Below are 113,489 nucleotides of genomic sequence, written 5' to 3'. Positions count from 1 at the left end.
ACTAGATGGAGACATGGAGCAACATTTACATTCACTGATTCAACATGAACAACAGGAAGTATTTTAGTTCACATTTATTGAACTACCAGCTCCATCAAAGATTAACTATTTAATAATCTGACTGAATTAAACACATTTTAAGAATATTATTTTACTTTGAAACTGTTGTGTTTAACTTTAATGGTGAAAACCAGAATTTGACTCCAGGAAATAAAAACATAAAAAGGTTTGTTCATGAAGAACATCAACTCTTCATCAAGAGCTGCTGGATTCCAGTTTATCAGTAATCTAATAATCCCTTAGATTAACCTTCAAACAGCAGAGAGATGAAACTTTAGTTCAAGTCAGTAGATTTTTGTTCTCTAAACATCAGATAAAAAAATAAGAAACAAACAGGAAAGTTCCTGAAGACAAAGTTCAAGTAGAAAACAAAGAAAACTTACAGTTTGTTCAAATGATCCAAACAGTTGAAGAAGAATATCTGAACAACAAATGGAGACCCAACAGAACCGCAGTAGGACCAGACTGGTACCACAAATGAACAGGTGAGTTTAAACTGAAAGTTTAATGAGGAGAAATGAAGCCAAACTGGTTTAACTGGTACTGACTGGGAGTTAGAGGAATGTTTACCTGCTGACATCTGAAAACATGAACCCTTCTCATAACTCCCAGTTTGAACACAAAGACTTTGCTCCTTTTATTTTGCTGATCCAGGTTCTGTTCAGCTCTAAGGGAACCAGAACCTGTTTTATGTGGAACCAATTGGACTTTTCAATGGTGGGGAATTTATCTTCCCAGCTGGTGAAAGTATAACCTGCATGATGTCTGATTATTATATTTTTAAATGATCCAAATATGTCAGTGATGATATAAAGTGATCAGAACCAGAACCAGTTCTAATATTTCAATCATCAGGATGTGAATAAAAGATCATCTGTTCCTCAGCAGCTCTTGAAATGAGCTCAATGCACCAGCAGTAAACATTACATTGAATCATAATTTATTGAAATGAATCAGAACCAAAGTGCTGAAGCATTGAGAGAAAAACTAAGTCCATCCTTTCTGCTTCCACAGCAGGTCAAAGGTCATCAGCTTCAAGGAGCTGCTGGTCAGATGGAAATCTTTACTTTAACTATTTTTACCCCTTTGACAATAAATAACAAAAAGTTTATGGTTTAATGCAAATATGGCATAAAAAAAAACATCAAAACAAAAATAAAAACAAGAATCTATTAAAAATATTACAAAGGAACAAACTCAACTGTAGTCCTTAATATCACCACACTGCTGCTGCTGAAACCACACAGAAAAGTACTGTTGCCTAGCAACCTCTCAGCCAATAGAATCCAAGTATTATATTGGATTCTATAACACTTGGATTATATAAATGTTATAGATGGTTAGAAGGAAACCATTGTTTCCTTCTAGTGGGTGTGTCTGTGTGGTTCTGTATCTGTCTAGACAGAGAGATGTCTGTCTATTCTAAAAATATAGAAACAATCTAGACAGAGAGATGTTAGAAAAACCATAAAGCTGATAAAAATCAACATCCATTCTTTTGATAGAATACTGTGACTCTTTAAAGTTTAACTAACCTCTGAAATCTAAACCCATTGCAAATATTCTGTTTCAAACTCGAGCAGAAAATGATTCACAGGCAGGCAGAGAGTTTTGCTAGAGGAGATTTGATCCAAGGAGAGAAAAGTTGTGAGCATAAGAAAAAAGGTTTGAGAAAAAACAGTGAATATTTGAAAGAGAGCAGAAGTTTTGAGTACAAACATTACAAGTTTTTAGAGGAAAGACAAACTGAAAATTATGGCTGAAAAATTCCCACATAGACTGGAACAAAATGTCCCCGTGTCATAACTTCAACATTCAGACTGGATGAACCGGTTGGTATTTTAGCATTAATTTCCTCGGTTTTGTCTTTTCTCCTCAGCTGTCATGTCCAGTGAACAGCCAGTAGGTGGCGCTAGAGTGAGGAAAGGCAGCCTGGAGAAAAGGCTGTTCCTCTCTGATCTGTTTTCCATCAAACCCAACAGTTTCTTGCTGCTTCGTTTCAAAATGAAATATTATTCTTAAAATGTCTTTGATTCAGTCAGATTATTAAATAGTTAACATTTGATGGAGCAGATAATCCACCTTTAGAGATTAATAATTAACTAACTAAAATACTTCCTGTTCAGGTTGAATCAGTGAATGTAAATGTTGCTCCATGTCTCCATCTAGTGGACTGATAGTAGAAGTGCAGCAGCAAGTAATATTATTATTAAACCAGTTACGGAAAAACAGAGATTGGTTTTTGTAAAGAATATTTCAGTTATTCCAGATGAGAAATGTGTGATTGGAGAAAGAAAGTTTATAAATTAGAGACCAAGCAAGGAGCATCTGTTTGTGATAAGTGGCTAGTTTTAGTTAGACTAAATAGTAATATAGTTTAGTTAATTATATTATAGTTAGACTTAAGTAAAAATGAAAGGCTACCAAGTTTAGAGAAAATATAATTAGTGATAAAATTCCACAAAGAGTCAGGGTTCAATAAAACATTTCTGATCCAAATGATTTTAAATGTGATTTAAAGTTGAGAAATGTAAACAGTTTAGACCACCTGAGTCTACAGGGTTTAGGAACACAGAGTCTTTGATGTAATGTGTTTTATTTTTCCAGACAAAATTGTAGAGCATTTTATCAATAGTTTTACAGGTAGCAGTATCAACATTTAATGTTAATGCAGCATAAGTTAGTCTGGATATTCCTTCAGCTTTAGATAACAATATTCTTCCTCTTAAAGATAAATCTCTTTGAAGCCAGTGGTTTAATTTCTTTTTGTTTTATCAATTGTAGGGTCATGGTTAAGCTTGCATCTTTCTTTGGCATCTTTTGTGATAATTATCCAAGATATGAAACTTGTGTTATAACAGGAATGTTGTAAAGATGGGATTCGCTACAAGATGATATGAGAAGCAATTCACATTTGTTTAAATGAAGTTTGAGGCCTGAAGCATCAGAGAAAGTTTGGATGAACTTAATAGGAATTTGGTCAGCATCTCTCAGAAACAGTGTCGTGCCATCAGCAAATTGACTAATACAAATTTCTCTATCAGCAGCTGAGATACCACAGATATTGTTTTCCAGAATAAATGTTGCAAGAAGTTGAGCTACGATCAGGAATAAATAAGAGGAAATGGGGCAAACCTGTCTCACTCCTCTGGATACTGGAAATCTGGGACAGGAGCCATGCTTCAGTTTAATACAGCAGTTACCTTTCTGGTAAAGAGTCTGAATAGATTTAATCAAATATTGCCCCAAACCAAAATGTCCTAAGGCTCGATACATAAATCCATTCTCTAGAGTCAAAAGCCTTATAAAAGCCTAAAAACAAAATAAAGCCGTTATCATTTATTAGTTGTGAATAGTCTAGTAGATCCAGCACAAGCCTTAAGTTGTTTGTGTCTGTGGGACATGAAGCCTGATTGAGATTCATCAATAATAAAACTGAAGGTTTGTTTAATTCTTCTGGCCAAAATAACAGCAAAATCTTTATAGTCATTGTTCAGTAAGCAAATAGGTTATACATGTTGATTTTATTATACTGCTCTTGAATTATATACAATTAATTACTGATTTGTATGTCACATATCCCTGCTTAAGCTTGCTTAATAAATCTATAATATAAAATTGTAATGAGGTTGGTGGACATTGGAATTAATTGAGTCATTTAATTATTTTTCAGTTCTTTTAATTGGGGTAAAACTAATGTACATGATTCTAGTAATTGGGAGGCTTCATAATTTCCTTTAGTGAGTGTAAATAATGACCCTGGGACTTATATCCAAGTCACTAAAATTTAATCTAGCCGGTACCAAGAGCGAGTTATATTTTAGGAAGCGAGCTACCGTTAACAGGAGTGGTTATTGGAATTATGCAGCTGCGAGGGCTACTCAGCTGATTGTTTCTTAACTGAAAAGGGTCGTAGCTTCTGGATTGGAGGTAGTTAGAGCTAGACGAATCGCTTTCGCCACCAGTTTGAATAGATTATCTCTTATAGATCTCTTTTAGGGTAATACCCAGGTCTTAGAGATTTTCCCGACCTGTTAGACAGAGAACTGGTCAGTAGTCAGCCCAGGAGAGTTGTGAGGAGTGGGCGGGGCTGGCTATTGCGCAATAACAGACAGCCTTATTACTCTGATCCCAACAGCTGGCAAAGACAAATTACTCATTGACAACTGGAGACCTAACCATACTATCCTATCTTGTTTCCCTAACCTATGTCGCAAGTTCTGAGATGGACTTTTATGGAGCAGATTCAACTCACACCCAGTTGATGTTGGATCTTTGGCAACAGAAACATCCAGAATCCTTGGTCAGAGTCTTTGTCCTTGTGTGGAAAAATACTCCTTAGAATAGAAGCAAAGCAGAACGGGTCCAAATCCTTCGAAAACCCCGCTCTTCCTCCCTCAGGGATCTTTGTCTTTTCTCCAAGTCTGTTGCAGAGTTTGAGATTGTTGGGGTGAAGCAGGGCCGACGGTCGAATCAGGAACCAGGGCTGGGGCGATAGGATCTTGTCCCTTCGTAGCGGCGTGAAGTCTCAACTTTCCCGTGGTTCCGAGGTGCGGTCCTATGCTGTTCCTCAATCTGCTTCTCCGTGTTGACTTGTCTCCAGCGCCGCGGACTAAGAACAACTGCTTCCTTATTTCAGCCCTCTTTTATACATTTCTCCACCATATGTGTGTGCGGACAGTTTGGTCTACGTGACTTCCTGACCATCTGCTGATTCTGGTGGAAAGCCCCGTCGGCCCCCAACCTGTTTGCTGAGTCTTGTGGAAAGTCCCATCTTTCCCCAACTTGTGATATATCCTGGCAGCAGGACCTCACCCATCATGCTGACTTCATTGTTATAATTTCCCCTTTCTATAACTCACTATATTATCTGTTATAAATCATTAACCACATTCAACCTGTATTAAAATCATTTGAATCGATTTCAAATCACACCTTTGATATTCATTAAGAATTAATCACATCTTTCACTTACTATGAATCATCAAACATAATCATTACATTGTTGTTACCATTACAGCTCATTATTCAGAAATACATTTCAGAAAGTTATTTAGTGATTACTTATACCCATTTATCACTTGTATTCATACATATTTAACTTAATTATTATTTTAATCAAATCACAAGATTGCTTTATTTCTCTCAGGCCTTTATACACCTTTTATACACCTTTTCTGCGTGTACCTGGAAAGATCTCACAACCCCATGCCAGTTTTCTTGACAAGGCCTTGTGTTAAAGTAGGAGGCAATTCTCCACGACCAATACTTTCTGAAAGAGAGCGGAGAATAAAGGGACTAAGATCTTTGACACATTTCTTATGAAGCTCACTTGACAGCCCATCACTACCTGGTGATTTGTTGTTTTGAAGACTTAAAATAGCCTCTTCTACTTCCTGTACAGTGAGGTTAGCATCACACATTTTGTTATCAGCCTCAGATAAAACTTTACAATGTTTCATGGAGTCAATCAGTAAAGAAGCTTTTTCATCTGAGTATTTAGAAGAATAGAGGTTGTTGTAAAAATGAAAAAAATGAACCAAGAGTTTTATGGTCTGATACAATCTTGTCAGTAACTTTAAATGTGTCTAAATAATTATGAAGTTTAGATTTTTCTAAACCAGAAAAGTAGGAAGAACACTGCTCCCCTTCCTCCAACCATCTCGCTCTAGACCTGACAAACGCGCCTTGAGCTTCTGTTTATATATTTCATCAAGTTTAGTTTGACATTCACTAAGGAGAGAAAGGTCATCGTCATTAAGGTTATCATGGCTAATCCTGGATAAAGAAGCTATCTGAGAGCAAAGACTTTCTTCTTCTTGCCTTCTCTTTTTTGCAAGATTACTACTGAAGGATCTCATGAATTTTTCTATTTCATATTTTAACAGTTCCCAAAAAGGACTAAAGGAGTTTTGTCTACAGGCTTCCTCCCAGCAGGATTTAATCAGGGATCTGATGGTTTCAGTAACATCCTCATATGAGAGACTGTTGTTCATCGTCCAGCAGGCAGCTCTAGGAATGCCAGGCGTCGAGAGTGAAAGGCTTAACGTGATTATTTTATGGTCAGAGAAAGGAGCAGGGTGAGTATCAATATTAACAGCAGCAGAATCGACTTGCTTTGATACCAGCCAAAAGTCAATACTGGACTTTTTAGAAAGGTCTTTGGTAGGGAGGCTCCCATCAGGGTTTATTGCTGCCGATTCCGATACCGATCACCCATGAGGCCAATCTTTGCTGATCGCCTGGATTGACTGTTTATTTTTTGCGTTAGTTATAAATGATACTATGTGATGTGGCAAAATTGAAAAATTATCTGGTTATAAATTCACCTAATTAACATAAACATACAACATACTTGCAGGAACAATACAGCAGCTACTCAGTCAGAAGAACAAGAGAAAAACCTGCAACCAGTTAAACAACATTTAACAGTAAATTTCTCTGGACCATAAATTATACATGAGTCAAATAAATCTCACAACACTGAATATATCAAATAATGTCTAGTAAAACAGGGAAACATTCATTCAAAGTCAAATGCAGGTTGCATGAAAATAAACAATCCTAAGTTACTGAATCAAAAAACTTCCTAAGATCGGCTAGTTGATTAATTCTGGTTCTGATTGTTTCTGACTGAGTTGAGTTATTATGCAGAACACAGGAGGAGGGAGATGAGATCGATTATTATTTATTCATAAATTATCTCTCATGTTTTGACATAGCAAAAGTTTTAATATGTGAAATCTTTGTTGTTGTTTACGTTAGTTTTTAATCCTCTTGTCTCTGTTAGGTGGACAATGGGGAAAAAGAAGCAGAAAAAAGCAGAACTAAGAACTGGGACATGATGGAAACCAGAACTTTCTGACCTCAGATCTGGAAAACAAACTTTAACTGAGACGTTACTGAAGCTTGATGTTCAGTTGATCCAAATCTAAAGCTGGTCTGCAGGGACGACTTTAGGGTTTGTTTGTTTCTGCTCACCTGGAGCACCAGCTGGGTGGAGTCAATCTGAGTTCCTTCATCATCTAAAGAGAGCTGGAGAACATTGAAGATCCTCCTGGAAAAAATGGGAGCTTTGGAAAGAAATGAGCAGGAAGAGAAAGAAAATGGATCTTCATCACTTCTGAAGTGGACGACATCAGAGTTGGATTCAGTGGAGTCACATGAAGAACAGAACACTGAGGCTAGAATAATAAACATCATGCTAAATATTAGCTGCAGCTCCGTCAGAAGAAGCTTCAGGTTGAATCTAAAGGAGGCTGAAGATCTCAAAGTGGATGAGAGGAAACCTGATGAGCTCTACAGTCCACTAGATCCAGATCAGAACCCTGGAGAACATCTACGCTGGAAGCAGAGCCACAAGCTAGAAAAATATCCAGGTTTCTATCCAACCTGAACACAGGAAGTCCTTTCTTCTTCTGCTGCAGCTGAGAAGGTCCTGCTGCAGAACTGAAGCCACACAGTTCCTCCACAGCAGAACAGAGGAGGTTCTGGAGGAGACCAGGGTCCACATCTGGACTCAGAGTTCTCCTGAGCTTCAGCAGAGCTGCTGGGTTTGGACCTGATCCGCCTCTGTTCTGGTGTCTGATCTTCAGAGACCATCTGAACCGAACCATCAGAACTCAGTTGAGGAGGTGGAGGATGAGGATGGGGCGTGGCGAGGAGGAGGAGGAGGAGGAAGAGGAGGAGGAAGAGTGCCGTAATCCATCTCTCTGCTGTGGAGACCTGTTTGTCACTGATTTCACCTTCTTGTCTGCCTGTTTGGCTCTTTTTTTCAGCCAGCATTAAAATGCCGCTAATTCATTTTGGTATTCAGTCAGCACTATTATTATTTCAACATTATGATGGTCCCAAACCTATCAGTTCTTCTACTATTCTGGCTGCATACAACTTCCTTGTTCTGAGGACATTGAGTCTGTGAAAAGCATTAAGACAGACGGACAAATATGAGAAACTTTTGTGAGGAGATTCAGAGTGCAGTGGAAGAAGGAGAACAAAACAGAGACAATGTGATTGATGAATGGTGGATTCTTGCTCCTGAATCTGAAGCTGTAAGATTACAGTGTGATGAGAATCTGAGAGATATTCTGATGAGGACAAAGAACAGGATATTGCCCCCGACTACAGTCATCAGTCTGATGCTGGAACAGAAGTCAGAGCCATCAGGGAACAGCCTTCAATTGATCCAGCTGTGTTACGCACAATTGAACAGAACCAGAACCAGAACCAGAACCAGGCCTGTGTGTTCTATGCAGTAAGAGACTGGTGTATTCAGTGTTTCTGTGCTTTGAACCCTCATCCATTTTACTTCTATGTCAACGGTGGAGCAGGAAGTGGAAAATCCCACCTGATTAAATGTATTGACTCTGAAGCAAGCACTGCTCTGGATCATCAGATCCATCAGTAGCCTCTTCTACTGATGGAGAGGAGGCTGACATATCAAATCAAACTGTCATGTTGACTTCATTTACAGGAACAGCAGCTTTTTCTATCAATGGCTGTTTGTTACATTCACTGCTCAAACTACCCAGGAGTCTAAAACCTCCCATTCAAGGACTTGATACTCAACTAGATGAAGTCAGATTTGAGCTTTTAAATGCTGAAATTATTGCTACTGATGATATTTCAGTGCTTTCAAAACCTCTTTCTGCTGATGTGGATGCAAGACTGAAAGAAAAGGAAATCACTGAGATTTTGGAGGAACGTCTGTTTCAGGGTCGTTGACGTATCAGGATTTCCATCAGGGGAAATTAAACATTTAAAAATATGTTTATCCATTGCAATTATTAGAACATTTGAAATGTTGTGAACACAGAAATTATCATTAACAATTAAAATGAGACGTTTTCAGAGGTTTTTTATCAATATGATTCGGCTGTGGTCTTAAAAATGTCATGTGGTGCGACCGTGATTTATCTTAAAATAAAGTATTTTCCATGATTTATTAAACATTTTTTATATGTTTCATTTTAACAAAGGTGATTAAAAACAAAGTTTTTAATTTTCTTTGTATTTTTCTGACAATTATGACAGATTTTACCCAAAAATGAACCAGTTCCATTTATAATTGTCATATTTTTCTTCACCACTTCATCAAACTGTGTTAAAAATAAATAAACTCCAGTCACTTGAGGAAACTGTATTAGTGATTAATATTTCTGCTCCAGAAATTAGATATTCCATTTTTAGTTCAATACATTTACTTTTTAATTGGTCACCAAATGATTTATAGAATAAATGTCGGCCAGTAAACGGGTCAAAATCCTTTAAAAAATAAAAGTAGTATTACATCCAGTAACAGTACATTACAAAAAACACAAATTAAACACCAATTTAATTCACATAAAAATTAATGCAGTAATCAACTTTGTAACAAACATTTCAAACAGATCCTCATAAAATCAGAAAGTTCAGTAGATTGATTTTATTTTCTGAACTTTTTAAAGTTTTATTTTAAAAACTTAATCAAAACAGAAATGTTCAATCTCCCAAATGTAAGAACAACAATGACAATAGAATAATTCAGTTGAATTAAATTATTTTAAGCAGAACCAAGTATGATAAATAATGTAATCATTCACAAGTTCCCCAAATGTGAGCTTCTTTCAAAACAGAAAAGATTTCAATGAACTTCTAAACCATCATATTACTCCTGGGTAGAGACGCTCCCATCAGGGTTCTTCCTGCCGGTTCTGATCACCATGAGGTCCGATCACTGCCGATCACAGATACCGATCACATGGATTGGCTGTTAATGTTTGGCTTTAGGTAGAAATGCTACTATGTGATCTGGCAAAATGGAGCCATAAAATCACCTCATTTAGACAAAAACATGTCCAATACTTGCAGGCTCATGGCTAATTGTTCTGGTTCTGATGGCTTGTTTCTGACCCAGTAGAGTAATTCAGCAGAACACAGGGAGGAGGCAGAGGAACTCCATTTGTTCTCTCAGATTATCTCATGTTAGGACATAGAGAAAGTTACATTAAAACTGTTTTAAAGTTTCCTCCTCAGTACCGCGTAGCGATGGTCCAACAAAGAATTATTGTGATGATTAATCAAGTTAAAAATTGGCTCATTATGAAGATTTTTAACCATTTACACCTTTTTATACAGTTTTATACATTAAAAGATACAAAAATAAACAGATAATTAAATCACTTATTAGAATATATTTACGAAGTTTTTTTCATCTATTTTTAAACTTTCTAACTTCTTTTCTGCAGTTCCAGGGTGAGTCTTTCTTCATGACTCTTTAAGGAATGAGAAGCTCAGCTCAATGTTTTTATCCAACCTTGTTATTAATCAGTGAAATAAGTTGGAGGAGAGACGTTTGGTTCCTGTTGCAGCTCAGTGTTAATCTGGTTAATCTGAGAGATGAGCTCCAGTCTAACACTGCAGTGAGGATTAAAACCGGCCAGACAAGGTGAGGGACGGAGGAGAGGTCACCATCAGGAAGTTTGAACCTCTGCAACAAACTGCATTTTAATCACAACCAGCTGCTGATTTTACTGGGTTTTGCTTTTTCCAGTTAAATCCTTTATTTTCCGGTTTGGGTTGAATCAGGTGTGGCCCACGTTGGCGCTGTGGCGGGTCATATCCATGTTGGTTTATTCACTAAAAACAGGTTTACTTTTTGTTATCATATTTAAATGTAAAATATAGCAGAGATGCAGCGATCAGACCTTTTCTGTCCAACACTGATCTCCAGTTTTCATTCTGCTCTGATCTTCCAGTTCCTGGGATTTTTCCTCCAAAGAGAAAAATGTTCTGCAGGTTCTGAGTTTCAGGTAGAAGTTCTGAATGAAACAGAAAATATTAAGATTTTCCCACTTTAGGCTTCAAAGCATTGACCTCTGACCTTCATGGGATGGGAATGTTTTACTTTAAATCAGGACTTTCTGAAAGGCAGAGTTGATGAAAAAATCTTTTTAATGCAAATATTTAAATATGAGCAGGAAAAGAACAGAATGAGCAGCAAATGAACCAAATGCAAAAGAAAAATGTTTTTATTTAAAACACATGAAGAAAAACTGCAGCAAATTTACAAAAGGAAGATTTAATATTCAAATCTGACATGTTGAGAAAAATAGGAGCCGATAGAAACAGAAAATGTTCAGTGATTGAGAAAAACTGATCAACATTTCAATGAAATCTGATGAATGAAAGGAAAAAATAAGAGAAACAACATCTTGATATTCAGTGTGAAGCTTTGACTGGAAACAAACAGAAAAACATGAGGATCCTGGAATAATCCTGGAATAATCCTGGAATAATTCCAGATTACTTATTTAAAAGACTGAGAGAAGAAAAAGTTTCCCAGGTTTCAATCAGAATTGTTTCACCAAGAAATAGATTGTAGAGACTGAACTATCTGTTCAACAGTGAGAGAGTTTCTCTGACAGGAGGAAAATCTTTAGACTCTTTAGACTCAATTTAGCACAGAAACACTGAGGAACCAGACCTGATCCACCATAGCCTAAATCCAGGAATCAGAGGTTCAGTGAATGTGGTGTTGAAGGTGTGGAGGAGGATCAGTGAGTCAGAGGAAACTGTGTAGAAGGACAGAATGCCAGCAGGACAGTCCACATACACTGCTACTCTGCTAGAGATAGAGGAGGAGGAGAGACGAGTTTCTATGTTATTGTGCCAGACAGAGTAACCAACATCATTAGAGCAGTTTAGACTCCAGGAATGATCATTATTTCCAAATAAACAGTCTCTACTGATTCCTTTCCTCCTGATTCTTCTGTAACTCATTGATATATTAACTTTTCCTCTCCACTCAACCTCCCAGTAACAGCGACCAGTCAGACCAGTTCTACACAGCAGCTGATTCCAGAAATCAAATCTGTGTGGATGATCAGGATATGACTGAAACATTTTCACACTTGTCACCTTCCTGTTGTCTTCAGAGAGTTTGAGGAATCTGCTCACTGTGTTTGTGTCGATGGTGAGTTGACAGGAATCTGATGGAGAGAACAAACACAATCCAGCTGCAGTTATTGATCATTTATTGACACTTTGATGATGACTCCTGAATGAGTGATGTGACAGTTTGAAGATGGTTGAATGTGAGCTGCTTTGTTGTCATAAATCAGATGAAAAACACACTTACACTTCCTCAGACCTGGTGTCAAGAATGGGACTCCAGCAGGCTCCACCCTGAAAGGAGGAGGGGGTGTTAGAGATTTTTTGGTATTATCATTTTATTCTTACTTTAGTTCACATTAAGTCTATAGATCTTTGTGATTTTCTGTTTAAAGTGTTCTCTTCTTTAAATGACCTGGAGGTCACTACTGTCTGTTCAACTTTACGAGAAATAGATAACACTGAGTTTCTCAGACCTTAAACCCTTTTGCAAGAACACCTCCTAATTTAGTAACCACCTGTGAGCAGTCGTATTTTGTTTTCTTGACAGTACTGACCGAGATTTGAACCGGGCTCAGACCTTTGATCAGATATCACATCTGGACCTGGGTTGTTAGATGTTTGGGTTAGAAGCTTTACGACCTCTGTTGTTTTTCCTGACTGCCCCCTTGCCTGTCCTTCTTTGACAATAAAAACAGGAGCTGTTGTGAGGGCAGACCAGAACGCTCTGTAGAACTGATCGGAGGAGAGGTTTTGATAGAGCGTTCTCCTTTTGCAAAAGCTCTACATAAAATTCATATACGTTGTCTGTGGTTCTTTCTTTTATTTAGGTTCGAAAGGAAAATACCTATCAGGGGGGTCAGACCATCAGTCTCTTTCAGCAGCAAACATGGACATTACATGTCTCTCAGACACACATTCTCCTCCACTAAGACAGGAATAATAAAAAAACCCTTAATGCAGAAATCTGGGTCTAATGAAAAGTATGTTTAATATCTGCTGAAGTTGTTTTAAACCTGACAAACGAGCCTCATGGGAACCAATATTCTAATTTATTGAATATGACTGTAAATGTAAATATGAGATGGAGATTATTCACATTAATTCAGTAACCAGGATGTGGAGGAGTTTAACGTTACTGGGACATTCATGGCAGCAGACGCTGCGCTCCATGCGCCCCGACCGCAGTAATCAATGTTACTGCCAGTTCAGCTGCTTACAACTATTTAATTGTTTTATTTATTGCAGTCGATTTAAACTAGAAGCTTGGTAAGATTACATAAAACTTCTCTAACCTAAATCAATTTCAATTCCAAAACTCAGACAGCGTTTATGTTAGAGGCTGGAGTTTTTGTAGAGAGCTTTTTTGTCCACCAGGGGGAGCCACAAGGAGGCTTCTGGAGGAGGATGGTCGCCGCGCACCTGTGCGTTATCAGCCTCATCAACACCAGCATAAGAGGAGCGGGTGGCCAGTTCGCCGGCGCTGGAGTGTTATACCTGTTTTGGTACCCTGAGCCCCTCTGAGCTTAGATCTCTGAGAGTTAATTCGTGTACTCAGCTAATCTGAGCCTTTTTTCCTCTGACCTTCTCACAGGATTCCTCCCGTGGAACCGTCCCTCAGTCGACTACGGTCCGACTACCTGCCCGCCCTCCGACGTGCCTCCCTTCGGCTACTCCCAGCCATTGGAACCCCTCTCTTGTGCAAGAACCCGGACTCCAGCCTCTCTACGGCTTACCTCCCTGGCGAATCCTCTTCATCTCTCCCAGTAAGCCCGCTCCATTCCTCGTTCCCCATAATTCCTAAAACCCACTTATCTGTCATCTCTCCAGTCCTCAGATCACTGACGCCCCGGATCCAGTGGGGTCTCGAAATTACTCACATTTCACTACTGTTGATCTGTTCGTCAATAAATTTTATTTATCTGATTCCTCCATCTCCTGTTTGTGTTCTGCATGTGGGTTGAGCGAATAGCGTCCAATATGACAGTTTAGCAGCTTAACTTACCTCAATTTGTTTTTTTAGATTTTACAGTAAATATTTGAAAGCTAGCAGTTCATGATATCAGGGAGGCAAAGGCGGCACCAGAATCATTGATTACTTTCAAACTAACCAACAAATCAAAAAGCACAAAGCGACTTGGATGTAACTTGTAACGCAACGCTTTATAGAAATGTAGTGAAGTAGAAAGTACAGATACTGTAAAATGTGGTGGAGTAAAAGTTCCCACCATTAAATCTACTTACGTACAGAAACATGAAAAATGTCCTTAAGTTCAGTAACAAAGTTCTTGTCCCAACAACCAGGATCAGGTGAAGGACCTCTGCAGTCCCATGATGCTTCCTCTCCCTCTTCTAAACCATCTGATGGGCTGATATCATCCCTCTACTTTATCAATAAAATGTTTTTCTTTCTCTTATTACGATTCCATTATTTATCCTAAATGTGACGTCAAAGCTGTGGATCTGGAATCTGATTGGTCGGATGGATATTTCCCTGGTTTTCCAACATGAAGGGTCTCTGCCTTTTTCCAAGACTTTGGGAATTTTTCCCAAACTTTATTGAACAATCCCAAAAGCTTTCCCAACTACTGAAAACTCCTCTTTCCCAACTACATGAACTCGCAGCGCCGCGAGTTCATGAAGCAGAGCCGATGTGTTAGTGTCTCTAACACTAACACATTAGTGTGTTAGAGACTAACACACTAATGTGTTAGTCTCCAAGAAAAGACTAACACATTAGTCTTTTCTTGGATCTGTCTAAAAGGTCTTATTATTGTTTTTTAATTTCTACCACAGTCAACAGAGCACAATTCTACTTTTTCACCATCATTCACTGCAATTCTTCATTTCCTCTGGAAAACAAGGGATTTCCATTCTTTCCTGATTCCTTTCATTCTTTTGATCATTTTCCAAATCCTGAAAGTTGTGAGGCTTTATAAAAACCTGAAGTTCTTTATTTTTCTCTCCCATAACTTTTAAACATCCATCTGACCAACATGAAGTTACTTTTCTTCTCATCTTTGCTTCTTGGTGCTGATTGGTCTGGAGCTCCATCAAATATTGTTTTAAAGTCTTTCTGTCATCAGTAGATCATCATGGAAATCTAACTGAACTTCTTTTTATTAATTTAGGCAAAGTTTTCCTTGTGAGCTGCTCTTAGTCAGGAGAATAATCCAGAAAACTGGGTAATGATCTCTGCCTCCAGATGAGGCGTCTAAATTTAATCATAATTATCAAATTAAACATTCAGCTTCAAACTAAATGTTTCCCAGCAGACTGACTAAAGATATTTCTCCCTCTTCCTCCTCTATCAGACCTTCTCTGCTCCTGCAGCAGGTTCCTCCATACCTGAGAGCTTCCAGTCTCCAGTCTGGATCCTTCAGTCCAGCCGACAGCAGCTTCACTCCTGAGTCTCCTGGATGATTGTAGCTCAGGTCCAACTCTTTCAGATGGGAGGGGTTGGAGGTCAGAGCTGAGGCCAGAGAAGCACAGCCTTCCTCTGAGACCAAACAGCCTGATAAGCTGCAGACACACAATTCATCACATGATGAGAACATTGAGGTAGAACCCAAGGTCTGAACTGATGGATGGACGGATGGATGGATGGATGGATGGATTTGTAACATGTGGAATAAATAAGAAAGCAAAGCAACTGCTGTGATCTGTAATTATGCTTCTTTTTGCACCTAAGATGCAGCAATTTGTCAAGTGTCCAGAGTTACCTGAGAGTTTCCAGGTTGCAGTTTGGACTCTCCAGTCCAGCAGAGAGAAGCTTCACTCCTGAATCCTGCAGGTTGTTGTTACTCAGGTCCAGTTCTCTGAGACTGGAGGACTGGGAGCTGAGAACTGAGGACAGAGCTTCACAGCCTCTGTCTGAGAGGTTACAGCCACTCAGTCTGAGGAGACAGAGAAGAAAATCTGTTACTGAAATGTTCACCTAGATCTATCTAATCTATCTATCCATAGCTCAATCTGTCTATATATAGATCTATCTATAGATCGATATCTTAAGAGATTCAGCAGCTGAGATTCATTTGTGGGCTGCAGTGAATCTATCTCTTCTTTAAGACATTCCCTCTTCTTCCTCACATCGTGTCTTTAAGAAACCATCCATCCATCCATCCATCTTCTTCCGCTTATCCGAGGTCGGGTCGCGGGGGTAGCAGCTTCAGAAGGGAGGCCCAGACTTCCCTCTCCCCGGCCATTTCTTCTAGCTCTTCCGAGGGAATCCCGAGGCGTTCCCAGGCCAGCCGAGAGACATAGTCCCTCCAGCGTGTCCTGGGTCTTCCCCGGGGCCTCCTCCCGGTGGGACGTGCCCGGAACACCTCACCAGGGAGGCGTCCAGGAGGCATCCTTACCAGATGCCCGAGCCACCTCAACTGGCTCCTCTCGATGTGAAGGAGCAGCGGCTCTACTCTGAGTCCCTCCCGGATGACTGAGCTTCTCACCCTATCTCTAAGGGAGAGCCCAGCCACCCTACGGAGATAAAACCCATTTCGGCCGCTTGTATCCGCAATCTCGTTCTTTTGGTCATGACCCAAAGCTCATGACCATAGATGAGGGTGGGAACGTAGATCGACCGGTAAATCGAGAGCTTCGCTTTTTGGCTCAGCTCTCTCTTCACCACGACGAACCGGTACAACGCCCGCTTGACGGCAGACGCTGCGCCAATCTGCCTGTCGATCTCCCGCTCCCTTCTTCCCCCATTCGTGAACAAGATCCCGAGATACTTGAACTCCTCCACTTGGGGCAGGACACCCCCCCTGACCCGGAGAAGGCACTCTACCCTTTTCCGGCTCAAGACCATGGCCTCGGATTTGGAGGCACTGATCCCCATCCCGGCCGCTTCACACTAGACTGTGAACCGCTCCAGCGAGAGCTGCAGATCACGACCCGATGAAGCCAAAAGGACCACATCGTCTGCAAAAAGCAGAGATGAGATCCTAAGGCCACCAAATCGGCTCCCTTCAACACCTTGGCTGTGCCTAGAAATTCTGCCCATGAAAGTAATGAACAGAATCGGTGACAAAGGGCAGCCCTGGCGGAGTCCAACTCTCACCGGAAACGAGCCCGACTTACTGCCGGCAATGCAGACCAGACTCTGACACCGGTCATACAGGGACCTGACAGCCCATATCAAAGAGCCCGGTACCCCATACTCCCAGAGAACCATCCACAGGGCTCCCTGAGGGACACAGTCGAACGCCTTCTCCAAGTCCACAAAACACATGTAGACTGGTTGGGCGAACTCCCATGCACCCTCCAGGACCCTGCCGAGGGTGTAGAGCTGGTCCAGTGTTCCACGACCAGGACGAAAACCACACTGCTCTTCCTGGATCCGAGGTTCGACTATCCGACGGACCCTCCTCTCCAGGACCCCTGAATAGACCTTGCCAGGGAGGCTTAAGAGTGTGACCCCTCTATAAGTAGAGCACACCCTCTGGTCCCCCTTTTTGAACAGGGGGACCACCACCCGAGTCTGCCAATCCAGGGGAACTGCCCCCGATGTCCATGCAATATTGCAGAGTCGCGTCAGCCAACACAACCCTACAACATCCAGAGCCTTAAGGAACTCCAGGCGGATTTCATCCACCCCTGGAGCCTTGCCACCTCGGCGACCTCGTCCCCAGAGATTGGAGAGCCCATCCCAGAGTCCCCAGGCTCAGCTTCCTCAATGGAAGGCATGTTGGTGGGATTGAGGAGGTCTTCGAAGTACTCTGCCCACCGGCCCACAACGTCCCAAGTAGAGGTCAGCAGCACACCATCCCCACTATAAACAGTGTTCGTGCTGTACTGCTTCCCCCCCTGAGACGCCGGATGGTGGACCAGAATCGCCTCGAAGCCGTACGGAAGTCTTTCTCCATGGCCTCTCCAAACTCCTCCCATGCCCGAGTTTTTGCCTCAGCAACCACCCGAGCCGCATGCCGCTTCGCCTGCTGGTACCTATCAGCTGCTTCCGGAGTCCCACAGGCCTAAAGGCCCAGTAGGACTCCTTCTTCAGCCTGACGGCATCCCTCACCAAAGGTGTCCACCAACGGGTTCGAGGGTTGCCGCCGCGACAGGCACCGACAACCTTGTGGCCACAGCTCCGATCGGCCGCCTCGACAATGGAGGCACGGAACACGGTCCACTCAGACTCCATATACCCAACCTCCCCCGGGACATGTTCGAAGTTTTGCCGGAGATGGGAGTTAAAGCTCCGTCTCACAGGGGATTCCGCCAGACGTTCCCAGCAGACCCTCACTACATGTTTGGGCCTGCCAGGCCTGACCAGCTTCCTCCCCCACCACCGGAGCCAACTCACCACCAGGTAGTGGTCAGTGGACAGCTCCGCACCTCTCTTCACCCGAGTGTCCAAGACATACGGCCGCAGATCCGATGAAACAATGACAAAGTCGATCATTGAACTGCGGCCTAGGATGTCCTGGTGCCAAGTGCACATATGGACACCCTTATGCCTGAACGTGGTGTTCGTTATGGACAATTCATGACGAGCACAGAAGTCCAACAACAGAACACCGCTCGAGTTCACATCGGGTGGGCTGTTCCTCCCAACCACGCCCCTCCAGGTCTCACTGTCATTGCCCACGTGAACGTTGAAGTCCCCCAGCAGAACAAGGGAGTCCCCAGGAGGAGCACCCTCCAGTACCCCCTCTAAGGACTCCAAAAAGGGTGGGTAATCTGAACTGTTGTTCGGCCCGTAAGCACAAACTACAGTCAGGACCCGTCTCCCCACCCGTAGGCGGAGGGAGGCTACCCTCTCGTTCACCGGAGTAAACCCCAACATACAGGCGCCGAGATGGGGAGCAACAAGTATGCCCACTCCTGCCCGACGCCTCTCACCTTGGGCAACTCCAGAGTGGAAGTATGTCCAGCCCCTCTCAAGGAGGCTGGTTCCAGAACCAGAGCCATGAGTCGAGGTGAGACCGACTATTTCTAGCCGGAACCTCTCAACCTCACACACTAGCTCCGGCTACTTCCCCACCAGAGAGGTGACATTCCACGTCCCAAGAGCCAGCTTCTGCAACCGAGGATCGGACCGCCAGGGTCCCCTCCCTCTGCCGCCACCCATCACACAATGCACCCGACCTCTGTGGCCCCTCTCACGGGTGGTGGGCCCATGGGAGGGGGGACCCATGTTTCCTCTTCGGGCTGAGCCCGGCCGGGCTCCATGGGTAAAAGCCCGGCCACCAGGCACTCGCCATCGTGGCCCCCCTCCAGGCCTGGCTCCAGAGTGGGGCCCCGGTGACCCACGTCCGGGCGAGGGAACGCCAAGTCCAATGTTTTTTCTCATCATTGGGGTCTTCGGGCTGTGCTTTGTCTGGTCCCTCACCTAGGACCTGTCTGCCTTGGGTGACCCTACCAGGGGCATGAAGCCCCAGACAGCATAGCTTCTAGGATCATTGGGGAACTCAAACCCCTCCACCACAATATGGTGGCAGCCCAAGGAGAGGTCTTTAAGAAACCTTCTTTAAGAAACCTTCAAAACTAAAACTGGAGCTATCTTACTTTAGGCAGAGTTTAAGAATTTCATATAAATAACAGTCTTTACCACTGTATAATGTGTAATCTAAATAAATGTTAGGCAATTAAAACTTTTTAAAATATATAAAATCTCGGTTATCCTTCATAGCGGGGGGTTGAACCCGTTACACTTAGCACTATAGCTAATATTCTGCCATTTTGCCGGTGGACTTTAATGCAGTATGGTAATATTATATTCACAAAATATAAACAGAATTATATCCATCTTACTTGTGAAACGTCAATAGTCCGTCAATATGAACAAAAATATCTGCCAGTGCTGAGGCTTCTGTTACAATCAATAATAGCCACACAGGCTCAAAACTTTCATTCTATTAGCTGAGAGGTTGCTAGGCGACTCTGCCAGAAAGGCAGTTTTGAGTACAGGTGTTACAAGTTTTGAGAAGACAGAAAAAAAGTACTGCTTTCAAAATAAAAATGTGAGCAGAAGAAAAGGTAGGTAGGTCGGTCGGTATCAGAGCAGGAGGAGAAGCAGAATTCTGTGACGCCTGTAACTTGCTTGTCTGTACAGTGGGATAAAACAAAGAACTGCATTTTGACTGTTTTGATCTTTTTGGACTGCGTAAGCCTGAATCCACGGTGCATCAAGTGTCTATTTGAATTGAATTGACTTTTGCTTTGATCACCTTAAAGTCTTGAGTTTTTTTACTTTTGTATTTGAGTTCTTTAGAAAAATAGACACTACAGGGACAACGAACAAATATGGCAGCAGTTGGCTGTCAGATACAGGCCGCTCTGGGGGTTCACACTGATTCTAATCTAACGTTTATAATAGTTTTCTCTAGTATATTTCACCACATTTATTATTCTTTCTATTGCTATATAAAATTAAAAATGACTATTGATTGCAAAAGGAAAATTAAATGTTGCTTTAACTCTTACTAATTCAAATTCTTCAAAGAGAGTAGATCATGACAGCTATTTACATGAAAGATCTCTTGTAGCATTTGGCACTACAGTGAATTTGAAAAACCCTGACTATAAAGTTTATGCATTCTTCATCAGTTCCTCTCCCTTTTTCACTGAATGTTGGTGATCTTTTCTAGATAATGCTCATCCTGCTCCTGTTCATCCATCCATCCATCCATCCATCCACTTTCTAACACCCTTGTCCCTAGTGGGTTCTGGAAGTGATGGTGCCTATCTCCAGCTAACGTTACGGGCGAGAGGCAGGGTACATCCTGGACAGGTTGCCAGTCTGCTGCACTGTTCATTCAATCCCATCAGTGAAACATTTTCACTTATTCTAAAATCTGCATTTGCTTCTGCAGACCTTCTCTGCTCCTGCAGCAGGTTCCTCCATACCTGAGAGCTTCCAGTCTCCAGTGTGGATCCTTCAGTCCAGCCGACAGCAGCTTCACTCCTGAGTCTCCTGGATGATTGTAGCTCAGGTCCAACTCTTTCAGATGGGAGGGGTTGGAGGTCAGAGCTGAGGCCAGAGAAACACAGCCTTCCACTGAGACCAAACAGCCTGATAAGCTGCAGACACACAATTCATCAAATGATGAGAATATGAGAACATTGAGGTAGAACCCAAAGTCTGAACTCATCGCTGGCAGATTGATGGATGGATGGATGGATTTGTAACATGTGGAATAAATAAGAAAGCCAAGCAACTGCTGGGATCTGTAATTATGCTTCTTTTTGCACCTAAGATGCAGCAATTTGTCAAGTGTCCAGAGTTACCTGAGAGTTTCCAGGTTGCAGTTTGGACTCTTCAGTCCAGCAGAGAGAAGCTTCACTCCTGAATCCTGCAGGTTGTTGTTACTCAGGTCCAGTTCTTTGAGACTGGAGGACTGGGAGCTGAGAACTGAGGACAGAGCTTCACAGCTTCTCTCTGAGAGGTTACAGTCACTCAGTCTGAGGAGACGAAGAGAAACATCTGTTATTAAACAATTCTTCAAAATGTATGTCTTTTTTCCAGTCAACAATGTTCCTCTTTAACTGATTAAAGGGACTGTTTTATATATAATTATGTTGCCTTTTGTTGTGAACTGGTTCAGTCTATAGATGGGCCTCCAGCCATGAAGGACTGAACTAAAGGCAACAAGGAGGCTGGCAAGAGAAATATTAAATTCCTCTATGAACTAAATTAATCCCATGTCAGTTTTAACAGAAAGAGTCCAATGAAGCCTGAGAATCAAGGCTGGGCTGAAGAACAGCATCAGGCTTAGTTTGAGGATCAGCATCAGAGCTGGTTTGAGGGAAAACAGCAGCTTGAATCAAAGCAGAGCAAATCTGGAATTTCATCTTTCCATGTTTTAACTGTTGGATACAGAGATGGAAAACTGAGCAGCAACTGACAAAAACTATTTTTTGAACAAGAATCAAATTGTTCATTAAAAGGATTGTATGAAAAAACTCCTTTTGTTTGAGAAAAAATTACAACAAAATGAATGTGGGAAAAAATAGAAACAAATAGAAACAAATAAAAACAAATTCGCTCCTAAACAATCCAAAAACAAAAACCAGATAAACATTAAATATAGGGAAATTTAACCCAGTATTTAAATAAAAGAGTTCTGAAAACACCCCACCAACCTGACACTAAAGGAAACACATGGAAAACACACTTTTCCATTTTAAAGTCACCACAATTAAAACTGCATTCATAAATATCACAACATTGAACGGCCCTCCAAATATGTTTTAAACATTTTGTTGGAATAGGATGGGCCACCAATATGTTACGATCCTCATGTCATCACACAGAACTCACAAAATACAAAGTCCAGACCAGATGATGTTTCTAACAAAGAGGTTTTATTAAACCCAAGTCTGGACACAAAGTGGTTCTGGCAGTCTTGGTAAAATAAAAGAGTGAGAGAACGAACAAATAAGGCAGCAGTTGGCCGTCGGATTCAGGCCACTGTGGGGCTCATACTGATTCTAATCTAACGTTCATAATAGTCATCTCTTCTTTCATTTCTAATTATTTATTATTTTTTTACTGCTATACTTAAGTTCTAATTAAAAAACAGCTTATTGATCCCAAAAGGAAATAAAATCTTCTTGTGACTCTTATTAATTAAAATTCTTCAAAGGGTTATTTTAGAAATAAATGACTGTCCAGCTTAAAAGATCTCCTGTGGTCTGTATAACAGTGAATTTTAAGAAGGTTCTGACTTAATATTATACACTGCCTGGCCAAAAAAAAGTCGTCACCAAAAAATGGTCACACTCTCTAATATTTTGTTGGACCGCCTTTAGCTTTGATTACAGCCCGCATTCGCTGTGGCATTGTTTCAATAAGCTTCTGCAGTGTCACAAGATTTATTTCCATCCAGTGTTGCATTAATCTTTCACCAAGATCTTGTATTGATGATGGGAGAGCCTGACCACTGCGCAAAGCCTTCTCCAGAACATCCCAAAGATTCTCAATGGGGTTAAGGTCTGGACTCTGTGGTGGCCAATCCATGTGTGGAAAAGATGTCTCATGCTCCCTGAACCACTCTTTCACAATGTGAGCCCGATGAATCCTGGCATTGTCATCTTGGAAGATGCCCGTTCCATTTGGGAAGACAAAATCCATTGATGGAATAACCTGGTCATTCAGTATATTCAGGTAGTCAGCTGACCTCATTCTTTGGGCACACAATGTTGCTGAACCTTGACCTGACCAACTGCAGCAACCCCAGATAATAGCACTGCCCCCACAGGCTTGTACAGTAGGCACTAGGCATGATGGGTGCATCACTTCACCTGCCTCTCTTCTTACCCTGATGCGCCCATCACTCTGGAACAGGGTAAATCTGGACTCATCAGACCACATGACCCTCTTCCATTCCTCCAGAGTCCAATCTTTATGCTCCCTAGCAAACTGAAGCCTTTTTTTCTGGTTAGCCTTACTGATTAGAGCTTTTCTTACGGCTACACAGCTGTTCAATCCCAACCCCTTGAGTTCCCTTCGCATTGTGCGTGTGGAAATGCTTTTGCGTTCACAATTAAACATACTCCTGAGTTCTGCTGTTGTTTTTCTTCGATTTGATTTGACCAAACGTTTAAGTAATCGCCGATCACGATCATTCAGGATTCTTTTCTGACCACATTTCTTCCTGGAAGACGATGGTTCCCCACCATCCTTCCAGTTTTTAATGATGCGTTGGACAGTTCTTAACCCAATTCTAGTAGTTTCTGCAATCTCCTTAGATGTTTTCTCTGCTTGATGCATGCCAATGATTTGACCCTTCTTAAACAGACTAACGTCTTTTCCACGACCACAGGATGTGTCTTTTGCCATGGTTGTTTAAGAAATGAAGAGTTACTCATTGCATCAGCTGAGGTTAAATAACTTGTTGCCAGCTGAAAGATAATCGCCTATGCAGCACTTATCCAATAGGAGGCTTGTACCTATTTGCTTAGTTAAATCCAGGTGGCGACTTTTTTTTGGCCAGGCAGTGTATATATTCTAGATAAATTCCTCTACTTGTTTCTCTGAATATAGATGATTATTTTAACATGTTGCTCATCCTCTTCCTGTTACTGAAACATTTCCACTTATTCTAGAATCTACAATTAATCTCAGCCATATCTCTTCAATACCAATAATATCTGTTAATGTAATTTATCTCAACAGTCTAACTTCCTGTCCATCAGCCAATCAGCTTATTGTATTTTCTCAGTAGATCCATCAGTGGAAGCCCCGCCCAGCCCATGATGCTCCTGGTTTGTGAAGACAGAGAGACAAACTGAACTCTGATAGGAAACAGTTTCAAACTGATTTTCTCTCTCCAACCTCTTGGTTCCACATGGAGCTATATTTGGCCCCCTGCTGCTCTGACTACCATGTTATTGTGGTTCCAGTAGATGGGTTGGTTTCCTAGGTTCATACAGTACCATGTGAAAAATTGTGCTATATAGTAATAGGCTGTTCTTTGCAAAGTTACACAGTCAAATTTAACAGAAATAATTTTAGTTATAAGAGAAAAAAGGATGTTCAGAATATCAAGTTATATTTTCACCATGTTATCCATTCACTTATATATCCCATCATTCCCAATTAAATATTTAATTGTCATACTACAAATTTAGCTTCAATCTAAATGTTTTCCAGCAGACTGACTAAAGACATTTCTCCCTCTACCTCCTCTATCAATGGAAGCCTAAACCCAACCTTTCTAAATATCTCTTCTTTGTTCATTCAGGCTGCAGTAAAGGAAACCCAGCCATGTTTGTGTGTCAAGACTTAGCATGGTTACCCATCTCTCTATATTATTATTTTACTCTATTATTGAAAAAATATTTGCATTTAACTTATACAATGTAATGGACAGAAATCTGGTTCCACCAGGATTGAGAACATTTTACCTGAGATTTTCCAGGTTGCAGTTTGGACTCTTCAGTCCAGCAGAGAGAAGCTTCACTCCTGAATCCTGCAGGTTGTTGTTACTCAGGTCCAGTTCTCTGAGACTGGAGGACTGGGAGCTGAGAACTGAGGACAGAGCTTCACAGCTTCTCTCTGAGAGGTTACAGCCACTCAGTCTGAGGAGACAGAGAGAAAACTTTGTAAACAATTCTAAAATATTTTTTTTCCAATCAACAATATTTTTCTTAGAAAAAGAACAATCTTATTTTACACATGCTTATATGTTTGGTGTGAACTGATTCAATTTATAGTTGGGTCTCCAACCTTAAAAACAGAACTACAGGCAACAAGGAGTTTGGAAAGATAATTATAAAATTACACAATAAACAAAATTAGTCCAATTTCAATTTTAACATAAATATGAATTTTGCTGCTTTAATATTCAACATTCTGTTCAGCTGCTGAAGGAAGTCTATTTTTCTCTTTTGTTCATCCACCCACAGTGGGACATTTTGAAGAGACAATGCCCCAATATATAATCTGAAACATGAATATATGTTTATTTCATCAGTAGCGGATTTCTCTCTATCAAAAAAAAACGGTAATTTGTTTCCTTGGATGTAACTTGTAACATAACGGTTTATAGAAATGTAGTGAAGTACAAAGTATAGATACTGTAAAATGTAATGGAGAAAAAGTAGACTGTAGGACTGGGAGCTGAGAACTGAGGACAGAGCTTCACAGCTTCTCTCTGAGGGGTTACAGCCACTCAGTCTGAGGAGACAGAGATAAAAATCTGTTAAAGTTCATCAAGGACTTACGGTTTGAACGTCAGTGTAATGGCCATGCTTTGAACAGGCTCCCAAGAGAACCTAATAAATTGAAAACCTAACACCACTAACACGATAAAAACAGATGAAAAAGAACTGGAGTGAGCGAAATACTTTCAAACCGATGCTTTCTAGTGCCAAAAAGCAGACGTTTAAAGCCGACAAAATATTGCTAGCATTTCGCTAATGCCAACTGCTATTCATCTTTAACCTCTGCTTTGAAGAAGTACGGCTGCACCTCTTGACTTTAGCTCAGGAACCAACAGTGGTAATATGGCTGAATGGGAGATGGTGTTGCATGAATTAAGAGGCTTTCGACAGGAAAATAATGCACATTGGGGGGAAATCAAAGAAGAAATTTGAAAGATGAATGCCAGACTAGACGAGGCGGAGGGTTGGATTGAAAAGGCGGAGGAGAGGATTTTAACCACGGAGGATGCTGTCACTGAAATAATAAACATACAGATAAAGCTGGAGGATAAACAAATGGACCTAGAGAGCCGTACACAGAGAGAACATACGCGTTCATGAAGTACCCGAGGCGGCAGAACGGGAGTCACCATCAATGGCATCACAGATCAAACCGCTGCTCCATGATGGTTTGGCGCTGTCCCAAAACCAGCTCGACATTCACATTGAATGGGTGCACCACTCTCTAGGCCCTCCACCCCCAAGCGATGCTCCACCGCAATCTTTTATTGTGAAATTCCTCCATTTTAAAACCAAAGCACTTCTCCTTCGCAAGCCATGGCAGAAAAAAAGTTTTACCTGGAACTGCAAGCAAGTAAGTTTGGATTATGACTATCCCCCCTCTGATTTTGAAAAAACGAAAAGAATATGCAGACGTGCACAAGATTCTGAAGAAGCAACAGATCCTTTTCAGACCTCTCTTTCCAGCCCAGCTGAGGGTGAAATATGCCAACGAAACAAAGATTTACAACACGGTGATGGAAGCTCCCAGAGATATGTCCAGCAGAGGCTGCGCTGTGCGGGTCTGAAGTCATCAGAAACGGTCCTGGAACAACTGGAGCAGCTCTTCTGGAGCAGAGGACCAGGGAGGGGTGGGCAAAGAAGAGGCGGGACCCCGCAGCCGGCTACAAAGAAAAACTCAGAGCCTTCAAGAGGACATCACCCGCGCCCACGGAAAATTGAGGTTTACCCACTCTTATAAATAATTAAGACTTGCATTTGGTTTATGAAGGGCCCCTTCATTAACCGATGAGGAAGCTGCCTTTGGAGGTGAAGCAGGTTCCACATCTTAGACCCCCATCTTGGAATTCAAGAGTTCAGTTTGAGTTTTGTTTGTTCTTAATGTTGACTTTTTCATATGTTCTATGATCAGTGTTTTCAAGAGTGAGCAGGGAGACCATTAAGTGTTATAATTAAGAAATATAGTTTAGACGAGTAGCAGATTGGTGAAATTGGTGTCAAACAACATTAATGGTTTACATAGTCCAGTAAAAAGGGGGAAAGTCTTATCTAAATTTAAAAGAGATAAAGCCCAAAATGTTTTATTGCAGGAAACGCATCTAACTGATAACGAGCATGTTAAATTGAACAGGATGGGTTTTAAACATGTTTTATTCTTCCCACAGTTCTGGGAGGCGGAGGGGAGTGGCGAGTTTGCTATCCGGAACTCTCAACTCTGAACACATATAAAAATACAAAGATAAAGAAAGTCGATATATAATGATAACGAGCAAGACTGATGGTACCTCGACTACCCTCCTGAATGTATACATTCCTCCTAGCAGAGATTGGTCCCTGTATAAACAGATTCCCAAAATTGCAACAACTAGGAGTCAGAGAACTTTAATAATATGCGGTGGTGACTTCAATATCTTATTAAATGCCAAATTTGATTCTTCTAATGGGAAAGGCGATGTACGAAATATTGGTAAAAGGATGGGGCACCTCATGGGCGATTAAGGATTAGTTGATGTATGGAGAGAACACCACCCAAGTAATAGAGAATATACCCACTTCTCGAACCCACATAACATAAATTCTAGGTTAGATTATATGTGTAAAATGATTTGTTTAAAATAAAAACCTGTGAAATTGGTCCCTGTACAATTTCTGATCATAATCCAGTTTATGCTGATATTTGTCTGAACAGAAAAAATAGATCTACCTTATGGAGGTTGAACACAAATATTCTAACCTACCCAAACATTAGAGATTTTTTTTAAAAAAAGAATAGAAAATTATTTAGCTCAAAATGATAATGAGGAGATGTCACCAGAAATATTATGGGATTGTAGTGGAAAAATTAAAGTAAGGAAACACCTGCTAGTTGTATTGTTATATGTTTATTCTAAGTTTCAGTATATTCCCACCAAGTTAAACTATTTTGGTTACATGTACAAGGTTGGACGTTGTTTTCCCCAGCTGCATGGGAACCAGTCTATTTCCCATGCTTAGGATCCCTTACCCCTTTGTATAAAACTCATGTTTTGTCTCTGCCTGGGAGAGCTTTTCATCCAGACTTGCTTCATTACTGATTGTCCTACAAGCTCTCTGTATTGTGCACAATATATGAATAAACCTGACTGAGTGATTTCACCTGAACAGTGCTTGGAAATAGTATTTTTTCCACGACAGGATGCACTGAAGGCAGTGAGTAGAGGGAAAATAATTAGTATATCCTCCCACCTAAAAAAAGAAAATATACAAAAACATAAATACTTGGAAGATAAACTGCTAAAGCTGCAACACAAAGGCCCTCAAAAGAAAATGGCTTAAACAGGAACCTCCAACAACTGAGGATTGGATTAACATACTGAAAGAGAATATGACAGAATATGTCAAACCTGTTATATCTGAATTTTTGTAAACCTTGCTATCATTTAGTTTGATGTTTTGATTTGATATATGATGTCAATGATTGTTGGTACTCAGGCTACCCCGCCACTCCCATTTAAACTCTGGTTGGTTTTGCTTTGCCTTTCTTAGTTTTGTTTTTTCTGTCAAGGAAAAAAGTGTGGAAACAGAGAGTGTAAAAATGAGAACGAAATCAATATAATTATATCATTGTATAATGTGCTTTCTCAATAAAAATGTTACTATAAAAAAGTTAATCAAAATGAATGTTTTACTTTCCAGACAACAATGTTCTTCTTGGACTGATTTAAGGAACTGCTTTATTTTATATATCTTTATGTTGCCTTTTGTTGTGAACTGGTTCAGTCTATAGATGGGCCTCCAACCATAAAGGACTGAACCAAAGGCAAAAAGGAGGCTGGCAAGAGAAATATTAAATTCCTATATGAACTAAATTAATCCCATGTCAGTTTTAACAGAAAGAGTCCAATGAAGCCTGAGAATCAAGGCTGGGCTGAAAAACAGCATCAGGCTTAGTTTGAGGATCAGCATCAGAGCTGGTTTGAGGGAAAACATCAATTTCAGTCAAAGCAGAGCGAATCTCAATTTCCATTATTTTAACCATTTGGATACAGAGATGGAAAACGGAGCTACAACTCACAAAAACATTCTTTTGAACAGCAATAAAGTTGCTCAATAAAAGGATTGTATAAAAAAAACTCCTCCAAACTATACTCATGTTTGATAAAAAATTGAGAAAACTAATGTAGGGGAAAAGAAGACACAAAAACACTACTGAACACAATCCACAAACAAGCACCAGCCAAACATGTAGGGAAATCTACCTAGAACTCTTTAATTTGAATTACAAAGTGTGATGGCCCTGCTGTGCGGTCCTGTGTGTGAGCTGTGTGGCAGGTAAACTGTTTGTCAATTAGGTCCTTGATTGTGGGAGGTGCTTCTAATTACATGGCCACCTGGACAGTATACTAAGGAGCACTGTTCCATTTATGAGTGTGGCTGGCCGATGCAGGACCAGGCGCAGACGAGATCTGGACTCGGAGGCGGCGCTGGCACAGCTGACATCTTGTGGGAGCTGAGACCTGTGGGGCCAAACCGGATCCATGACTGGGGAAGGACCAGACTGAGGGAGCACTGAACTGTCACGTCTTGGGCTTCCGCCTATTGCACCCCTAGACAATTGGTTGTTTTTAATAAATGCCTCTGAAGGGCTTAAAAATGTTGCTGGTTGCTGTGTCCTCAATATTTTTTGTTGCGGCCGTTCGAGCCGGGCCGTAACACAAAGTTCCAAAAAAGCCCCACTAAGCTGGCACTAAAGGTTACTAAACACATTGAAAACACACTTTCAGAAGTCACCACAATTAAAATTGCATTCATAAATATCACACCATTGAATGGCCCTACAAATGTTTTTAAAAACAATTTTGGAATAGGATGGGCCACCAATATGTTACAATCCTTATGTCATCACACAGAACTCACACAATACAAAGTCCAGATCAGATGATGTTTTTAACAGAGAGGTTTCATTAAACCCAATCCGGACACAAAGTCATACTGGTAATCTTGGCAAAATAAAAGAGTGGGAGAATGAACAAATAAGGCAGCAGTTGGCTGTCAGATTTGGGCTGCTGTGGCGCTCATACTGATTCCAATACATCTTTTATATTTATCTCTCGTTAATTTCAAATAAATTCTTACTCTTTCAGTTGGCATATTTAAATTTAAATTAAAAATCAGCTTATTGATCCCAAAAGGAAATTAAATCTTCTTTCAAGTGATGATTCAAGTTTTTTAAAGGGCTATTTTAGATGATGATGGCTGTTAGCTTAAAATAGCTCTTTTGGTCTGTATAACAATGAATTTTTCAAAGCATCTAACTGTATGGTGTGTATTACAGGGTCTTTCTGCACAAAGTTTCCATGTTCTTCCTGTGCATGTGTGGGTTCTCTCTGGGTACTCTGGCTTCCTTCCAAAGTCCAAAAACATGACTGTCAGGTTAATTGGTCATTCTAGGTGTGAGTGTGTGTGCATGGTTGTTTGTCCTGTTTGTCTCCGTGTTGCCCTGCAACAGACTGACGACCTGTCCAGCGTGTACTTCACTGCCTCTCGCCCAGAATGTTAGCTGGTGATAGGCACCAGCACCTCCTGAACCCACTAGGGACAAGGGTGTAAGAAAATGGATGGCTATATATATAAATATAAGATATATTTCTTTGAATATAGAAGATTATTTAAACATGTTGCTCATCCACTCCCTTACACTGAAACATTCAAGTTTCAGTGACAACATTTATGAGTACGGCTGAGGATGAGGAACACGATACTACTTCCACACTACAGGTGGCACTCTTCTCAGCGACGCTGCGGGGTGAAGTGCTTCTCCCCCTGCCCACCGAAGCCTCTTCCGGGACCCATGCTGAGAGCAAATCTTTATTTTCTCTCAGCAACGTCTCTTCAATACCAATAATATCTGCTTTAAGATGTTATTTATCAGAAAATTTTAACTTTCTGTCCATCATCCATTTCTGTAAATCGGCATCTTGTAATTTCTAACCTCTCTCTAACCTCTTGGTTCCACATGGAGCTATATTTGGCCCATGCTGCTCTGACTACCATGTCATTGTGGTTCCAGTAGACAGGTTGGTTTCCAAGGTTCATTCAGCAACATGTGAAAGATCCCTACAGTTTAAATGGGCGGTCATTTGCAAAGTTACACAAACATAACAGCAATGACTTGAGTTATTTAACTTGTCATAAGAGACCAAAAGGGATTCAAAATGTTATCCATTAGTTTATAAATGCCATGGTTGTAAGCTAAATATTTAATCATCAAACTAAATATTTAACATCATATAAAATGACTAAAGACATTTCTTCCTCCTCTAACAGACCTTCTCTGCTGTAGCAAGTTCCTCCATACCAGAGAGCTTCCAGTTTTGTAGATAATAAAAATAAACATTAGTCACAAGTCTAACAACTGCTGGGAGGAAGGATCTGTTTGTACTTAGGATGCAGCAATCCATCAAGTTTTCAGAGTTATCAGTTGAAACCCAATGCCCACCATTCTAAATACCTTTCATCTTGGTTCTTTCAAGATGAGAGGTATTTTGCAATGTTGCAGTGAAAACCAGCAACATTTATATGTTGCGACTTAGCATGGTTAGCCATGTCTCAGTCAGACATCAATTATTATTATCATAATTATTATTGAAATAAAATGTACATCATTTTTGACAGCAGATAACAGACACAAATCTGGTCTCACTATGACTGAGAAAGTTGTAAAGATTCTAGGTTGCAGTTTGGACTCTTCAGTCCAGCAGAGAGAAGCTTCACTCCTGAATCCTGCAGGTTGTTGTTGCTCAGGTCCAGTTCTCTGAGACTGGAGGACTGGGAGCTGAGAACTAAGGACGGTGATTCAAACCCTGTCTCTGAGAGATTACAGTAACTAACTCTGAAGAGACAGTGAGAAAGCTCTGTTATTAAAGAATTCCTAGAAAATTATTTTGATTTCCAGTAAATTATGTTCTTTTTTGAAAGATTGAAGGAACTGGCATTAAAACTTTAGAATTCAACACTAAAACTGAATTCATCCAGTCTAAAAAGATAAGAGGAGTTTTGCTTCTTTAATAATGTACAATGATGATGATTTTGTTATGGTGATGATGCTACATATTAATAGACATTCTCCCCAATATACCCCTGTGGGTGACATCTGGGAGACAATGTGCCAATAAATAAGCTACAACAGCATGAATCAATATTTAGCACATCATTAGACATTTTCACTTGGTTAACAATATATGCAATAACAATCTGTGTCCTTACAGAGCTTTGTTGGAGGCTTTAACCACTGGCAGCAGCCTCAGAAGAACCTCCTCTGAAGCAGAGTATTTCTTCAGGTCAAACACATCCAGATCTTTTCCTGATGACAGTAAGATGAAACCCAGAGCTGACCACTGAGCAGGAGATAGTTTATCTGTGGAGAGACTTCCTGAACTCAGAGACTGTTGGATCTCCTCCACTAGAGAACGATCATTCAGTTCATTCAGACAGTGGAACAGATTGATGCTTTTCTCTGCAGACACATTCTCACTGATCATCTTCTTGATGTATTGAACTGTTTCCTGATTGGGCTGTGAGCTACTTCCTGTCTGTGTCAGCAGACCATGTAAGAGTCTCTTATTGGTCTGCAGTGAAAGTCCCAGGAGGAAGCGAAGGAACAAATCTAGGTGTCCATTTGGACTCTGTAAGGCCTGGTCAACAGTGCTTTGATGGAGAGATTTTTGTTTAGAGCCTCTAAATGAAAGGTTCTGGGATGTTTGTGTTTCTTCCATTAGGTTGACTCCAGAGTTGATGAAGGTCAGATGAACATGAAGAGCAGCCAGAAACTCCTGAACACTCAGATGGATGAAGCAGAACACCTCGTCCTGGTACAGCCCTCTTTCCTCTTTAAAGATCTGTGTGAACATTCCTGAGAACACTGAGGCTGCTCTGATATCGATGCCACACTCTGTCAGGTCTGATTCATAGAAAATTAAGTTTCCCTTCTGCAGCTGATCAAAAGCCAGTTTTCCCAGAGCCTTGATCATCTTCCTGCTCTCTGGACTCCAGTGTGGATTTGTTTCAGCTCCTCCATCATACTTGACCTTCTTCACTTTGGTCTGAACCACCAGGAAGTGGATGTACATCTCAGTCAGGGTGCTGGGCAGCTTTCCTCCCTCTCTGGTCTCCAACACATCCTCCAGAACTGTAGCAGTGATCCAGCAGAAGACTGGGATGTGGCACATGATGTGGAGGCTTCGTGATGTCCTTATGTGGGAGATGATCCTGCTGGCCTGCTCCTCATCTCTGAATCTCTTCCTGAAGTACTCCTCCTTCTGTGGGTCATTGAACCCTCTGACCTCTGTCACCATGCCAACACACTGAGGAGGGATCTGATTGGCTGCTGCAGGTCGTGTGGTTATCCAGAGGAGAGCAGAGGGAAGCAGTTTCCCCCTGATGAGGTTTGTCAGCAGAACATCCACTGAGGTGGACTCTGTAGCATCAGTCAGGATCTCCTTGTTGTGGAAGTCCAGAGGAAGTCGACTCTCATCCAGGCCATCAAAGATGAACAGAACCTGGAAGTGTTCAAAGCTGCAGATTTCTTTGGTTTCGGTAAAGAAGTGATGAACAAGTTCCACCAAGCTGAACTTTTTCTCTTTCAGCACATTCAGTTCTCTGAAAGTGAATGGAAATATAAACTGGATGTTCTGGTGGGCTTTGTCTTCAGCCCAGTCCAGAGTGAACTTCTGTGTTAAGACTGTTTTCCCAATGCCAGCAACTCCCTTTGTCATCACTGTTCTGATTGGTTGTTCTCTTCCAGGTGGGCCTTTAAAGATGTCTTCATGTCTGATTGTTGTTTCTTCTCTGTATGGTTTCCTGGATGCTGTTTCAATCTGTCTGACCTCATGTTCATCATTGACCTCTCCAGTCCCTCCCTCTGTGATGTAGAGCTCTGTGTAGATCTGATTCAGAAGGGTTGGTCTTCCTGCTTTAGCAATTCCCTCAAACACAGACTGGAACTTCTTCTTCAGACCAGATTTAAGTTGTTGTTGACAAACTGCAGCAATACGTTCTAAAACAAGACAAAAAGTAAAATAAAGAACTAAATAAAATCATATTCTGAAGATGTTTTGCATAAATGTGATTTCGTCTCTTCAGACATCAGTAAATTTCTGATTTATCCATCAGTTCAAATCTTTGCAGAAATCCTCTTACTGCTCTGAAGACAGTCAGCCAGCTCCTCCTGCTTCATCCTCTTCAGGAAGTTCAGTGTGATCTTCATCATTGCCTCTCTGTTGCTCCTCCTCTGCTCTTCATCCTCACCTCCCAACACCTCATCATCCTCTCTCTGACTCTCTGAGCATTCTGTGTTATCTGGAATCAGAAATGTCTGGATTTTCTTCAGCTCATTCTTCACATAGGTGACAATGTTGTCCTCCAACAGCTGGAACAGAAAAAATAAATACAGGAATCATCAGACTGAAATTATGAAGCCCAACGCCAGATAGATGTTGCTCAGACCGACAGTCCTCTGGTCTACAAAGTGTAGCATGGAGATGATTGTGAACAGAACCCATGGAAAATTTGTTCATGTACAGACCAAAAATATGGAATCCAGCTGTGTTTGATGCTGCTGGACAGATGGACCACTGTGAACCTCTGAGCTCTGCTGGTCCACTCTGTGGAGGAATTAGGAACAATGAGGAAGTCCAGAAATATTCATCCAGCAGTATTCACAGAGAAAATCACCAAGAGTTTCACATTAAAATCCTTAAACCATAAAAAAGAACATCACATGAACACAATAAAAAGAAGTTAGAAAGAGGAAGATGAACTACAAGGAAGAAGACCAGTAACACCAGAATCACCCAGTAGACATTTTTAAAAGTTGGTGCTGAACTTCGACTTCATTCCACACTGTCAGCAGATTTGATGCTGGTGGAGACAGTGTCACAGAGCTTGGGGACAGTGGAAGTGAAGACTCTGTCTAGGGGTGTGGCGATACAATAATCTCACCATACGATACGATATACAATATTCCGATTACAATACAATATGTTTCACAATATTTGGCAAACGATACAATTCGATACTATTTGATGCACTTTTTCAATTTTCTGAAAGATTTTACAAGGACAGAGTGATTTTAGTGGCATTGTGTGTTCATAGACTTGGATTTAATTAACTGAAAACTGATTAAAAGCACCAACTACACAATAGCTGACTCTGATTGGACAGAGTCTAACAGTCCACAGCTGGACAAAATGAATCACAGATGCAGAGAGAAAATTTGTTTCTGTCATTTAATTAATTTTGACTTGACATGAAACTCAAAGTTTCAACAGTGATCCAGCCTCTGTAGTCTCTCAATATGCAAATGATTGCACTTATGTTTTTCTTTTGGACGTACTGTGGCTGCATTTTGGAGTAAAAAATGTCTTTTGGACTCTAAGGAAAAGGCCTTTCTGCCTCGGTTCCTGGAGTTAGCCGTCGCTGTAAGCCAGGGGTCTCAAACTTGCGGCCCGCAGGCCAACTGCGGCCCTTGGGATGATAGTTTGTGGCCCCCGCCTCAATATGAAAGTTTAATGTTAGTGCAGCCCACGAGTTTGATATAATTGGCACTTTTCAGTGTTGTGTGTGGAGCAGAACGAACTTACCAATCACGGTGGAGTATATTGCTCTCAGGGGCGGGACATCGGCCAGGCCTATTTGCATTTTCTATTTGTCATTATTTGCATGCGGTACATGCGCAATTTCCACGGCCGCTCCCGCTTCACATGCTTCAGCATCCAGTCTAGACCCGGAAGTTGCTGATCAGTGTAACGTAATTAAGGTTAGGCGCTGTAACGCTTGGGTTATGTTTAAGGGAGGAGAGGAGGCGGCAGATTCGTCAGGATGGTCAAAAACTCACCACACTGGTACTGGGAATTCCACAGTGTTGTCCTTTAATAAATCACCAACCTTACAAAGCCAGGTTGAACGGCTGCTATATTATCAGACATGAAAATTGAGCAGCGTCCAAACAACCCGTAACATTACTAAAAAGTTAGGGAGCCAACATGTCCGTCTAGCACGTTTCTCCCACGCTCTCTACAGAGAAGCCGTGGCGCATACTTCTGACATCATTAGCAATACTAGAGTATCTTAAAGAGACACTACACAATTACGGCTGTTACAGCGCCTGACTACGGCCAAATATGGTAATAGGCAATCAGAAAGGTTCGGCTGAGGAGACCGTGTGTGTGAATGCGGCCCAGCCTCACCCACACTCTACCTCCAGCGGCCCCCGGGTAAACTGAGTTTGAGACCCCTGCTGTAAGCTGTTAACTACTAGCTGCTGGGGGGGTGGCTCCGTCTCACCTCGTAGTGATCAACTCCTTACAGCTGTGCAGCACCACCATTCCCCTGCTTGAACCTCTGAGTAGCTGCTTCTCAGACTGCCAGGATCTCATCGTACTCTCAGTCTCTGATACTCTTTGTCAGTTGCTAATAAGAATGATCAATCTGCCTTTATCACCATTTGCCGCTGCAAATGTTGTAAAATGTTTATCACTATATGTAAAGGTCATTATTATATATGTGGTTATGTTTATTCAGTTAAAAATGTTAACTATGAAAAACATAACTCACCTCCAAATCATAGTGCAGCAAGTAGAGCGGCTGCTCCCACCGCCTTTTATCAACACCTTTTCTTTGTGTTTTATCTTTTATCGTAGAGTCCACAAACTATCACTATTGATTCTACATCATCATCCGTGTTTGCTTATTCTAAATTCACGTATGGTATGTTGGGGGTTTTACTGGATTTCCTTCAGGAATCCAGATGTTCATGAGTGGAATGGGTTCATGTGTGGCGTGTTGCTCCTGCCATGTGGCTGGACACATGAACTGGCTGAACCTGTTGTACTTGAATTGCCTCGTGTCATGTGTAGTCACAGAGATTTGTAAAATCGGCCAACAATTTTGTGCCATGTGAACCAGACTTAAGACTCAGAAGGTCTACTCCTGTCCTCTCAACCACTGCCCTAATTCTCTCTGACTCTGGTAGCTATAACATTTACATATCCCTTCAAAATAAGATACAGATGTGCCACAAAAATGAACATTTTATTTTCATGAAAATTTTAACTTATGATAAAGACTAATGGGAGCCCTAAGCTTGTTTCTCTGCAACGAAACGGTCCCATCTGGGAGTGATGAGAGACAATGACACCTGAAGTGTTGCTTATGCACAGGGTGCTGGGTCTCTATGTGGCGAAACAGTTTGAAGGCTTCATGAGTGGGCTTGGAATGTGGGAATAACCTCATTCTCCTCTCTCTTTGCGGGGGCCTTTTCCTCTTCGCAAAGAAACTTTCCAAAGACATCTGATCTTTTTTCCTCATTTTGCTGCATGTGGGCTCTGTTGGCGCGCAAGATGCAACCGAAAGAATCCGGTTAAAGGGTTTTCAAAATAAAAGATCCTCCAGACTCAAATAATACATAAAATGGAAATATTTATTTTTTTCTTGTGCGGCCCAGTACCAATTGGTCCACGGACTGATACTTGGGGACCACTGACTTAACATATCAATACTCGCAGATGAAAAATTGATACCTTCTGAGGGTGGAAGTTTTTAAAATAAATTTTGTATTATCGATATACAGTAATTATACAGCCAGCTAGCTCTGTCCACACAGGTCTTCAGGACAGTGTGGGACATCCATCAGGTTCTGATGACTAGATCTGAGGTGATGTGGATATGAAGGAGGTCTGAGATATGTGGGTGTGTGTCCATGAGGGATTCTCTATAACTGGATGTTATAGTGAAGATATTAAAATGGATCCTGTAGATCCCTGGAATCCAGTTAGCTCACATTATATCTTTCCACACAGAGACAATCAGAAGGTAAAGGTCCATGAAGTGGTGTCTGGATGTGAGCAGTGAACCAGATGATAAATTAGTTGTAAAGATTTAATGTTCCTGCTGATCCCACTAAGAACCAAAAGAACCTCTGATGGTCCACATCAGGTCAGTTTGGTTGAGTTCCAGTAGATCTCACCAACCACATCATGAAGCTTTCCTTCCCTGCTGATCTGGTTTCACAATGCACAAAGGAATCAAGTCCTGATAGACCAGACTGGCCTTACCAGGTATTTCACAGTGTGTTGTGGAAATGTGTCCACCGTTAGTCTGACATGGAGCTAGGAAACAGCAGATCATCATCGTCAACACCCAGACATGAAGATGTTTTCATTAGGACAGAGCAGCTGATTTCTGTAGATAATGTATCAAACCTCTCTCTGGAAATATAACTGAAAACATCTGAAACTTACTGGAAGAAAAGTGGATATTTGTTCTTGGTTCCTAAAGAAAATGTAGTTTCTTATTTCCAGAATCTCAGACATCAGACTGAGGAGACTGACTAAAATATCCCAACATCATTCCTTGAAATGAAATTGGGAATATATTAGTTTACGATGCAATAACAAAGCTGTTCAAATAGAATATTCACTGTGTGCATAATTATTATGCAAGTTGTAGATTTAAGGATTAATTTTATTGTTGAACAACTACTCTCGGTCAATGCAAAATGTTAACTTCTCAAACTTGAATATCTAAGAAAGTAAATGGGACATTTTTGGTTTTCTTAGGACAATATCTATGTGTGCATGATTATTGGGAAATTATTAGTGTGCAGCTTTTTTATGAAACTCAATTAAAACTGAAAATGTTACCATCTGACTTGTTTATTGTCAAACAAGTTTTTTGTTAATGATCAACTTTTTGTGCAGCAGCAGCCATAGCCTCAAAGATACTGTTCATAGATGTGAACTGTTTTCCTTCACAGTAAATCTACTAATGGTGTTTGGATCTGGTTCTTTCATCTTTAAGGCTTTTGCTGGCTAGCCACATAGTGGAGTACTTTGATACATGCCATGGAGCATTGTCCTACAAATTATGATCTTCTTGAAAGATGCAGGCTTTTTCCTTTTTCTTCTAAAAACTGGCAGTAGGTTTGGGAGTTGATTTTTAGTCCCATCTTCAACTCGAAAAGGTCTAACTAGCTAATTTTAATATTACCTGCAACAGCAGCAGATGTTGAAACAAGCCTAAGTTTGCCAGTCAGGTGACAGGACTTGTCTGATATTATGTAAGTGCAAAACAAATTATCACTATTTAACCATTTTGCTTAATACTTTTTAACGTGAAGTATAAAATATTTTTTCTAGAATTACATGATTTTTTAAAAAATATTTGAGCACACAAGAAGACTCCTTAGCATAAATGAAAAGGTATTGTAGAAAAGCTTTGTCATGTTGAGCTTAAATGAATTCAGCTTTGATATCAAAGAATAGTAAAATGTTTGAGAAAAAATTAAAACAAAACTTCTGTCTTTGCCCATCATAGAGCAATGAGCAGCTATTGGCTGGTTGGATGGTCAGCACTGAAAGCCATGTCATCTTTGAGGCAGTCCAGCCAACATTTGAGACAAGACCTTTGGCAGTGTTTGCTACTTTCTGTCATGTGGTGCAGTGGTGAGGCAGAGGCATCAGACCCAGGTTGAGATGAACAAGATAGTTTTTTTAATGAAAATCAAAGTCCCAAGACCAGGCAGCACAAAGCAGCGCAGGGCAGATGCTCACAACGGGTGACACAGGCAAACTTGACAAACACGACGCGACGAGGACCTGACAAAACACAGAGACACAGGTGAGACTAAATACACAGGAGGTAATTAGGGAACAAGAAACACCTGGGAGTAATCAAAGGGAGACAGGACAACACGGAGACTCAGAGACACAGGAAACTCAAAATAAACACAGAAAAACACGGAACATGACACTTTCTACACATTCAACCTAAAAAATCAAGATGAAGCAGGAAAGAATTTGGAGCTTATTCAATGGTAAAACTATTCATATGATTTTATTTTGAAAACACTTTACAATGAATAAAATAAAATAGAAAAGTTTTAGGAGCTACAAAGCAAGTTATAGTTAACAGTTGACTGATATGGTGAAGTGTTATCTTCATATATTTAAAAACGGAGTAATCCACATTAGGTAAAAAACTTTTTCTAATACATTGTGTCGTTACACAATAGTCAGCCCTGCCCTCAACTTTACTTTCATCTAAGGACTGACTATTGACCAGCTCTCCGTCCAAAGGGTCCGGAAAATCTCTAAGCCGTCGAGTATTACCCTAAACAAGGCTGGTAGAGATAATCTATCTAAGCTGGTGTCGAAGGAGACTCAACTAGCCTTTAACTACCTATAATCCAAGAGTTATGGCCTTTTTCAGTTAAGAGGCAATCAGCTGAGTAGCCCTCACAGCTGTATAACCTCAATAACCACTCCTGTTAACGGTAGCTCCCCTTCTAAATGCAACGTGCGCTTGTTACAGACTAGTCAATTTTTAGTGGCTCGGCATGAGCCCCAAGGTCATTATTTTATCAACACTAAAGGAATTTCTGAAGCCACCACATTTCTAAAATCATGCACATGGATTTTACATTAACTGGGAGAACTATAAAATGACAAATGACTCAATTAATTTCAATGTCCACAATCTTCGATCTAATTTTAATGTATCTTTATTAAGCAAGTGTTTAGCAAGGATAAATGACAAATAGATTAATTACCAATGATTACAAAATAAAAGTAAAAATCAATTTGAATACAATCACCTAAATAATTTCCTAACTTCTTTCCCTAACTTGTGTCACTTGAATTACTAAAAGAGGCTTTGGGAGGCAGTTCAACTCATACCCAGGTGGAAAATGATCTCAGCAACAGAAGGTTCCAATGTCCTTGGTCAGAGTCTTTGTCTTTATACAGCAAAATCCTCTTTGAAATAGAAGCAAAGCAGAACTGGCTGTTGTCTTTCGAACACATCAGATCTTCATCACTCAGTGACCTTTGTCTTTTCTTCAAGTCTGTTGCAGCAACTTTGAGATCCTTGGGTTGAGGCAGAGTAAAGCAGTCAAATCAGGAACCAGGGCTGAGGGTCGAGGGGTCTTGTCCTTTTTGGCGGTGCGAAGTCTCAACATCCCCATGGCTCCAGGGTGCGGTATTCTGCTGGTCTTCAGTCTGCGTCATCTTGTTAACTCGTCTTCAGCACCGCGGACTAAGAACCTCTATTCTTGGTTCTCTTGGCCTTATATACCTTATCAGCCCACGCCTCCACAAGGTGTACGTGGCCTCTCAGGCATGCAACTATCTCATCGGACAGTCCCAGCTATCCCCACATATGGTCAACACTCTGCTTCACTCTCGTGCTTGCCCCGTGACTCTCTTGGTTTCAGATCCTTGTTTAGAACACAGCTCTGTGGCAAAAGCCTGGACATGTTCAGACTTGCCTTTTCCCTTGCCTCTGTATCTAACACATTGTTTGATTCTTTCAATTACAGTTTTATATGAGGTGTATGATCATCACGAACACTAAATCAGTATACATAACATTTTTAATGCATTATTTTCTTCATTACTTCTTAATTCATTTTAATTTAATCTTATTACTGAATCAGTTTTCAACTTTAATCATCAATAAATCAAGGACACAAAATCACCAGTTTTATAATCATCATTAATACACATAAGTACATAAGTAAATTCAAATTACCGTATTTTCCGCACTATAAGGCGCACCTAAAAGCCTTCAATTTTCTCAAAAGCCGAGAGTGCGCCTTATAATCCGATGCGCCTTATATATGGACCAATATTGAGCCACAACTGGTCTCGCAACTACGGTAAGCAGCCGCCGACTTCATTTTCCCCCGTAGAAGAAGAAGCGCGCGGTGCACGCTGGGTTTTGTGTAAAGACCCCAAAATGGCTCCTATTAAGAGATATGCTTACGACGCAGAGTTTAAGCTCAAGGCGATCAGTGACGCAGTAGAACACGGGAACAGAGCAGCAGCGAGAGAATTTAACATGAACGAATCAATGGTGCGGAAGTGGATATATATTGTGATTGCACTAACGTTTGATTCACCGTAACAGTATCAGACTGTTTTTTACGTGTTTATTGAATCAAGGAAAAGTTCCCCTCCACTATATGTTATACCTTGCTGTTGTTAAAAGATAAACTGTCACAAAAATACCACGTCACTAACTTTACCTCGGGGAAAATAATAAAACAGCTGTTTATTCATTTTGGGAATGAATGGAGATGTCAGAACTCTGGTTTGTAATCCATTAAAAAAGTTTGACTGACCTATCTGACTATTATGTTGACATTCCCTTTAGCGCAGTTCCATCTAATGGATGCATAACATAACCCCAGCCTCTACTGTAGCGTCTATTCTATGCGCCTTATAATGCAGTGCGCCTTATAGTTGGAAAATACAGTACCTTGTTTTATAATCATCAATAAATCAAAATACAAGATTCACTTATTTCTCTCAGGCTTACTTGATCTGTTTTCTGCATTGGTCTGGAGTGATCTCACCTAATTTCGCCAATTTTCACAACAATTGACCTGCTGCCTTCAAATTGCCAGTTTTCCAAAAACTAAGACTGTGTAATATTAATACTTTTTCCCAGAGCTTACTGATAAAGTTCATGGTGTGGTGAAACTAAGCCTACAGTAAAATACTAGCAGCTACAGATGCCAGTAATTTACTCTTTATTTAGTTTCACCATTGTATTTACTATAACAGTAACTTAATTTAAAATTTTATTACAGTGTTATGTCAGGATCTGTGTTTTTCCGTGTTTAGTTAGAGTTTTTTGTGTCCTTGAGTCTCTTCGTTGTCCTGTCCTCCCCTTGATTGTTCCCAGGTGTGTCTCGTTCTGTGATTACCCTCCCGTGTATTTAACTCCACCTGTGTTCCTTGTTCCTCGTCGGGTCCTCGTCAATGTCAACGTCAATGTTAGCTTCTTTGTCGTCAGTGTGTCCTTGTGCCTGCTGCTTGTTGCTGGACTCTTTCGACATTAAATCATCATTTATTTCATCATTCCTGGGTCCGCTGCCTCTGCCTCACCACCTCACCCGCACCACTTCATGACAGAAGGACCCGACCATACCGAACGGTGAGGCTGCTATCATGGACCCAGCAGGAGTGGGGTTACCGCCTAAAGGGCAGAGCGGCCCGTGGCGGAGGTCCGGCAGGGAGGACAGGGAGCTGGCGGAGGCTCTTGCCGACCTGCAGCGGGAGCTTTTCCGGGGAACAAGGCTGGTGTTAGCACCCCCCGGATATGGCCCCCGTCGATTCCTTCGTCCGGGAAGCCAGCGACGTGAGCCGCCGGTGGAGCCGGCCCCTCGTCGCCTTCCGGAGCTGTCACCTCCGCTGTCTGCCCGGAGACAGCGATGTGAGCCGCCGGTGAACCCGGCCCCTCGTCGCTTTCCGGAGCCGCCACCTCCACGGTCAGCCCGGAGACAGCGACGTGAGCCGCCGGCAGACCCGGCCCCTCGTCGCTTTCCGGAGCCGCCACCTCCACGGTCAGCCCGGAGACAGCGACGTGAGCCGCCGGCAGACCCGGCCCCTCGTCGCTTTCCGGAGCTGCCACCTCCACGGTCAGCCCGGAGACAGCGACGTGAGCCGCCGGCAGACCCGGCCCCTCGTCGCTTTCCGGAGCCGCCACCTCCACGGTCAGCCCGGAGACAGCGACGTGAGCCGTCGGCAGACCCGGCCCCTCGTCGCTTTCCGGAGCCGCCACCTCCACGGTCAGCCCGGAGACAGCGACGTGAGCTGCCGGCAGACCCGGCCCCTCGTCGCTTTCCGGAGCCGCCACCTCCACGGTCAGCCCGGAGACAGTGACGTGAGCCGCCGGTGGACCCGGCCCCTCGTCGCCTTCCGGAGCTGTCACCCCCGCAGCCGGTTCCAAGGCTTCGCTGCGGCTCGCCCCCGCGGCCGGTTCCAAGGCTTCGCTGCGGCTCGCCCCCGCGGCCGGTTCCAAGGCTTCGCTGCGGCTTGCCTCCGCCGCCGGTTCCAAGGCTTCGCTGCGGCTCGCCTCCGCGGCCGGTTCCAAGGCTTCGCTGCGGCTCGCCTCCGCGGCCGGTTCCAAGGCTTCGCTGCGGCTCGCCTACGCGGCCGGTTCCAAGGCTTTGCTCCGGCGCACCCGAGGCCGAGTCAGCCGGTGTTCCAGCCAGAACACCCGAGGCCGAGTCAGCCGGCGTTCCAGCCGGCGCACCCGAGGCCGAGTCAGCCGGCGTTCCAGCCGGCGTTCCTTCCGAGACTCCCAGTGTTCCTTCCGAGACTCCCAGTGTTCCTTCCGAGACCCAGACCCCCAGCGCTCCGACTCAGACTCCCTGTGTTCCTCCAGAGACTCCCTGTGTTCCTACCGAGACCCAGACCCTCTACGTTCCTTCCGAGACCCCGACTCCCGACACCCTCTACGTTCCTTCCGAGACCCCGACTCCCGAGACCCTCTACGTTCCCTCCGAGACCCTCTGCGTTCCTCCTGAGACCCTGACCTTCTGCGTTCCTCCTGAGACCCTGACCTCCAGCGTTCCTCCTGAGACCCTGACCTCCAGCGTTCCACCCGAGACCGAGACCCCCTGCGTTCCACCCGAGACCCTGACCCCCTGCATTCCGACTCTGACCCTCTGCGTTCCACCTGAGACCCTGACCCTCTGCGTTCCACCCGAGACCCTGAGCCCCTGTGCTCCGACCGAGACCCCCTGTGCTCCGACCGAGACCCCCAGCGTTCCGACCGAGACTCCCAGCGTTCCACCAGAGACCCTGCATCGGGGGGCTCGTCGTCGCCGTCTGTGGGCGGCCCCTGGGGCTCATCATCGCCACCTCCAGGGCCGCGGACGGCCGCTGGACCGCCTCCTGGGGTCCCGCCTCCGGGGTTCCCGCCTCCAGTGCGGCGGACGGCCGCCGGACCGCCTCCGTGGTTCCCGCCTCCAGCGCCGCGGACGGCCGCCGGACCGCCTCCGTGGTTCCCGCCTCCAGCGCCGCGGACGGCCGCCGGACCGCCTCTGTGGTTCCCGCCTCCAGCGCCGCGGACGGCCGCCGGACCGCCTCTGTGGTTCCCGCCTCCAGCGCCGCGGACGGCCGCCGGACCGCCTCTGTGGTTCCCGCCTCCAGCGCCGCGGACGGCCGCCGGACCGCCTCTGTGGTTCCCGCCTCCAACGCCGCGGACGGCCGCCGGACCGCCTCCGTGGTTCCCGCCTCTGGGGTTCCCGCCTCCAGCGCCGCGGTCGACCGCCGGACCACCTCCGTGGTTCCCGCCTCCTTTGCCTCCGCCCACCCTGTGGGTAGTTTTTTGTTTGTTTTTGGACTCTTGGCCCTCCCTGTGTTTCCGCCCACAACGGTGGGTTGTTTTGTGTTATTTTGGACTCTGGCCCGCCGTCCAGCACCCCTCCACCCACCCTTGTTGTGTTTTTGTTTTGTGGGCGTCTGGTAGCCGCCCTTGAGGGGGGGGTACTGTCAGGATCTGTGTTTTTCCGTGTTTAGTTAGAGTTTTTTGTGTCCTTGAGTCTCTTCGTTGTTCTGTCCTCCCCTTGATTGTTCCCAGGTGTGTCTCGTTCTGTGATTACCCTCCCCTGTATTTAACTCCACCTGTGTTCCTTGTTCCTCGTCGGGTCCTCGTCAATGTCAACGTCAATGTTAGCTTCTTTGTCGTCAGTGTGTCCTTGTGCCTGCTGCTTGTTGCTGGACTCTTTCGACATTAAATCATCATTTATTTCATCATTCCTGGGTCCGCTGCCTCTGCCTCACCACCTCACCCGCACCACTTCATGACATGTTAAACATGTAATTTTACAGGACATTACTGGCAGCTAAATTCACCAGAATTTAAAGGGTTTTTTAAGTATTTATACTGTTTTTACCTTAAAAGTGTGGAAAATAAAATATTCTCAGTGTGTTTACATTTATTAGAAGTTTATTCAGTATTAATATTACAATGTTTAATCAATTTATTTTCAGTCTTCCAGTTATTTTTTTCTCTTTTAGCCTTCACAGTTTGCCTTAGTGTGCTAGAAGCCTAGCAACAGGCGATAAGTAAATAGTTATAGCTAATAGTTTTCTACCTCATGGAAGACAGACCAGAATCGAAGGCTGGGCAATTATTATTAGACACAGAAGACTCTGCCTGAAACCTGTTTTTAACTGAAGGTTGCGTTTTTCTCTGCGTGTGTAATAATCTGATACGTTTCTTCACAGACATCATGTCTGTGCGTGAAGGGCTGTGCTTCTTGGATGATATCATGTCTGTGTAGGAAGGACAGTATACAATACATAAGAGAGGTGTTTTCCTTTGTCTAGTCAGAGTTATTCTGAACAGTGTAACTGTTGTGCTCTCCATCTGCAGATGCAATAAAGCTGTGTTTTGTTCTCTCTTTAACAAGGTTTGGACTTTGTTAATTTTCTCGCTCCACAAAAGTAACATACTGTAAATATGGTATAGATAAAATAACTTTACAGTAAAATGCTGGCATCTGTAGCTGCCAGTATCTTACTGTAAATTTACAGGATTATTATTTAGACTGAAATTGATGTTCTAAATGATTCCCATCAGAACCGGTCCAATCCTCCAACATGTTCCTGATCATTGATCCTCCTGAATAATGCCCAGCCTTGTTTAGAGAGCAGAAAGATCTGTTTCTGAGACAAACATATTGGTTTGAAATGACTGAGAGAAGTTTGGTGATTTAGTGTTGAGCTCTGACATGGAGAAGAACCAGGAATCATTTCCACTCTGACCATCCAAGGAGGATCTGATGGAGCTTCATTCAGAACCAGATGGTCAGTTATAGATTATCTGGTTCTAAATCAGATCCACATGAGTTATTATGTATATCAACTCTAGAAATGGTTGATGATCCGCCATGTTGGGTGATGTTTAAACCTCAGGGGTGAAACTGGAATCTTGAAGTTAATTCAGATGTTTTATTTCAGCATCAATCTGTCTGTAGTCAGATTTAGAGAATGATCCGAATATTAACCTAGAAATGAAATTCACTGCTGCACTTTTGTGCCAAAATAATATTGGACAAAATGAATAAGACTGATTTTTAAAAGTTAAGTTGATGCAAAACAGAATAAAATGCAATGAAATATTTGTGGTTCAAAGGTCAAGTCAGCATCATAATTTATGTGTACTGATTGAGGTTTTTATTTGTTCTTTACATGTATTTTAGAGGTCATAGCAAAAAAGTTAGTTGATTCTAGTTAAATAATGTTTCCTGTTATTTATTTGCAGTAATTGTTTAGCTATGGTGTCAATAACTGGTCAGTAGGGGGCTGCATGAATGATGGTTTAACTAATTTGAGAGAAACATCAGATCAGATTCTGAGATTTCTGTTAACTGGATGGTCATGGAGAGGAGAGGATATGGCATGCCTCTCCTTGGGCTGCCACCTTATCGTGGTGGAGGGGTTTGAGTGCCCCAATGATCCTAGGATATATGCTGTCTGGGGCTTCATGCCCCTGGTAGGGTCACCCAAGGCAGACAGGTCCTAGGTGAGGGACCAGACAAAGTGCTGCCCGAAGACCCCAATGATGAACAGCACCATTGGACTTTGTGTTCCCTCGCCCGGACGCAGGTCACCGGGGCCCTACTCTGGAGCCAGGCCTGGAGGGGGGCACGATGGTGAGCGCCTGGTGGCCGGCCTTTTACTCATGGAGCCCGGCCGGGCTCAGACTGAAGAGGAAACATGCCCCCCCCTCCCATGGGCCCACCACCCGTGAGAGGGGTCAAAGGGGTCAGGGGCAGTGTGTGATGGGTGGCGGCAGAGGGAGGGGACCTGGCGGTCTGATCCTCGGCTGCAGAAGCTGGCTCTTGGGATGTGGAATGTCACCTCTGGAGCTAGTGTGTGAGGTTGAGAGGTTCCGGCTAGAAATAGTCGGTCTCACCTCGACGCATGGATCTGGTTCTGGAACCAGCCTCCTTGAGAGGGGCTGGACATACTTCCACTCTGGAGTTGCCCAAGGTGAGAGGCGTCGGGCAGGAGTGGGCATACTTGTTGCTCCCCATCTCGGCGCCTGTACGTTGGGGTTTACTCCGGTGAACGAGAGGGTAGCCTCCCTCCGCCTACAGGTGGGGGGACGGGTCCTGACTGTTGCTTGTGCTTACAGGCCGAACAACAGTTCAGATTACCCACCCTTCTTGGAGTCCTTAGAGGGGGTACTGGAGAGTGCTCCTCCTGGGGACTCCCTTGTTCTGCTTCGGGACTTCAACGCTCTAGTGGGCAATGACAGTGAGACCTGGAGGGGCGTGGTTGGGAGGAACGGCCCCACCGATCTGAACTCGAGCAGTGTTCTGTTGTTGGACTTCTGTGCTCGTCATGGATTGTCCATAACAAGCATAAGGGTGTCCATATGTGCACTTGGCACCAGGACACCCTAGGCCACAGTTCAATGGTCAACTTTGTCATCGTTTCATCGGATCTGCGGCCGTATGTCTTGGACACTCGAGTGAAGAGAGGTGACAAGCTGTCCACTGACCACTACCTGGTGGTGAGTTGGCTCCGGTGGTGGGGGAGGAAACCGGTCAGACCTGGCAGGCCCAAACGTGTTGTGAGGGTCTGCTGGGAACGTCTGGCAGAATCCCCTGTGAGACCGAGCTTTAACTCCCATCTCCGGCAAAACTTCGAACACGTCCCAGGATAGGTGGGGGTCATGGAGTCTGAGTGGACCATGTTCCATGCCTCCATTGTTGAGGCGGCCGATCGGAGCTGTGGCCGCAAGGTTGTCGGTGCCTGTTGCGGCGGCAACCCTCGAACCCGTTGATGGACACTTTTGGTGAGGGATGCTGTCAGGCTGAAGAAAAAGTCCTACTGGGCCTTTTTGGCCTGTGGGACTCCGGAAGCAGCTGATGGGTACCGGCGGGCGAAGCGGCATGCGGCTCGGGTGTTTGCTGAGGCAAAAACTCGGGCATGGGAGGAGTTTGGAGAGGCCATGGAGAAAGACTTCCGTACGGCTTCGAGGCGATTCTGGTCCACCATCCGGCGTCTCAGGGGGGGAAGCAGTACAGCACAAACACTGTTTATAGTGGGGATGGTGTGCTGCTGACCTCAACTCGGGACGTTGTGGGCCAGTGGGCAGAGTACTTCGAAGACCTCCTCAATCCCACCAACATGCCTTCCGTTGAGGAAGCTGAGCCTGGGGACTCTGGGTTGGGCTCTCCAATCTCTGGGGATGAGGTTGCCAAGGTGGTTAAAAAGCTCCTCGGTGGCAAGGCCCCTGGGGTGGATGAGAGCCGCCCGGAGTTCCTTAAGGCTCTGGATGTTGTAGGGTTGTGTTGGCTGACGCGACTCTGCAATATCACATGGACATCGGGGGCAGTTCCCCTGGGGTGGCAGACTGGGGTGGTGGTCCCCCTGTTCAAAAAGGGGGACCAGAGGGTGTGCTCCAATTATAGAGGGGCACACTCTTGAGCCTCCCTGTCAAGGTCTATTCACGGGTCTTGGAGAGGAGGGTCCGTCGGATATTCGAACCTCGGATTCAGGAAGAGCAGTGTGGTTTTCGTCCTGATCGTGGAACACTGGACCAGCTCTACACCAGTGTTGTATAGTAACGAAGTAAAAATACTTCACTACTTTACTTAAGTATATTTTGGAGTACTTCATACTTTCCTCGAGTATGAAAATTTTTTATGACTTTCACTTTTACTTCACTATATTTCCGAACTTAATTGCGTACTTTTACTCCGATACATTTTCAATGTGTGGTTTAGTTACTCGTTACAAAAAAGCGAGAGAGAGAAACACAAGTGTTTTGATCCCACCTACTGATTAGCAAGTAGCAAGTAGGCTACCGAACAAAGTCCGTAGCCTCCTTGCCTGGGCTTCTTTGTCACCACCAATAGGATACACCTGTTTCGCTTCTCCCATTAAACACAAAGCAAGTCTCGCAATCAGCAGCAGCCACATGGAGGAGGAGACGGAGACCACAACGACTGCAACTATGTCGGACACGGCTCCAGGGGAACCACCAGCTGGTGATGAGAGCCCATGGCCTTATTTAAACACAATATACTCTTTCGTGGGTGTTAAAGATTCGTCATACCGCATGCAGTTTATGTTATTCCTGCCCGAAGATGTGGAAATTCTATCTTACAAAAACTCCCCGTCCAACTTGAAGAAACACATCGAGGTAACGTCTTGTGAAATGGTTATAATCCTCCTGTTTCAGTAACTATAGCTTGGTCACTAGACACTACTGTATTGTGAAATCTTGACCATAAATGAACTTTGTTTGGCATTGTTTCAGTTCCACACGTGGTGTATTTAGCTTAGGCCTAATGTTGGCTGTAGCAGGCTACCTAGACTCCTCTGTTCAAGGGGGGACAGAAGCCATAGCGATAGCAATTTAGACTAAATTTAACGAATATAGGAAAGGCATGCAAGTTCAAAACCAGGTTTACAGATGCCAATAAGCTGCATTTCCCTCCCAATTCTTTTTTTCTTTTGCATAATGACCAGTTGTGTGCACCACCTACTGACTGTAGCATTGACTGATTCACTGATTTGTGAAGTAGAGTAATCGTAACAGATCTTTTTCTTCATGTTGGCCGCATTTTCTGTACTATTTATTTTTCTCATTTTCAGCACTGACCTTACTTGAAGGGAAAACTTAAGGCTTACAAAAACTTTGTATTTTCTGTCCTGGAGGGTATACTAAGAAGCTGGTTCAGTTGTAAAGCAGGTTAAGTTAACCTTGTGCTATAGGTAAAGCACCTAATTTTCTTAACTAAATGATGCCTGCAGGTATATCTATTAGCAGGTTTAATTTTTGCCTGCACTTGGTTGTGTACATTATTTTAAGTGTATTTGACAAGTTTACCAAAATATAAAAAATGTCATTCAAACTGCATTTGCTTTGTTTTACTTTTTACTTGTACTTTTCATTACATTACTTGAGTACATCCATTTTTACAGTAATTTCCATACTTAAGTACAAGAAGTTTCAGATACTTTAAGACTTTAACTCAAGTAACATTTCAGTCAGTGACTTGGACTTTTACCAAAGTCATATTTTGGAGAGGTACTTATACTTTTACTTGACTCTGAGATTTCAGTACTTTATACAACACTGCTCTACACCCTCGGCAGGGTCCTAGAGGGTGCATGGGAGTTTGCCCAACCAGTCTACATGTGTTTTGTGGACTTCACACTCTGCTGCGGTTTGTGGTGAAGAGAGAGCTGAGCCAAAAAGCGAAGCTCTTGATTTACCGGTCGATCTACGCTGGAGATCGCGGATACAAGCAGCCAAAATGGGTTTTCTCCGTAGGGTGTCTGGGCTCTCCCTTACAGATAGGGTGAGAAGCTCAGTCATCCGGGAGGGACTCAGAGTAGAGCCGCTGCTCTTTCACATTGAGAGGAGTCAGTTGAGGTGGCTCAGGCATCTGGCCAGGATGCCTCCTGGACGCCTCCCTGGTGAGGTGTTCTGGGCATGTTCCACCGGGAGGAGGCCCCAGGGAAGACCCAGGACACGCTGGAGGGACTATGCCTCTCGGCTGGCCTGGGAACGCCTCGGGATTCCCCCGGAAGAGCTGGAAAAAGTGGCCAGGGAGAGGGAAGTCTGGGCCTCCCTTCTGAAGCTACTACCCCCGCGACCCGACCCTGGATAAGCGGGGAATGTGGATTTAAATGGATCTGTTTCATTCTTTGAAGTTCTTTCATTAGTTTTTGAGTTACCAATGATCCCCTTTGGACTTTATTTATTGATACTGATGTTAACATGAAGACTCTAGGATTATATTTTAGCCTTTTATTACAATATGTTTCATCAGCAGGTATTGAAGCTCAGATTAATTAACTGAGTATGATCTTCTATAATAACATCATGGCTCTGCTGCTAGTGAAATATTTTGTGCACATGAACTTTCCTGTCCTGGTCAGGTTGACAGTACAAGGCTTGGTCTGCACCTGCAGCAGAAACACCTCAGAAATAACAACTCCTTATTAGGAAGCAGGACTGATAACCAAAACTGTTCAAAGTAACTCAAATCATTAGTTATGCAAGCAGCCGGTGCTGTAATATTCCAGAAGAGGTTTTTATGCAGCTTAAAGTGTGGCTTTATTCTATGTAACTGCAGGTATTAAAAATGGAAACCAGATGTGACTGAATCTTAGTGTGAATTTTTCTGTCAGCTTTCCAAAAATATCTTTGCGTTTTATTAAAGTTCAGTTGATTTTAACTTGCTGATCTCTCACATCATGAACCTGAGGAAGATGTGTAGACGTCTTTAACAAGACATGTTACCATATGCATTGATGTAAGGCATATACAAATAAAATAACCTGATATTCAGTCTAATGTTCCCATGACAACAGAACCCAACAGAACTTTTTAGCATCACATGGCCACAATGACAGATATAAACAGAAAAGTACACCAGTTAGAAACAGCTCACCTCTCTGATGGTGGAGATCCAGGAGATTTAAAGTCAATGTTCTCATATTTTGACTTGTTACTCTTAAAAGACACACAGCTGGGTTCTGGTTCTGGTTCTGGTTTGAGTCTCTGATGGATCCTGACAGAAACATAATGATTAAAACTTAATCTGTTCAGTCTGGATGAAGCAGCAAAGAGGAGCAGCAGCTTCATCAATCAATCAATCAGTCAATCAATAAATCAATCAATCAACCAATCAATCAAATTTTATTTGAATAGCACATTTCAGCAGCAAGGTATTTCAAAGTGCTTTACATAATAAACACAAAAACACAATCATAGAACATAGAATCAAAAATCAAAAACTACATTAAGGCAAGTGCCATGACAATGCAAATAAAACATTTTTAATATTTAACCTACACAACTCTGTTAAACGTGATGTTTAACCTACAAAACTCAGTAAAATGTAATATATAACCTACCAACTCATTTAAACATGATGTTTATCCTACAAAACTGTCGGGATCTGTGTTTGTCTGTGTATTTAGGGATTTCTGTGTCCCTGAGTCTTCGTGTTGTCCTGTCTTCCCCTTGATTGTTTCCCAGCTGTGTCTCGTTTCTGTGATTACCCTCTGTGTATTTAATGCCACCTGTGTGTCTGCGTCTCTGTCGGGTCCTAGTCATTGTTTTGTCTGCTGTCCATTCGTAAACCCTGTTGCTAGCAGTGCTGAGCCTTTGCTTTCCGCTCTGCTGTGCTGCCAGGATTTTGTTCTTCCCTCATTCAAATCATCATTTCTCACTTCAACCTGGGTCTACAGCGTTTGCCTCACCTCCTTCACCACACCGTTTCATGACAGAAGGACCCGGCCACAGGAACTACGGTGAGGCACGCTACAAGAACAACTTCAAGATGGACCCAACACGCTGGAGTGAATTGCAAGAGACCATAAAGGACTTTAGGGACATTATGGCTGAGCCATACTTTGTATTCAGACGCCTCGGGGTAGCCATCAGGCTCTTGTTTGTGTTTGAGGGCTGGTCCGCCTATCTCCCGTCCCTGGAGTTGGTGGAGCTGCAGCGGGAGGCAGAGAGGGAACGCCAGGCGGCTTATGCCATCTTGGCTGGCGACCCTCTGCCCCCGAAGCCAGACTTCCACTCCACCAGCCCAGCCCCAGCACCTCCGGAGCTATCCGAGCCCACAGCCACTGCTTCTCCGCCTCTTGTCGCCACTGTGGATTTTCCGCCTCTCGTCGCCGCTCTGGATCTTCCGCCTTCCATCGCTGCTCCAGCCGCAGCATCTGCCGGCTTTCCAGAGCCTCCAGCCTGCGCTCCAGAGACTGCTCCAGGCCGACAGGCGGCCCCGGTTAGTGGGTTCTCAGCCCTACCAGAGCTTCCCAGTATTCCCTCAGAGCTCCCTAGTTCCGTCCCTCCTCCCGAGACCCCGCCTCTTAGTGCTCCTCCCGAGACTCTTCATCACCGCCTCCAGCGCCTCGGACGGCCGCCGGACCACCTCCGTGGTTCCTGCCTCCAGCGCTGTGGTCGCCCGCCGGACCTTCCCTGTGGGTTCCGCCTCCTGTGCTTCCGCCCACTCCGTTGGGTCGTTTTTTTTTTTTTTTCTTGGACAATTTTTTTGGGGCGTCTGGTAGCCGCCCTTGAGGGGGGGTACTGTCGGGATCTGTGTTTTTCTGTGTATTTAGAGTTTTCTCTGTCCCTGAGGCTTCATGTTGTCCTGTCTTTGTAGAGGAATATAAATATATTAATAGTTAAAAATTATGTAGTTTGGTGGTTTCGCACTAAGGTATGTTTTAACCTAAAAGAAATGTATTGTGTCAAATGGATTGGGATTATGTAAGGCGGAAATACTCTTTATGGAGTTGTTTTTTCACTGAGGAAATCTGGCGCCATAGAAGGTCAATTTGACCTAGCTCCCAGCTTCCCCTTGCGTGCGAAGCCGAAGAGAGACCGGAAGAATATCTGGGAAAGAACTGGTTGGATAGATTAGAATAATAACTGGCTTGTTTTGCACCTTTAAAATGGAGCAGATGTTGGAGGTCAATGGGTCTGAATATTTCCAAAGAACTTCCAATACACATCCAGTGTAAGACGGAGCCAAATGAACTACGTAAATGGAGGAAAGCAACACCATTGGTCGAGGCTTTCCAATACACACCAGTAGAGCTCGGACCCTATAAAAAACTGATACCAGAAGTAGAAGGCAAGAGATTTTGGGACTACTGTAACGATGTGTATTTGATGTTTAGTTCCGCAGATGTGCATTAAAATCTCTTCTCGTTTTGACTATGAGCAGATGGAGTTCTGAGTCTTATTTAACCTTTATTAATATACTCTATGAGTTTAGGCACCTTTCAATTCCTCCATATCTTCCCCTTGATTGTTTCCCAGGTGTGTGGAAAGACATGTGGCAAAGGTCGTCGAGACCAGGAGTCCAACCCACGACATCCGGGTCGAGGACTAAGGCCTCCAAATGTGGAGCGTGCTAACCACCTGCGCCACCACAGCACGCCCCTAACAGCAGGCAGATCTTTAATGTATTGTGGTGCTAAGCCATTCAGTGATTTATAAACTAACAACAGTATTTTAAAGTCTATTCTTTGAGCTACAGGGAGCCAGTGGAGGGACTTTAAAACTGGTGTTATGTGCTCTATCTTCCTGGTTTTAGTGAGAACGCCAGCAGCAGCATTCTGGATCAGCTGCAGCTGTTTGATTAATTTGTTGGACAGACCTGTGAAGACGCTGTTGCAATAATCAATACGACTGAAGATGAAGGCATGAATGAGTTTCTCTAGATCTGGCTGAGACATTAGTCCTTTAATCCTGGAAATGTTCTTCAGGTGATAGAAGGCCGACTTTGTAACTGTCTTTATGTGGCTCTGGAGGTTCAGGTCAGAGTCCATCACTACTCCCAGGTTTCGGGCCTGATCGCTGGTTTTCAGATGCATAATACAGTATTAGTTTGTTCAGGGCAATTTCCCAATGCATGGAAAAAAGCTTTGGTGAAACCGATTTTTAAATCAGGAAGTCCCCATGAAATCAGTAACTACAGGCCAATAAGTCTTGTTCTGGTCATGTCAAAAGTGCTGGAGAAAATTATTCTAGAACAACTACTATTGTATTTAGAAAGTAATAATCTTCTGCATCCTCTTCAGTTTGGCTTCAGACGTAATCATCCTACAGAGACTGCTATAAGTCTGCTGCTTGAAAATGTTAAACAATCATTTGATAGGGGACAAATCACTGGTGCAGTTTTCCTGGACTTGAAAAAGGCTTTTGATACGGTGAACCACAACTTACTGATCTCAAGGCTTTCATCATTTAATTTCTCAGAACGATCATTGTCTTGGTTTCAGTCATATTTGAAAGATCGTGAACAATGTGATGTCATCAATAATAGTAAATCTGTCTTCTGTAAAATAGTAACAGGGATTCCACAAGGAAATATCTTAGGTCCGGTCCCTTTTAGTTTGTATGTTAACAGTCTTCCTGAAATTTGTCCTGAAGTTAACTTGCAAATGTTTGCTGATGACACTATTGTTTATACATCAGACAAGAACAGTACTGTAGTCATTGAAAAACTAAAGAATAGCTTGCAGAGATTATCATCATGGCTGAATGATTCTTGTTTAACTCTCAATACAAAGAAAACAAAGTGCATTTGCTTTTCAATCAAGAAAACATCATTACAGTCCTTGAATATTCAGATCAATGGAGACCCTATTGAGCAAGTATCACAAGAAAAATATTTAGGAATAATTCTGGATGCTCAGTTAAATTTTAGGAGCCATGTTGACAAAATCAGCAAAACTGTTAGATCAAATATAAACTGTTTTAAAATGATTAGAAATTGTTTAACTTTTCATTGTGCAGAGATGTTTTTTAACTCAATGATCCTCACATTTTTCCTATGGAGCTACTGTCTGGTCTCAAACTAGCCAAACTAGACTCAAACCATTAGCAAGTCTCTATAATCGGGCATTGAAAGTTTTATATCAAAAGCCAATCAGATTCCATCATTGTCACATTTTGGCTAAATTCGGCATTTTGGACTTAATCTTTTAAAATTGATTTTTAAGTGTTTAAATGGATATGCACCTAAATCATTAAGTGATTGTATAAATAGACTGCAGGGCAACAGCAGATCTACTAGATCAGCTTCAAATGGAAATTGTAAGGTTCCCTTTCGAAGAACCACTTTTGCTCAAAGTGCTCTGTCCAGGAGAGGATCTGCAGTTTGGAACTCACTTCCTGTTGATTTAAAGTCTGTAACCAGTTTTAGTACGTTCAAGAAACAAACAAAACTCTGGTTATGTCAAAAACAGAACTGTACCCACTTTTGATGTTTCATGTTTCACTGTTTGTTCGATTATTACTTTAACTTATAGAGGTTTTTTTTTTTTTTAAAAAAAAGCCCATCTAGGGACACGTGCTGCGAATTAGCTGTTGCTATAGCGCTATGACGTAAACATGGGACTGCTGTTTTGTTCAGTGTGTCTATGTCGCTGTATGTCTGTCCCTACCAAATAAACCAATTAAATTTAAATTAAATTAAAATTATTAATATAATATGAATAATATACTGTATAATATTATATAATATTATAATAACTTCAGTTTTGTTTCTGTTCAGCTGGAGAAAGTTTTGGCACATCCACACATTTATCTGTTCAGTGATTGGATGGGGTCAAAGGTCACCTGGTGACATCGTAATGTAGAGCTGTGTGTCATCTGCATAGTTATGGTAGCTAATATTATTTCCTGTTATAACCTGAGCTAGTGGGAGCATATAAATATTGAATAAAAGGGGTCCTAGGATTGAACCTTGGGGTACCCCACATGTGACCTTTGACCTCTTTGATGAGAAGTTTCCAGTTGAAACAAAGAAATCCCTGTTCTTTATGTAGGATTCAAACCAGTTAAGCACTGGACCGGAGAGTCCGACCCAACTCTCCAGTCGATTCAGTAATATGTCATGGTCAACAGTGTCAAAAGCTGCACTGAGGTCCAACAGAACCAGCACTGTGGTTCTGCCACAGTCCGTATTTATATGGATGTCATTGAACACTTTTATGAGGGCGGTCTCTGTGCTGTGGTGAGCACGAAAACCAGACTGGAAGGAGTCAAAGCGGTTGGTTATAGTTAGGAAGCTAGTTAATTGTTTAAACAGCTTTTTCAATAACTTTGCTGATGAATGGGAGGTCAGAGGTCAGAGGTCGGCCTGTAATTCTGCATTAGTGATTTGTCCAGATTGTTCTTTTTTATTAGTGGTTTGATTACTGCTGTTTTCAAAGCCTGGGGGAAAACGCCTGATGAGAGCGATGAGTTTATTATTTGGATCAGATCAGTAGCAATAACAGGCAGGTCTTTCTTAAAGAAATGTTCTAGAGTTATAGATCTAGGACATCCAGACAGCAGGAACTGGAGCTTAGTTGACTTATAATTTCCTGTAGGGTTTTATAATCAAGTAGTTGAAATTGGGTAATTTTTCCTGTATTTGTTTTGTTTGGGCACAGCATTGGATGGTCTGGATGGATATCAAATGTTTAGTCAGAACAAGTTAAACAAAAAGGGAGGTGGAGTTGCACTGTTTGTTAGGTCTGGATTGAGATGTACAGTTATTGCTAAAATGACATTTTCAATTGATAATTTGATGCAATGTTTATCTGTCAAAATTGAGGGTAATAGACCTGGGCATATGTTAATTAGTTGTGTTTATCGAACTCCTGGGTCATCTATAGATGAGTTCAGTAAGAAAATATTAGAGATGTATGAAAGGAACAATGCAAAATTTACGTTTATTTGTTGAAATATAATGCGCATACTAAAACGACAGAATTTATAAATACAATGTTTGGTTTAGGTATTTATCCATTAATTCTAAGACCTACACGAATAACTAAAGACTGTGCGTCATTGATTGATAATATTTTTATAAATAAGTTCAATGTGAAAACAAAAAGTGGATTGTTGGTCACTGATATAACTGATAATTTGCCAGTGTTCACTATGTTGGACATTAGTAATCAGTTTAACTTAAATATGACACAGCAAATTACTAACTCAGAGTGTCATGTTCTGTGTTTTTCTGTGTATTTATTTCGAGTTTCTGTGTCTCTGAGTCTCCGTGTTGTACTGTCTCCCCTTGATTGTTTCCCAGAGTTGTCTTGTTTCCTTGATTACCCTCTGTGTATTTAACCCCACCTGTGTCTTTGTTCCTCGTCGGGTCCTCGTCTAATGTCCTCAGTCAGTTGTGTTTGTCCATTCGTTTGCTCCGTTGCTACCTGTGTTGAGCCCTTGTTTCCGCTCAGCAGTGCTGCCGGGGTTTTGGACTTTTGGATTTCTGTTTGCCTATTCTCACCATTTTCATTTCTACCTGGGTCTCAAGCGTCTGCCTCACCACCAACAACACCAATTCATGACATAGAGTAAAAACACCTGAAGTTGTGGAAGAAATGAAAGTAGAATTAATCAATTATAATTGGCAAAATGTTATTGTTGATGATGTTAATGAGTCATATAATACATTTTTGGAAATATTTCTAAGAATTTACAATCATTATTGTCCCCTTAAAGAATATAAGCAAACATCCAAAAATAGATTGTCTCCCTGGATGACAAAGAGTTTGGAGAAGGCATGTAAAAAGGAAAACAAGTTATATAAGGATTTCATTAAGTGCCCAACTCAGAAAAAAGAAGAAAAATATATAAAAATAAATTAACATCAGTCCTGAGAAGGCAAAAGTAGGATTATTATGATAGGTTGCTGCAAAAACACTGGAATAATATTAAGGGTACTTCAAATATAATTAATAGTATTATTAGAAACAATAAAGATAGAGATTTCCAAATATGTAATAAACACAACACTATAGTAGAAAAAAGAGGATACTGTTGAGGTTTTTAATAAGTACTTTGTCAATATCGGTCCTAATATAGTAAATAAATTGCCAAAGGTTACAGGTGGAAAACATAATTATAAATTTAATAATATTAATACAATGTTTCTGGGAATAGTGGGTGAAAGTGAGGTAATAGACGTAGTTAAAAAATAAAAAGATAACAAATCCAAAGACTGTAATGATATTGACATGGTTATGGTGAAAGAGGTAATTTATAGTATTATTAAACCTCTCACCTATATTTGTAACAGATCATTCTTAACTGGAACCTTTCCTGATAAAATTAAGATAGCAAATGTTTTTCCAGTCCTTAAAAGTGGTGACAAGTAAATATTAACAAATTACAGGCCGATATCATTGCTATCACAATTTTCAAAAAGTTTTGGGAAAATTATTCATAAAAAGGCTGGACTCCTTTCTTAATAAATATAATATACAGAACGAGCACCAGTACGGCTTCAGGAACAACTGCTCCACAACTTTAGCTGTAATGGAGTTTGTGGAGCACATTGCTGCAGCAGTTGACCAGAAGCTTAATACCGTAGGAATGTTTATTAACCTATGTAAGGCATTTGATACTATTGACCATGCATGACTATTAGGCAAATGTGAACTGTATGGCCTACGGGGATTACATATCAGTGGTTAAAGAGTTATTTGAGTAATAGATTACAATATGTACAAATTAACAACACAAAGTCACAAACAGACAAAGTTAAATGTGGTCTTCCTCAAGGCTCAGTCCTAGGACCTAAATTATTTATACTTTATTTAAATGATATTTTTGCAGTATCCAGTATTGTAAAGTTTACAATGTTTGCAGACAATACAAATTTCTTTTTTTTCTGGAAAAAATATGGATGACATAATAAAAACGGTAGAAAAAGAGTTAGCTGAGTTGAAAACATGGTTTGACTACAATAATTTGTTGTTAAATGAAGGAAAAACTAAATTCATGGTTTTCTCTGGTAATCGGATCTATAATAATGTAAAGTTATGCATACATGGAGTTGAAATTGAAAGAGTTTATGAGACAAAATTTTTAGGGATGATTATAGACAATAAACTTGCAGCAGTTGGAAGCCTCACATAGAATATATTAGAAATAAAGTTGCAAAAACTATCGGAATATTGGTCAAACTAAAAGATTTAATAAATGTTAAAGGCTTGCATATTATATATTCTGCTTTGGTTATGCCTTATTTGTCTTATTGCTCAGAAATCTGGGGAAATGCAAGTAAAACAACCATTGATATATTAGTAGCAAAAAAAAGCTATAAGGCTTATTAATAAGGTGGGATACCGTGAACCAATGGATAAACTCTTTATACAAAGTAATAAATTAAAATTTAAAGACATTGTTTATATTAAAAAAACTGGAAATAATCCATAAAGCATTGAGCAAAAGTCATTCTTCTGGTATTCAGAAATTATTTAAGCTAAGAACCTGTCTTTCTGTGAAAGAACATTAGCTGTTTGTCCAAGTGGGTTAAAAGATAAAGAACTTTCAAAGATAACAGGAAGTGATGCGACAGGCGACATCAGTTACAGAGACATTGGAAATATTCACACCCTTACTGATAACCAGGTCCAGTGTGTGTCCTTGAGTGTGTGTTGCTTGTTTGACATGTTGTGTTAGACCAAAAGTCTCTAAAATATTAGCGAGCTTTTTTGCCCCTCTGTCTTGGGGGTTGTCAACATGAGTGTTGAAATCACCAACAATTATTAAACAATCATAATCAATACATATAAGAGATAGAAGTTCATTCAAGTCAGTAAAGAAATTTTCAACAAAAGTTGGAGTTTTGTATAGAGTTACAGTCAAAGTTCGTTTGCGGCCTTTAACCTCAATTCCAAGATACTCAAAAGAGGTGAAGTGACCCAAAGAGATTTTACTACAATTTATGGTATTCTTAAATATTGAAGCCACGCCTCCTCCTTTTTTGTGTTTTCTATTCTCACTGAAGAAATTGTAGTTAGGAGGCGCAGATTCAATTAGTACGATCAATTCATTATTATCATTCAACCATGTTTCTGTCAGAAACATAACATCGATATTATGCTCAGTGATGAAATCATTAATTAATAGAGCTTTAGCACAGAGAGATCTTGTATTTAAAAGAGGTAGTTTAAGTGACTTCTCACCACGTCTGTTCTGGCCTGATATAGTGAACGCTGTGTGAAAAGGGCTGTGGACAGTTAGAGATGGTGACCTCACCTCTGACCTTTGCTCTGGCTCTCATCTTCCCCACACAGAGTGGTTTTAGAGGGAGAGACTCCCTCCTCTCTGTCCTCACACTGATCCATGCTGCTGAATTCACATCAGCTCACACACACTTTCTACCTTCACCTGCAGAGGAAACACACATCATTCATCTGCACATCAACTCTGATCATCCTTTACATCATTAGAGCTGGAAAAAGATCAGCTGCTCCTCCTCTGATTGGCTCTTCTTCTCTGCTTCATATCAGTGTCAGGTGAATGCAGTCAGACAGCAGAGAGGCAGAGGAAGCTGCCATCAGCTGCTGCACTTCTACTATCAGTCGAAGTACATCAGCTCTGTTGTAAAATAACATTTTTATCACCTGCAGATTTTGGAAAAAATTTAATTTTATTTTTGTTTTAAGGACTTTGGAGGAATTATCCATGCCTTCATTACATCTCATTTGGATTATTGCAATTCTTTATATAGAGGCATGAATAAATTACAGGAAGCGTGACCGTATAAGGTCTATACCGGCCTCTTTACACTGGCTTGCTGTCTTTTATTGAATAGATTTTAAGATTCTTTTATTAACTTATAAAATTTTAAATGGATTAGCTCCCCCTTATCTTCGGGACCTTTTAAAATTTCAGTCTATGTCCAGAACCCTACGATCAAACAATCAGCTATTACTGACAGTTCCTCGGACCCGACTTAAGAGGAAAGGAGATCGGGCTTTTTCTGTTTTTGTTCCTAATCTATGGAACAATCTGCCTTTCCAGATTAGATCTGCCCACAGCCTGGATCATTTTAAATCGCTTCTCATTTTTATTCTTTGGATTTTATTTTAAGTAGTGTTTTGATACTCTGTTTTTATCAATTTGCGTTATTGTCATTCTTGTGCAGCACTTTGGTGCAGTTTTATGCCTGTTTTTAAAGTGCTATATAAATAAATTTGACATTGACATTGACATCAGTCCACTAGATGGAGACATGGAGCAACATTTACATTCACTGATTCAACCTGAACAACAGGAAGTATTTTAGTTCACATTTATTGAACTACCAGCACCATTAAAGATTAACTATTTAATAATCTGACTGAATTATATACATTTTAAGAATATTATTTTACTTTGAAATTGTTGTGTTTAACTTTAATGGTGAAAACCAGAATTTGACTCCAGGAAATAAAAACATAAAGCAGTTTGTTCAGAGAAGAACATCAACTCTTCATCAATTTGTTGGATTCCAGTTTATCAGTAATCTAATAATCACTTAGATTAACCTTCAAACAGCAGAGATGAAACTTTGAGTTCAAGTCAGTAGATTTCTGTTCTCTAAACATCAGATAAAAAATAAGAAACTAACAGGAAAGTTCCTGAAGACAAAGTTCAAGTAGAAAACAAAGAAAACTTACAGTTTGTTCAAATGATCCAAACAGTTGAAGAAGAATTTCTGAACAACAAACGGAGACCCAACAGAACCGCAGTAGGACCAGACTGGTACCACAAATGAACAGGTGAGTTTAAACTGAAAGTTTTTAGAGGAGAAATGAAGCCAAACTGGTTTAACTGGTACTGACTGGAAGTCAGAGGAATGTTTACCTGCTGACCTGTGAAGACATGAACCCTTCATGACTCCCAGTTTGAACACAAGCACTCTGCTGCTGTTATTTTGTTGATCCAGGTTCGGTTCAGCTCTACGGAACCAGAACCTGTTTTAATTTGGTACCAACTAAACTCTTCAATGGTGGGAAATTTATCTTCCCTAGTGGGTGAAAATATAACCTGCATGATGTCTGATTATTAAACCCAGATTAAGTTGTTTTTAAATGATCCAAATATGTCAGTGATGATATAAAGTGATCAGAACCAGAACCAGTTCTAATATTTCAATCATCAGGATGTGAATAAAAGATCATCTGTTCCTCAGCAGCTCTTGAAATGAGCTCAATGCAACAGCAGTAAACATTACATTGAATCATAATTTATTGAAATGAATCAGAACCAAAGTGCTGAAGCATTAAGAGAAAAACTAAGTCCATCCTTTCTGCTTCCACAGCAGGTCAAAGGTCATCAGATAAGCTGCTGTTCAGATTTAAATCTATACTTTAGTTACTTTCATGCCTTTGACACTGTTAGGTGAAATGTATATATTATCATATATTTGTTGTTTCCTTTATAACAATAGTGTTTCATATTTGATGTTCCTTGATTGTTTTCTTTTCCCTAAACATAAAGACTGTTTCTGTATGTTTTGATCTACTTTATCTCCGTCTTCACAAGAGGGCCTCCCTGAAGAGAAGAGTGATAACCGTGCTCACGGGGTTTATCGCTCAGCAGGAACTTCTTCTTCCTTTGAACGGTTAGATAGCTGACGAATCGTCGCCTTGAAGATATACGACCTGTTCTGTTTTTACTCTGTGTTCTAATGCAAGATAACATGTGTTTAGTTCGTGATTGTCATTAGCACTGCAACTAAAATGCTTTGTCCCCACCCTTTAGAGTTGCAGTGCTCTCTGTGATAGGGACTCTGAAAGTAATAAAAAGAGAGGAGCGGACAAATGTGTTTCAGAGCGGTTGGAGATTTGTAACTGTAAACACATCTCTGTCCGTTCTCCTCGCGAGTACAAAAGAATCTAACTCTCTTGTCTTTTCTGTGTTTGTTCAATTTGTCTTTAATAGGTGTCAAACCTGACAGACACTAAATACCAATTAATTCTAGTGGGTGTGTCTGTGTGGTTATGTATCTGTCTAGATAGACAGATGTTAGAAAAACCATAAAGCTGATAAAAATCAACATCCATTCTTTTGATAAAATACTGTGACTCTTTAAAGTTTAACTAACATCTGAAATCTAAACCCATTGCAAATATTCTGTTTCAAACTCGAGCAGAAAATGATTCGCAGGCAGGCAGAGAGTTTTGCAAGGAGAGATTTGATCCAAGGAGAGAAAAGTTGTGAGCGTAAGAAAAAAGGTTTGAGAAAAAACAGTGAATATTTGAAATAGAGCAGAAGTTTTGAGTACAAACATTACACGTTTTGAGAGGAAAGACAAACTGAAAATTATGGCTGAAAAATTCCCACATAGACTGGAACAAAATGTCCCTGTGTTATAACTTAACCATTCAGACTGGATGAACCGGTTGCTGTTTTAACATTTATTTCCTTGGTTTCGTCTTTTCTCCTCAGCTGTCATGTCCAGTGAACAGCCAGTAGGTGGCGCTAGAGTCAGAAGTAGGGAGAGGAGATTGATTATTATTTACTTATTTGTTTATAAATTATCATAAATTATTTCTCATGTTTCGACATAGTGAAAGTTTTAATATGTGAAATCTATGTTGTTGTTTACGTTAGCATTTAATGATCTTGTCTCTGTTAGGTGGATAGTGGAGAAACAGAAGCAGAAAAAGCAGAACTAAAAACTGGGACATGATGGAAACCAGAACTTCCATCCATCCATCTTCTTCCGCTTATCTGGGGTAGCAGCTTCAGAAGGGAGGTCCAGACGTCCCTCTCCCCAGCCACTTGTTCCAGCTCCTGCAGGAGAATCCCAATCCAGCTGAGAGACATAGTCCCTCCGCATGTCCTGGGTCTTCCCCGGGGCCTCCTCCCGGTGGGACGTGCCCAGAACACCTCACTAGGGAGGCGTCCAGGAGGCATCCTGACCAGATGCCCGAGCCTCAACTGGCTCCTCTCGATGTGAAGGAGCAGCGGCTCTACTCTGAGTCCCTACCGGATGACTGAGCTTCTCACCCTATCTCTAAGGGAGAGCCCAGCCACCCTACAGAGAAAACCCATTTCGGCCGCTTGTATCCGTGATCTCGTTCTTTTGGTCATGACCCAAAGCTCATGACCATAGATGAGGGTGGGAACGTAGATCGACCGGTAAATCAAGAGCTTTGCATTTTGGTTCAGCTCTCTCTTCACCACGACGGACCGGTACAGCGCCCGCTTGATGGCAGAACGTTCTGATCTCATATCTGGAAAATAAACTTTAACTGAGACGTTACTGAAGCTTGAAGTTCAGTTGATCCAAATCTAAAGCTGGTCTGCAGAGACGACTTTAGGGTGTGTTTGTTTCTGCTCACCTGGAGCACCAGCCGGGTGGAGTCAGTCTGAGTTCCTTCATCATCTAAAGAGAGCTGGAGAACATTGAAGATCCTCCTGGAAAAAATGGAGCTTTGGAAAGAAATGAGCAGGAAGAGAAAGAAAAATGGATCTTCATCACTTCTGAAGTGGACGACATCAGAGTTGGATTCAGTGGAGTCACATGAAGAACAGAACACTGAGGCTAGAATAATAAACATCATGCTAAATATTAGCTGCAGCTCCGTCAGAAGAAGCTTCAGGTTGAATCTAAAGGAGGCTGAAGATCTCAAAGTGGATGAGAGGAAACCTGATGAGCTCTACAGTCCACTAGATCCAGATCAGAACCCTGGAGAACATCTACGCTGGAAGCAGAGCCACAAGCTAGAAAAATATCCAGGTTTCTATCCAACCTGAACACAGGAAGTCCTTTCTTCTTCTGCTGCAGCTGAGAAGGTCCTGCTGCAGAACTGAAGCCACACAGTTCCTCCACAGCAGAACAGAGGAGGTTCTGGAGGAGACCAGGGTCCACATCTGGACTCAGAGTTCTCCTGAGCTTCAGCAGAGCTGCTGGCTTTGGTTCTGATCCGCCTCTGTTCTGGTGTCTGATCTTCAGAGACCATCTGAACCGACCCATCAGAACTCAGTTGAGGTGGTGGAGGATGAGGATGGGGCGCGGCGAGGAGGAGGAGGAGGAAGAGGAGGAGGAGGAGGAGGAGGAGGAGGAGGAAGAGGAGGAGGATGAGTGCCGTAATCCATCTCTCTGCTGTGGAGAACCTGTTTGTCACTGATTTCACCTTCTTGTCTGCCTGTTTGGCTCTTTTTTTCAGCCAGCATTAAAATGCCGCTAATTCATTTTGGTATTCAGTCAGCACTATTATTATTTCAACATTATGATGGTCCCAAACCTATCAGTTCTTCTACTATTCTGGCTGCATACAACTTCCTTGTTCTGAGGACATTGAGTCTGTGAAAAGCATTAAGACAGACAGACAAATATGAGAAACTTTTGTGAGGAGATTCAGAGTGCAGTGGAAGAAGGAGAACAAAACAGAGACAATGTGATTGATGAATGGTGGATTCTTGCTCCTGAATCTGAAGCTGTAAGATTACAGTGTGATGAGAATCTGAGAGATATTCTGATGAGGACAAAGAACAGGATATTGCCCCCGACTACAGTCATCAGTCTGACGCTGGAACAGAAGTCAGAGTCATCAGGGAACAGCCTTCAATTGATCCAGCTGTGTTACGCACAATTGAACAGAACCAGAACCAGAACCAGGCCTGTGTGTTCTATGCAGTAAGAGACTGGTGTATTCAGTGTTTCTGTGCTTTGAACCCTCATCCATTTTACTTCTATGTCAACGGTGGAGCAGGAAGTGGAAAATCCCACCTGATTAAATGTATTGACTCTGAAGCAAGCACTGCTCTGGATCATCAGATCCATCAGTAGCCTCTTCTACTGATGGAGAGGAGGCTGACATATCAAATCAAACTGTCATGTTGACTTCATTTACAGGAACAGCAGCTTTTTCTATCAATGGCTGTTTGTTACATTCACTGCTCAAACTACCCAGGAGTCTAAAACCTCCCATTCAAGGACTTGATACTCAACTAGATGAAGTCAGATTTGAGCTTTTAAATGCTGAAATTATTGCTACTGATGATATTTCAGTGCTTTCAAAACCTCTTTCTGCTGATGTGGATGCAAGACTGAAAGAAAAGGAAATCACTGAGATTTTGGAGGAACGTCTGTTTCAGGGTCGTTGACGTATCAGGATTTCCATCAGGGGAAATTAAACATTTAAAAATATGTATATCCATTGCAATTATTAGAACATTTGAAATGTTGTGCACACAGAAATTATAGTTAAAAATTAAAATGAGACGTTTTCAGAGGTTTTTTATCAATATGATTCGGCTGTGGGCTTAAAAAATGTCATGTGGTGCGACCGTGATTTATCTTAAAATAAAGTATTTTCCATGATTTATTAAACATTTTTTATAAGTGTAATATTATTTAAGGTGTTTAAAAACAAAGTTTTTAATTTTTTTTGCATTTTTCTGACAATTATGACAGTTTTTACCCAAAAATGAACCAGTTCCATTTATAATTGTCTTATATTTTTCTTCACCATTTCATCAAACTGTGTTAAAAATAAATAAACTCCAGTCACTTGAGGAAACTGTATTAGTGATTAATATTTCTGCTCCAGAAATTAGATATTCCATTTTTAGTTCAATACATTTACTTTTAAATTGGTCACCAAATGATTTATAGAATAAATGTCGGCCAATAAACGGGTCAAAATCCTTTAAAAAATAAAAATAGTATTTCATCCAGTAACAGTACATTACAAAAAACACAAATTAAACACCAATTTAATTCACATAAAAATTAATGCAGTAATCAACTTTGTAACAAACATTTCAAACAGATCCTCATAAAATCAGAAAGTTCAGTAGATTGATTTTATTTTCTGAGCTTTTTAAAGTTTTATTTTAAAAACTTAATAAAAACAGAAATGTTCAATCTCCCAAATGTAAGAACAATAATGACAATAGAATAATTCAGTTGAATTTAATTATTTTAAGCAGAACCAAGTATGATAAATAATGTAATCATTCACAAGTTCCCCAAATGTGAGCTTCTTTCAAAACGGAAAAGATTTCAATGAACTTCTAAACCATCATATTACTCCTGGGTAGAGACGCTCCCATCAGGGTTTTTCCTGCCGGTTCTGATCACCATGAGGTCCAATCACTGCCGATCACAGATACCGATCACATGGATTGGCTGTTAATGTTTGGCTTTAGGTAGAAATGCTACTATGTGATCTGGCAAAATGGAGCCATAAAATCACCTCATTTAGACAAAAACATGTCCAATACTTGCAGGCTCATGGCTAATTGTTCTGGTTCTGATGGCTTGTTTCTGACCCAGTAGAGTAATTCAGCAGAACACAGGGAGGAGGCAGAGGAACTCCATTTGTTCTCTCAGATTATCTCATGTTAGGACATAGAGAAAGTTACATTAAAACTTTTTTAAAGTTTCCTCCTCAGTACCGCGTAGCGATGGTCCAACAAAGAATTATTGTGATGATTAATCAGGTTAAAAATTGGCTCATTATGAAGATTTTTAACCATTTACACCTTTTTTATACAGTTTTATACATTAAAAGATACAAAAATAAACAGATAATTAAATCACTTGTTAGAATATATTTACAAAGTTTTTTCCATCTATTTTTAAACTTTCTAGCTTCTTTCCTGCAGTTCCAGGGTGAGTCTTTCTTCATGACTCTTTAAGGAATGAGAAGCTCAGCTCAATGTTTTTATCCAACCTTGTTATTAATCAGTGAAATAAGTTGGAGGAGAGACGTTTGGTTCCTGTTGCAGCTCAGTGTTAATCTGGTTAATCTGAGAGATGAGCTCCAGTCTAACACTGCAGTGAGGATTAAAACCGGCCAGACAAGGTGAGGGGCGGAGGAGAGGTCACCATCAGGAAGTTTGAACCTCTGCAACAAACTGCATTTTAATCACAACCAGCTGCTGATTTTACTGGGTTTTGCTTTTTCCAGTTAAATCCTTTATTTTCCGGTTTGGGTTGAATCAGGTGTGGCCCACGTTGGCGCTGTGGCGGGTCATATCCATGTTGGTTTATTCACTAAAAACAGGTTTACTTTTTGTTATCAGATTTAAATGTAAAATATAGCAGAGATGCAGCGATCAGACCTTTTCTGTCCAACACTGATCTCCAGTTTTCATTCTGCTCTGATCTTCCAGTTCCTGGGATTTTTCCTCCACAGAGAAAAATGTTCTGCAGGTTCTGAGTTTCAGGTAGAAGTTCTGAATGAAACAGAAAATATGAAGATTTTCCCACCTTATGCTTCAAAGCATTGACCTCTGACCTTCATGGGATGGGAATGTTTTACTTTAAATCAGGACTTTCTGAAAGGTAGAGCTGATGAAAAAAATCTTTTTAATGCAGATATTTAAATTTGAACAGGAAAAGAACAGAATGAGCAGCAAATGAACCAAATGCAGAAGAAAAATGTTTTTATTTAAAACACATGAAGAAAAACTGCAGCAAATTTACAAAAGGAAGATTTAATATTTAAATCTGACATGTTGAGAAAAATAGGAGCCGATAGAAACAGAAAATGATCAGTGATTGAGAAAAACTGATCAACATTTCAATGAAATCTGATAAATGAAATGAAAAAATAAGAAAAACAACATCTTGATATTCAGTGTGAAACTTTGACTGGAAACAAACAGAAAAACATGAGGATCCTGGAATAATCCTGGAATAATCCTGGAATAATTCCAGCTTCCATCTTTAAAAGATGGGAAGAAGAAAAAGTTTCCAAGGACTCAATCAGAATTATTTCACCAAGAACTAGATTGTAGAGACTGAACTATCTGTTCAACAGTGAGAGAGTTTCTCTGACAGGAGGAAAATCTTTAGACTCAATTTAGCACAGAAACACTGAAGAGGCCCCAGGACTGGACCAGACTGTAAATCCAGGAATCAGAGGTTCAGTGAATGTGGTGTTGAAGGTGTGGAGGAGGATCAGTGAGTCAGAGGAAACTCTGTAGAAGGACAGAATGCCAGCAGGACAGTCCACATACACTGCTACTCTGTTAGAGACAGAGGAGGAGGAGAGACGAGTTTCTCTGTTATTGTGCCTTACAAAGTAACCATTAACATCAGAGCAGCTCAGACTCCAGGAATGATCATTCCAACCAAACACACAGTCTGTATTGTCTCCTTTCCTCCTGATTCTTCTGTAACTCACTGATATATAAACTATTCCTCTCCAGTCGACCTCCCAGTAACAACGACCAGTCAGACCAGTTCTACACAGCAGCTGATTCCAGTCATCAAATCTGTCTGGATGATCAGGATATGACTGAAGCTCCTCCACAAATGTCACCTTCCTGTTGTCTTCAGACAGTTTGAGTTTTCTGCTCACTGTGTTTGTGTCGATGGTGAGTTGACAGGAATCTGATGGAGAGAACAAACACAATCCAGCTGCAGTTATTGATCATTTATTGACACTTTGATGATGACTCCTGAATGAGTGATGTGACAGTTTGAAGATGGTTGAATGTGAGCTGCTTTGTTGTCATGAATCAGATGAAAAACACACTTACATCTCCATAGACCTGGTGTCAAGAATCGGACTCCAGCAGGCTCCACCCTGAAAGGAGGAGGGGGGTCAGACCATCAGTCTCTTTCAGCAGCAAACATGGACATTACATGTCTCTCAGACACACATTGTCCTCCACTGAGACAGGAACAGTCCAACATTTGGATTGCAAACTGCAGTGGATGTAGGAAGGACAGTTGGTGCTGCTGCAGCACAACTCATTTCTCCAAACACAGGAAAAGCTCCAACAGAGAGGAGAAAGGAAATCCCTCAGTAACAACCTGAAGAAACTCACTGAAACCTAAAAGGACATCAGGAAACTAAGGAAACATTTCTGGAAGCTCAACCTGATTTAATAATCAGCATTAAAATACAATCAATCTAAACTCTGACACAACACCTGGATACCTGTTCCATCCACACTCCCACACACAGATGAAGGAATGAAACACTAAACAGCCCTGCTAATGAAAACCTGCTGTGGCCTCACTGTAATATCCAGAAATGTTGGATTGTCCTGCTGTTGCAATCAGAGGCCAAGAAGAAGCTTCAAGTTCTTCTCCTGTTCAGCTCTACGTTCCTGTCAGAGACTTCAGCTCCTCATGAGGAGAACAACTAAAGCCTGGAACAGACTGACACTAACATCCTGACATCTCATCCCTGAACAAAGCTTTGCAGCATCAAGGTGACTTAGCGCCATATATGGACAGATTTCCTCTAAAGGGGGCGGAGCCTGGATTGGAGGAACCAGCAGCAGCTTCCACGAACAAATTTTGGGAACCTCTGGAGGAGAACATGGAGATGAGATTCCTGGTTTAATCAGTGGATTCATTGATAGAAAACATGACGACTGAAATATCTGAGAGCTGCAGCTCCATTTTCTACAGATCTGCTGGAACATCAGATAGAAATGAAGAATTTCATCATTTCACATCAAATCTGTTCATCTTCCACAGAAACAACTGAATTATTGACCTGAACTGGTTCTAAAGGTCTGGATGGTAAAAACATCCATTGTTTTTATGTCTTATTAGTTTCCAGAAAGAGTTGAAATGTTTCAGAAGCTTTTATCCAGCAGCTCAGTAAAGATCTCTCCTCTTTCCAACCTGATTTAGTCCATGAAGCAGAACATCTCTGCTGCTGCAGCAACAGGAGGAAACTTCTCCAGCTCTCAACTTCTACACTCTGACTGCTTGGAAACAGATCAGGGAGGAACAGCCTTTTCTCCAGGCTGCCTCCTCCTGACTCTAGCGCCACCTACTGGCTGTTCACCAGAGGTGGAGAAAGAACTCAAACTATGTACTGAAGTAAAAGTACAAATAAACAGACGAAAATGTTCTCTAGTAAAAGAACCACATTAACATTTTTACATGAATAAGTATTTAAAAATACTTAAATTATTAAAAGTAAAATACTTGCTGAATGTTACCTAATGGCTAATACAATATCATTAAGTGTACCGATCATATTTTATTGTAATACATCAGTAATGAGCCATTTAATGAACAATGATCAACATCTGTTCTTGTTTCTTAAACCATCCAAACATCATCAGTTCTTATCCTCTAAATATTCTTCTGCTGTTTCTCCATTTATTGTTTTGTTTCCATACCATAATATTCCATGTGCATTATAGTTACCACATATTACTGATTATCTACACCTTTAATCTGGATTAACTGATTCTAATCTAACTTTAATAAGTGTTATCTCTAGTTAATTTCATCTCATTTATTATTGTCTCTATTGCTACATATTCTAGATCAGTTCCTCTACTTGTTTCTCTGAACATAGATAATCTTTTCTAGATGTTCCTCATCTTTCTGTTCCTTTCTTCCTGTCACTGAAACATTTTGTCATGTCTCTTCAATACCAATAATATCTGCTTTATGATGTCATTTATCTGTATATTTTTAACTTCCTGTCCATCAGCCAATCAGCTTCTTGTATTTTCTCAGTAGATCCATCAGTGGAAGCCCCGCCCAGCCCATGATGCTCCTGGTTTGTGAAGACAGAGAGACAAACTGAACTCTGATAGGAAACAGTTTCAAACTGATTTTCTCTCTCCAACCTCTTGGTTCCACATGGAGCTATATTTGGCCCCCTGCTGCTCTGACTACCATGTTATTGTGGTCCCAGTAGATGGGTCGGTTTCCCAGGTTCATTCAGCACCATGTGAAAGATTCCTACAGTTTAAATGGGCTGCTGGTTGCAAAGTTACTGTCAAAATTAACAGAAATAACTTGAGTTATTTAGTTTGTCATAAGAGACTAAATGAGGTTAAAATTTTATCCATTAATTTAGAAATGCCATGGTTATAAACTAAATATTAAGTTTCAAACTAAATGTTTCCCAGCAGACTGACTAAAGACATTTCTCCCTCTTCCTCCTCTATCAGACCTTCTCTGCTCCTGCAGCAGGTTCCTCCATACCTGAGAGCTTCCAGTCTCCAGTGTGGATCCTTCAGTCCAGCCGACAGCAGCTTCACTCCTGAGTCTCCTGGATGATTGTAGCTCAGGTCCAACTCTTTCAGATGGGAGGGGTTGGAGGTCAGAGCTGAGGCCAGAGAAGCACAGCCTTCCTCTGAGACCAAACAGCCTGATAAGCTGCAGACACACAATTCATCACATGTTGAGAATATGAGAACATTGAGGTAGAACCCAAGGTCTGAACTAACTAACTAACTGGCTGGATGGATCTGTAACATGTGGAATAAATAAGAAAGCCAAGCACCTGCTGGGATCTGTAATTATGCTTCTTTTTGTACCTAAGATGCAGCAATTTGTCAAGTGTCCAGAGTTACCTGAGAGTTTCCAGGTTGCAGTGTAGACGCTTCAGTCCAGCAGAGAGAAGCTTCACTCCTGAATCCTGCAGGTTGTTGTTACTCAGGTCCAGTTCTCTGAGACTGGAGGACTGGGAGCTGAGAACTGACGACAGAGCTTCACAGCTTCTCTCTGAGAGGTTACAGTCACTCAGCCTGAGGAGACAGGGAGAAAAATCTGTTATTAAACAATTCTTCAAAATGTTTGTCTATTTTTCCAGTCAACAATGTTCCTCTTTACTGATTTAAGGGACTGTTTTATACATAATTATGTTGCCTGAACAGGTTCAGTTTATAGATGGGCCTCCTGCCATGAAGGACTGAACTTAAGGCAACAAGGGAGAAAAATCTGTTATTCAGCAAATCACACATATTTATTTTTGTATTTCCAGTCAAGAATGTCCTTCTTGGAAAGATTTAAAGGACTTTTTACTTCACATATTTTTATGTTGACTTTTATTGTGAAATGGCCCATTTTGTAGATGGTCATCCTGTCTTGAAGGATTGAACAACAGACAACAAGGAGGCTGGCAAGAGAACTATTACAATCCACCATGAACTAAATTAATCCAGTGTCAGTTTTAACAGAAAGAGTCCCGTATAAATCTAGGCTGAAGAAAAGCATCGGGGTTGGTCAGAGCTGGTTTGAGGGAAAACACCAGCTTTAAGCAAAGCAGAGAGAATCTCAGATTTCATCTTTCCCTTTTTAACTGCTTGGATACAGAGATGGAAAACTGAGCAGCAACAGACAAAAGCTGTTCCTTTGAGCAACAAGCTAACTATTTAGCTTCATAGTAAATGTTTCCCAGCAGACTGACTAAAGACATTTCTCCCTCTTCCTCCTCTATCAGACCTTCTCTGCTCCTGCAGCAGGTTCCTCCATACCTGAGAGCTTCCAGTCTCCAGTGTGGATCCTTCAGTCCAGTCGACAGCAGCTTCACTCCTGAGTCTCCTGGATGATTGTAGCTCAGGTCCAACTCTTTCAGATGGGAGGGGTTGGAGGTCAGAGCTGAGGCCAGAGAAGCACAGCCTTCCTCTGAGACCAAACAGCCTGATAAGCTGCAGACACACAATTCATCACATGATGAGAACATGAGAACATTGAGGTAGAACCCAAGGTCTGAACTGGTGACTGACTGACTGACTGGCTGGCTTTGTAACATGTGGAATAAATAAGAAAGCCAAGCACCTGCTGGGATCTGTAATTATGCTTCTTTTTGTACCTAAGATGCAGCAATTTGTCAAGTGTCCAGAGTTACCTGAGAGTTTCCAGGTTGCAGTTTGGACTCTTCAGTCCAGCAGAGAGAAGCTTCACTCCTGAATCCTTCAGGTTGTTGTTACTCAGGTCCAGTTCTCTGAGACTGGAGGACTGGGAGCTGAGAACTGAGGACAGAGCTTCACAGCTTCTCTCTGAGAGGTTACAGTCACTCAGTCTGAGGAGACAGAGAGAAAAATATATTATTAAACAATTCCTTAAAATTTATGTTCTTTCACATTAACAATGTTTTTATTGGACAGAGAACTAACTATCTTATTTTACACAACATTTGTTTATGTTGTGAACTGGTTCATTCTACAATTGGGCCTCCAGGATTAAAGGACAGATCTACAAGTACAAATGAGGTTGGAAAGATAATTGTAAAATTCCACAATTAACTATATTAATCCAATTACAATTTTAACATAAAATGAAGGGGTTTTCCTGCTTGAAAATGTAACACTGTGTTCAGCTGCTGAAGGAAGTCTGTTTCATTTTTGTGCATCCCCCAATGGGACATATTGAAGAGACAATGCACCAATATATCAACTGAAACAAGAATATATACCTCATAATTAGCTGATTTCTATCTATCAACAATAAATACAATAACAATCTGTGTCCTTACAGAGATTTATTGGAGGCTTTAACCACTGGCAGCAGCCTCAGAAGAACATCCTCTGAAGCAGAGTATTTCTTCAGGTCAAACACATCCAGATCTTTTCCTGATGACACTAAGATGAAGACCAGAGCTGACCACTGAGCTGGAGACAGTTTATCTGTGGAGAGACTTCCTGAACTCAGAGACTGTTGGATCTCCTCCACTAGAGAACGATCATTCAGTTCATTCAGACAGTGGAACAGATTGATGCTTTTCTCTGCAGACACATTTTCACTGATTTTTTTCTTGATGTACTGTACTGTTTCCTGATTGATCTGTGAGCTAATTCCTGTCTGTGTCAGCAGACCTTGTAGGAGTCTCTGATTGGTCTGCAGTGAAAGTCCCAGGAGGAAGCGAAGGAACAAGTCCAGGTGTCCATTTGGACTCTGTAAGGCCTGGTCAACAGCTCTCTGATGGAAAGATTTTAGGTCAGATTTATTAAGTAATGAAGACTTCTTTGATCTTTGCTTTTCTTTCCTCACGTCAAAACCAGAGTTGATGAAGGTCAGATGAACATGAAGAGCAGCCAGAAACTCCTGAACACTCAGATGGATGAAGCAGAACACCTTGTCCTGGTACAGCCCTCTCTCCTCTTTAAAGATCTGTGTGAACACTCCTGAGTACACTGACGCTGCTCTGATATTTATGCCACACTCTGTCAGGTCTGATTCATAGAAGATCAGGTTTCCTTTTTGCAGCTGATCAAAAGCCAGTTTTCCCAGAGACTCAATCATCTTCCTGCTCTCTGGACTCCAGTGTGGATCTGTTTCAGCTCCTCCATCATACTTGACCTTCATCACTTTGGTCTGAACCACCAGGAAGTGGATGTACATCTCAGTCAGGGTTCTGGGCAGCTTTCCTACCTCTCTGGTCTCCAACACATCCTCCAGAACTGTAGCAGTGATCCAGCAGAAGACTGGGATGTGGCACATGATGTGGAGGCTTCGTGATGTCTTCATGTGGGAGATGATCCTGCTGGCCTGCTCCTTATCTCTGAATCTCTTCCTGAAGTACTCCTCCTTCTGTGGGTCATTGAACCCTCTGACCTCTGTTACCATGCCAACACACTGAGGAGGGATCTGACTGGCTGATGAAGGTCGTGTGGTTATCCAGAGGCGAGCAGAGGGAAGCAGTTTCCCCCTGATAAGGTTTGTCAGCAGAACATCCAATGAGGTGAACTCTGTAGCATCAGTCAGGATCTCCTTGTTGTGGAAGTCCAGTGGAAGTCGACTCTCATCCAGGCCATCAAAGATGAACAGAACCTGAAACTGTTCAAAGCTGCAGATTTCTTTGGTTTCAGTAAAGAAGTGATGAACAAGTTCCACCAAGCTGAACTTTTTCTCTTTCAGCACATTCAGCTCTTTGAAAGTGAATGGAAATATAAACTGGATGTTCTGGTGGGCTTTGTCTTCAGCCCAGTCCAGAGTGAACTTCTGTGTTAAGACTGTTTTCCCAATACCAGCCACTCCCTTTGTCATCACTGTTCTGATTGGTTGATCTCTTCCAGGTGGGACTTTAAAGATGTCTTCTTGTCTGATTGTTGTTTCTGGTCTGTGTAGTTTCCTGGATGCTGTTTCAATCTGTCTGACCTCATGTTCATCATTGACCTCTCCAGTCCCTCCCTCTGTGATGTAGAGCTCTGTGTACATCTGGTTCAGAAGGGTTGGACTTCCTGCTTTAGCAATCCCCTCAAACACAGACTGGAACTTCTTTTTCAGACCAGACTTAAGTTGATGTTGAAAAACTGCAGCAAGATGTTCTACATAAAAAAAAACATCAGGAACAAATTAAAGTCATATTCTGAAGATGATTTTAATAAATGTGATTTCATCTCTTCGAACATCAGTACATATGTGATTTATCCATCAGATTAAATCTTTGTAGAAATCCTCTTACTGCTCTGCAGATGGTCAGCCAGCTCTTCCTGCTTCATCCTCCTCAGGAAGTTCAGTGTGATCTTCATCACTGCCTCTCTGCTGATCCTCGTCTGCTCTTCATCATCACCTTCCAATACTTCATCATCTTCTCTATGGCTCTCTGAGCATTCTGGGTAATCTGGATTCAGAACCTTCTGGATCTTCTTTAGCTCTTTCTTCACAAAAGTGACAATGTTGTTCTCTAGTAGCTGGAACAGAATAATAGATGAAGGAAACAGACTGAAATCATGGAGCCAAACACCAGATGGATGTTGGACAGACTGACAGTCCTCTGGTCTACAAAGTGCACCATGGAGATGAATGTGAACAGAACCCATGGAAAAGTTGTTGTTGTTCATATACAGACCATAAATATGGAGTCCAGCTGTGTTTGATTCTGCTGGACAGACAGATCACTGGGAACCTCTGAGCTCTGTTGGTCCACTCTGTGGAGGAACCGGGAACAATAAGAAAGTCAGGAAATATTCATCCAGCAGTATTCACAGAGGAAATAACACAGTATCACAATAAGAGTACTTAAAGCAGAAGAACAGAGCATCACATGAACAAAATACAAAGAAGTTAGAAATAAGAAGATGAACTACAACGATGAAGACCAGTAACACCAAAATCACCCAGTAGTCATTCTCATCTCATCAGTTCATAAAATCTTTGAAAAATCTGCTTTCAGATAAGTTGTGGCCCCCTCTTGATGTTTCAACTTATATGTCTTGCTCAGTAGTGGTCGAGTTTCAGCCCTCCTTGCCTTGGCTATGTCTCTGAGTTCTGAACATCTTGTCCTTCTGTGTGCTATAGGTTGGAGTTCTGGAATATGACAGAACTGGAAGATGATGGCTTCCTGGTAGCTTCATGTTTGATTCTTCTCAAATCTTTGGCAGTTAATTTACATCTTTTTTCAACATCTTTCTTACAACCCTGTTTACTAGTGATGGGTCTGGCAACACCAATGCGTCAGCGCATGCATCAAGCCGGCAACACCAATGCGTCAGCGCATGCATCAAGCCCATAGACCAAAAACCGTGTCGGTGCGCGTGTTGGTTTCAGCAAGTCACATGACCGATACAGGAACTGTACAGAAAGGTATTTGTTTTCATTTCATTGTTTCATCCAGTTTTTTTCAGTTTCTACTTGATCTATCTGAATCCAAATTCAGCTGAAATTGACTCTTAGTTTACTTTCATATTATGTTCTGCAGGTTAAGTGTCGCATATGTTTGACAGAACTGTCTTATTTAAATAAATCCACCTCCTCAATGCTGAGGCATTATAGGGCCAAGCATGAGAATGAAGTCCCAGATATAACTAGGATAAATTCAGGTATACAGCCACTCTACAAACTACTCAGTTGTTTTCTTTTACTTTATAAATTATTTCATATAAATTTATTGCTTACTTCATTTTAACTATCAAGCTTCTAGGAAGCAGATGCTGGATGAGGCTCTACTAAATTTCATTGTGAAGGATTGCCAGCCTCTCAGCATTGTGGAGAGTGAAGGGTTCAAGGAACTGGTTCAAGTCCTTGAACCTTCATATGTTTTGCCAACCAGAAAGGTTTGTGTGGAAATGATCTGAAGTAGTATTTTATATATACAATTTATTTAATCTTTAATTTAAATATATTGACTTGGTTTTGGTTTCACTGTTATAATTTTCAGACCATCAAACAAATGGTGACCAAAAATTATGAGGAGGAACGGGAATGAGTGAAAATGGAAGTACAGCAAGCTGTGGCAGTGAGTATAACGGCTGACATGTGGACATCTGTGAACATGGAGGCTTATTTGGCTCTTACCTGTCACTACATTAATGAAAATTTGCAGTTGTGTGCATCTGTGTTGGGAGTACAATACTTTCCACAAAGTCACACTGCTGACAATTTGGCCCAAGTCAAAAGAGACATAATGGAGGACTGGGCCATAACCAATAAAGTAAAGTGTCTTGTGGCTGATGCAGCACCAAACATGATCGCATCCACTAGACAGCTCCTAATTCGGCACTCCATTTTCATTGCACATACTCTCAATTTATTAGTTAGAAAATCATGTGATCAGATCCCCACACTTACATCCATCAGACAGAAGTCTAGGCACATCGTCACATACTTCAGATCAACCACTACAGCCAAGGAGAAGCTTGCTCAAGTGCAGCAACAGATAGGACGTCCAATCCTGAAACTTATAAATGAGGTGCCAACACTCTGGAACAGCACATATGAAATGCTGTCAAGGCTACATGATGAGAGGGAACCAGTGTGGGTATCTCTGGCCTCTCTAAAAACAGATTTGACTCCACTTACAGCTGATGAGCACACCATCATAGGAGAAACACTTCTGGTGCTTGCTCCTTTCCATCAAGCTACTGTGGAGTTGTCTGAAGAGAGGTGAGTGTCAGGGTCCAAGGTCACCCCAATGATGAAAATGCTCTATCTTGCACTAGAGCTTAATGGAGCAGCTTTGCACACACAGGCAGCCATGCACCTACATGAACACCTGAAGTGTCGAGTCACAGACACTGCTTCCAACCTGGAGTCAATAAGTGTGTTAACTCTAGCAACACTTCTAGACCCCCAGATTTAAATCACTTGGGTTCCGCAGTTCCTCCAAAGGCAATGATGCCATCAGTAGACTGCGGTCAGAATGTGCGTCTATGATTGGATGCACAAATGAGCCTCAGCCAGGATCGTCTTCACAACAGCAGTCTGCTCCCAACTCAGACATGTTATTCAGCGTTATTTGTTTGTTTGGACATGATGTACTAAAATGGTAATTTGTTGTTTTTAGATAACCTTTGGCACCATCTTGATATTGAAGTGGCCAGGCAGACCAAAAGTACCACAGCTGATGCCATTCAGGAGGTGCAGAGATACCTTGCAGAGGGCAATATTACCAGATGTCAGGATCCAATGACATACTGGCAGAACCAAAAGACAATTTATCATAACCTCTTCCGGTTGTCATTGCAATACCTTTGCACTCCAGCCTCATCTGTGCCATGTGAGAGGGTGTTTTCTACAGCAGGAGAAGTTGTCTCAAAAAAGCGCAGCAGGCTAAATTTCAAAACATTGGAAAAACTTATTTTTTTGAATAAAAATTTGTGAAGAAAAACCCCAGTCCACAAGCATCCTCATTCCAAACACATTCACTTAAATTTTTTCTTTTTGGTACATGTTCACATTATTTATTGACTGTATCTTAGAATATCCAATATTTAACATTTTACTTATATTAAATAATACAATATATAATATACAATAAAATGCAATGACTTAAATGTTATTGTATGACTAGGTCGTCAAATCAGTCTGTCAACTACATTGCCTGCAGGGATTTTTAATGTCCAGCAGGTGTCAGTATTCAGTGACGCAGTATCAACACAGTATCAATACAGTGTTGCTATGGGTCGACATGACACATGACGCCTCATCTACCCATCATTACTGTTTACTGTTTGTAGCAAAACATTTGATGGTCCTGTGATAATGCCCCAATATTTTAGCAATTTCAAGAGTGCTACGTCCTTTTGAAAGACTTTTTTAACATTTTGGACTTTTCAGAGTAACTTAGATCTATTTTTAGGCCCATTTTGTTTGAGGAAAAGAAGTTTTTGAACAATTATGCACACCTTGATATAGGGCAGTGCTTCTCAATCCCCCTGCTCTGCATGTTTTAGTATAATCTGAATTAGCTGTTCTATTCTGGAACAGCTGATTTAGATGATTGCATGGCCTCTTCTGCAGCCATCAAATACCACAGAAGGCTGTTAATCACCCACAGATTCAATCCAGGTGTGTCTCAGAAGGGAAAATGCCCAAAACATACAAGGCAGGGGGGCTTTGGTACTGGAATTGAGCTCCTATCAACCCATGTCTTTTTAAAATACTACACCATCCTTAGAAGTAAAACCTCTTGCAAAAATACAGACGTGAATGGGAAGATACACATTCCAGGCAAAACAATGACAGTGAAGTTTAATAGGGGCATTAAAAAAATGTGTCGGCGATATTAAGTGTGCACAGTGGGATGTTTGATATCAGACAGAATGGGTCGGGAGAGGAAAACCACAGACCTGTCAGAACCTAAAGAACCAGACATCAGTCTCTTCATCCTTCAATCATTTCCTGAGACTGAAAAATAATCTAAATGGCAATTTAAAGAACAAATCATACAAATAGATTAATAAATAAATTAATAAATATTGTGAAGAGAAACAGTTTATTTTTTCAACATTAAAAACGTTAGTTAGGATTGTGTAGGAAGAATGTTGATATCTTTTATAAATACAGTGTATTGTGGTCAATATTATTTCACCATTTTATTAATGTGGGTGGCCAGTTTGGATAAGGGTTCCTATAAAGCTATAAGAATAGAAAACATGCTAACAAAATGCCTCAGACCTGCAGCCCATAGGTGGTTCTGGACACAGGCTAACAGAAGTGGCTCTTTAGCTTACTTATATATTAAATGATGAAATATTGCCCTGTTTTTTGTTTCATTCTTTTATATAAATTGCACATATGTGCAATTTATTCACATATACAGTATGTACTTTTATTATCCGGCGCCTGATTCATTTTTGAGGTGGGGGGGGGGGGGGGGGGGGGGGGGGTCATGGGGTGTTTCGTCACCTCTTTTACGCAGTTTGAATGTCAGGCCTGCGCTTTTTAAATCTGTCACTACATGGTGACAGATTTAACAAATATTCAGAAAACATATTTTTTATTAAAGTCATATACTGCAGCTTGAATAAAATGCAACTACACAGCATTTTTTGAGAAGTCTAGAATGTTTTATGCATATATTGCATGTTGTCTGTGACTGTTGCTCATGGGGAGAGACATTTCAGTAATCTAAAATTAAGAGAAAAATTTAAGCAACCTAGTTGCATACTGTATGCAGATTGTTGCATGTAAAATTTATGAGCAGTTAATATTGTGCTAATATCAGTTTTGAACCAAAGAAAGCAAGGCAGTTGCAATCCTCTAATATTGTGACGCTTTTATGAGTCAAATAGACTCAAGAAATTGTAACAGCAGCTGCATGGGGGGCCCAATTTAATTTTTTGTCATGGGGCCCAAGATTCCTGGTGGCGCCCCTGCAGACAGATCCAAATGACTGATGAACTTGTGTAGATTTCTCTGCAGATGCGACGAGGAGGAATTTCTGAAGCTGTATGTTCAGATCCCAGCAGCTGAAGTTCTGGTATTTTAATGGAGTCGTTTGATTTAATTTATTATAAGTTATTGAGGCCACAGTCTGTGGTTTTCTCACTGCAGAGAAAAAGTTAGAAGTTCATCTGCTTTATATGTGATGGGATCTGGATTCACGGTTCAACTAGGTGAATATTAACTAAATCATGTGGCTGAATAGCTCAAGTTAACATGATTATAATTTGACAGGTAAAAATAGTACATGACATGTTTCTGTTCATTGATCCTCCTGAATAATGTCCAGCCTTGTTTAAAGATCAGTAAAATCTGTTTCTGAGACAAACATGTTGGTTTGAAAAGACTGAGAGAAGTTTGGAGATGTTAGTGTTGAGCTCTGACATGGAGAAGAACCAGGAATCATTTACACTCTGACCATCCAAGGAGGATCTGATCAGAACCAGATGGTCCGCTAGAGACCGTCTGGTCATGTGAAAAGATATCCACATGAGATATTTTTTTAGCTTAACTGTGGGAATGGTTAATAATTCACTATGTTGGATGATGTTTGAACCACAGAGATGAAACTGTAATCATAAATTTAATTCATAAAAGCCTTTTTCTTTCAGTATTACTCTGTCTGGAAAATAAATTACATTTAGATTTAGAGAACAATCCAGATATCAATCTAGAAATTAAATTCACTTCTGCCTTTTGTGTTTGTGTGTTAAATTAATATTGGATGGTCATAATAATAATAGATATAAACTGAACAGTTACAGCAGTTAGAAACAGCTCACCTCTCTGATGGTGGAGATCCAGGAGATTTAAAGGTAATGATCACATCCATTGACATGTCACTCTTAAAGGACACACAGCTGGGTTCTGGTTCTGGTTCTGGTTTGAGTCTCTGATGGATCCTGACAGAAACATGATGATTAAAACTTAATCTGTTCAGTCTGGATGAAGCAGCAAAGAGGAGCAGCAGCAGCTTCATCACCACGTCTGTTCTGGCCTGATATAGTGAACGCTGTGTGAAAAGGGCTGTGGACAGTTAGAGATGGTGACCTCACCTCTGACCTTTGCTCTGGCTCTCATCTTCCCCACACAGAGTGGTTTTAGAGGGAGGGACTCCCTCCTCTCTGTCCTCACACTGATCCATGCTGCTGAATTCACATCAGCTCACACACACTTTCTACCTTCACCTGCAGAGGAAACACACATCATTCATCTGCACATCAACTCTGATCATCCTTTACATCATTAGAGCTGGAAAAAGATCAGCTGCTCCTCCTCTGATTGGCTCTTCTTCTCTGCTTCATATCAGTGTCAGGTGAATGCAGTCAGACAGCAAAGAGGCAGAGGAAGCTGCCATCAGCTGCTGCACTTCTACTATCAGTCCACTAGATGGAGACATGGAGCAACATTTACATTCACTGATTCAACCTGAACAACAGGAAGTATCTTAGTTCACATTTATTGAACTACCAGCTCCATCAAAGATTAACTATTTAATAATCTGATTGAATTAAACACATTTTAAGAATATTATTTTACTTTGAAACTGTTGTGTTTAACTTTAATGGTGAAAACCAGAATTTGATTATAGGAAATAAAAACATAAAGCAGTTTGTTCAGAAAAGAACATCAGCTCTTCATTGATTTGTTGGATTCCAGTTTACCAGTAATCTAATAATCCCTTAGATTAACTTTCAAGCAGCAGAGAGATGAAACTTTGAGTTCAAGTCAGTAGATTTCTGTTCTCTAAACATCAGAGAGAAAAATAAGAAACAAACAGGAAAGTTTCTGAAGACAAAGTTCAAGTAGAAGCAAAGAAAACTTACAGTTTGTTCAAATGATCCAAACAGTTGAAGAAGAATATCTGAATAACAAACAGAGACCCAACAGAACCGCAGTAGAACCAGACTGTGCCAGAACTGAACAGGTGAGTTTAAACTGAAAGTTTTGAGAGGAGAAATGAAGCCAAACTGGTTCAACTGGTCAGGCTGACTGTTAGTCTGAAGAAAGTTTATCTGTTCACATCTGAAGACATACATTCTTCTCATGACTCCCAGTTTGAACACAAACACTCTGCTGCTGTATCTGTCTAGATCCAGGTTCTGTTCAGCTCTACTGGAACCAGAACTTGTTTTTTAGCTTGCTACCAACTAAATTCTTCAATGGTGGGGAATTTATCTTCCTCTGATAGTGAAACTACAACCTGCCTGATGTCTGATTATTACACCCATATTAAGTTGTTTTTAAATGATCCAAATATGTCAGTGATGGTAAAAATAGATCAGAACCAGAACCAGTTCTAAAGTTTCAATCATCAGGATGTGAATAAAAGCTCATCTGTTCCTCAGCAGCTCTTGAAATGAGCTCAATGCAACAGCAGTAAACATTATATTGAATCATAATTTATTGAAATGAATCAGAACCAAAGTGCTGAAGCATTGAGAGAAAAACTAAGTCCATCATTTCTGCTTCCACAGCAGGTCAAAGGTCATCAGCTTCAAGGAGCTGCTGGTCAGATGGAAATTTTTACTTTAACTATTTTTATCCCTTTGACACTAAATAACAAAAAGTTCATGGTTTAAGGCGAATATGACATATAAAACATCAAAACAAAAATAAAAAACAAGAATTTATTAAAAATACAGTATAAGCCAACAGAAAATAATCTGGAAAATGAAACAAAGGAACAAACTCAACTGTAGTCCTTAATATCACCACACTACTGCTGCTGAAACCACACAGAAAAGTACTGTTGCCTAGCAACCTCTCAGCTAATAGAATCCAAGTGTTATATTGGGTTTTATAACACTTGGATTATAGAAATGTTATAGATGGTTAGAAGGAAACCATTGTTTCCTTCTAGTGGGTGTGTCTGTGTGGTTCTGTATCTGTCTAGATAGACAGATGTTAGAAAACCCATAAAGCTGATAAAAATCAACATCCATTCTTTTGATAGAATAATGTGACTCTTTAAAGTTTAACTAACCTCTGAAATCTAAACCCATTGCAAATATTCTGTTCCAAACTCGAGCAGAAAATGATTCGCCAGCAGGAAGAGAGTTTTGCTAGAGGAGATTTGATCCAAGGAGAGAAAAGTTTTGAGAGTAAGAAAAAAGGTTTGAGAAAAAACAGTGAATTTTTGAAAGAGAGCAGAAGTTTTGAGTACAAACATTACAAGTTTTCAGAGGAAAGACAAACTGAAAATTATGGCTGAAAAATTCCAACATTGACTGGAACAAAATGTCCCTGTGTCATAACTTAACCATTCAGACTGGATGAACCGGTTGGTATTTTAGCATTTATTTCCTTGTTTCTTCTTTTCTCCTCAGCTGTCATGTCTGGTAAACAGCCAGTAGGTGGTGCTAGAGTCAGGAGGAGGCAGCCTGGATAAAAGGCTGTTCCTCCCTGATCTGTTTTCCATCAAACCCAACAGTTTCTTGCTGCTTCGTTTCAAAATGAAATATTTTTCTTAAAATGTCTTTGATTCAGTCAGATTATTAAATAGTTAACATTTGATGGAGCAGATAATCCACCTGTAGAGATTAATAATTAACTAACTAAAATACTTCCTGTTCAGGTTGAATCAGTGAATGTAAATGTTGCTCCATGTCTCCATCTAGTGGACTGATGGTATATTATAGTTAGACTTAAGTAAAAATGAAAGGCTACCAAATTTAGAGAAAATATAATCAGGGATAAAATTCCACAAAGAGTTCAATAAAAAAATTCTGATCCAATTGATTTTAAATGTGATTTAAAGATGAGAAATGTAAAAAGTTTAGACCACCTGAGTTTACAGGGTTTAGGAACACAGAGTCTTTGATGTAATGTGTTTTATTTTTCCAGATAAAATTGTAGAGCATTTTATCAATAGTTTTACAGGTAGCAGTATCAACATTTAATGCTAGTGCAGCATAAGTTAGTCTGGATATTCCTTCAGCTTTAGATAACAATATTCTTCCTCTTAAAGATAAATCTCTTTGAAGCCAGTGGTTTAATTTCTTTTTGGTTTTATCAATTGTAGGGTCAAAGTTAAGCTTGCATCTTTCTTTGGCATCTTTTGAGATAATTACCCAAGATATGAAACTTGTGTTTTAACAGGAATGTTGTAAAGATGGGATTTGCTACAAGATGATATGAGAAGAAATTCACATTTGTTTAAATGAAGTTTGAGGCCTGAAGCATCAGAGAAAGTTTGGATGAGCTTAATAACAACAGGAATTTGGTCAGCATCTCTCAGAAACAGTGTCGTGTCATCAGCAAATTGACTAATACAAATTTCTCTATCAGCAGCTGAGATACCACAGATATTGTTTTCCAGAATAAATGTTGCAAGAAGTTGGGCTGCGATCAGGAATAAATAAGAGGAAACGGGGCAAACCTGTCTCACTCCTCTGGATACTGGAAATCTGGGACAGGAGCCATGCTTCAGTTTAATACAGTAGTTACCTTTCTGGTAAAGAGTCTGGATAGATTTGATTAAATATTGCCCCAAACCAAAATTTCCTAAGGCCCGATACATAAAGCCATGCTCTAGAGTCAAAAGCCTTATAAAAGCCTAAAAACAAATTAAAGCCATTATCATTTATTAGTTGTGAATAGTCTAGTAGATCCAGCACAAGCCTTAAGTTGTTTGTGTCTGTGGGACATGAAACCTGATTGAGATTCATCAATAATAGAACTGAAGGTTTGTTTAATTCTTCTGGCCAAAATAACAGCAAAAATTTTATAGTCATTGTTCAGTAAGCAAATAGGTCTCCAGTTGTCAATGAGTAATTTGTCTTTGCCAGCTGTTGGGATCAGAGTAATAAGGCCTTGTGTTAAAGTAGGAGGCAATTCTCCACGACCAATACTTTCTGAAAGAGAGCTGAGAATAAAGGGACTAAGATCTTTGACACATTTCTTATGAAGCTCACTTGACAGCCCATCACTACCTGGTGATTTGTTGTTTTGAAGACTTAAAATAGCCTCTTCTACTTCCTGTAGAGTGAGGTTAGCATCACACATTTTGATATCAGCCTCAGATAAAACTTTACAATGTTTCATGGAGTCAATCAGTAAAGAAGCTTTTTCATCTGAGTATTTAGAAGAATAGAGGTTGTTGTAAAAATTGGAACAAAATGAACCAAGAGTTTTATGGTCTGATACAATCTTGTCATTAACTTTAAATGTGTCTAAATAATTATGAAGTTTAGATTTTTCTAAACCAAAAAAGTAGGAAGAACACTGCTCCACTTCCTCCAACCATCTCGCTCTAGACCTGACAAACGCGCCTCGAGCTTCTGTTTATATATTTCATCAAGTTTAGTTTGACATTCACTAAGGAGAGAAAGGTCATCATCTTTAAGGTTATCATGGCTAATCCTGGATAAAGAAGCTATCTGAGAGCAAAGACTTTCTTCCTCTTGCCTTCTCTTTTTTGCAAGGTTACTACTAAAGGATCTCATGAATTTTCCTGTCATATTTTAACAGTTCCCAAAAGGACTAAAGGAGTTTTGTCTCCAGGCTTCCTCCCAGCAGGATTTAATCAGGGATCTGATGGTTTCAATAACATCCTCATATGAGAGACTGTTGTTCATCTCCCAACAGACAGCTCTAGGAATGCCGGGCGTCGAGAGTGAAAGGCTTAACGTGATTATTTTATGGTCAGAGAAAGGAGCAGGGTGCGTATCAATATTAACAGCAGCAGAATCGACTTGCTTTGATACCAGCCAAAAGTCAATAAGGGACTTTTTAGAAAGGTCTTTGGTAGGGAGGCTCCCATCAGGTTAATTGCTGCCGATTCTGATACCGATCACCCATGAGGCCGATCTTTGCTGATCGCCTGGATTGACTGTTTATTTTTTGCATTAGTTATAAATGATACTATGTGATGTGGCAAAATTTAAAAATTATCTGGTTATAAATTCACCTAATTAACGTAAACATACAACATACTTGCAGGCAAAATACAGCAGCTACTCAGTCAGAAGAACAAGAGAAAAACCTGCAACCAGTTAAACAACATTTAACAGTAAAGTTCTCTGGACCATAAATTATACATGAGTCAAATAAATCTCACAACACTGAATATATCAAATAATGTCTAGTAAAACAGGGAAACATTCATTCATAGTCAAATGCAGGTTGCATGAAAATAAACAATCCTAAGTTACTGAATCAAAACTTCCTAAGAGCAGCTAGCTGATTAATTGTGGTTCTGATTGTTTCTGACTGAGCTGAGTTATTATGCAGAACACAGGAGGAGGGAGAGGAGATCGATTATTATTTATTCATAAATTATCTCTCATGTTTGGACATAGAAAAAGTTTTAATATGTGAAATCTTTGTTGTTGTTTACCTTAGTATTTAATCCTCTTGTCTCTGTTAGGTGGACAGTGGAGAAAAAGAAGCAGAAAAAAGCAGAACTAAGAACTGGGACATGATGGAAACCAGAACTTTCTGATCTCATATCTGGAAAACAAACTTTAACTGAGACGTTACTGAAGCTTGATGTTCAGTTGATCCAAATCTAAAGCTGGTCTGCAGGGACGACTTTAGGGTTTGTTTGTTTCTGCTCACCTGGAGCACCAGCTGGGTGGAGTCAATCTGAGTTCCTTCATCATCTAAAGAGAGCTGGAGAACATTGAAGATCCTCCTGGAAAAAATGGAGCTTTGGAAAGAAATCAGCAGGAAGAGAAAGAAAAATGGATCTTCATCACTTCTGAAGTGGACGACATCAGAGTTGGATTCAGTGGAGTCACATGAAGAACAGAACACTGAGGCTAGAATAATAAACATCATGCTAAATATTAGCTGCAGCTCCGTCAGAAGAAGCTTCAGGTTGAATCTAAAGGAGGCTGAAGATCTCAAAGTGGATGAGAGGAAACCTGATGAGCTCTACAGTCCACTAGATCCAGATCAGAACCCTGGAGAACATCTACGCTGGAAGCAGAGCCACAAGCTAGAAAAATATCCAGGTTTCTATCCAACCTGAACACAGGAAGTCCTTTCTTCTTCTGCTGCAGCTGAGAAGGTCCTGCTGCAGAACTGAAGCCACACAGTTCCTCCACAGCAGAACAGAGGAGGTTCTGGAGGAGACCAGGGTCCACATCTGGACTCAGAGTTCTCCTGAGCTTCAGCAGAGCTGCTGGGTTTGGTTCTGATCCGCCTCTGTTCTGGTCCATCAGAACTCAGTTGAGGTGGTGGAGGATGAGGATAGGGCGCGGCGAGGAGGAGGAGGAGGAGGAGGAGGAGGAAGAGGAGGAGGAGGAGGAAGAGGAAGAGGAGGAGGAGGAGGAAGAGTGCCGTAATCCATCTCTCTGCTGTGTTTGTCACTGATTTCACCTTCTTGTCTGCCTGTTTGGCTCTTTTTTTCAGCCAGCATTAAAATGCCGCTAATTCATTTTGGTATTCAGTCAGCACTATTATTATTTCAACATTATGATGGTCCCAAACCTATCAGTTCTTCTACTATTCTGGCTGCATACAACTTCCTTGTTCTGAGGACATTGAGTCTGTGAAAAGCATTAAGACAGACGGACAAATATGAGAAACTTTTGTGAGGAGATTCAGAGAGCAGTGGAAGAAGGAGAACAAAACAGAGACAATGTGATTGATGAATGGTGGATTCTTGCTCCTGAATCTGAAGCTGTAAGATTACAGTGTGATGAGAATCTGAGAGATATTCTGATGAGGACAAAGAACAGGATATTGCCCCCGACTACAGTCATCAGTCTGATGCTGGAACAGAAGTCAGAGTCATCAGGGAACAGCCTTCAATTGATCCAGCTGTGTTACGCACAATTGATCAGAACCAGAACCAGAACCAGAACCAGGCCTGTGTGTTCTATGCAGTAAGAGACTGGTGTATTCAGTGTTTCTGTGCTTTGAACCCTCATCCATTTTACTTCTATGTCAACGGTGGAGCAGGAAGTGGAAAATCCCACCTGATTAAATGTATTGACTCTGAAGCAAGCACTGCTCTGGATCATCAGATCCATCAGTAGCCTCTTCTACTGATGGAGAGGAGGCTGACATATCAAATCAAACTGTCATGTTGACTTCATTTACAGGAACAGCAGCTTTTTCTATCAATGGCTGTTTGTTACATTCACTGCTCAAACTACCCAGGAGTCTAAAACCTCCCATTCAAGGACTTGATACTCAACTAGATGAAGTCAGATTTGAGCTTTTAAATGCTGAAATTATTGCTACTGATGATATTTCAGTGCTTTCAAAACCTCTTTCTGCTGATGTGGATGCAAGACTGAAAGAAAAGGAAATCACTGAGATTTTGGAGGAACGTCTGTTTCAGGGTCGTTGACGTATCAGGATTTCCATCAGGGGAAATTAAACATTTAAAAATATGTTTATCCATTGCAATTATTGGAACATTTGAAATGTTGTGCACACAGAAATTATAATTAAAATTAAAATGAGACGTTTTCAGAGGTTTTTTATCAATATGATTCGGCTGTGGTCTTAAAAAATGTCATGTGGTGCGACCGTGATTTATCTTAAAATAAAGTATTTTCCATCATTTATTAAACATTACTTTATAAGTTTAATTTTATTTAAGGTGTTTAAAAACTGTTTTTAATTTTCTTTATTTCTTTCTGACAATTATGACAGTTTTTCCCCAAAAATGAACCAGTTCCATTTATAATTGTCTTATTTTTCTTCACCATTTCATCAAACTGTGTTAAAAATAAATGAACTCCAGTCACTTGAGGAAACTGTATTAGTGATTAATATTTCTGCTCCTGAAATTAGATATTCCATTTTTAGTTCAATACATTTACTTTTTAATTGGTCACCAAATGATTTATAGAATAAATGTCGGCCAGTAAACGGGTCAAAATCATTTAAAAAATAAAAATAATATTACATCCAGTAACAGTTCATTACAAAAAACACAAATTAAACACCAATTTAATTCACATAAAAATTAATGCAGTAATCAACTTTGTAACAAACATTTCAAAAAGATCCTCATAAAATCAGAAAGTTCAGTAGATTGATTTTATTTTCTGAACTTTTTAATGTTTTATTTTAAAAACTTAATAAAACAGAAATGTTCAATCTCCCAAATGTAAGAACAATAATGACAATAGAATAATTCAGTTGAATTGAATAATTTTAAGCAGAACCAAGTATGATAAATAATGTAATCATTCACAAGTTCCCCAAATGTGAGCTTCTTTCAAAACGGAAAAGATTTCAATGAACTTCTAAACCATCATATTACTCCTGGGTAGAGACGCTCCCATCAGGGTTTTTCCTGCCGGTTCTGATCACCATGAGGTCCAATCACTGCCGATCACAGATACCGATCACATGGATTGGCTGTTAATGTTTGGCTTTAGGTAGAAATGCTACTATGTGATCTGGCAAAATGGAGCCATAAAATCACCTCATTTAGACAAAAACATGTCCAATACTTGCAGGCTCATGGCTAATTGTTCTGGTTCTGATGGCTTGTTTCTGACCCAGTAGAGTAATTCAGCAGAACACAGGGAGGAGGCAGAGGAACTCCATTTGTTCTCTCAGATTATCTCATGTTAGGACATAGAGAAAGTTACATTAAAACTTTTTTAAAGTTTCCTCCTCAGTACCGCGTAGCGATGGTCCAACAAAGAATTATTGTGATGATTAATCAGGTTAAAAATTGGCTCATTATGAAGATTTTTAACCATTTACACCTTTTTATACAGTTTTATACATTAAAAGATAAAAATACAGATTAAATCACTTGTTAGAATATATTTACAAAGTTTTTTCCATCTATTTTTAAACTTTCTAACTTCTTTTCTGCAGTTCCAGGGTGAGTCTTTCTTCATGACTCTTTAAGGAATGAGAAGCTCAGCTCAATGTTTTTATCCAACCTTGTTATTAATCAGTGAAATAAGTTGGAGGAGAGACGTTTGGTTCCTGTTGCAGCTCAGTGTTAATCTGGTTAATCTGAGAGATGAGCTCCAGTCTAACACTGCAGTGAGGATTAAAACCGGCCAGACAAGGTGAGGGACGGAGGAGAGGTCACCATCAGGAAGTTTGAACCTCTGCAACAAACTGCATTTTAATCACAACCAGCTGCTGATTTTACTGGGTTTTGCTTTTTCCAGTTAAATCCTTTATTTTCCGGTTTGGGTTGAATCAGGTGTGGCCCACGTTGGCGCTGTGGCGGGTCATATCCATGTTGGTTTATTCACTGAAAACAGGTTTACATTTTGTCATCAGATTTAAATGTAAAATATAGCAGAGATGTAGCGATCAGACCTTTTCTGTCCAACACTGATCTCCAGTTTTCATTCTGCTCTGATCTTCCAGTTCCTGGGATTTTTCCTCCAAAGAGAAAAATGTTCTGCAGGTTCTGAGTTTCAGGTAGAAGTTCTGAATGAAACAGAAAATATGAAGATTTTCCCACTTTAGGATTCAAAGCATTGACCTCTGACCTTCATGGGATGGGAATGTTTTACTTTAAATCAGGACTTTCTGAAAGGCAGAGTTGATGAAAAAATCTTTTTAATGCAAATATATTAAATTGACCAGGAAAAGGACAGAATGAGCAGCAAATGAACAAAATGCAGAAGAAAAATGTTTTTATTTAAAACACATGAAGAAAAACTGCAGCAAATTTACAAAAGGAAGATTTAATATTCAAATCTGACATGTTGAGAAAAATAGGAGCCGATAGAAACAGAAAATGATCAGTGATTGAGAAAAACTGATCAACATTTCAATGAAATCTGATGAATGAAAAATAAGAGAAACAACATCTTGATATTCAGTGTGAAGCTTTGACTGGAAACAAACAGAAAAACATGAGGGTCCTGGAAAAATCCTGGAATAATCCTGGAATAATCTCAGCTTCCATCTTTAAAGGTCTGTAAGCAGAAAACATTTCCAAGGACTCAATCAGAATTGTTTCACCAAGAAATAGATTGTAGAGACTGAACTACCTGTTCAACAGTGAGAGAGTTTCTCTGACAGGAGGAAAATCTTTAGACTCTTTAGACTCAACTCAGCACAGAAACACTGAGGAACCATAAGAACAGAACCTAAATCCAGGAATCAGAGGTTCAGTGAATGTGGTGTTGAAGGTGTGGAGGAGGATCAGTGAGTCAGAGGAAACTCTGTAGAAGGACAGAATGCCAGCAGGACAGTCCACATACACTGCTACTCTGTTAGAGACAGAGGAGGAGGAGAGAGGAGTTTGTCTGTTATTGTGCCAGACAGAGTAACAATCATCATCACAGCAGATCAGACTCCAGGAATGATCATTCAATCCAAACACACAGTCTCCACTGTTTCCTTTCCTCCTGATTCTTCTGTAACTCACTGATATATAAACTATTCCTCTCCACTCAACCTCCCAGTAACAGCGACCAGTCAGACCAGTTCTACACAGCAGCTGATCCCAGAAATCAAATCTGTCTGGATGATCAGGATATGACTGAAGCTCCTTCACATATGTCACCTTCCTGTTGTCTTCAGACAGTTTGAGTTTTCTGCTCACTGTGTTTGTGTCGATGGTGAGTTGACAGGAATCTGATGGAGAGAACAAACACAATCCAGCTGCAGTTATTGATCATTTATTGACACTTTGATGATGACTCCTGAATGAGTGATGTGACAGTTTAAAGATGGTTGAATGTGAGCTGCTTTGTTGTCATGAATCAGATGAAAAACACACTTACATTTCCTCAGACCTGGTGTCAAGAATGGGACTCCAGCAGGCTCCACCCTGAAAGGAGGAGGGGGGTCAGACCATCAGTCTCTTTCAGCAGCAAACATGGACATTACATGTCTCTCAGACACACATTGTCCTCCACTGAGACAGGAACAGTCCAACATTTGGATTGCAAACTGCAGTGGATGTAGGAAGGACAGTTGGTGCTGCTGCAGCACAACTCATTTCTCCAAACACAGGAAAAGCTCCAACAGAGAGGAGAAAGGAAATCCCTCAGTAACAACCTGAAGAAACTCACTGAAGCCTAAAAGGACATCAGGAAACTAAGGAAACATTTCTGGAAGCTCAACCTGATTTAATAATCAGCATTAAAATACAATCAATCTAAACTCTGACACAACACCTGGATACCTGTTCCATCCACACTCCCACACACAGATGAAGGAATGAAACACTAAACAGCCCTGCTGCTGAAAACCTGCTGTGGCCTCACTGTAATATCCAGAAATGTTGGATTGTCCTGCTGTTGCAATCAGAGGCCAAGAAGAAGCTTCAAGTTCTTCTCCTGTTCAGCTCTACGTTCCTGTCAGAGACTTCAGCTCCTCATGAGGAGAACAACTAAAGCCTGGAACAGACTGACACTAACATCCTGACATCTCATCCCTGAACAAAGCTTTGCAGCATCAAGGTAACTCTTAGCGCCATATATGGACAGATTTCCTCTAAAGGGGGCGGAGCCTGGATTGGAGGAACCAGCAGCAGCTTCCAGGAACAAACCTTGGGAACCTCTGGAGGAGAACATGGAGATGAGATTCCTGCTTTAATCAGTGGATTCATTGATAGAAAGCATGACGACTGAAATATCTGAGAGCTGCAGCTCCATTTTCTACAGATCTGCTGGAACATCAGATAGAAATGAAGAATTTCATCATATCACATCAAATCTGTTCATCTTCCACAGAAACAACTGAATTATTGACCTGAACTGGTTCTAAAGGTCTGGATGGTAAAAACATCCATTGTTTTTATGTCTCATTAGTTTCCAGAAAGAGTTGAAATGTTTCAGAAGCTTTTATCCAGCAGCTCAGTAAAGATCTCTCCTCTTTCCAACCTGATTTAGTCCATGAAGCAGAACATCTCTGCTGCTGCAGCAACAGGAGGAAACTTCTCCAGCTCTCAACTTCTACACTCTGACTGCTTGGAAACAGATCAGGGAGGAACAGCCTTTTCTCCAGGCTGCCTCCTCCTGACTCTAGCGCCACCTACTGGCTGTTCACCAGAGGTGGAGAAAGAACTCAAACATTGTACTTAAGTAAAGGTACAAATAAACAGACAAAAATGTTCTCTAGTAAAAGAACCACATTAACATTTTTACTTGAATAAGTATTTAAAAATACTTAAAGTATTAAAAGTTAAAGTACTTGCTGAATGTTTTACCTAATGGCTAATGCAATATCATTAAGTGTACTTATCATATTTAATATTAATACATCAGTAATGAGCCTTTTAATGATCAATGCTGCAGATAAATCATGTTTTATTGTGTTTACTCTCTGTGACAGTTTAGATTTAGATTTGTGATTCTATGCATCAGAATATCAGGATGACCTGCGTCTCTCTAACAGTCCTTAACTACAGTCATTTTCAATAAATTAGAATATTTATGAAAAGTGTTTCAGTAACTCGGCTCACAAGTTAAATATCATACAGATTAATTCCCCACAAACTGTTTTAAAGCTTTTATTTATAAATTATCATGATTTGTTGCTTATTGTCATGATCTGTGTTCATTTTGAGTCCTTTGAGTCTCTGTCCTGTCCTCCCTTTGATGATTCCCAGTTGTGTCTCATTCCCCGATTACCTTCTGTGTATTTAGTGTCACTTGTGTCTCTGTTGGGTCCTCGTCTCACCTGGCTTCCTGTTCCCTATAGTCTGTGTGCCCAGTCTCTCGTCTCATCCTTCATGTACCGGTTGCTACCGGCGTCCAGCCCAGGCTCCGCCCGGCCGAGCTGCCCGGCTTTTGGATTTGGTGGACTGAGTAATTTTTGGACATTTTTCATTAAAAACATTTATTTCTTTACATCCTGGGTCTCCCGCCTGCTGCCTTCACTACCTCACACCGTTTCCTGACACTTACAGTTAATGAAAACATGACATTTCTGATCAGATTACAGATCAATAAAAAGTATTAATGCAGAAATGTGGGTCTGATGAAAAATATGTTTAATATCTGCTGAAGTTGTTTAAAACCTGACCAACGAGCCTCATGGGAACCAATATTCTAATTTATTGAATATGACTGTAAATGTAAATATGAGATGGAGATTATTCACATTAATTCAGTAACCAGGATGTGGAGGAGTTTAACGTTACTGGGACATTCATGGCAGGAGACGCTGCGCTCCATGCGCCCCGACCGCAGTAATCAATGTTACTGCCAGTTCAGCTGCTTACAACTATTTAATTGTTTTATTTATTGCAGTCGATTTAAACTAGAAGCTTGGTAAGATTACATAAAACTTCTCTAACCTAAATCAGTTTAACATCCAAAACTCAGACAGCATTTAGCAGCTTAACTTTCCTCGATATGTTTTTCAGATTTGATGGTGAATTTTTGAAAGCTAGCAGTTCATGATATCAGGGAGGCAAAGGCGGCACCAGAATCATTGATTACTTTCAAACTAACCAACAAATCAAAAAGCGCAAAGCGACTTGGATGTAACTTGTAACGCAACGCTTTATAGAAATGTAGTGAAGTAGAAAGTACAGATACTGTAAAATGTAGTGGAGTAAAAGTTCCCACCATTAAATCTACTTACGTACAGAAACATGAAAAATGTCCTTAAGTTCAGTAACAAAGTTCTTGTCCCAACAACCAGGATCAGGTGAAGGACCTCTGCAGTCCCATGATGCTTCCTCTCCCTCTTCTAAACCATCTGATGGGCTGATATCATCCCTCTACTTTATCAATAAAATGTTATTTTTCCATAGGCAGAGGAACCGGGGGACGTATCACCCCCCCCAATACTGGTGACAGTCACATTCGTCTCACCTAATAATTTCACCGAAGTTGCGAAGAATTTTGAAATCTTCCACTCGCGTGCTTTTATTTTGAAGGCCCCCCTTTAAGGCTCAGAGGGCTTAAAGGCAACAGGAGTCAGAAACTCCATGTGAAAGAGGTAAACAGTCTGTCAGGAATGTTGCCATGAACATTGTTTGTTTATAATATCTTGCTGTCACTTTACTTTCACATCTATAACAAAATATTTTTGGTTAAACCGTTTTAATTCTGGAATACTCACAGTCCAAAATGTTACTACTAACTTTGTCTAAAAGTTAGCTACTCTAGTCACAATGTTTTACTTCATCACAATGAGGCTGAAACAGCAGCAAAATTAGCCTTTAGCAACGGCTACACAACACCTGATCATACTGACCACTTCACATGTTTATTATATTATATTATATTATATTATATTATATTATATTATATTATATTATATTATATATTCAGGAGAATGGCGGTGCTAGAATGATGTTGAAGAAAAGTGAAGAAGCTCTGGTGAGTCTTCATTTAGTTTATTGAAATATGTATTAACCGGTTTTAATTTTTAAATAAACTAAACTATTTTACTATGAGGAGAGCAGGTCAGGGAAGACAGGAGAGCAGGTGGAGTTTCAGGGTGTGAAGATGGAAAAATGATGTCAATTTTAGTAGAACCAGAAAGGAGAACATGTGACGACTGATGTCAGGTTGATTTCTTTCAACATTTCAATATTTTTTTTCATTATGTCCACACTGTAAGGGTAATGGTTAGGAGACATGAAAAGAAAAGCGCTTGAGGAGAGATTTAAAAATAAATGAGTGAAATTTTTTGCTGTCAGAAACGGGTTACTCAGTAAATAGAGTTCAGATGTATAATAACCTATACATCTGAAAATTATTAAGTTGTTTAAATTCTCATTCTGTATGATAAAAACATAGTTTTTTATATTTAGTTAATTCACATTCTGATCCTGTACATTACTGTAGTGTCTGTTGTAAATACATGAATCTTTGCAGGGACATCAGGATGCAGAGAGAGGGAGGCAGAGACAGAAACATGTCAGTAGATATTTTAGTTAAATGTTTGTGGCTGAAAATGACAGGAGAAAAAAACATTTAGGCTTTTTGCCTCAGTGTTTTTCATTGCTCATGTTTGGTAAGTTGCTGAATGCAGGGCTGGAAAGTGAGATTGAGTTATCAGGGAGGAGCTAAGGTGTCTGTTAGATGTGAAAAGTATCATTTTTATTTATTTTGTAGATCAAATTGTTTTTAAAAGAACAAAACTTGTTTTTTAAATTTTACTTTTTCCTCATCATTCACTGCAATTCTTCATTTCCTCTGGAAAACAAGGGATTTCCATTCTCTCCTGATTCCTTTCATTCCTTGGATCATTTTCCAGATGTCGCCCCCTGGTGGAGATCAAACTACTAAATGGATGAAACTGTTAAAATTCTCACTTTCTTTCTTTGCCTCATGAATAGTTTTCTTCACTTTTTATGTAATTTATATTTTATTAAATCCTGAAAGTTGTGAGTTTTGATAAAAATCTAAAGTTCTTTATTTCTCTCTCTCAGAACTTTAAACATCCATCTGACCAACATGGAGTTACTTTTCTTCTCATCTTTGCTTCTTGGGGCTGATTGGTCTGGAGCTCCATCAAATATTGTTTTAAAGTCCTTTCTGTCATCAGTAGATCATCATGGAAATCTAACTGAACTTCTTTTATTAATTTAGTCAGAGTCCCTATTAAACTATTAAACCCATCCCACTCTTTAATTTTCCTTGTGAGCCGTTCTTAGTCTGGAGAATATTCCAGAAAACTGGGTAATGATCTCTGCCTCCAGATGAGGCGTCTAAATTTAATCATAATTATCAAACTAAATATTTAGCTTCAAACTAAAAGTTTCCCAGCAGACTGACTAAAGACATTTCTCCCTCTTCCTCCTCTATCAGACCTTCTCTGCTCCTGCAGCAGGTTCCTCCATACCTGAGAGCTTCCAGTCTCCAGTGTGGATCCTTCAGTCCAGCCGACAGCAGCTTCACTCCTGAGTCTCCTGGATGATTGTAGCTCAGGTCCAACTCTTTCAGATGGGAGGGGTTGGAGGTCAGAGCTGAGGCCAGAGAAGCACAGCCTTCCTCTGAGACCAAACAGCCTGATAAGCTGCAGACACACAATTCATCACATGATGAGAACATTGAGGTAGAACCCAAGGTCTGAACTGATGGATGGATGGATGGATGGATGGATGGATGGATGGATGGATGGATGGATGGATGGATGGATGGATGGATGGATGGATGGATGGATGGATGGATGGATTTGTAACATGTGGAATAAATAAGAAAGCCAATAAACTGCTGGGATCTGTAATTATGCTTCTTTTTGCTCCTAAGATGCAGCAATCTATCAAGTGCCCAGAGTTACCTGAGAGTTTCCAGGTTGCAGTTTGGACTCTTCAGTCCAGCAGAGAGAAGCTTCACTCCTGAATCCTGCAGGTTGTTGTTACTCAGGTCCAGTTCTCTGAGACTGGAGGACTGGGAGCTGAGAACTGAGGACAGAGCTTCACAGCTTCTCTCTGAGAGGTTACAGCCACTCAGTCTGAGGAGACAGAGAGAAAAATCTGTTATTTAACAATTCCTCAAAATGTGTCTTTTTTTCCAGTCAACAATGTTCCTCTTTACTGATTTAAGGTTTTATATATAATTATGTTGCCTTTTGTTGTGAACTGGTTCAGTCTATAGATGGGCCTCCAGCCATGAAGGACTGAACTAAAGGTAACAAGGAAGCTGGCAAGAGAAATATTAAATTCCTCTATGAACTAAATTAATCCCATGTCAGTTTTAACAGAAAGAGTCCAATGAAGCCTGAGAATCAAGGCTGGGCTGAAGAACAGCATCAGGCTTAGTTTGAGGATCAGCATCAGAGCTGGTTTGAGGGAAAACAGCAGCTTGAATATAGCAGAGCAAATCTGGAATTTCATCTTTCTATTTTCATCTATTGGATACAGAGATGGAAAACTGAGCAGCAACTGACAAAAACTATTTTTTGAACAAGAATCCAATTTTCTCAATAAAATGATTGTATAAAAAACTCCTTTTTATTTGAGAAAAAAAATTACAACAAAACTAATGTGGGAAAAATAGAAACAAATAGAAACAAATTTGCTCCTAAAACAATCCAAAAACAAGCACTAGCCAAACATTAAATATATGGAAATTTAACCCAGTATTTAAATTAAAGAGTTCTGAAAACACCCCACCAACCTGACACTAAAGGTTACTAAACACATAGAAAACACACTTTCAGAAGTCACCACAATTAAAACTGCATTCATAAATATCACAACATTGAACGGCCCTCCAAATATGTTTTAAACATTTTATTGGAATAGGATGGGCCACCAATATGTTACGATCCTCATGTCATCACACAGAACTCACAAAATATAAAGTCCAGACCAAATGATGTTTTTATCAAAGAGGTTTTATTAAACCCAAGTCTGGACACAAAGTGGTTCTGGCAGTCTTGGTAAAATAAAAGAGTGAGAGAACGAACAAATAAGGAAGCAGTTGGCCATCGGATTCAGGCCGCTGTGGGGCTCATACTGATTCTAATCTAACGTTCATAATAGTTATCTCTTCTTTAATTTCAAATTATTTATTATTCTTTCTACTGATATAATTAAATTCAAATAAAAACAGGTTATTGATCCCAAAAGGAAATAAAATCTTCTTGTGACTCAAATTAATTCAAATTCTTCAAAGTGTTATTTTAGATATTAATGACTGTTTAGCTTAAAAGATCTCTTGTGGTCTGACTTTATATTATATATATTCTAGATAAATTCCTCTACTTGTTTCTCTGAATATAGATGATTATTTTAACATGTTGCTCATCCTCTTCCTGTGTCATGTTCCGGGGTCTTTTAGCTCCTTTGTGGAGTTTTGTGCATGCACTCGTTTTTCTCCACCACTAGATGGCGCCTTGTCGGAGGGCGTGGATGACGTCATCCCACACCTGATGCGAGTTTGGCTCATCAGCGAGATGTTCAAGAGGAGCTGACTGCCAGTCCTTCGGCGCCTGAGTGTTAGTCAGTCACGGTACCTCTGAGCCCCTAGAAGCTTGCTTCTGGTTTGTCTTGTTGATCTGCTCCTAGTGAACGTTTTCTTTGTTGCTTCTCCTGCCTCCAGGTGTTTCCTCCTGGCTCCTCTACATCCGCTGATCCTGAGCCTACCTGTCCGCCCTCCGACGTACTCCCTTTGCCTCCTGGATCCCCGCTGTCAGACAAGTCGACCACCTGGAACCTCTGAGAACTAAAACCCCGGACGCTGCAGTTACCCTCCGACTTCTCTAACCTGCCGATCACAAGGATCTGCCCCTTCACTCTTAACATTGTCATTTCCTACAAACCTGAACTCATCACCTCCCTCTGCCTCTCTAGTGAACTGTTTGATTCCCTGAACCAGCCTCTCTCCCTGGACCCGACCCGAGCCAACTATTCCTGCCAGCAGTGTTTTCAATAAATTTATCTTTTATTTCACATTGCTCTCCTGTGTGGTGTTCTGCATGTGGGCTTGAAAAACGCACCCATCATGACATCCTGTTACTGAAACATTTCCACTTATTCTAGAATCTATAATTGCTCTCAGCCATATCTCTTCAATGCCAATAATATCTGTTAATGTAATTTATCTGAACAGTCGAACTTCCTGTCCATCAGCCAATCAGCTTCTTGTATTTTCTCAGTAGATCCATCAGTTGAAGCCCCGCCCAGCCCATGATGCTCCTGGTTTGTGAAGACAGAGAGACAAACTGAACTCTGATAGGAAACAGTTTCAAACTGATTTTCTCTCTCCAACCTCTTGGTTCCACATGGAGCTATATTTGGCCCCCTGCTGCTCTGACTACCATGTCATTGTGGTTCCAGTAGATGGGTCGGTTTCCCAGGTTCATTCAGTACCATGTGGAAAATTAATACAGTTTAAATGAGTTTGTTTGCAAAGTTACACAGTCAAAATTAACAGAAATAACTTGAGTTATTTAGCTTGTCATAAGAGAGAAAATGAGGTTAAAAAATATATCCATTAATTTATAAATGCCATGGTTGTAAACTAGATATTTAATTATCAAACTAAACATTTTGCTTCAAACTAAATGTTTCCCAGCAGACTGACTAAAGACATTTCTCCCTCTTCCTCCTCTATCAGACCTTCTCTGCTCCTGGAGCAGGTTCCTCCATACCTGAGAGCTTCCAGTCTCCAGTGTGGATCCTTCAGTCCAGCCGACAGCAGCTTCACTCCTGAGTCTCCTGGATGATTGTAGCTCAGGTCCAACTCTTTCAGATGGGAGGGGTTGGAGGTCAGAGCTGAGGCCAGAGAAGCACAGCCTTCCTCTGAGACCAAACAGCCTGATAAGCTGCAGACACACAATTCATCACATGATGAGAACATTGAGGTAGAACCCAAGGTCTGAACTGGACATTTTCACAAGAGGAAAAAAGTAAATAAATGAACCTGTCAATAAGATGAAATAGTAATAACACTCTAATTCTGTTACATGAGTAATAAAAATCAACATTTGTCACTTATAGAATGGATCAGAATATAAACATCCTTCATTTTTCCACAGCAGGGATTTCAGGTTTACCAGCAACAAGTTTAAGGTAAATGGAAAAATCAGATATTCAAGAAAATGTAAAAACAATAATAATAGGAGATTGTAGAGTAAGAACATATTTACAATAGAGGAATAATAATGCTGTACATTTAATAAAAACAGCATAATCAGTTTGAAAAAATGTGCAGCTGAGTAGGACAATTTATAATCATATGTAAGATGCGTATATTTGTACATTGAAACAGCAATAGACTATTTAAAAGACACTTAAAAATAAAGAATGTAACAGCCGGGATATATATAATTAATGAGTTTTTGGGAGCAGTTCTGGTTAGAAAGTCTAACAACTGCTGGGAGGAAGGATCTGCAATAATGCAAGAGTCTTTGTTGCTCTGAGTGTTTCACTGGCCTGGTGTAGCAGATTTATTTCTATAGATAGGTTTATAGTTGATGCATTTAAAACCAGGAGAGTGGACCAATCACACAGCTGGAGCCTCTACATGTTGCCTCGTGCTGCCACTGCTTGGTCTCTGAAGCGTGGATCATGTTCACCTCTTTTCACTCAAACTGGACACAGGCTGACCTGTATGGACATGGGCGTAAATCCCAGGCGGGTCGGGGGTCCAGACCCCCGCAATCTTGGAATTGTCCCCCCAAATAAATCATGAAAGAAACCTTTGTATTTAAACAATATCAATATAAAATGCAATAGAAACAAAGAACGAAGTAAATCTGCCATGCATCTAAGAAAAAACTAAGAATTAATTTTTATTTACCCCCACCATTGTTAGAACAATGGTTCAGTCCAAAGTGTAGGAGGAGCAACAGCAGTGCTGAATGACACAGGCTCTGTTAGAGCTGCTGAGGAGCTAGCTGTTAGCTGTGGCTCCGCAGCACAAAGAAAAAACCCTCCAGTAAGTAAATACTTAAAGCTAAAGACATTGTAACATTTTATTTACTTTCACTGCTCAATAGGAAGAAACACACAAACAAAAATCAGACCACAGTTTGTTCATTTCACTACTTCAGCTGAATCGTGATAAACTGCATTATTATGCCTTAAATTAAAACTGGCTACATTGCTTTCATAGACTTAGTTCCTTTTTCTGTCAAATGTGGCCAATATTTCAATTATGTTTAGCTCTTTAACTCTTACTTTAGTAAGAAGAGTTTGAATCTGGAGGGGCTGAGTGTTACCACTAGCAGACAGCTCCGTATGTGAGCCAAGAGCAGAGGGGCTATTGAAGCTGATAGTAATACAAAATAAAGTATGTCTTTATTTCTTATCATCTTCAATGTAGAGCCTTTAAAACCACAAAATAAAATGTGAATATTTTTCTAGAAATCTCTGGTGCTCAGCCTTAAATTTAAGTTATGATACTTCCCAAATATTCCATTTCTACATATTTATAGGTTCTCTGCCATCCAGGACATGAAAAAAGCCCTTGTTGCACATCATATCACAGTTCCACTCTGGAATTCACCAAGTTCTTGAGAGCAACACATTTTTTCACAAATGTTTCTAAAAACAGTCTACATGTGTAGAGGGGTGAAAAACACGTTATTAGTAAACAAAAACCAAGAAGTAAGAAAATAGGCACCCCAACATTATTTTTCATTTTGTATCTTAACTTTCTCGTTGTAATAAGTTATATACAGTAGCGTTATTTCATTTCGTCCGTGCAATTCCGCGCGCGGCCGCCAGGGGCGCTGTCGCGTTGGTGGTATAGAAAAGACTGAGCACATAAGAATAAATCTTCCTGTTAGATCCTGACGGAAGCTCAACGTGTGTCTCATCTTTTCTGTATCACAGGTTAGTAAAAATGTATTTTTATGCATACATTTGGGAGTTGAAGAGGTTATTGAATCGGGAGTTGACTAGTGAGTCATGTTGTCCGGTTTGTGATGCGTATTGTGTGGAAGGCAGGACACAGTTCTGGAGGCTGGTTTACGCTAATGCTAGCGGACTTTGTTTCTGTGTGTTGAGCTAGCTGAGAAACAGCTAAAGGACTGCTGAATTCATATTGAACTGGTTGGATTTTGTACATTTCAAAACGATTTTCAGATAAATGATGCTATTTTAATTGCTTTATCTGCAAAATGGCGTTTCCTTCTCAAAAACCAGCAAAACCACGACATTCGTAGCTAATGGCTGTTAAGTGTAAAGGTTAGTAAAGAGATGTAGCGTTAAAGGACCATTACACCTTTTTCAGTTCTGTATTTCTTTGAGTAGCAGATAAAGTACTATTGTTATGTATGTAGCCTGCGTTATATTTTGGGTTCATTCATTCCGATTCCTGTGAACGGTAAAAAAGAAAAAAGGGAAAAAAAGAGTTAAGATGTTTAAAAATGTTTAAAAAGCAATTTCCAAACACTAGTAATATTTCTATGTCAAATGCCTTTGTTATGTACAATTTTGTATTTTATTTCTGTATTTAATAATTGCCTAATTATTTTACTAGTTTCTAATTGGTTAAGGATACTGATCCTTGTTGCGCAATTGGAAGGGGAGAAAAAAAGAGAGAGAGTTCGGCGGAGGGAGGTGAAGGAGACAGTCTGCTCGGTTGTTCCTCCCAGTTAGCATAAGCTAAACTGAAACTTTCCCAGCTAAGGAAAGGCAGCTGCAGTCAAGTGTTCGGCCAGGACATTTATGAAAGCAGTGGACTTTGGTTATGTGCGGTGGGACACTTTTTCTTCTGTTTTATTCAAGAAGTCGCAGCTTGGACTGTTGTGAAAACTGACACGACACACGCGAGAGCACGCTAGGTTAAAAGACAGTGAGGAGGGTTGGCTACCGCGTCGGGGAGCTACACGACTGCTGTTCTTTGTGAACTTGGAGGCGAGAATCATCTTGGACACCGGAGGAGTTGTGGTTTCGTTTGGAAAAGGCGACCGAGATCGACTACACGGTGGGGACCGGGAGATTCAGTGCTGCGGGAGTCCATGCAGGAGGCGCGTGCGGAGCCACGAGCCACGACAGGTCCACGCTGTGAGCACATGAACGCTCTACTCTTCACTTCTAAACGCAACGAGTCAGGTACAGAGTCAATTTCTTTTGTTTGCTCATTGAGTGAAGCGGCCAGTGTTTAAGTTTCCAGGCCCCAACGCACTCAAGCGACGTTCAGGCCTGCAATGGGTACTTTTTTGGGTCATTTTAGTTATTATAAAGCCGGCATAGCTTAGGATTTGCTAATGACTCTGATGATTTTGTTTGTTGTATTTGTTTGTTAATGCCCTGAAAGTGACTGATGGACACCGAGGGTTTGATTTTTGAACTTTAAAGGGAAACTTTAATTGTAAGGTTTTGAGTTAATTCACATTCCTTATTGACTGTACATTGCTTTAAAGGTAATTTGAGTTATTTTAAGTTGTGCCCATTCCTTCGAATGTGTTTATGGTTTATTTACAAATGTAAGATATTTCATTTTACTACATTCAGGGTAATTTCATTTGAAATATATTTTCATAGTAAAAAGAAGAAAGACATTTACTGTTTCAATTCATTATTTCATTAACAGATTCTATAAGGGGACTCATAACTAATCCGATAATAACGACTACAGATTATCACCTTTTAATGATAGGAACTCAGGGCGCCCCGTATTTGGTTATTTTACATGGTTTTGGATGTTTAGCCAGCAATGTAGGCAAAGGGGTGCTACATGTAAAACAATACAGTTGTAAGATAAGATGTTTAAATATTAAAGTATATTTTATCTGTGCAGAATAGAGGTCATGAAGGCTATTAAAATAGCTAAAAGCAAATTCATGTACTTTATTTGGATTGTTAAAAATACAAAAGATTTGAAAATATGGAGTATGTTCATTGTACACAAGAAGAATAAATCTTAATGTTAGATGCTGACGGAAGCTCAGCGTGTGTCTCATCTTTTCTGTATCACAGTGTAACCCTGTCTGTGTGAGACGACACCTCGCTGTTCCTTAGACTCTGCGTTGTGTTTTCTTTAATGGTGGTTGTCGGAAGGAAACTTGAGGCAGAAATCGGACACACACGGCGGTTGAGATCGTGGTTCAGACCGTTTATTCGGACCAACCGACAGTGCAGCGGCTTCGCCTTCAGAATTCACAGCAAATACTGCGTGTCAATATAAGTCTCATTAACGCAGTTACTATTATTATTATTTTTTGTTTAACAAATACAGCATATATTAAAAAAAAGAAGAAAAAGACAAAACGATACAAAACTAACTACTTGGACATTAAAAGTAACATTTGGCTACATTGAGGAGCTGGTGGTCAGCATTGCTTACCTTCAGAATTCACAGCAAATACTGACCGTTGTACTGCCAGCGCACCGTAACAGACGCCAAGTACGGTGTTCTTCAACGGACACACTTTACCTACTTTCATAACTCAAAGAACAAATCTAACATTTTGGTGGCATCCGCTGACATATTTAAGCCACTGCCCTACAACAGCATGACACGTTGAGGGAAGATCATCTTCTACTTTACCCTCAGCCATCCAAGGCTGCAGGGTAACACATGCCTAGGTGCTTACTTTCATACACCTGTGGCCATGGAAGTTATTGGAACACCTGATTCCGATCATTTGGATGGGTGGTCAAATACTTTTGGCAATCTCTGCTAGCCCCTAGCGGATAGAAATCACCAGGATTGAGAACATTTTACCTGAGAGTTTCCAGGTTGCAGTTTGGACTCTTCAGTCCAGCAGAGAGAAGCTTCACTCCTGAATCCTGCAGGTTGTTGTTACTCAGGTCCAGTTCTCTGAGACTGGAGGACTGGGAGCTGAGAACTGAGGACAGAGCTTCACAGCTTCTCTCTGAGAGGTTACAGTCACTCAGTCTGAGGAAACATGGAGAAAGGTCTGTTATTAAACAATTCCACAAACTTTATGTTCTTTCAAATCAACATTGTTTTTATTGGACAACAAAGGATCTATCTTATTTTACACATACTTATATGTTTGGTGTGAACAGATTCAATTTATAGTTGGGCCTCCATCCTTAAAGGACAGAACTACAGGCAACAAGGATTTTGGAAAGATAATTATAAAATTACACAATAAACAAAATTAATCCAATTTCAATTGTAACATAAACATGATTTTTTTTTTTGCTTTAATATTCAACATTCTGTTCAGCTGCTGAAGTAAGTCTGTTTCTCTTTTGTGCGTCCGCCCACAGTGGGACACTTTGAAGAAACAATGCACCAATATATAAACTGAAACATGAATATATGCTTATCTCATCATTAGCGGATTTCTATCTATCAAAATAAAAAACTAACAATCTGTGTCCTTACAGAGCTTTGTTGGAGGCTTTAACCACTGGCAGCAGCCTCAGAAGAGCCTTCTCTGAAGCAGAGTATTTCTTCAGGTCAAACACATCCAGATCTTTTCCTGATGACACTAAGATGAAACCCAGAGCTGACCACTGAGCAGGAGACAGTTTATCTGTGGAGAGACTTCCTGAACTCAGAGACTGTTGGATCTCCTCCACTAGAGAACGATCATTCAGTTCATTCAGACAGTGGAACAGATTGATGCTTTTCTCTGCAGACACATTCTCACTGATCTTCTCCTTGATGTACTGAACTGTTTCCTGATTGGTCTCTGAGCTACTTCCTGTCTGTGTCAGCAGACCTTGTATGAATTTCTGATTGGTCTGCAGTGAAAGTCCCAGCAGGAAGCGCAGGAACAAGTCCAGGTGTCCATTTGGACTCTGTAAGGCCTGGTCAACAGCTCTCTGATGGAGAGATTTTTGTTTAGAGTCACTAAATGAAAGGCTCTCAGATGTTTGTGTTTCTTCCATCAGGTTGACACCGGAGTTGATGAAAGTCAGATGAACATGAAGAGCAGCCAGAAACTCCTGAACACTCAGATGGACGAAGCAGAACACCTTGTCCTGGTACAGCCCTTTCTCCTCTTTAAAGATCTCTGTGAACACTCCTGAGTACATTGAGGCTGCTCTGATATCGATGCCACACTCTGTCAGGTCTGATTCATAGAAGATCAGGTTTCCTTTTTGCAGCTGATCAAAAGCCAGTTTTCCCAGAGACTCAATCATCTTCCTGCTCTCCTGACTCCAGTGTGGATCTGTTTCAGCTCCTCCGTCATACTTGACCTTCTTCACTTTGGTCTGAACCACCAGGAAGTGGATATACATCTCAGTCAGGGTTTTGGGCAGCTCTCCTCCCTCTCTGGTCTCCAACACATCCTCCAGAACTGTAGCAGTGATCCAGCAGAAGACTGGGATGTGGCACATGATGTGGAGGCTTCGTGATGTCTTTATGTGGAAGATGATCCTGCTGGCCTTCTCATTTCTGAATCTCTTCCTGAAGTACTCCTCCTTCTGTGGGTCATTGAACCCTCTGACCTCTGTCACCATGCCAACACACTGAGGAGGGATCTGACTGGCTGCTGCAGGTCGTGTGGTTATCCAGAGGAGAGCAGAGGGAAGCAGTTTCCCCCTGATGAGGTTTGTCAGCAGAACGTCCACTGAGGTGGACTCTGTAGCATCAGTCAGGATCTCCTTGTTGTGGAAGTCCAGAGGAAGTCGACTCTCATCCAGACCATCTAAGATGAACAGAACCTGGAAGTGTTCAAAGCTGCAGATTTCTTTGGTTTCACTAAAGAAATGATGAATCAGTTCCACCAAACTGAACTTTTTCTCTTTCAGCAGATTCAGCTCTCTGAAAGTAAATGGAAATATGAACTGGATGTTCTGGTGGTCTTTGTCTTCAGCCCAGTCCAGAGTGAACTTTTGTGTTAAGACTGTTTTCCCAATGCCAGCCACTCCCTTTGTCATCACTGTTCTGATTGGTTGATCTTTTTTAGGTGGGACTTTAAAGATGTCTTCTTGTCTGACTGTTGTTTCTGGTCTGTCTGGTTTCTTGGAGGCTGTTTCAATCTGTCTGACCTCATGTTCATCATTGACCTCTCCAGTCCCTCCCTCTGTGATGTAGAGCTCTGTGTAGATCTCGTTCAGAAGGGTTTGACTTCCTGCTTTAGCAATTCCCTCAAACACAGACTGGAACTTCTTCTTCAGACCAGATTTAAGTTGATGTTGACAAGCTGCACCAAAATGACCTAAATTAACACAATAATGAAAATCAGATATGAAAGAAAATTCTCTTTTGAATTTGATTACATCACTTCAGTAAATGTGTGATTTATCTATCATTTGAAATCTCTGAAGAAATCTTCTTACTGTTCTGCAGATGGTCAGCCAGCTTTTCCTGCTTCATCCTCCTCAGGAAGTTCAGTGTGATCTTCATCACTGCCTCTCTGCTGCTCCTCTGTTTTTCATCATCACCTTCCAACACCTCATCATCATCCCTCTGACTCTCTGAACATTCTGGGTAATCTGGACTCAGACCTTTCTGGATCTTCTTCAGTTCTTTCTTCACATAAGTGACAATGTTGTCCTCCAGCATCTGGAATAGAATAATAGATGAAGGAAACATCAGAGTGAAATCATGGAGCCAAACACCAGATGGATGTTGGACAGACTGACAGTCCTCTGGTCTACAAAGTGCAGCATGAAGGTGACTTTGAACAGAACTCATGGAAAAGCAGTTCTTATACATGTACAGACCATAAATATGGAGTCCAGCTGTGTTTGTTGCTGCTGGACAGATGGACCACTGGGAACCTCTGAGCTCTGCTGGTGCACACTGTGGAGGAACCAGGAACAATTAGGAAGTCAGGAAATATTCATCCAACAGTATTCACAGAGAAAATCACCAAGAGTTGGACATTAAATTTCCTTAAAGCATAAAAACAGAGCATCACATAAAAATAATACAAAGTAGTTAGAAATATGAAGATGAACTACAATGATGAAGACCAGTAACACCAGAATCACCCAGTAGACATTTTAAGAGTTGGTGCTGAAGTTGGACTTGTAACAGTCCACACTGTCAGCAGATCTGTTGCTGGTGGAGAGAATGTCACAGAGCGTGGAGACAGTGAAAGTGAAGGCTCTGTCCACACAGGTCTTCAGGACAGTGTGGGAAATCCATCAGGTTTCTATGAATAAATCTGAGGTGATGTGGACATGGAGGAGGTCATGAAAATGTCTTCCATAGTCTGACATGGAGGCAGGAAGCAGCAGAACATCATCATCAACACACCAGAGATGAAGATAAGATGGTGTTTTCATTAGAACAGAGCAGCTGATTTTTGTAGATAATGGATCAAACCTCTCTGTAAATATAACTGGGAACATCTGGGTTCTTACCGGTTCTATTTCTACAGTTACAACAATTAGTAACAGCTCACCTCTGATGATGGAGGTCCAGGAGATTAAAAGTCAATGTTATTGTGGCACACAGGCCATTTTGATGAAATAGTCAAGGTTAATACTTTTTTTTTGTGTGTGTGTGTTATTTCCTAGTTGTGTCGCAGTTTGATGTGGTTGCGGAGGGGGATCAATATCACTCTGCCATTACTAGGTGATGATGGTGGTGGAACGGATGTTTTGTGTGCTCTTTTTCTAATGGCTGTGTAGCGACACCGCTAACTGAGTTACTTTGTAACAATTATTAAATTAAAATGTTGCGGACTCAGTCACAATATATTGTTGATTGTTTGCCACCACTACATTATGATCCATTGAATCATTGCTTTTAAAGAACACAAAGCTGGGTTCTGGTTCTTCTTGTGTGAAACTGATGGAACCTGGTAAAAAATGTGTCCTTGTTTGGTTCTGTTTTATAGATTAATTTTAGTGTGATGGTGTGTAAAATAAAGAGCTGTGAGACACAACAGAACCAAACAGATCATCAACTTGATGTTTTCAATGATTCCTATCAGAACCGGTCCAATCCTCCAACATGTTCCTGATCATTGATGCTACTGAATAATGTCCAGCCTTGTTTAAAGAGCAGAAAGATCTGATTCTGAGGCAAACATGTTGGTTTGAAATGACTGAGAGAAGTTTGGTGATCTTAGTGTTGAGCTCTGACATGGAGACGAACCAGGAATCATTTCCACTCTGACCATCCAAGGAGGATCTGATGGAGCTTCAATCAGAACTAGATGGTCCGTTAGAGACACTGAAGCCCACTGCTCAATCACATCTACATAATAATTTATTTAGTTTAACTGTAGAAATGGTAGATAATGCGTCATATTGGATGGTGTTTGAAACACAGAGATGTAATTATAATCATGAAATTAATTTATATAAACTTTTTTGTGTTAATTTTAATATTGTACAAAATAAATTAATACATTTGTTTTGAAAAAAATAAGTTGATGCAAAACAGAATAAAATCCAATTAAATGTTTGTTATTCAAAGGTCATGTCAACATAATTTATGGAATTGTGTCCTGGTTTAAAAGTTTATTCTGGTTAATTTTTTCCAGTATTCATCAGCAATAATTGCTTATGTATGGTGTCAATAACTGGCCAGTAGGGGGCAGCATCACTACCTGATTGATGGTTAAATTGATCTCAGTGAAACATCAGATCGAATTTTAAGACTTCTGTAAACTAGATGGACGTGTAGAAGCTCTGGGTAGAGACTGTTGATCTAAATGGACCTGATTAATACTCAAGTTATTTAATTAATTTTTGCAGTAGCAACAATCCATTTGGACTTTACTGTCTCCATGGTATCACATCAATGTTGTTTATGTGTTTGTATAAACAATAACTTTATACAAACTGAACAAAAAATAACTTGAAATTCATTCTAACGTTCCTATGACAACAGAACTTTTTATCATCACATGGCCACAATAACAGATATAAACAGAACAGTTACAGCAGTTAGAAACATCTCACCTCACTGATGGTGAAGATCCAGGAGATTTAAAGTTCATGAAATCAACCTTTGACCCGTCGCTCTTAAAGGACACACAGCTGGGTTCTGGTTCTGGTTCTGTTTTGAGTCTCTGATGGATCCTGACAGAAACATGATGATTAAAAGTTAATCAGTTCAGTCTGGATGAAGCAGCAAAGAGGAGCAGCAGCAGCTTCATCACCACGTCTGTTCTGGCCTGATATAGTGAACGCTGTGTGAAAAGGGCTGTGGACAGTTAGAGATGGTGACCTCACCTCTGACCTTTGCTCTGGCTCTCATCTTCCCCACACAGAGTGGTTTTAGAGGGAGGGACTCCCTCCTCTCTGTCCTCACACTGATCCATGCTGCTGAATTCACATCAGCTCACACACACTTTCTACCTTCACCTGCAGAGGAAACACACATCATTCATCTGCACATCAACTCTGATCATCCTTTACATCATTAGAGCTGGAAAAAGATCAGCTGCTCCTCCTCTGATTGGCTCTTCTTCTCTGCTTCATATCAGTGTCAGGTGAATGCAGTCAGACAGCAGAGAGGCAGAGGAAGCTGCCATCAGCTGCTGCACTTCTACTATCAGTCCACTAGATGGAGACATGGAGCAACATTTACATTCACTGATTCAACCTGAATAACAGGAAGTATTTTAGTTAATTATTAATCTCTACAAGTGGATTATTCGCTCCATTAAAGATTAACTATTTAATAATCTGACTGAATCAAACCCATTTTAATATTTTATTTTGAAAGGAAGCAATAGGAAACTGTTTCTGACGTTAATGGTGGAGACTAGAGTTCGGTACCAGGAAATAAAAACATGAATCAGTTCGGAGAAGAAAACAGTGAAACATCAGCTGTTCATCATGTTGTTTGATTCC

General features: G+C 40.8%; 2 protein-coding genes and 1 pseudogene across 2 annotated transcripts; all 3 read right to left on the bottom strand.

Annotated features, from left to right (window-relative positions):
* Window positions 1–11,257: 11,257 nt before the first annotated feature.
* LOC111609424 (NLR family CARD domain-containing protein 3-like) lies at window positions 11,258–61,455 on the bottom strand. The gene is made up of 10 exons (XM_023337878.1): window positions 61,341–61,455; window positions 52,298–52,417; window positions 34,604–34,682; window positions 34,219–34,447; window positions 32,287–34,075; window positions 24,784–24,957; window positions 21,163–21,336; window positions 15,280–15,453; window positions 12,179–12,225; window positions 11,258–12,029 (listed from the first exon to the last, which is right to left on the bottom strand). The coding sequence occupies exons 1-10, from the start codon at window positions 61,436–61,438 to the stop codon at window positions 11,497–11,499; spliced, it is 3,417 nt and encodes a 1,138-aa protein (XP_023193646.1). The 5' UTR covers window positions 61,439–61,455; the 3' UTR covers window positions 11,258–11,496.
* Window positions 61,456–69,661: 8,206 nt separating this feature from the next.
* Window positions 69,662–112,887, bottom strand: LOC102219940 (annotated as a pseudogene).
* LOC102224110 (NACHT, LRR and PYD domains-containing protein 3-like) lies at window positions 69,949–83,627 on the bottom strand. The gene is made up of 10 exons (XM_023337927.1): window positions 83,539–83,627; window positions 83,266–83,385; window positions 77,670–77,748; window positions 77,283–77,511; window positions 75,354–77,145; window positions 74,727–74,900; window positions 73,450–73,623; window positions 73,079–73,252; window positions 70,651–70,697; window positions 69,949–70,501 (listed from the first exon to the last, which is right to left on the bottom strand). Exons 1-10 carry the CDS (start codon window positions 83,625–83,627, stop codon window positions 69,969–69,971), a joined length of 3,411 nt encoding a protein of 1,136 aa, XP_023193695.1. The 3' UTR covers window positions 69,949–69,968.
* Window positions 112,888–113,489: the final 602 nt, after the last annotated feature.

Source organism: Xiphophorus maculatus, chromosome 8, assembly GCF_002775205.1.
Source record: "Xiphophorus maculatus strain JP 163 A chromosome 8, X_maculatus-5.0-male, whole genome shotgun sequence".
Lineage (NCBI taxonomy): Eukaryota > Metazoa > Chordata > Actinopteri > Cyprinodontiformes > Poeciliidae > Xiphophorus > Xiphophorus maculatus.
This window is presented reverse-complemented; position numbering and strand designations above follow the sequence as displayed.

Excerpts from the sequence above, each read along its gene's own strand:
- LOC102224110 (XM_023337927.1), bottom strand. The coding sequence starts at position 83,627 with ATGGATCAGTGTGAGGACAGAGAGGAGGGAGTCCCTCCCTCTAAAACC. Across the intron at positions 77,512-77,669 it reads AGCTGGACTCCATATTTATG|CTACTAGAGAACAACATTGT; the intron begins GTCTGTATATGA and ends ATTCTGTTCCAG. Across the intron at positions 70,502-70,650 it reads GACACCAGGTCTATGGAGAT|ATTCCTGTCAACTCACCATC; the intron begins GTAAGTGTGTTT and ends TCTCTCCATCAG.
- LOC111609424 (XM_023337878.1), bottom strand. The coding sequence starts at position 61,438 with ATGAGAGCCAGAGCAAAGGTCAGAGGTGAGGTCACCATCTCTAACTGT. Across the intron at positions 52,418-61,340 it reads ATCAGGCCAGAACAGACGTG|GATCCATCAGAGACTCAAAC; the intron begins GTGAGAAGTCAC and ends TGTTTCTGTCAG. Across the intron at positions 21,337-24,783 it reads TGCAACCTGGAAAATCTCAG|ACTGAGTGACTGTAACCTCT; the intron begins GTAAAATGTTCT and ends TCGTCTCCTCAG.